The 120,126-nt window shown below is 41.8% G+C and overlaps 1 protein-coding gene across 1 annotated transcript; it reads right to left on the minus strand.

The window, feature by feature from the left end:
• Positions 1-2,294: 2,294 nt before the first annotated feature.
• On the minus strand, positions 2,295-75,364 carry LAPTM4B (lysosomal protein transmembrane 4 beta). Its single transcript, XM_019714996.2, has 7 exons — positions 74,814-75,364; positions 51,748-51,859; positions 31,947-32,020; positions 31,486-31,608; positions 28,304-28,402; positions 24,191-24,286; positions 2,295-3,539 (listed from the first exon to the last, which is right to left on the minus strand). Exons 1-7 carry the CDS (start codon positions 74,910-74,912, stop codon positions 3,462-3,464), a joined length of 681 nt encoding a protein of 226 aa, XP_019570555.1. The 5' UTR covers positions 74,913-75,364; the 3' UTR covers positions 2,295-3,461.
• Positions 75,365-120,126: the final 44,762 nt, after the last annotated feature.

A 120,126-nucleotide genomic window follows, 5' to 3' on the forward strand; every position in this document is an offset into this window, starting at 1 on the left:
GCTTGCCATTTTCGGACCATTCGGAGGTCCAACTTCTCTTTGCAGAAAGCCGTAAGATTCTACCCCAGGGAGTCCTCCACGATTCCTTTCTTGTACTTGTTGGAATAGCTCTTTCTTTTTGCACTCATCTTGTCTGGGGGTCAAAATATTATTCGCTTTAAATCTACCATTAAATCAAGTGTTAATTACGAGACAGGAGTGGCAACAAAAATGGTGACAGTTAAGAATGATGGTCCACACAAAAGCGATGAAAAATTGCAGTCGCCAAAATTCAGAAAACATGTCTTTATTTCACACGAGTGCATTAAGTATGTCTGTTACAACACACAACATATTGAATTATAAAGATTCACATTAGATACAACCACGTCCGTTCATTATCAAGTGTGCATGGTACTCGTGCGTTGTCTGTACACTGATTGGTCATTTGGCAACACATCTTGAGTTCAGTTGTTTACATATGCCTTTACCTCTCCTCCAAAGGTACCCGCTTGGGTATTTACAAATACTTAATTATAATTTATATTATCATTTTTGTATTAATATCAATATTTATTTATATTTATATATTATTTTATAATTCAATACATCCATTGTGTGTTGCAACGGACATACTAAATGCATTCCTCTGGTTGACGATCTTAAATGGGGCTGATTTTTGGGGTAGTGCTTATATTACAAGCATCCTGAAAAATCATGCTAAGGCTTGTTTTCCGGTTAGGTCTTATTTTCGGGGCAATATGGTAAGCAAATGTTTAGGGCCAGAGAGGACAGGAGGGGGAAAGTTTCTTGCATTCTCAGGGACAATAGGAGAGGGCGGAGGCAGGGACAAGGACATCAGAATTGGGCAGATGCAGCACATAATGTTTATGTAGGAGGAAGGGGAGGGCAACTAGTTTACTGAACTTCAAACTCTTCTACGACTCGGCATTCTGGAAATCTGACTTGTTCAATGGAAGCTTGGTTTCTAGGGTAGACAGACCACAATCCATGCCAAAAGGTGTACAGTTTCCCGCTTCCCTCTGCCACAGCAAACAAACTTAAAACTTTCTCTGACACGGGCTGCTTATTGGTGGGTCCATTTGCACAGCTTGTGGTGCTGGGCTGAATGTCCACGACCTTAAAATAAGGGCTTAGGGGGGTTAAGATGGAAAACACTGAGGAACTCTGATCAGTAAAGTGACCAAGAGGTACACAGGCATGAGAACAATCGAGGTAATAACTGTTCTTGTTTTTCTGTAGACAACAAAACAGGAGCAAGAAGCTAGATATTAAAGTGGGATTTTAAATACATTTAAAAGAGAGGTATTAAGAAAAATCTATGAATTTAAAAGAGAGAGAGAGAGGAATTTATCTCAATTAGCAATGAGACAAAGACCCAGTGAATTGCTGAGGCATGGAATGCGCTCTACAGGGCCATTTTAATTCAAACACCACAGCCTTTCATAGTGGAGACAAGAAGACAATCCTTACTTTGTAGAGGTAGATAAGGAGGCAGCTTTGGAGTTTAGCCTGGGTTATGCTGTAAGTCAAGAAAACCCAGCAGCACCAGCATCATATGGGATCTCTGAGGAGGAAGTGATATCCTGATGTCTGCAGTGCTATTCGAGTGTCACATGATCAAGATTCTATTTGATGACCCTACACAGACTCTCAAAATCAGCACTTCTCTCCATCTGGCCATGCGCCATTTTTCATATCGCAAAAACTATTAGGCAAAGAGCTAAAAAATTATGGGGAGCAACATGCAAATAACTGATGTCCTATGTGCTTTCCACAGGGATCAGTGAAACTGTCTGATAGGCTTTTTTCCATCCCTAATAACCCTTATGATTAACTTAGTATAAATCTTACGGGCATAAATCTTCAAAGAATAGTATTTCTTAGGGTGAGTTTATAAAGAATAGTAATAAGATATAGCCTAAGAAATAATTGAGGCTGATTCACAGGTATAAAAATACCCCCTCTCACCTCTCTCTGAATTTAATCGCCCTGCAAATGTAGTAAAATCCAAACGGCTTGTTAAAAGTGCACTGTAGACATAAAGCAATCATATGCAAAACAGCTGAGCACGGGGCTTCATAGAGGGGGGAATTAGGAATGCTGGAAGCTCAGGTCTGTTCATCTCCATTTCTTTTGGCCTAAGATGCTCTGGTTTCATCAGCACAGAAATATTAAAAAAGCATGTGTGAAACAAGCCATGAAGCCTCCTCCTTAGGCCAAACTGTGACTGTCTGGACATATGTGGGCGGGAAGAGTCCCTAGGTACAATCAATCACCACAGAGTCAAAAGATTATTTTCTTGGGTGTGGGCAAATCTCACTTTAATTGTAAAAGCCTTCATTTACAGCACATTCAGTAATGAACAAACAGCAGAGTTGTGACTCTTGAACATATGAATATATAAAAGTCCCTTGAAATTCAGGTAGTCAAGATAAGGGCATTCCACAAGGAAAGTAGACCTCTGCATTTTTCTGAAGACTTGTTTTACACTCATTTTAAAAGATGACTAACATACTTGCAAGTTCAAAGCAGTAGGATGTGCCTCGCAGGGACAGAAGATAAAAACCTTTTTTATATTATTAGGCAAACACATGTCAACAATGTCACCTGACAAAGTGAGCTGGATATCCTCCTTGAATCAGGCGAGGGCAGAACACTTAGTGAAAGGGGGCCCTGGGCGGAGATGGGAAACCAGGAAAAAGGGAGTACTGGACACCACGCAGTGCCAAACAAATCAGTTCTATCCCCCAAACATGGATGAGACACGCCAGTCCATGACCTCAGACACAGGTGTACAAGAACAGCCGTGCGTAGTGATTGCTCTCTCACTGCCGAGGATTGTCGAAGGGTCTCAGTTTAGCCTTGACCAGCAAACTCAAACTGTCACTGAATTTAAGTCATAAAGGATCTTAAGGAAATTCCTGTTTTATTGATGAATATATACGTACTCCTATTTACCTAATTAGAGCAACGATTCCACAATTAATATTCCTGTTCTCATAAAGGTTTTTTCCACACCCTGGAATGGCTTAAGAAGAGTATTGTCTAATTTTTTATTTTATTTTACACTTCCCAAAGAGACAGAGGGAACGGAGAGAAAAAAGATGTCAGTAATTGCCTAACTTTGGGGCCTAGTAGGTAGAAAACCAGTCTGACTCCAGGTTCATCCAGGTTTGGGGGAAATTTTGGCGCCCAGGGAAGTCTAGGGAGGACCAGGGAAGCCCGTCACACCCACCGCTACAGAAAGAACTCTACAGTGAATCAGGCTATCACAGTGCTCTAGCTAAAGCGTATGTTTAACACTACAGAAGATTTCAACTTAACATCTAAATTTTTAAACTGTAGCATTTCAGCAACAAGTAAATGCAGAGAGCTCATCTCAGAGGTAAAGTTAAAGAACTATTGCTCTGATGTCTGGAAAGTCAAGCTCGCGCTCTCAGCTCCGCCCCCTTCCTGGCTTAGGCAGACACATAAGGTGGTGGTGGCTCCTTGGCAGCGCCATTCACAGTGGCATCATCATACGGGGGTAACAGCACCTGACAAGAAACAGAGAAAAAACAGGCGTTAATGTTGAAAAGTATACGTATGTTCACCTGAACTTTAGTGAAACTTTTAAGCAATTAAACGGTTTCCATAACCTGTACCAATTTCAATTTTCCAGCAAGTGGCCAGAATTTGATGAGAGACTTTTTGATTGCATGAGGAAGCAAACAGGAAGAGACTTCCAGCCCTTACTGAGTTTCCGGAGCCCTGTTCACATGTGCCTGGATATCACGGTGCCTGGAGGACCACAGGGCTGTGCATCTAGGCTAGGAAGGAGGCACCTGTGGCTCTGCAAAGTCTCCTAGGTGTTATATACATGTGAGCACAGGAGGACAGGCCTAAGTGACTACAGGGCGATTCAAGTGCTAGACTGGTAGGTGCAAGGGCTTCGTATCAGCTGGGACCCAAAGCCTGGCTCAGCCACACTTCATCAGTGGAGTCTTGGGTTAAGTTACTTAATCTCAATTTCCACGTCTGTAAAATAGGGACACTTGAAAATTAGAGGTTTGTACAATACTTAACATGCTGCCTGATGTACAGCTGTAGATGGCCAGAGAGGAACAAACGAGAATAGGCACTTTATTAATTGATGACCTCTGTTGACATTTCAGTACAAAAACAATTGCTTGTTTATGAGCTGTCAACATAAGAAAACATTAGTTGATTTTGGCTTTCTTGGGGTAGAACACAAAACAGAGAATACCAACTCAATATAATTAGCCTTTAATCAGTCAACTAGCATTTATTATGCACCTAATATGTGACAGGCATTGTGGGTACAAGATAACTAAGATAAAAAGTTCCTAGCCTTAGGAATTCAGAGATGATATGAATTAAAACCTAATCCACTTCAAGTGCTTTGTGGAAAGAGAAAGAATGTTCACAAACAAACAAAACAAAATCACACTTTATTACTCTTTCTATTACGCACATCACTTAAAGTGGTAAATATTTACCACTTTCATGAATTTTCATTTATCTATCCTTTGACTCCTCGAGGGACAACACTTAACATTATTTTTTAAGTTTCTGTTTTAAGTTTCTGTCATACCCTACTGCCCCAACCGTCCAAACCCTCCCCGCCACCCACACACCTCTCTAACTCAACACACTTCACTGCTTATCTTTCTCTTCTGCTACTCTAGAGTTCCTCTGGGGCTGAAGCCCTGGTCTTATTTAACACCAGTGTTGGGTCCAGTGCCTATTCTAGAGCAGGAACTCAGGAAATGTTGGTGGACTCAATGACTGAAGTATCACTTAGGCTGGCCCTTGGAGAACCTGTGGTTCATTTGGTGGGGAAATGGAACCTGGCACTCTAGGCAGAGGGCATCTATACTGGTTAGGATCCGACCAGGAGACAGAAACCACCCAGTAATTTGAACAGAGAAAGTTTAGTAAATAATTATCAACAGGGAATTGGAAGGGAATTCGCCAAGAGGGGGAAAAAACAGAACTCTAATGGACATTAGTGCTGAGTGAGGGTACTGAAGGAAGGAACCAACACAGAAAGGGGCCCATCTCCAAGGCTGGGAATCAAACATTGTTGGAGGGGCTGTGGGTAGAAAAGTTTTCTGGGTTGAACCAGGCCAGAGCTGGTCCAGTCAGCAGGTTGAGGCTGGTGTGTAAAGAACCACCTGCTGGAAGCTGTTGATGGGGAGGTGCCCTAGAAACTGCCTAAGATGGATGTGTGTGCTAGGAAAGCTGTCAAGAGGAGGGGGACACTGCCACCAGGATCCAAATACTCTGCAGGTGCACACAGGAACCAGGGAAAGAAAACCACTTCCTCCTATAGTGCCCTCCACTGAAAGCCTTAACAGCGGGTTGGCTAGTAAAGGAGAAACATTTACAAGGCCAGCTCCAATCAGGCTAAAAGGGGAATTTTGGAGCTATAAAGCAGTAGGTGGATAACTGTCACAGCACCACACAAGCAATGTCAATAGGCCTGAGAACCGTTCCTGGATGTTTACTGTAAATTAGAGTTAAGCCATAACGGCTTCTTCGGAATTCTACAGTTGCTAGGATTATGTTCCCAAAAGTATTATTAAAAAGTTACATAATTATCTTCAGACATCCACAAAACTATATGCCAAATTTTAGGTTTGTGCATTAATTTTCCTGGGGAGATTGTTCAGAGCTTTCATCAGATTCTCAAAGAACCATCCCTGGAGATTTTGGGGTCCAGGACAGGGTGGGGTGGGGTGGCAGTACAAGGCACAAGGTAAATTGCATCAGAAATCTTGTTTGCTAGCCTCCACACCTAACAAGGGTGAGGTAAGTTAAAATGAAATCAAGGCCCAGGATGACAGCTGTGTGGCATTTCATCTACCCTGGAGCAAGAAGAGAAGCCCCAGGAAAGAGAAAACTGACATATTATCTTATAGACTCAAATATTTGGAAAATAATATTAATAGGTGATTGACATATCTGATAGCCACATAGAAAGGATTGGGGCTAGGTAAAAGGTAAAAAATATAAATGACAACTGAAAAAACAAGGCAAATGTTTGCTGAAGAAAAACAAAAATTATACAAGAAAGGGAATGTGCACCACAGAGCTCTGCACTGAACATCTGCATAGAGTAAACACTAATTGATAATGGGATCAAAAACTTTGATGGCTATATTAGGAGGATGAAAGCAGCAAAGAATACAGAGAGATTAAGAGTTAAATCCTATTCAACAACAAGAAATCAAAAGGTCTCAAATTGATAATAAAAAAATTAGCAATGTAGACATGTTATTTTAAAGTATGGAGATAAATACTAGAAGAGACGAGTAAAAGTTGACAGTGCTTACTACTGGGGTGAAAAGTGGAGGATGGGCAAAAAATGGCAGAGGACAATTAAGAAATAAATCTTTCAATATCATGATTTTTAGCTATCTTCATAGAATAATACTGTGTTAAAAATAAAAGTGACATTTTAAAAATAAAAAAATAATCACGCTGGTCTTGAAGGAAAGAGGAAGTCAGTCAACACACAGTAACTTTCAACCTGAGGATGGTGGGCAGCTACAAGCCACCTCATTCCTTTTGCTTTCTCAAGCGAGTTGTGGATTTGATATGAGCTTCTACAAGGGCCTGGAAAACGAGCCCAACTTGCCAAAGATGCAGCTCTCAAAGCAAGGAAGGGTGGCAGGCACTGGACATGTTCAGTACAGACACTAAACAAAGCAACCAGGGAACACGGTGCTGTTTGAAGCTATTACCTCGGAGGTGAAATATGTTTTCATGGAGAAGTTGGTCAGGACAAGCCTCCCCACCCCGCCCCTCGCCTGCTTGAGACTCTCCTCCAGTCTTGGAAGACCCAACTTCCACACTAAAACATAACCTGGAGTACCTCACACACCAACGGAAACTAGTGAACTATGATGCCATGAGGTGCCCCAAGGAAACAATGTGTGCGATGGGAAAATGAACAATTCCCTTACTTAACAGCACATTCTTCGTGCCACTCATGCACACGTCAACAGCAGCCCAATATCTGACTCTATCCTACCTAATTTATTTCTATGACTCCCTAGCATGACATGCTCATTACCAAGCTGACTCCTTTTTCTTGTGAGTTTCCTCTCCTGGAATATTTTTCTTTCTTATGTCACTGCATACAAAGGCCAAATAATCCAAGGCTCAAGTTAAATTCACTTCTGACATTGAAATCCGAAATATTCCAGCCTTGATTACTTTCTTCTCCTCTAATTATACTATGCAATTGCATTATAATAAGTTCTTGAAATACAAACATACAATGACATTTTCATAATTCTTTATACATAATATAAAGTCATAAGAATAACACTGGAGTAATTATAGTACAGCCCTCTGAACTCAGACACAGAATTACTCTCCTGAAGCACTTATGTAATTTATCAGTTATGTGCTATCTTGTACTCTTAACAGTCATATAATAAATACATTTACCTTTCTCCTCTCTAAAAAGTGTCTAAAAAGCAAGAGTCTCACACTTCTGTATTCCTTTCTCAGCATTGGTTCTTAGAGAGCGGGGTGTTCAAAATTTGAGTTCTATCACTTAGTAGCTGTATGGCCATAGTCAAATTCTGGAGGCAATATGGTGTCAGGCAGTCAAACGTGGGCTCTGAAATTAGACCTGGGTTCAGATTCTAGCTCTATGATTTATGATCCCTGGGGTCCTGAGTAAGTTATTAAATCTGCCCGAACTTCAGTTTCTATAACTACAAAATGGAGACCATGATAGATATCCCCCCAAAAAACTCTTCTCAGCTCTACTGAATAAGTGTTAAAGGCTATAATTGTGCTCTGAGCCATAGCCTTTGAAGCAAATAGAAGGCTGGATAAATGCCTATAAGGAAAGTTCACTGAACTAACAACCTATTTGACATAGGCCCTCTCTTAAGAATCTTGACAACATTTCTGTTCTCACTATGGAATAATACGCCCTAAAGTCCTGCTGAGAAATCTGAGAAAAATTCCTTTGGAAATAGCTAGCTCGGGATTCCTTTTACCTCAACAGCTGGGAGGGGAGCAGTACATTCCTCCCTACAACAAGATTTCCCATCCCTACCCCCTACCTCCTCCCTGATGAATTTCTAAACAAAAGTAACTGACTGATGAGAAAGGAGAAAATGGACACCATTTTTACTGCATGTCTGTGAGAGGTCTGGGCATGCAGTTATAATTGTAAAATCCAAAATAAGGTCCATTCATTCACTCCTTACCCAAGTATATGTGAGCACCGATCAGAGGCCAGCTGTGGTACCAGGAGCTGGATGGCAGAGATGAAGATAACTGGCCGAAATCTGGAGTAAAATGCCCTGTGTTAACCAAGCAGTACCCATCCCAGGAAGGGGGAAAAGGACATACAAACTGTGTGTCATGAAAGGTCAAAGCATCCATGTAAAGACGTGGGCAGTCTGCTATAGTTGGGCCGCTGTGCATGAGGTGGGGTTACAAGAGATGAGCCTGGAACAACAGGCAAGATCCCAACTGGCCTTGTAAGCAATGACAGGAAAGTGGAACTTTCTTCTACAGAAACCAGTGGTCCTCACCATTTGTGGGGGGATGGGAACTTTTGCTAATGTTCACATGTAAGAGACTCCCTTGGGGATACACAGATTTGTTTTACAAAATCAACTGCACCCTGCTTCCTGCAAAAATGTGGGAAAATAAAACACTATCATAAATGGAGATTTCCTTTTCTTTTTTTTCCTGATTCCTTTGGCCGGGGGTGGGCAGTAAGGATAGGAAGCAAGGGGCATGGCAGTATTTATGAAAGCACAATAGTTCATAAGAGCAGCAGCTGTTGACAACAACACATCAGTAACATCCCTCAAAACTGCTTCACAAAGTGACCGGATGGCTCAGTTGGTTAGAGTGAGTGCTCTCAACAACAAGGTTGTGGTTCGATTCCCACATGGGATGGTGGGCTGTGCCCCCTGCAACTAAGATGACTGGTTAAAAACGGTGACTGGACTTAGAGCTGAGCTGCGCCCTCCACAACTAAGACCAAAGGACAACAACTTGACATGGAGCTGATGGGTCCTGGGAAAAACACACTGTTCCCCAATAAAGTCCTGGAAATACACACTGCTCCCCTTCCCCAACAAACAAACAAACAAACAAACAAACAAACAAACAAAGCTGCTTCACAAATAAGATGGACTTGGCAGATGAAGTTATAACTCCACTCCCTCCTCTCACTTCAAGAAAATATTAGAATGCAAGCAACTGAGACAGATACTACTGTCGGGATAATCCTGAATCTGTTCCTATTGATTATAAGGAGAGAAAAAAAAATCAAACCATTGGCAAATTTAGATTTTAAACATTACTCCACAAGTCACAAATGGCTGTCACATAGCAAAGTGGAGTGACTTCACAGTGGAGACATGGCTGCAGTAATAAACAGCAGAACCCCTGAAAACTTTGAAATACAGGAATGACAAAATCAGACTTATGTTTTAGATCTGGCTGCAACAAAGAGGAAAAATTGAAGAGAAAGCAGAATTTAAGACAATTGTAAGTTTATAGATGACCCCTAAGTTACTGGCTGAGGTGACAAAGTGGACACTGCTACCATTCACTAGAATCTGAGGAAAGCAGCAGACACAGAAGACACGAATGAGCTCTGCAGTGTCACTGTCTCTGGAGATGACACTGGACGGCTGGGGATATGGATGTGGACCTGATCTGGTTCATGTACACTAAGCTACTTCCTTTAACCGAGATAAAAAGCAGAGTGAGACAAACCGATTTATTAAACGCCGTTCACCACCAAATGTTGGCTGTACTGTGTGCCAGGCACTGAGGATACCACACTAACTGAAACGTGTAAGGTCTGAGCCAGCACAGTTTATGTGCTAATACAGGGGTCTGATAAAGAGAATTTACAGTCTGCCAGAAGTGCAGAGCTTTTCAACCAATGTCTATTCACAACAGTGTGCCAAACAAATATTGTAATCTTCTGTATTTGCCACCATGTCAAGAAGACTGGGGTACACAGGGTAGTGGCTGAGAGCATGGGCTGTGGGATCAACCATCTGTCTGGGCCCACCACTTCCCAAATCTGAGGCCTGGGGCCACTCACCTCTTTAAGCCTCACTTTTCTCCATCTATAAATGTGAGAGATAATAATAGTATCTACCTCACAAGGTTGGTGAAGTAAATAAGCCCAGGTAATTGCTTATTAGCACAGTACATGGAATGTACTAATGCTCAAATTTTAATTTTATTCCTTACATTTATGAAAGGATGAGATGGCTTGCAGTCTTGGATATAATGCAAAATAAGACAACTGAGTGTTAAAATAAGACAACTGAGAAATGAGGCAAAATGGAAATTGACTGGGTTATGAAGTTTTTTATGTCTATATATGGATGAATAAATAGACAGAGAGAGAGAGGAAAAGAGAGGAGGGTGAGACAGGAAGGAGCGTATTTCTTTTTTATGATAGTAAACTAAAATAAGACTTTAAAGAACGAATATTTGTATAAAAGACAGTGGGTAACACTGCATATAATAACTTTAGCTACTGTTTTTCAAGACTTTAACAACTATTTCGCAAGCAAATTATGCCTTTATTAGATTTCCACTAAAGTTTGTTACATATAAATTTGATTAAGCTCTGTAAGCAAAATAACAAATATGGGAGAATTAAAACTTTCTCAGGAAAAAGATATCCTTAAAAAGAGCCAAAAGATTAAGTGCCGCTGTCTGCCAATCCATTTGCAGGAGGAAAAACTCCACTTTGAGGTCTACCTAGGGCAAAAGCTGGGGCTATTAAGTTCCCTGGGATAATTCAAATAGTTGTCCTACAAATACCTAGAAAACTGGGCTTAAATTTCCTCTCAGGTGGGGGTTCGTGAACTATGCGAGCCAAATCTGGCCTGCCACCTGCTTTTTGTGTGGCCTATGAGCCAAGAATGGTTTTCTACATTTTTAATGGTTTAAAAAGTATTTCATAATATGTGAAAATTATATAAAATTTAAATTTCAGCATCTATGAATAAAATTTTACTGGAATACAGCCACACTTAATTCTTTATGTATTACCTACATCTGGTTTCACACCACAAAAGCAGAGTCGAATAGTTACGACAGAGACCATATAGACCGCAAAGTCTAAAACATTTACTATCTAGATCTTTATAGAACAAGTTTGCCTTCGCCTGTGTTAAGGAAAAGCATTACTCTGAATTCTGACCTCGGAAGATAGGATAATGTCAGATGTGAAAGTAACAGCACCACGACACCTCATCATTCAGAAGCATTTAAGTTTAAAACAGGCAGCATTTATATTAAATGCTTGTCTGAAGTCGGTCATACCACACTTGCCTATTTAGATGTGAGCTTCCTTTACTCAGGCCAAACAGGAAAGGGGAGATAGCTGATTCATGAATCGCCAAGATTAACTGAAATAACCATTTGGACAGTTAAGATATGATCATCACAACTAAAAAGTCTGGGCTTATCTTTAAGGCATCGAGAATAACTGTTTCCAAACTTTCTGTATACCCTCACGTATATATAAGTAAACACATACATGCATATAACCATATATTTTTAATTCCAAGGTACACGTTTCTGTATATTTTAACATCTGAATTTAGGCTGTCCATTGTAAGTGACATTACCTTACAATACAAAGTACCTAAAATAGTGGCGCAATTACAGCTGATGGAACTTTTAGCCAAATAATCGAACATAGCAGGAGATGGGGAGAATATAAACAAATTTGGGGGGTTTCTAGTGAGAACCCCTCACCTATAATAATGAATCATTTCCAAAGGCAAATAAGATAGATAAGTTTATCCTCAATTCACTGCAAAACTACTATAAACTGTTCTCACTTGATATTATAGAAGTCATTATTTCTCTCAGTCCTCAGCAGAGAAGCTATGCAAATTGTTTTATAGAGTACACTTATACAGAGTCCATACTTCAAATCTTTCAAATGGGGTCAAAAAACTCTCACTAGTGAGATATTTGGGCAAGAAATACTAAAATAATATAGCAACCCAAATTGAAAGTTAAAATGGTTCTCAGTACTTAAATACTTACTATTGGAATAGTGTATCTAAAATAGCTATATCTAAATATATACATATATACCAAAATAAATATACCTTTAAAAACCTATCTTTTTTATCTAAAATAAAAATATCTAACTACTGAGGAAGCAGGAGGAATGAACATGATAACCCTACCAAAGGTATCCTAGCTGCTTCCCTCCAGGTCCCCCAAGACTGAATGGGCTACGCCATCTACTGTGCATGTCTCCTTAATGAGTCTACACTGGTGTGGGGAAAGAGCCCCAGAAAGTAGTTTATAGGCTCTCGGCCTCACGTGGAAGGGTGCTGGCTCGGGTGGTGAATGGCCGTCGGCAGTGGCCGGTTAGCCAATTGGCCACTGATATAACTGCTGCAACTACGGAGGGCCGAGGAGAGCGGAAGAGGAGAGCCGAGAGAGAGGAACAGAGTCGAGAGAGTGGAGGAGAGTCGTCGGTCGGTCGGTTGGCGGAAAAGCGGACGGCAGGTTGGCGTCCAGTGGGCCCAGCCTCCAGTGAGACTGTGGTGGTATGACTCCCCTACCTATGGCTCCGTGGGTGTTCCTTTTCGGCCTCACCATATCCTGCGTTCTTGTGTGGGGAGCGGGAGCAGAGACCCCGCAGGCCGCCCCGCCTGAAAGATGGCGCGGCGAGAAGGCCGCCGCACACGACAAATGGCGCAGCGAGCAGGGTCTCCTGCACGACAACTGGTCATTCCAGAGGCAGCACTAGGGCTGGAAGGACACTCCAGCACCTCAGATCTCAGATTCCCACTTACCTATTCCCGCTCGCCATACACTTCCCACCTTCCATTACATTAATGGAAAGCGTCAAATTATCTCCCGCTTTGATTTCTAGCATCCAACAAATCAATTGCTTAATATTCTACTACAATTTAATCTGGGTCCACAGGTTTCATTTTTTTCATAGCTGTAACCAGAACACAAACTTTCATATTCTGCTTTTTAAAACATAGTCTTTCTTCTGCTGTTATACTGCTCATAATAATTTTTATAGCAACAAAGACATTTTATCAAGTGGATATACCCTTATTTAACCAAACCAGTCCCCAATTATTATACAATGAGATTGGATACTTTTGCTATAAAAACAATGCTACGTGAATACCTTAGATTTTTTACTACTTCCTTAAGATATATTCCCAGAAACCTGTCTTAGAGTGTTAAAAAATAAAATAAAATTCAATGTCTCATTTGTCTCTAGAGTAAAAATCAATACTGACTCTATTTGGACATGTGCGATAAATAAGAAGTCAAGTTCTGTGTGTGTTTTAAAGCAAAATACAATGAAAATAGAGTGTGATTTCATCCTCAATTCACTGCAAAACTACTAAAAATTGTTCTCACTTCCTATTGTAGAGGGATTACAATTACGTAATTGATTAATATACTCTTGTCCAGGTTCACAATGAAAACTGGGTTTTTCTGAAATGTTCTTCCAGAACTTTAGGTTTCAAATATCTATGTGTTGGGCTGGCCCAGTGGCTCAGGTGGTTGGAGCTCCCTGCTCCTAATGATGAGGTCACTGGTTCGATTCCCACATGGGCCAGTGAGCTGCGCCCTCTACAGCTAAGATTATGAACAATGGCTCTCCCTGGAGCTGAGCTGCCGTGAGCTGCCGTGAGCTGCCGTGAGCTGCCGTGAGCTGCCGTGAGCAGCCGGAGGTTGCCGTGTGCTGCCATGAGTGGCTGATGGCCAGCGTGAGAGGCCGGCAGACATCATGAGCAGCCCGCAGCCGGTGAGAGCTGCTGTGAGGAGCTGACTGACGACTGGCGACCGGACTCCCTCAGCCAAGGGGCACGCAAGGCTCATAATATCAGCATGGGCCAGGGAGCTGTGTCCTACACAACTAGACTGAGAAACAACAGGCTTGAACCAGAGTGGGGTGGGGGGAGAGGGGAATCTATGTGTTTGTTGATTTGACTCCTCCAGATGCTCTCTGGATGAAATAACTGGAAAGTTCTATGGGTCAGAGATAATTTCCAGCACAATAGGATATTTTTTAAAATGCTACATTTTATTGATGGAAGGAAGAAAAGTTGAGTTAATGTCACACACCGTCAGTTTGAACTGTGGAACCTACATTAAAGCAGGGGAAAACTTTCAGGAGGAAATCTCAGGGGGCATCCAGCCCAATCTCACTCACAATGTAAGGGTGAAATTCAGGGAATCAATAACGCACTTAGACTTAGCTAGTTTGCAGTTTAACTCACCACACAGCTCTCACTATCGAGCCACCTGTAATTAGATTTGGTTTGCACTTAGATCCATCCTGATATTCATCTGTTTTCTCTTTGTTCTCCCCTCACTGATTAACTGAAGAACTCTGTTTGTTCCCTTTCTCAAGTAAACCCATACCTCATTAATTAACAACATCCTAAGCTGGGAAAGAGCAATTTCTTAATCCTCAGGCGCCCGGACACTGGAATCCAATTTACAATTCCCTTGCAGTTTTCACTGGAAATGCATTCAAGTCCCAGCCACTGTGGCCGATGGCTGAGTCTGAGTCCAGAGTCCCAAGATAACATCTTCTGCAAACAGACCCGACCCCAGGAAGGATGTCAGCCCTCAAACCTGCCTGCCTGACTCCCTCTTTCCTATATTAAGAAAAAGCTGGGTCGTCCCGGTGGCTCAGGTGGTTAGAGCTCCATGCTCCTAACTCCGAAGGCTGCCGGTTCGATTCCCACATGGGCCAGTGGGCTCTCAACCACAAGGTTGTGAGTTCAACTCCTGGAGTCCCACAAGAGATGGTGGGCTGTGCCCCCTGCAACTAAGATTGAACATGGCACCTTGAGCTGAGCTCCCAGATGGCTCAGTTGGTTGGAACGCGTCCTCTCAACCACAAGGTTGCCGGTTCGACTCCCGCAAGGGATGGTGGGCTGTGCCCCCTACAACTAACAACGGCAACGGGACCTGGAGCTGAGCTGTGCCTTCCACAACTAAGACTGAAAGGACAACAACTTGAACCTGAACGGCGCCCTCCACAACTAAGATTGAAAGGACAACAACTTGAGTTGGAAAAAAGGCCTGGAAGTACACACTGTTCCCCAATAAAGTCCTGTAACCTTTCCCCAATTAAAAACAAAAAAATCTAAAAAAAAAAAAAAAAAAAAAAAGAAAAAGCTAACCTGAAGTTAGGTGCAGCTGTCTACTCTCAAACTCTGGACTCTGTCCCGGCACAACCCGCACCCCACACCCCCTCTAACTCCCCTCTGCCCTAACTTTAATAAAACCTTTCTTCACTCTCCCACTTTATAGTCTTGTGTGAATGCGTTCACCTTTTGTGAATGACCAGGGGTTAATTCCACGCCACGACACACAATATTTTTCTAGAACCAACAGAGGAGTATACCTGAAGCTGTGTGCACATATGAAGGTATTAGGGTTTTGTTTGTGCAGTATGTTTAGTGTACATGAATCGGAAACATTCAGGACTGAAAGAGGTCTTAAGAAAAGAGCCAGTTTAGTAACTAGCCTTTCAGCAAAGCCCTCCTCACACCATGTCAGAAAGTCAGAACTTTTTGGAAGAATCTGCAGAGTGATGATTATACAAATACATTCATCTTGGTAACTGTCTAGTTTCTCAGGTATAAAGGAACTACTTAAGTCTAAAAATCTCTCCTGAACTAAACTGTCAGTTTTGTTAATTCCCTCCCTTCTGGTCTCTCTACAGTGAGGAGAAAAATAAAAAAAACTCATGTTACCTAGTCAAAAACTTGTTTCTAACCATATTCAGTCTATACCTAGGAAGTAATGGATAACCTGATTCTTTTAAAGCCACAGAAGGGGGGGAAAAGTGGAATTTTTATGCATAATGTATGAAAGTCATTGATAGTACTACTAAATCCGACCCCACCCGCAAGCCCTCTTAGTCAACAGAGAATTTGTTTTGTGGCTTTTGACAGCCCAAGGTCAGCCTTAATCAATCTCAGGTCACTCAGAGAGAAACTATTGGGAAATGGCTGCTGGGGAGATAATCTGGCCTTCACGAGGTCACTGACTTTTTAACTGTGCTTTTCAAGCGGTCAGACTCAAAAGAAGGCTTCACATAGCAAAATACTTTTTGAAGTCAAAACAATAAGCCTGTATAGAATATAATGTTCACCCGGATTAGCTCACACAATATGACATGCATAACAGACTCCATGAAGTTTAAAATTTTCCTATTACACCTAAACAGTTAGGAATTTTCCTACATGATGCTTTTATCTGGAATCATAATTTCAGACACGATTTTCAGTAAGTATTAATCACACTGCTTTTAAAGTGTCCCAATTCCAAAGGCATCGGGTTCCCTACTGTTGAATTTAACAAAACACTGGGTACTACCATGGCTCAAATCTTCATTGGCATTAGCAAAACACGACTGCATAGATTAAAATAGCTTTTTAAGTCTCAATTTGCATAATTTTTAATGTGAAAGAAATCTGTTTCTATAGTGTACATGTTTAGTATTTTAATACGTTTTTCTTAACACTGTAATGGTGACCCTATATCTTCTATTTTTGAAATTTAAACCTCTGATGTAATTTGATTTGACAGTAATTTGATTGGGACTTTTTGAAAGTTTTTTTTTCTTTCCTTTCTTTGCTGCCCTCTCCTCCCCCAAAATGTTGAAGACTCTGTCTGTTTACTGTGCATTTACTAAGCATAACAATTCCAAATGGTTCTGTTTACTTCAGACCAGTGTGCACACCTGGCTGGGTAACTTAGGAGAGTTGTTTTGCATCTGTATGGGATTCATTCCTGACCCTGCGGCAGAATAGCCTCTAGGAAGCACCTTTTCCTGAAACTCCCTGGCCAACTTCTCCTTTTTTTTTTGCCCCTCCTTGTGTATCTATAAAAATTTTTGGCAATATTGAGAGAGCAAGGCAGTCTTTGTGATGGGGAGTCCACTGTCTTCTCTTAATGCTGGCATTTTGGAATAAAACCTTACTTTTCTTTCCACCAACATAGCCTCTTGAGTTTTGGCTTTCATGTGGTGAGACCTTTTGTACAGTAACAAGACCAATTCTTTATGGATATAGAGGAGAGAATATAGTATTAGTAACATATATCCAGAATGTGAATTCTACAACAATGTTCTAAAGGAAGGGTGCATCTCCCTAGAGTACACAACCATGTACGGTGGTCACTCAAAGAAGCACCTTGGGATGTTTAAATTTTCAAGGACAACACAGCAACGTGTGTCAGATACTATACTACCATAGCTACTATTCTTATCTGGACCTGACTACTTAATGAAATGAACACAATTAGGTATTTCTTTTGGCCTAAGGGTGCCATGAAAAAAATACCAAGACCCTAAGGCATTAAGAACTAACAGAGTTCATGATCTTTCTGCCTTAGATATCTCTTTCTTTCGTTTTTTTTTTTTTTTTTTTAGTGTGTTCTTCCAGGATCCATCAGCTCCAAGTCAAGTAGTTGTTTCAATCTAGTTGTGGAGGGTGCAGCTCACAGCGGTGGCCACCTTGTTAAGAGCACCGTGCTCTAACCAACTGAGTTAACCAGCCGCCCCTTAGGTATTTCTTTCAAAGGTTTTTGCTTTGAGTTGGTTGGGGACCTGAAGGAGAGATTAACCCCCAGAATGATCTCCAGGATCTACTAACAACTCTTATCTGTCCTCATTGAGTAGTATTTGGGAAAGTATATTTCTGGCTAATAATATGTGTACTGTTTTAGAGAAGAAAGAAAAAAAAAGCACATTTATTTTCTATCAACAAGGGCCTCAGTATCTTTCCACAGAGGTCACCCAGAGACTATTCAGCCTGGGAGAAAAGCCATCTGGCCTAATATTTGATAGGAAGTGAAAGACAGGACATGTTATTATGTCCGTGTAGATTCCAAAAAAAGACACGAAAAAAAGATAAACATACATTATTACACACTGTGGGTCTAAATAGAGATATGGACACCAGGGGAAATGACAGCACTAGATCATTCCAACCCCCATTTAGAGCCTCAGAATGAGACTCCAGTATATTTGGATTTTTAAGTTAGAATGCTAACATTAACTGCTTTAGTTCTAGTTAAAACAATCCTTACACATGGAGAGCCCTGCTTTAAAAAAAAAATCTGCTTTTCCAAGCTAGAAATCCAGATTATGGTTTCTACCAAAAGAAAGCTGGGCTCCTTGGAGAAATAGCTGATTCCAGGTCTGGGACACACACGTACAAGATGAGCCTTGAATACCTTGTCATTCCAGACAGCAAAGCAGGTTATCAAAGACTGCTGGATTGTGTCAAATGATCCAGGCACCAACGTGAAGTGGCTCCAACTGACCAAAGCTGGTACAATTTGAGCATTATTAAGGGCACTATAATGTACTAGCTTTATAGAGAAAGCTTTTCTTTCTCTCCTTTGAAAGTTTCAAAATAGGTGTTGGAATACAGTAGTACCTCGGTTTTCGAGCGTCTCCCCTGACGAACATTTCGGTTAACGAATGCAGTAAATTTTATGGATCTATGGTATCATTAGACAGTAAAATTCATGCTAAATTTGCAGTTTTAAGGGTTGATTTTAAAAGTCTGTGTCGTGCGGGAGACCCTGCTCGCTGCGCCATTTGTCGTGCAGGGAGGCCTGCGGGGTCTCTGGTCCCGCTCCCCACATAAGAATGCAGGATATGGTGAGGCCAAAAAGGAACACCCACGGAGCCATAAGTAGGGGAGTCATATCACTATATTCTCGCTGGTGGCATCCGCCTCTCTGCAATCTGCTCTTGTTAGCTCAGCCACCATCTTCTTGCTAGCCCCCATTTCTTGCTAGCCTAGCCACAGCAGTTATATTAGTGGCCAATGGCTCACTGGTTACAGCTGACGGCCAACTAGCCACAGCTGATGGCCATCCAATCACAGTTGATGGCCATTTACTACCTGAGCCAGCACCTTCCCACATGAGGCCGAGAGCCTGGAAACTGCTTTCTGGGACTCTGTCCCCACAGTCTGGAACGGATTAATCCATTTTGCATTACTTTCTATGGGGAAATTGTACCTTGGTTTTCGAACATTTCAGAATTTGAACGGACTTCTGAAACGGATTACGTTAAAAAACCGAGGCACCACTGTAATAGGTAAGTTTTGTTTAGGCTTACTGATAAAATTTATCAACATAGTTATGATATGGGAGCCCCCCTCACTACAGAAATTTTAAATCTCCGTTTCCCTAGTTTCTTAGCTCCTTAACCCCTGGCTTTGATTACTCTTCTAATCAGTTTCTGAATCCTAAAGGTTGTTCCTAGCCTAAATCACAGAATGTCCCTCACCCCAATCTCCCCCAAGCCATTCTGGACCTAACTCTTGGACCAAATAAGTTTTAACATTCCCCAGGTCAGTATATTTGTTGATTGTCCAACCCATTCTGGGCCCAGCTCCTGGACAATTGACGCCACCTAAATGACTGGTTGAATAGCCGAAGGCTCTATAGAGCTAATGGATTTATTCATTAAAATCTATCTTTCCTCATTTAGGGGCTTTGGGGATACAGAGGATACCCCAGCAAGATTGCCAGTCGCAACCAAAGAAGCCAATGCAGTCTTCCAGGTGGATCTGGAGACCTCTTCCTCTCATCTGAGATCAAATAGGGCAAGAGTTTCATGAATTCCCCAATAGGTAGGGACAGCTCTACGGCCCTGCCCAGCAAGAAACAGATCCAGAAGAACAGACCTCCTGTCCCTCAACTTCCCATAGAGATTTTATGGGGATCACGTCTCAAGGGAAAAACAAGGCAGGCAGTTAGAGACAGGCATCGGGTCTCTGCATTCCTACATTGCCCCAAACTTCCCCTTTTCATTGTAATTATCTATCCCTATGAGGAACAAATGAGTACAAAATACCCAACTAGATTAAATTGGTCAGGTCATTCACACCTGAGCAGTAAAAGCCACAACAACCTTCACTTCACGTGGGCCTCATTATACCATCATGGTAATATACATATGCCTGGAAGTTCATTATAACAGACTGAATTCTGGGAAAGAACATGCACAGTCTAAAAAGATGACATAATAGCTTCTTATCAATCACAGGTGTCAATCAAGTGGTCCCACACCTGGAAAGGAACAGCCCATTCTGGAGAAAAAAGGATAAAAACTCCAAGTCCTCGCCACTTAGTTCCCTTTTTGGGGCTGGGGCCCTTGGCCCTTTGGGCCTTTGAGCCTTTTGAGCCTCTTCTTTTGCTCGGCCCGCTCCAAACTCTTTTGGAGTGTACTATCCCTTTGAATAATGGCCCCTGAGCCACTGCTTTCTGCCTGGGCCCGCTCCTATTTCTTTGAAGGGTACCTTTTCTTCTAATAAACTGCTTTTTCACCACTTTACTGTGGTGTCTTGTTCAATTCTTTGCTCGAGACGCCAAGAACCTGGACACCGTGCCAAGAGTTGGATCTCCCCAGCTCTTCTAATAGGCCTGTTTTCATGAATTCATTTATTACTAAAAAAACCCCAAAACCAAAAACTACCTTACTGTTCACCACTAGAGAATGATGGACTGACTTGTCATTTTGAAAACTAATAAAGATAACAAAATTAATTATATTTATCCATGTCATGAGTACTGCTAGGTAACCAAACAGTACAGGAAGGAAAGCTTCTCCTTATAGAAATATTCCAGCTAATAAATGAAAAGGGATAGAATGTCACTATATTGTAATTCCTAAAGAATCAATGAATCTACGAAGCAGTAGATAGCATTGGTCACTGACATCCCTGAAAGATAAAAATCAACCAGATATTATCTGCCTCCTGGTGGAAGAACAAATGATCAACTAAGATGTAACCTGGAAAAAAACAGGAATACAGAATATGAATACTAGAAGCCTCTAGATCTAATTTACTGGAAATACAGAGTACTACATTATATGTATACATTCAGACAAATCTAGTCTGTGGGACAAACTAGTTTCTTTAACAAAAAATTTTAGAGACTTAAAATACATATTGATATACAGATCCTGTTTCAAATAAACTATTAGAAAAATTATGATACAAATTTATGAGACAATTGGAAATCTGAGCATTTACTGGCTATCTTATGTTAAAGATTTTACATATAAGGGTACTTTTAAAAAATAACCACAATACCATCATATTTTTAAAAAAGTTTTCAAATACTATCAGAAAGCTGAGACTTCAGGTGGTCATCTATCTCTATATTTTGCAGTGAACTATCAATGCAACTGAGTTATGAGAAATGATAAATCTCCCTTTCCCAGGAATACCATTCTTAAAAAAAAAATAGACTCACTGGGGCACTTTGAAAAACATAGTAACATTATCAGCAGCAACTCAGTTTCCTTATCTTAAACATGGCAAGTTGATACAGAATGACTTAGGAGATAATGACCAACAACAACCATCAAGCAATTCTCCAGCATCTTATGTCAACACACCAGGAAACAACCACAGTTGGCACTATCCAGGGTCCTACATCCTAGTTACTACAAATTACTGCCAAGCTGGAAGCCTTTCTGAAGAAAAGAAGTCTATTATTAGAAGAGCTGGGAATGTCCCGTTAAAAAGTATAATTATTTTGAGTTTATGTTAGCCTAACTAAAACTTACCTGTTAAGCCATATCTAATTTTGAATCTTTAAAAAGGGAGAAAAATAAAAGCTTCCTCTAAAAAGCTAGTTGGATACATTTTAGGGACTTACTCATGGTTCTTAAATTCTCTAAGCACCTCAATTTCTAGAAATTTCAAAATATCCTTTGTGTTGAGGTATATCATATGATGGGTACCTTTTTAGCCCTTCTACTTTGCTTCTATTAAAAATACACACAACTCTTAAGAAAGCACTGAAAAAAACCACCACCAAAAGTGCATCAAAACAAACACACAATATGGACATTTTCTTTTCCGTGATAATAAAAAAATTGCAGCTTTCTAAGTCCTACAGCCCCTGGTATTTGGGATGAGGTTCTGCTATATCTTGCTCGTTTAGCAACTTCACTGGTTCCTCAAAGTCAAAAATCTCAAACTTTGTTTAGACTTCATTAGTTTAGCAGGACAATAAAGATACTCTGAGATTTCTTTTTTTAAAAAAAGCAGAAAAAGGGGCCGGCCCGGTGGCTCAGGCGGTTAGAGCTCCATGCTCTTAACTCCGAAGGCTGCCGGTTCAATTCCCACATGAGCCAGTGGGCTCTCAACAACAAGGTTGCCGGTTCAATTCCTCAAGTCCTGCAAGGGATGGTGGGTTCCGCCCCCTGCAACTAAGATTGAACATGGCACCTTGAGCTGAGCTGCCGCTGAGCTCCAGGATGGCTCAGTTGGTTGGAATGCATCCTCTCAACCAACAAGGTTGCCGGTTCGAGTCCCGCAAGGGATGGTGGGCTGTGCCCCCTGCAACTACAAACGGGAACTGGACCTGGAGCTGAGCTGCACCTGACACAACTAAGACTGAAAGGACAACAACTTGAAGCTGAATGGCACCCTCCACAACTAAGATTGAAAGGACAACAACTTGACTTGGAAAAAAGTCCTGGAAGTACACACTGTTCCCAATAAAGTCCTGTTCCCCTCCCCAAATAAAATCTTTAAAAGAAAAAAGAAAAAAAAAAAACAAACAGAAAAAAATAAACTGAAAGATAACTAAATACCCAGTAATACAGAAGGAAAAAATTCTTTAAGCCGGTAATTTTATCAAAATTACAATAATTTTGAACAGGTATTTCTTTAAAGAGACTGCCTGACCCAAGAGAAATTCTTAAAAAGAATGGAGTAGAACATGTGTTTATTGGAATCTGTGCACAGGACTCTGCAGACCTCCAAAGTCTCCTCGGCACCTGGATTTGCTGGGTTTTATGCATCTGATCAGGGCAGAACTTCTGGTTAAACTACAGTTCATGCATATCTGACTCAACTCCACAAATGTTTGGTGAGTACTTAGGACAGCTATTCAGGTATGAGTACGACGTGCTTTCTCTCAGAAATCCCAGTGTTCTCAGTAATACCAGCTTGCACCTATGTATTTAATATAAAGTATGAAATTGTTTTATTCTCATTTTATACACAGGGAAGTAAAAGCAAGGACATGTTAAACTACTTCAGTATGGTTACAGAACTTAAACGGTCACAAGTCACCAGAACTTAAAAAACAAAGCAAAACATAAAATAGTTTAGACTTCACATACCATATATATTTACCCTGCATTTATCCTGTCCATTCTATCCCCTTCAGTTTTATTCATTCACCCATGCTGTCATCCATCACCATCCTTTCCATTAGTCACTCCTTGAGCACTTACCTGTACAGAGCCCTGCGTCAGGGACGGTACTGAATACAAAGGTAATAGATTCATAGGAGGATAGTTTATAAAAAGTAAAAATGTGCAACTCTCAAGAGAGAGGAGGTCCCGATTGGGTTGCCCAACGTGGTGCAAAGGCTCTTATTTTTATTTCTTCCCTTGCCTGCTTGGAGAAGGGAGCTGACGCCTTCTAATGTAATTTGTCCAACTGGTCTGCTCTGTTTGTCCAGCCAAAAGAGATTTACAATGTAACTTATTAACCTCAAGGCGCCGTTACATTTTTGTCCTGGAGTGAAGGAGCTATTCCAGAACCTGGAGTTTCAGGATATGGCTGCATTTTGTTTATTCCACCAGGGACCTTCATGTCTACCTAACAACACGCTAACTAACCTGTCTCACTAATAGCAAAATGGAGATCATCTAAATTCTTTACTCAGGTTTTCATATGCAGGGCAAGTTTTAAAGACACAGTAACCTCTGCCATTTTTATTTCTTTAGCTATAATATCATATTTCTAAGTTTAATTTCACACATTAAGTGAGACGGCATAGTCATACTATACCTAATTGATATCTAGAATTATACACAATGGTTTAAGAATTTGGGTTTAACATACATAAATATGGAGATGTTACATGTATTAACTACCTATAATAGTTTTTAAAATAAACCAGAAGTTGAGCCATCTGGATTTTAATATACTTCAAGGAAAATGTAACATTTCATTCAACTATGAATCCTTTGTAGACTCAGCAGCTCATGAGTATATTTCAACAGTTAAAACGTCATAGCAAACACTAGAAACATTTATAAGCCATCACATAGCAGATGCAGAGAGATCTCTATGATAAGAAACATCACACCTACCGTAGTGTCATTGCTGGTAACATAAACCAGGACATCGGAGGAGTTCCTGCCATTGATGTATCGGTAGCAGTTCCAAACACAGCTAATCAAGTAACCCTGAAAGTGAGTAGTGATTATTAGAGCTTTAATTTTCAAACTTCGGACAATTTTAAATATCACCATAGATAAAGCTATTTACAAAACTTTTATTTACATAAATTATAAATGCACATATTGACTCTACTAAACCAAAAAGCCTTCAAAATTACAAATATTGGGTATAGTAACTTTCTGGCACAGGGTACTACTCTAGCCTTATTCCATCACACCACCTTCTGGGGAAGGGAGGGGCTGAGGGCGGGGCTGAGGACAGACGAGAAATTTCTAAGAAAAGCAAGTTAGAAGGAGCAATCACCAAAAACATTTATTGCCCCAAAATTCACAGAACAATTAACCCATTTCTCACCACGTTAACTGTGTCTTTGGGATTTTTATTCTACATGGTCATCTATGATTTTATCTATCAAGTCAATTTTTTAAAAAAGGTTTACAACATATAAATTTGCTAAACAATAAATAAAATTCACTGAAACATTCCCATTTTCAAAATGAAATACCCAAAGGAGATACTTAATGTCCAGAATAAAGACACGCTAAAAATAAAGCCTGAGTTCATGGGAAATGTTTGAACTACGAACTCTTTGAACTTTCATTTCAATCATCTGCAATTAAATTAGAACTAAATAATTTCAAAATCCCTGTAGCTTTAAAATCCTTTGATTAAAAATGTTTAAAGATGTGGAGAAATTGGAACCCTCATACATTGCTGATGGGAATGTAAAATGGTACATACGGCTGCTTCAGAAAATAGCCTGGCAGTTCCTCAAAAGGTTAAACAGAGTTCTAGATGATGCTGCAATTCCACTCTTAGGTATATGCCCAAGGGAAATGAAAACATACGTCCATACAAAAACTTGTAACTGTAGCATTTGTCATAATAGCCAAAAAGTAGAAGCAATCCAAATGGCTACCAACGGATGAATAGGTAGACGAAATGTAGTATATTCATACAATGGAATATTATTCAGAAATAAAAAGGAAATTCTGATATATGCTACATATAATATGGATGAACCTTGAAAATATTATTCTAAGAAGCCAGTCACAAAGCATCACATATTGTATACTTCTATTTATATGAAATATCCAGAACAGGTAAATCTATAGATAAAGAGTGGCTGCCAGGGGTACAGGATGGGATAAGGGTGAATAGCACGTGACAAAAATATTCTAAATTTACATTGCATAACCAAAAAGCTGTAATTACACAACTCTGTGAATATACTATAAACCACTGAATTGTAGTTTCAATGGGTGAATTTTATGATAGTGAATTACATCTCAGTAAAAAGTTGGTCTATAAAAAGAAGACATTATGGACAAAGGGGTGCTTGTCAACATTTTACAGGAGAGGGAGGTAAAATATTCTGTCGTATTGTACTCAGACTGCTATTTTAAGCTGCATTTCATAGTTGCTTGATTACTTCTTACATTTAAGTTTTTTGTGATGATATTAAGATGAAAATGTACAATGCCACTGTACAAAATGTTTCCTGAACCACAATAATCTGAAACCATTAACAATGAGACAGAGAGGGACAGAAAGGGCATATTTCTTGAACAATGTACAATAGATTCAATTTACTCAAATCTTCAGTTTACCCAACAATGTTATTGATTATTAGGGGGGGAAAAGCCCCTTTTTCAGAATTTCAATACAAATTAAAAAGGAATGTATGAACATATTACTTATGTTCAAAAAGACTAGTCAGCCACTATTTTAGCAGTGAACAGTAGATTATTTAAAACAAGAACTCCTTCCGATGTGAGGCCCCTAAAATGACAAGTCTAAAATTAAAGATGAAATAGCAGAGCTGGGAAGTGCCTGGTGTCTGGGACCGCACAAGCCCACAGTCAGCATTCACTTACTAAACACTCCAATAGGAGAAAAACCTCAGGACTGTTGTCTCTAAAAACCCAATAACTTATTTCAGTGACTTTATTTCTTATTTGACATTTCTGTAATCTGGAATAGAGAATTAAATATTTAGCATACTTTCCAAATAAACTTGCATCAACAAATTACGTCCATCATCTATTTGCAGAGCTCGGTGATAAACCTTATTGACGAGTAACAGTGAATTTAGGTTGTGAAAGCCAGTAACTGGGTAAACTGACATGTGAAACCACAACACATATACCCCTATTTATTTAAACAAATAATTACTGAGTCGTTATGTGTGGGGCATCAGCTCAGTGCTAAGAGGGATATAAAAATGAAGGCACAGTCTATGTTCTCAAAGAAATGCAATCTAGTTAGTAGAGGAGATAGATATGTAAACAAATATATATTAAAATGAGTACACGTTTCTCACAGGTTGGAGATAGTGCTGTGAATTTCTACGATGACTTTTCATTATCATAATTAACAACAGTGTTGGAACTTTATAAAAGTACCACAGGGCAGCGATTTTTCTGATTTACTGTACCTAGAACACAGCCTGGCACATAGGAAACCCGTGATAAATATTTACTGAATAAATGAACGAATGATGCATCTTCCCATACATTAGCTCACTTAAACCTCACAGTCACCCCACAGAATGTTTTCTTATTATTGCTACTTAGTAAACGAAGAAAGCGAGGCTCTGGTCAAAGCAAAGATAGCAGTGACAGACGCTCACTACATCCTCTGACTCAAAATCTCATGTAAGCATTTCCAATACAAATGAAAACGCCTACAAAAATTAAAATGCACTGGGAGCTTCCAGCTTCTGAGCTTGTGGTAAAGGCAGTGACTAGCTTTGTCAGATGAACCTTCCTGCAGGTACAAAGGATAAAATCTGGAACACACACACACCACACAATTTGAAGGCAAGGGAGAGGCACCCAAAACAGGCAGAAGCTAAAGGGGAGTCTCCCCTTGAAAGACAAAGTGCAGTAAGTGGGATTTGAGAGTCTGTGGCCTTTTGCCAGGAGCCTGCATGGTTTGGAGTGGCAAGGACACATTTGGGGTTGCCCGCGCAGCCAGAAAGTTTGGGTAAAGTGGGAGTGACAAAGGCAGTAAGTCTCTCCATCTGTGTATAAAATTCACCCAAATCCTTGACTACTAAGCTACACATGGAATATCAAAATACTCAGTGTGTTTTACAGGGAAAAATTTAGACCCAAATCATTTTCAATGATTCATTTTCATTCTATCCATCTTCTTCATATTACCTTTTAAAATGATTTTCTCCTTAAGCGTAGCTTCTCAAGTTTACTGAGACTTGATTTTTGAAGAAGTGGGTTAATCTTATGCCAAAATAAAGGCAATGGAAGATATTAAGAATTAAAAGTTGGCGGAAAAAAGGGGGCGGAATTAAAAGTTCAACATCCAATTTTTTTTTGAGAATTTTCTACTTACTAGTAGCACACAGGCACGAATAATAATGATGTTTTTATTATCAGGTTTACAAAGATGAAAAGGGATAGATAGCACTCGGTTGATGAGGGTGAGAGGAAACAGTGCTAACGGCAGTGTTAGGTCATTCAACTTCTAAGAGATCAGTCTGACAGCCCATCAAAAGCCTTTAAATTATGCATGTCCTCTAATTTTAAGTGTATCTTGAGGAAATAAATGTATAAGCATATGAAAGATATATTTAAATACATTCATTGCAGCAACATTAATAAGTGAAGAAGTAGAAACTGTCTCAATGTCCAACAATAAGTAATTTATTAAATGATAAATTAATATAATAGATTGTTATAGGATGTTCAGAATATATTGCATTTTAAAAATCAATAACAAACATTGTAATGAATGTTGCAGCATATAGTATATACTATGTAAGGCATAACATTATATTAATTTATTCTCATTCTAACAGATTTTGGAATAACCCTTGATTGGCCTGTGGAAGTTGGTTAGAGTTTCTCTCTCACACAGGTAAGAGAAGAAACAGAATTGTTAGGAAATCAAAAAGCAGTTCAAAAAGCAAGATAATGAGATGACTGAAGTTGGTTTATTTCTTTGGCATACATGAATATGTTTAATAATATTTAGGCAATGAGTAAAATCTTCACTCTTACCTTAAAGGTCAAGATAATGCTGATAAACAGAAGAATAATAAGGACCAAACAGGTAGGATTCATGGACATGATATCATCTTTGTAGGGAAAATTAGGAGGCTGAAAAAGACAAGTGCAAATCATTCAGGATTATATTCCTTAGGCATTATTCAGATATGTTTATCAAAAAACAATTAGTTAAAGCAGACAGTTATTAAAGACCACCACAAAATTTCTAGCCTGCCTCTACTGATGAAAAGCTATAAACGGTGTGATGAGCAGAGGCTAGTCTGTTCATATATCAGGCAATAACTCTTGAAAAGAAAAATCAGAGGAAGATTCATGAGTGAGACCTGAAAACATAACTCTGCCTTCCTACTATACAAAAAGTTAAAAGTCAGTAAGTAGTCTTTATATATCTCTGTTTGGATTTTCTGCAAGTTCTGAACCATTCTAAAGGGCTTGTGCAGGGCAGGGGGGAGAAAATATCAGTAGTGTGTTCTTTATACAGAGCATTTTTGGTGATGCTACTTCTCAAAGAGCAGAATCTTTTATACTAGTAGGTATTCACAGCATTAAAAAAAAACACAATTAAATCCTACCATCTGACCATACTAATTAACTACTAGGTCAAAGGAAACCTTTTTAGAAAGACCAAATCTGCTACTCAGGGTAGTGGGAGGCCCAGGGCCTCACCATGAAACACCCGCAAGCACTGACTGGAGTCCTGCGTTCAACTGGCAGAGGTAAGTGCGCAGGGAGGCAGCCCACTGTGCGCTGCCACCTTTTATCTCTTCTTCATCAGCCCATCCTAACTGTGGGTTTGCATTTCACATTAGCAGTCTTCTGAGACACAACAAAGAAGCTCCAAATGTTAAGCAAGAATACGGAGAACCCCGCGACTCATGTGCTTGGCTCCTCCTGCCCAGGTGAACAGCACCCGGTGATTTTCAGCACCTCCTTTCACTTTGGGCAAAATACCTAAGAAACAAAAGCTGAGTCACTCTTTGTGATCAGCTCACAAAACTAGTCCCTTGGAGCCTGGAAGGGTTTCTGAGCACTGAGCCTACCGTGCAAGAATAAAACCAGTGGATGTTCACAAGACCAACATGAAGTATATTGTTTCTGTGTCTAAAAAAAAAGGATTAAAGTAGAAACAAAGATCTTTACATATGCTTCCCCCCAGAAAAGTGAGGGTGGTTTCTATGTCTAGTTAATACTTATAAAACACATGCAGAACTTATTTTAACTGCATTTTACAAGACTCCACATAAACAGAAAAGGCATTCGAATCAAGTGGGTGTTCTCCCACAGCCATCTCAGATCATCGTCTCTCCAGACTCACTACATATCCACTTGTCAGCAAGGGCCTCAAAAATCAGTGGAACTTGAACGTTTCTTTCACTACTGTGTCTTAGGCATTGTGAGACTCTGTAGGCCTCATTTTTTCAGCCCAGACTGATCTTTACGTAGAACACATGGAAGATACACACTTGTATTTTTGGTTTATAATTACAAATAAAAGTAGATGGTGATTTTTTAAAAAACTGACGTTACGATTACTGTCAGCATCACTAATACTATCATTTTGCTACTAGCGGCTCTAAAGCAAATGAGTACAGAGTGACTGAACACGGTAGGATATAACAGAAAGTCTAGAGCAGGGGTGTCCAAACTGCGGCCCGCAGGCCAACTGCGGCCCACAATCCAGTTTTAATTGGCCCACAGCAAATTCCAAAAATATATTTAGTTTACTTAAATAAACCTGGTGAGGCAATACGTACTTCACCTTCAGTGAGTGGCCCGGCTGTTTGTGTATTTTACCGCATATGGCCCTTGGTGAAAAACGCTGAAAAAAGTTTGGACACCCCTGGTCTAGGTAGTACCCTCTGTTCTAAACGCTTGCCGGCCTAGCAGGCTCTATGCTCCTTCTCAGTCGCTGCATCTATGGCTGTAGCACATGGTATGCTATTCACATCGTCAGAGGCTGCCATGTGGCTTGCTTAGTATCTCCGTACTCAACACCACCCCTTCCCAGGCCAATCCCATGACAGGCTATGTTGAGATCATGCTTCCTCCACACTTGCAGAGTTGATTTTAGTATTCCAGCCTAGGCCATCATTACAGAGTAAAAACAGAAGTCCTTAAAGACAAAGGGTTTTGTACAACCTACTCATCATCTATAAACCCCCTCATGCACCAACACCTGGCTGTACCACAGGGGTAACATATAAAATCAGCACATGGGAAACAAATACACAAAAATTTTCTTGAAACAGTGTTCTACCAAAACATGGACCTGTTTTCTAAAACAAAGAGCAGCTATTACTAATGAGAATGACACCCACAATAACAACCCAGATACTTCTAAGGAGCTAAACACTACAGGCTTTTCGTTCTAGGTCTGCAGAGTACGAGTTACATGATCTGGGCATGATGCCACAAGATCACAAACTTCTGTTGCCACATTTCCTCCTCTCCCTCCACCCCTCTTTCCCACTGAATTTCTTGGCCTCCACTGTCACATCAAATCCCCAGTCTCTTCTCTCCCATCCCAGAAAAACACTGCTCTTTCCCCCACGTTCAGAAACTACTATTAAAATCTCCAAAGAGTGAACATTGTCTCCATTTAAAACATTCTAAGATTTTGAAGAAACTGAATTTTAAGACATATTCACAGTTTAAAAAACATAAAGACACAGATATATTCTGTGTCTAATCTCATAGCCTCCATAAGTTTCTTAATACCCAGTCATCCATATTCACATATATGGTCACAAAGGACATGTGACAGAAAACTAGTCCCAAAAAGATGCTTAGGGAAGAAAGGGTTCTATGGTCAAGAAGTTTGTGACACAGTATACCCTTGAGTTCCACTTTTCTGTAAAACACAGAGGCAAAAAGCTATCCTTTCCTGATAATTGAGTAAATTGCATTTTACAAAAATAAGACAATTAGTAACTCGCTTATGTTAGGTAGTTGTATGGTATCTAATTTTCCATCTTATCTCAGGAGGTTATGTTTTTCCAAAAGCACATTCTAATAAACCAAAAACCCTATCTTCAAGATAACACTCAAAAATCGCCAGTCACTAATTCAGACGCAAGTTAACAATCCACAAATTATATGTGCACGCGTCTATCTGAATACCTCCATACACCTTACTTAACCAGGTTTCCCTCAGTAATCAGGCGGCCACATACCAGCTGTCGTATGTATTCCTGAATGGAGTTTGGATAAACAAGCACAGTGACTGCAACCAAGGTGCTCAGGGCAAAATCAAAGATCTGGTAACAGAAGAATGGGATGATCCAGGCAGCGTGTTGCTAAACATAAAAGAAAATATGTTGTTAATATGTTCGGTATTATAAAACGTAATTTTTAATTCAGAGAAACCTTTTCTTAATCTGAAGTTAAATGGAGGAATACCAATTCATGAAACCAGGTCATTATGGCAACTGGTTAGCCAAATAGAAGGAGTCAACAAACAAGGCTCAGATATTGATTTTCCTAGCACCATGCAATATTAACAAGAGATTGAAACTTCCAAAGATTCTTATACAAAACTGAGAATGATAATACATCTTACTCCTGACAGATAACTACACAGATTACCCGTGTAAGGGACCGAGAAAAAGGCCCAGCTTATTTCAAAGCTGCTTACCTTGTATGCTCCATAAGTAGCCATTGCACAGATCAGGATCATGAGAAGAGAAATTGCAATAGCAATGCACATGTCTGCCAAAGGTTAAAAAGAAACAATCAGTAATAGAACCATTCTTGACACATTTTTTCAGTCTCTCTGAAAAGGTTCTTTGTTTATAAAGCAATTATAAGCAAAAAAACTTTATACGGAGTAAACCACCAGCGTTCCTTTGGAATTTGAGAAGATGATACTTTATGAAAGTGCTCAAAAGAGGTTCTCCCTAAATCATATAAATGCCTATCAATAAGAGATTGATTTACACAATAGTTTATTTCAAAAATGGGGAAAAGACTGGTTACAGACATATAAAGAAAAGTCTGGTCTTCTGGTCCATTGAATTATATATATAATAGGTTTTTGGTTTTTTTTAACATGCAAGTTGTCTAACTTGTATTTTATGAACTCATGTATGTGTCCCACTGCCCCTATTAAAACCCTCCACTGGCTTCCCATCTCATTTAATATAAAATCTCAGTTCCTTTTTTTTTTTTTTTTTTTTCCCTTCCTCAGCTCTTATCATGGACTTCACGTCTGTTTATCCTAGACCAGGCCTTCTCCAATCTCGTCTCACTTCATCGCACATTTTCTAGCTGACGCTAATCCAGCCATACCATTTGGGTCATTAAACACAGTAAGATTATCCCACCTTAGGGAAGTTCCCACTGACTAGAAGAAATGTCACTTGTATTTTCACATGACAAGCTCCACCTTTTTAACCACTCAGGTCTCAGCTCAATGTCAACACCTCCGAGTTACTGTCCTTCCCAGGGACTCCACCACATTACTATTGTATTTTCTTTATGGTACATATCACTATTACCTTATTCATATTTGTTTGTGTATTGTCTGTCTCCCTCTGCAAGAGGAAAACTTCCTGGGAGAAAGGACTTTTCTATATCTTGTTCACTGCTACAAAACCAATATCGAGAAGGGGACAGATGCCCAATACAGCAGCTCCCAGTCACATGTGGACATTGAACATTTGAAATGAGGTCAGTCTGAATTGAGATGTGCTGTAAGATTAAAATATACTCCAGCTTTCAAGTATCTAGTACAGAAAAGGAATGTAAAATATCTCATTAATTTTTACATTGATTACATACGGAAATTATATTTTGGATGTACTGAGTTAAATAAAATATTAAAGTTAATCTCACCTGTTTCTTTTAACCTCTTTTAATGTGGCTACTAGAAAATTTAAAGTTCCATATTATGCTTGTACTATTTTTCTATTGAACAGTGCTGATCTATTAGGTTGGTGCAAAAGTAATTGTGGTTTTACAGGTTAAAAATAATTGCAAAAACCGCAATTACTTTTGCACCAACCTAACAGAACAATATCTATGTCAAAGTAGTACAAACTGAACATTTATTCAAGAGGCCATGTTTCCATATCTTTAGGAGATTCTGATTAAAAGTATGGTATGGGGGGCCGGCCTGGTGGCTCAAGCGGTTAGAACTCCGTGCTCCTAACTCCGAAGGCTGCCGGTTCGATTCCCACATGGGCCAGTGGGCTCTCAACCACAAGGTTGCCAGTTCAATTCCTCGAATCCCGCAAGGGATGGTGGGCTCTGCCCCCTGCAACTAAGATTGAACACGGCACCTTGAGCTGAGCTGCCTCCTGGATGGCTCAGTTGTTGGTTGGAGCACGGGCTCTCAACCACAAGGTTGCCAGTTCAATTCCTCAACTCCCGCAAGGGATGGTGGGCAGTGCCCCCTGCAACTAAAATTGAACACGGCACCTTGAGCTGAGCTGCCGCTGAGCTCCGGATGGCTCAGTTGGTTGGAGTGCATCCTCTCAACCACAAGGTTGCCAGTTTGACTCCCACAAGGGATGGTGGGCTGTGCCCCCTGCAACTAGCAACGGCAACTGGACCTGGAGCTGAGCTGCGCCCCACAACTAAGACTGAAAGGACAACAACTTGAAGCTGAACAGCACCCTCCACAACTACGATTGAAGGGACAACAACTTGACTTGGAAAAAAGTCCTGGAAGTACACACTGTTCCCCAATAAAGTCCTGTTCCCCTTCCCCAATAAAATCTTAAAAAAAAAAAAAAAAAAAAGTATGGTATGACTGGGTTTCTAAAGGTAACGTGGGGGGGTTATCGCTAGCTAACAGAGCACAAAAACCCATGTGGTAAAGTATCTGTACAGTGCTGACAGTTTCCAAAACATTTCACACATATCTCATCTAGTCTTCTTAACTCTGAGGTAGATGTTATTGTTCCCACAGAACAGATTATGAAACTAGGGCTCAGATTATGTAACTTGTTGAGAGCCTTAGCATCAAAGGCTGAACTCTGACTAATCCTGCTTTTATGATTTCAGTCTCTGGCTCCTTCTACTATACTGTGCTCCTTTGACTTACACTTTGAATGACCATGAAACAACCTGGCTGCCACTTCCTATAGGTTATTTCTCCAAAGGAAAGTATTCTAGTTTTAGAACCATCCTCTCTGTATCCTCAGCTTCAGAGATGAGAGAACATTTTAAGCAGGATGTTTACAAACAGAAGCACAGTTTAAAGTACATTCCAGGACAGAATGCAGATGTCAACAAAGACAGGCTGCCATCTTAAAACAATGAAGTTTCCTCAAATTGGTGTATAGATTTAATGCAATAAATTTATAACGATGCTGATGATTTTTATTAAAGGAGTAAAACTTTGATTTTCTAAAAGAAAACAAAAAATTAAGGTGGTTAACAGCCTCCAAAGATGATTAGTACTAGTCAGTTCGTAAAAGATCATGATTTCTTTCAGGGTACATACATGTTTTATAGCTTATTTCATAATTTCAATGCTAAATTAACTTTCCTTTTCCCTCTGTGAGGGAAGCGGTACCTACAAGGAAATTTCATGTATATCTCTTAGTAATCTTACATGGCCAATAGAAGGAATAAACTTAAATGCATTTTAAGTTCCTTAAATGCAAAGGGAAAGACTGTTTATACAAATACAGAAGCACACACATATATGCATTCTTGTGCTGTCATTTGCATACAAAGCAAAGAGGGTATTAGGCTCATTTTCTTTCCCCTGCAGAAAGCTATGACTACAGTGGAATATACCATATTTCCCCAAAAATAAAACCTAAACAGGAAATAAGCCCTAGCATGATTTTTCAGGATGCTCATAATATAAACCCTACTCCAAAAATAAGCCCTAGTTAAGATCGTTAGCCAGACACCCGAATTTAGTACGTCCATTGCAAAACACGACAGACATATCGAATTATAAAATAATATTAATATATAATTAAATATGAATAAATATTATTGACATTAATAATTAAAATAAATGACAATATAAATTATAATTAAGGGCCGGCCGTTGGCTCAGATGGTTGGAGCGCTGTGCTCCTAACACCAAGGTCTCCGGTTCAATTCCCACATGGGCCAATGAGCTGCACCCTCTACAGCCAAGATTGTGAACAACAGCTCTCCCTGGAGCTGAGCAGCCAGAGGTTGGCGTCAACTGCCGTGGGCTGCTCTGTGCTGCCATGAGCTACCGTGTGCCGCCCTGAGTGACTGGCAACCAGTGTGACTGGCTGGCAATGAGCTGCTGTGTGCTTCTGCGGGCTGCCATGCGCTGCCATGAGCAGCCAGTGGCCAGCGTGAGCGGCCAGCAGCCAGTGTGAGCAGCCGGCAGCTGGTGAGAGCTGCCGTTACCTGCTGTGAGCGGCCGACCCATGACTGGCAACAGACTGCCTCAGCCGGGGAGGGGGGTGGGGGGGAGCGCAAGGCTCATAATACCAGCATGGGCCAGGGAGCTGTGTCCTACACAACTAGACTGAGAACCAGAGTTGGGGAGGGGGAGGGCAGAAGAAAGGGGAGAAGAAAAAATATATATAAATATTTGTAAATTCCCAAGCGGGTGCCTTTGGATGAGAGGTAAACGCCTATGTAAACAGATGAACTGAAGACTTATTGCCGAATGACCAATCAGAGTACAGACACAATGCATGAATAACGTGTGCACTTGATAACGAACAGACGTGGTTATGTCTAATGTGAATCTTCATAATTCAATACGTCATGTGTTGTAATGGACGTACCCAAAGCACTCGTGTGAAATAGACACGTTTTCTAAATTTTGGTGCCTGCAAATTTTTGTCGCTTTTGTGTGGACCATCATTCTTAACTATCACCATTTTTGTTGCCACTCCTGTCTCGTAAGTCTTCAATTAACACTTGATTTAATGGTAGATTTAAAGGGAATAATATTTTGACCCCCAGACAAGATGAGTGCAAAAAGAAATAGCTGTTCTGTGGAGTGCAAGAAAGGAATCATGGAGGGCTCCCGGGGGAAGAATCCTACGGCTTTCTGCAGAGAAGTTGGATTTCCGAATGGTCCGAAAATGGCGAGCAGAGTACGATAACCTCAGTCAACAGGTGGACGAGGGAAATGCTAAGAAGCACAAGTGTGGATCGCATCAGGGAACCATTATTTCCTGAGCTGGAAGACATCATCTGTGAATGGACTGCTGACAGGACAGCAAAGGTTTTGGTTGTGCGCAGGGCTGATATTCAAGCATTTGCCCTTGCAATGGCACCACAGTTAGAAATATCCCCAGAAGAATTCAAAGCATCACAACACTAGCTGGATGGCTTACTTCAGCGATATCAACTGTCTCTAAGATAAACAACACTATTCAAGCTGGAAGATACTGAAGTTATTAAACATTCACTTGCATTCAAGTCCTTTTTTGACGGCATTGACTTTTCTAAATACCAACATTCCAACATGATTGCTATGGATGAAACTGCAGTGTTTATGGGCCAAGGATCTCAAACAACAATTGATCAGAGGGGTGTCTCGCCAATCTACATTCCCCCACTAGTTATGAAAGTGCACGTTATTACCTGTATTTTGGCAATTCGTCTGGATGGAAAGACAGCCCCACCTCTAATCATCACTAAGGGCAAGAAAGATAAGGTTGAACGTGTTTCAGGCATTTATGTTCTTGAAACTGAAAAAGCCTCGTGCACACAAGCAGTTATATGGGCTTTGGTCAATTTAATGCTGCCACTTGTTTTGTGAGGTGGCCAAAGAGGTCTGCTAGTCTGATTCAGCCAGCACTCACCGTGCTAAAGACACGAAGACCTTCCTTGCAGAGAGAATAGATCAAATAATAATTCCCACAGGAATGACTGCCTATCTCCAGACTTTTGATGTTGCAATAAACAAGTCATTCAGGGACCATTTGTGCATGGAAATCACTGACTACATTGAAAATAGAATGGAGAGAAATCAACGTGGAAACTTTGTGAAGCTTAGCCTGCAAGAGGTCATGACTTGGGTGAAGAATTCATGGGATAAAATCACTGACAGCTGTGTTGCCGATGCACTACGAGCAGGCTACATGGACAAGAAATGCTCATTTAAGGAGAGCTCTATTGCTGGATATGAGAGATTGGGGCCAATGGTTCTACAGGAAATGGAGTTGCAAGAAATTCAAGCCATAATTTGGGGTTTGGAGACTTATGACGATGTTCCATAAGAAGAAGGCATGACTGTATTTGAATAAATGTAGATTTTTGTACATGAATAAATGTAGATTGTTGTACATGATTACTGTTTCCCCGAAAATAAGACCTAGCCAGACAATCAGATATAATGCGTCTTTTGGAGCAAAAGTGAATATAAGACCGGGTCTTATTTTACTATAACATAAGACCGGGTGTAAGGTAAAGGTAAAGATAAAGGTAAAGAAATGTAATGTAATGTAACATAATATAATATAATGTAATGTAATGTAATCTAATACTGGGTCTTATATTAATTTTTGCTCCCAAAGACGCATTAGAGCTGATTGTCCAGCTAGGTCTTATATTTGGGCAAATACGGTAAATGTAGATTGTCGTGCACGAAAAAAATAAGAAATCCCCTGAAAATAAGCCCTAATGCATCTTTTGGAGCAAAAATTAATATAAGACCCAGTCTTATTTTCGGGGAAATATGGTACATTGTCAACTTTCTCTTTTCCCCATTTATAAATGTGCTTTTTTTCCTCAGAGAACTAGACACTGTTATTTAATTTAATCCTTACAACAACGCTTAAGAGGTAGGTATTATTATTATATCCCCACTTTAGAGAAGAAAAAGATGACTAAGAGAAGGCAAGTAACTTGCCCAAGGTTACCCAGCTAGTAAATGGTCGATGAGATAGTCTACCCAAGAAGTCTAACCCGAGTCAGTATGATACCTAGCTGTGAAGGAAGTGGATTAAATGCAATATATTGAGGGTCAAAGTGCTGGGGAAATCCTGTGGTCTCCCAAAAAGGAATTGGACATCAATAAGCACTTATTATATGCAAAGCCTATTAGAATTTATAGCAATCTCTGAAACTTAAACTCAGGCAGAAGTTTATTATTTTCTTCTTTGTCTACTTTGATGGTTTCCAAATTGTATACAAGCATAGTTTATAATGAAAACAATTTTATGGAAGCCAACCCATTATAGGATATTCTTTGACTACCTCATAGATCTTAAAAGACATAGGTAAACAAGCAAGCAAACTCAAAGCTTTATTCCAAAAATAAAAATATTAATATAGCCTATATTAATATAAAGTATTAATATAACAAAATAATCTTAATGAGAATTACGTGTCCTGTTCTGAAAAAAAACCACCACTCCAGAACTAAATCTCACATAATCATGAAAACATTTTTTTTTTTAAGACTTTTTTTTTTTTTTATTGGGGAAAGGGAACAGGACTTTATTGGAGAACAGTGTGTACTTTCAGGCCTTTTTTCCAGTCAAGTTGTTGTCCTTTCAACCTTAGTTGTGGAAGGTGCCGTTCAGCTTCAAGTTGTCCTTTCAGTCTTAGTTGTGGAGGGTGCAGCTCAGCTCCAGGTCCAGTTGCCATTGCTAGTTGCAGGGGGTGCAGCCCACCATCCCTTGTGGGAGTCGAACCGGCAACCTTGTGGTTGAGAGGACACGCTCCAACCAACTGAGCCATCCAGGAGCTCAGTGGCAGCTCAGCTCAAGGTGCCGTGTTCAAAGGTGCAGGGGGCACTGCCCACCATCCCTTGTGGGACTCGAGGAATTGAACTGGCAACCTTGTGGTTGAGAGGACGCACTCCAACCAACTGAGCCATTCGGGAGCTAAGCGGCAGCTCAGCTCAAGGTGCCGTGTTCAATTTTAGTTGCACCATCCCTTGCAGGACTCGAGGAATTGAACTGGCAACCTTGTGGTTGAGAGCCCACTGGCCCATGTGGGAATTGAACCAGCAGCCTTTGGAGTTAGGAGCATGGAGATCTAACCGCCTGAGCCACCGGGCCGGCCCACCATGAAAAGATTTTAAACTTCCACGTTTTTCAAAAAATGTAAAACCCGGAGAAATTGAAAGGTACAAATAAAATGAAAGTCATAAAATAAAGTATCCTATCACCACTCAATGAGATGCTATTTACCATAAAAAATGTTAATTTGAGATGATGAAATATTCAAAATTCTATTCCGATAAGTAATTATATAACCACATTGAAGAGACTGAATATATGACAAGCATATGAGATAACTTAGGTAGAACCAAAGTGTAAATCAAATAAAAACACCAAATAGGTAACATAAAATGGGCTAATATAGTACATTCTATCTCCTGGCACATGTTTACTCCCCTGAAATAATGTGTAGCATATCATGGTAAACATGAGAACTACTCTGAGGAATTAAAATTCATTCCTTTCAATTATGTCACAGGCAAATGAAGAAATGGGATTTTTACAATCAGTAATAGACTGGTCAGTGACAGGAATATCCTTTAGTTATTCTTTGCACAGTAGCTCCACAAACCCAAAGTCAGAGAGCACACTGGCTTCACATGCTTTCCTAAATTAAATTCCTGCCTTAATAATGCAGTTCTAATTTGAAAATGATCCTATAAAAAGCTATACTATAGGCCACAAAAGGCATAATTAGAAAATGTTTCCAGATACTCAAGTCAATTATCACTGAAACAGAATAGGCACATAAAGGAGTTCCCTGAAATCTCTTTAAGTATTCTACTTCTAATTCTACTTTCTCTTCTATTTCTTGGATTTGTTTCCGTCCCATAAAACTTGTAGCTAGCTAGCTAACTACCTGACTTATGTTCCCACATTGTCCTTGCCTAGTCATTCTTATGTCTCAATTTTCTGTAATTTCTGGCACTGTGGTTCATGAAAACAAACAGTATTCGGGTATATTCTCACCATTATGTCTAAAGAAATATAATTTTCAGCTGAATTCATAGCAATGGTATGAACTACTCAGAGCAAACTACAGAGCCCTCAAACCCCATGGGGCAAACAGAAAACTCATGTTCAAGTACCTATTCCAGGGGTCTCACATTCTAAGACTAAAAGCTTAGGGAACAATAAGAAATAAGGCGGGCCCAGCCAGTGGCTCAGGTGGTTGGAGCGCCATGCTCCTAATGCCGAGGTTGCCGACTGGATTCCCACGTGGGCCAGTGAGCTGCACCCTCTACAGCTAAGATTGTGAACAACAGCTCTCCCTGGAGCTGGGCTGCCGTGGGCTGCCGTGGGCTGCCAGGAGTGGCCGGCAGCCAGCGTGAGTGGCCGTGGACTGCCGTGTGCTGCTGTGGGCTGCCATGAGCGGCCAGTGAATGTGAGTGGCCGGCAGCCATAGTGTGCGGCCAGCTGTGAGAGCTGCTGTAAGCAGCTGACCAGAGAAAATAATGGCTTAAACCAGAGGAGGGAGGGGGGGTAAGTGGTGGTGGGCTGGAAAAAGAGGGGGGGAAAAAAGAAATACGGCATAATTTTATTCCCCTAAAACAGGAGGAAGGTTCTAATATACTTTTTGAATGTGTGTGATCATTGTTCATAATTTTTTATTGAAGGTTCTAATATACTTTTTGAATGTGTGTGATGATTGTTCATAATTTTTTATTGAAGTATATTCATACAGAAGAGTTTTTTGTAACTTGCTAATTTATAACTTTATTCTTAAACCCAAAATTCATTTCATGAATACTCAATAGATTCATGTATCATGTTGTGGGGACAGAGTCCCAGAGAGCAGTTTCCAGGCTCTCGGCCTCGTTGGGGGGGGGGGTGCTGGCTCGGGTGGTGGTTGGCTGTTGGCTGTAGCCAGTTGGCCAATTGGCTGCTGATGTAACTGCCGTGGCTGTGCTGGCTGGTTGGTTTGTTAGCAGGCAGAAAAGTGGCTGGTGGGTTGCGGATCGTGTGGATCCTACTTCGGGGTCTCACCCGGCCACCAGCGAGAATATAGGCCACGAGCAAGAATATAGGCTGCCAGCGAGAATATAGTGGTATGACTCCCCTATCTATGACTCCCCCATCTATGACTCCGTGGGTGTTCCTTTTTGGCCTCACCATGTCCTGCGTTCTTATGTGGGGAGTGGGAGCTGAGACCCCGCATGACACCCTGTATGACACATGGGATAAACATTGTGGCACTGCAAAGATTAACAGGATATAATCTTTGTTCTCAGATGCTTAGCATCTACTAGGAAGAGAGGTAGATATTCAATAGGAGATAACAAATGAAGAGTTAGGGGACTTCAGAGCAGGCAATATTATTTTCATCCAAGAGGAACAATAAAGAATTTATCAAAGGACATGGTTATTTGGGCTGGGTCTTATTTTCCCTCATAAAATGTTTCTGTTGAGATATAATGCACATGCCATAAAATTCACCATTTAAAAAAGTGTAAAATTCACTGGTTTCATTTAGTATATTCAGAAAGTTGCACAGCCATCTCCACTAATTCCAGAATATTTTTGTTTTCCCCAAAAGAACTCCCGCACCCTTAGCAGGCACTCCCCATTCTCCCCTCCCTCCAGCCACTGGCAACAACTAACCTACTTTTGGTCTCTCTGAATTTGCCTATTCTGTACATTTCACATAAATGGAATCATACAGTATGTGACCTTTTGTGGTTTCTTTTACTTAGCATAATGTTTCCAAGTTTCATCCATGTTATATGGCCTAAAGATTTAAAATAAGCTATAAAAATTTAGGAAGCGTTAACTAGGTAATTACGTCAACTTCAGGGAATCTCTCTTAACTCCTCACTCTCAAAAATAAGGAAATTAGCTCCTGCCAACCACACTTTTATATTGAGAAATTTATAGTGACATAATTAAGTCTCATAAAGGTTGCTTACATAACAATAGAAAACCAAACCAATAAACAGCATTTAGATTTTTGTGATTATGTTCACTGGAGAACCGATGTGTGACTAAACCTGAAGAGAAGGAAATAAAATAAATTTAATAAAAGACATCCATGATTTACATGGGAAATTTTGGAAACACTACTATGGGCCACTAAAGAGGATGTGCATTAAGTAGAAAGGCATAAATTGTAATTAGACATTTTTTTTTAAAGTTGCACATCTCTGTAAATTTATGAAAAATCATTGACTTGTACTTTAAAGAGGGTAAATTTTATGGTATATAAACTATACCTCAATAAAGCCATTTAAAAAAAATGATGTAACCAGATTAATTTAACATAGTCACACAAAACACAACAGGATTTCCTGAGACCTAGACAAGTTGATGCTAAAGCATGGAAGAGTTCTCAAAAAGAAGGCTAGGATTCGCTTTACCACACACTTAAACATACTTGCTGGGGACATGGTGAACTGGCAGTAAGCATTCATTCCCTCTTTCTAACGTGTCTTCCTATTTGGCACATGCTAGAAAAAGCTAAAATCTAAATTTTCCAGATTCCCTTGCAGCTGGACACCAGAAGCAGATTAGGTGTTCTCAGTTAGATGTAGACAACAAAGACTCCCTCCTCTGCCCAAAGACTCCCTCCTCTGCCCAAACACCTTGGGCCCTGTCCTTGGCCCATTTAGTCCAGCTTTGGCACGAATCATGAGACAATTTATTGAAAATCCCTCACACTTGGTATCTGATCACCCTGCTATCTGATCAAATTCTTACCCCCCAACCCTCTTCAACTTATCATCCTGGCATACCTTAAGCAAGAACCCCATTTGAATTTGTCTAGCAATAATCTCCCTAGCCTTGGGGCGGCTGGAAGAACACTTAAAATAAATAAAAGTTAAAAAAAAAAAATCTCCGTAGCCTTGATGTTTCCTCTTAGTAATTTTCTATCCACTGACCCCTTACCCTGCTTCTTGGTGATAAATCTTGTGCTTGCTGGCATGGGAGTTGAGCCCGATCTCCCTCCCCTATTGCTGTAGTCCCTCTTGAATAAAATCTTCTTTACCATCTTTAATACATGTCTGAATAATTTTCTCATTAACACACAGTAAAACTGAATAACCCAGTCTCAGAAGAAAGCACACCATGTGAATCCACTATATAAAGTTCAAGCACATGAAAATTAAACAGATCAATTAGTGATATAAATGTACATGTTAAGTCTATAAAGAAAAGCAAAGGAATGATAAACAGTTCAGAAGAGTGGGATCTTTGAGGTCAGAGGAAAAGATATGCAATGAGGAAGGGACATGTAGGGCTCTTTGGAAAGTAAGGTGAAAATCAATTTCTTTCTTTAAAAAAAAAAAAAATTTATTGGGGAATATTGGAGAGCAGTGTGTTTTTCCAGGACCCATCAACTCTAAGTCAAGTCGTTTTCAATCTAGTTATGGAGGGCACAGGTCAGCAGCTCCAAGTCCAGTTGTTGTTTTCAATCTAGTTGTGGAGGGCGCAGCTCACTGGCCAATGTGGGAATTAAACTGGTGACCCTGGTGCCATGAGCTCTGTGCTTTAACCAACTGAGGCAATCGGCTGCCCCCAAAATCAATTTCTTAAATCAAGTAGTGGGTGCACAAGTACTTGTAGCACCATTATTTGATATGTTTTACAAAAACTGTTTTATACTTAGTCAATATTTAATAAGAGATAATTCTATAAAGAATAAGGTAGTCCATTGTTAGTGAAAAAGCAGATTGGTGTTCATCATACATGAACTTTTTCTGAAAGGTTTTCTTTTTTCCAAAATAAAAATTTGGAGAAAAAAAATGATCCTTATGGCAAATCTATGCTAAATTGTAAATCACACTCTGATTTCAAAAACATTAAAATGCAAATGCAAACAACAAAATGAATCATCAGAGAAGCAGCAGATGAGGAAAGAGCAAAGGAGGAGCAGCACTGGACACCTAAGCTAATTTAGTTCCTACACAACCTGGCAAACTTAGGGACTCAAACAAATCAAGGGACTCTGTAAGCTTAATGTAGCTAATTTTTAAAAGACATTAAGCAAACTTTTTCATGGTACTCTAGTAGGCAAAGTATGGAAATGTACACCAGGCAAAATAGTTTGGTTAAGTAGAACATTTGGATAAGTAGGTGAATGATTCTGAGGTCTTCCATTTGTCTTTCCAAATCCACTCTTCATTATCCAGTTCTCTGCTCCAGGAGGTTGACCTGTGTGGGCTATCAACAGGGTTCCCTTACCCTCTGGCTTTAATTGAGTTCAGGTAGTGAGGAGCCCAGAGATTAGAGAGAGGGATGAGAATAGAGAGCCAGGCTACCTCTGGCTATCAGGTTGCCCTGGGTTGGCTATGGCCCTAGACCAAAGGTCACCACTTCTTATGAAGAGGTTAACTGTATGACTCACACATTCCCAGCTCCAGTAACCCCAGCCTCCCTCCCATTTCTCCTTCAGGTCTAGGGACAGTAACACCTGGCCTTGATTATCCAAGTTACTTCACTATCCCTAGTGGTCTTCATACATCTACATCTTTGTAAAAAGATCTCCTAGAAAATAAGTATTCATTGAATTATCCTTTTAAGAAAATGAGCAAGGTGTAGAATATGCAAACTTTTGAGCCATGTGATTTACAAGATAAATAGATGGAAGCAGGGAAGGGTGCAGATGAGCATAGAGAGTCAGGTGGTTCCTATGGCTCAGTTTCCCTTGCTGTTGCCTATGTATGTCTATTTCCTCAAGACTGTTGGGATCTTTACGAGTATGCACAAGGGGACAAGTTGTGCAGACTGCCACGCTTGTTTGTGGGTTTGTGAATAGAGAGCAGGTAGGTAGCCTGGGGCCCTTTCAGGACAGTGCAAGGAGAGCTGCTCCGTGGTGCCAATAGCCATTATGGAAAGTCCCAGCTGATTATCCTGTGTTTTTTTTCTGTTGCTTAGTTTTTATTATCAAAACTTCCAAACATACACAGAAACACATAAGTATACACAGAGAAGTATAATGAATCCCCATCACCTATTTTGCCTATACTGTTTCATCTATGATCACTCCATACCTATCCATTCTACCACTGGTAGAAATCTGGATTGTTTCCAACTTTTGGCTATTATAAATAAAGCTACTGACCATTTTTATTCATGGCTTATTGATAGGGTAGGTAGAAAGGTAGAAATGAGCAGAGGAGGGAACCAACCTCAGTTAGGAGGCCCCTTGCAGCTGCTCTTACTTAGGTCACAGATATCCTGCTCTGCAGGATATTATAAACAAAGGCGGACACAAAACAACTAGCTCAGCAGGATAGCAGGCTCACACCTGCCCCTAAAGCAAGAAGGAAAAACGCTGGAGAGGGAGGGGAAAACATCCTGCTTATCAGAATGTACACCCAGCTTCTCAGAGCTATTTCCATGAGCTCAAACAACCTTGGGAGCAAGAAGCGAGTATGAGGCACGCAAGCTGGGAGAATGAGAGATACTGGAGAGGGAGCGGGAAAGACAATTCTCACACAATGTATGTGAGGAGAGGCTGCTTCCCTGTCTTCTCGGTCAGCCTGCTCCATGTTTTGGAGTGGACTTTTTTACTAATAAACCTTGCTTTTCTGCAACTCCCTTAATTCTTTCTCTTGACTGAATTTTTTCCTTCAAGAAGACAAGAATATTAGAAAAATGTCACTCCCAGTAACATTATGATGGGCACAAGCATTCATTTCTGTGGGGTACATTTCTAGGAGTGAAAATTCTGGGTCATAGGGTAGACATTTACTTAGCCTTAGTTTTTCCAAAGTGGGCATATGATTTACACTCCCAACAGCAGTTTAAGAATTCTGGTTGTACCACTGTTGGGACGTTTTTTCCTGCAGGCACCACCACTAGGAGCTTCCATCCCCCCCCCTCCTCCGATACCATATCAGAGCAATTTCCTGCAAACACAGCAGTTAGAGGTCTTCCCGTCAAAAAAATGTTGAGCAATCACAGCTGTTAGGGACGGACCTCCCTGGCACCCCAGCCAGATTTCCCCCCAACCCGAAGGCCTAACCCTATAAGACAAAGCGCCCGACCCCAGTAAGTGCTCAGTCTTTGGGAACAATCCCGCTGAGCCCACCGGCGTAATAAAGCTGTGTTCTCCTTGATCCCTGCATGCCGCTTGAGTCTCTTGGTGCTGGCCGCTTTTCCGCAACACCACTTGCAGTTTTTATTGTCAATTCTGTTAATGTTAGCCATTTTGGAGGGGGACAGGATTCACTACTGAGCTTGTAATTTGCATTTCCCTTATAACTAATAATGCGGAGAATATTTTTATCTGCTTATTGGTCATATGCATATCTCCTTTGAAGCATCTATTTTTTCTCATTGATTTCACTCAGAACCATTTATTGAAAAGACCATCTTTTCTCCACTATATGCAATGGTTTCTTTTCCTAAATCCGGTGATCATATATGGATAACCATTAATACTTAATGATTTTTATGGCCATTTCCTTCCTCAGGCCAGGTGTGTCTACCCAATGAATAAAATAAGTTTGACTAGACAGACAAATCTGCAAAATTAATCAGAAATTAATTTGGATAATCTGCTGTTTGGTATTATGCATAGTACCGACACTTCCTGTTAATAGCTCATTGCCAATCCCTTAGAATCTTACAAAAATGTCATTACTTCTACTCAAAGTAAAATATGAGTAATATGTCACATATACATGTTTTTCAAACATTATCCTTTGATCTTCTAAATCAATAAACAATTTTTTCTTTGACTTTTTATTTTGAAATCATTTAAGTTACACAGGAAAGTTGCAAAAAACAACAGAGTTCAAGTATACCCTTCATCCTGCTTCCCTTAATAGTAACAACTTATCAAAAAACGTAATAATTTATCTAACCATAGTGTAATTATCAAAACCAGAAAATTAACATTTGTATGATACTATTAATTAAACTATAGACCTTATTTGAATTTCACCTATTTTCTCCTTTTTCTGTTCCAGAACCTATTCCAAGACCTCATACTGCATGTGGTTGTGTCTCCTTCGTTTTCTCCCATCTATGACAGTTCCTCATTGTTTCCTAGTAGTGTCATGCTCTACAAACGACGTTTCAGTCAATGAGGGACCACATTAATGATGATGGTCCCATAAGATTTTAATGGAGCTGAAAAACAGCCATCACCTAGTGATATCGTAGCCATCATAATGTCACAGTGCAACACATTACTCACATGTCTGTGGTGATGCTGGTGTAAACAAACCTATTGTGCTGCCAGCCATATAGAAGTAGACATATAATTATGTACAGTACATAATACTTGATAACAATAAAAAATAAATGACTATGTTACTGGTTTATTTACTATACTATACTTTTTATTATACTCTTTCTACTTACAACAAAGTCTTTTGTAAAATAGTACACTGTGACGGCAGCAGCCTCATCTCATTAACTGCATCTCTTGATTGTATGATTATCTCTTGTGCTTGATTTAATCTCATGTTGCTTTATAAATTTAGTGTAGCCTAAGAGCACAGTGTTATAAAGTCTACAGCAGTAGGTAGCAATGTCCAAGGCCTTCACATTCAGTCACCACTCACTCACTCACTCACTCACTCACCCACCCAGAGCAACTTCCAGTCTTAATCCTACAAGCCCCCTTCATGGTCAGTGCCCAAATAGCTATAGCATTTTTTATCTTTTATACTGTATTTTTACTGTACCTTTTCTATGTTTATATATACAAATACTTACCACTGTGCTCCAGTCGCCTACAGTATTCAGTACAATAACATGCTGTACAGGTTTTAGCCTAGGGGCAATAGGTTATACCATACAGCCTAGGTATTTATCAGGCTATACCATGTAGGTTTGTGTTAAGTACAAGCTATGATGTTAACACAATGGCAATCACCTAGTAACACATTTCTCAGGACGTATCCCCATCACTGAATGGCACATGACTATATAAAAAATTGTTTTTATAACATAAAAATATACATTTATTTATAAATTATAAATATGTATTATTACTAATATTTTTGTATTACATAAAAATACAAATGTTAAAGGGCTGGAAATCTTTAAATTTTCTTTCTTTATCCCAGCAGAGTTTCCTATATGCCCCACTTAGATGTACGTAATAGGAATTTGGCTTTCTCTACCAGATCATTTTAAGAAAAGATCACATAGAAAAGTGAGACACATTCCTACTCTATTTCTCAATAACATCTTCAGAAAGGTACCACCATTCCAAAAAGATATCAATTTAAAATTGCTATATTCCATAATTTTCAAGCACAATTTAAAGCAATTGATTATACCCATTTCAAAGACTATTAAATTCTATCCACATGTAAGTTAAATATTAGAAAGGCGGACAGCCAGTTGGCTCAGTGGTTAGAGCGCAGTGTTCACTGATTTGATTCCCACATGGGCCAGTGAGAAACAATGGTTTGAACTTGGAGCTGAGCCGCCAGTGGGCAGCCGGTTGGCTCAGTGGTTAGAGCACAGTGCTCATAACACCAAGGTCGTTGGTTCGCTTCCCACATGGGCCAGTGAGCTGCTCCTCCACAACTAGATTGAAAAAAACCAATGACTTGATGGGGAGCTGAGCTGCGCTCCCCAAAAGTAGATTGAAATAAAATGACTTGACATAAAGCTGATGGGTCCTGGTCTCCAATATTCCCCAATAAAAATTTAAAAAGAAAAAAGTCTTGTCAGACATAACTTTTGACCTATAAACTAACTAAAAAAAGAGATCAAAACATGTGAAAAGGAAATGTAAGAGAAAGGAAGTGGAAAAAAAAAAGAATTTACTCAAGTGAATATCCACTCTTCTGTACCTTTTTAACATGTGATTTAAATGATCAATAAAAGTAATTACTAACTATCCTCTCATTCCTTTCAAATATGTGAAATATGAGAGAAACCTCAAATGCACTGCAATTACTAACCAGGACATTACAAAACATTTACTATTTTAAAGTCTTAAACACCAGCAAGCCTTTGAGGCTAAATTAAGCCTATAGAGTCAGATAGTCATTACCCAGCTTAATCTCTGGCAATTAGAACAAGGCATGCAGTATTACTATGTGATTCAGATAGAACATTGCTGCATCACTTAAAACTTCTTTTTCTAACCTCAATTACCTTAGAAAAGGAATCCTGCTGCTAGAAACAGTGAAAGATCATTTATTTTTGAGTGTCAGTCAAACATTGTATTTATAGCTTAGATAGTCTTTTAACTCTGGGGAAGAAGGCAGAGAGTAATTTAATATTAATGGAGCTCATTGTCCTGTTTAGAAGAATTCATAAGAGTAACAGCATTGTTCAGAATACAGAGAATGAACAATGTAACAGCAGAAGTCAGGTCTCGGTCTGACAAGGTCCCCAACCCCAAGACAATATATAATGCCCTAACTTCTCAGAACATACTAGGAAGCAATGGCGGTGAAAGAATGGATATGAACTGTCTCCTGGTTTTCCCTTTATTACCAGTTGTTTTCAGTTGTTTTCAGGTTCCTCCTCTTGAACTCTAATGTTGGGGCTCCTTTGGGGCTCAATCCTGGGCCCCCTTCTCTTTTCTCTTTACTGTTTCCCTAACATAAATACCAATTTGAGGTTGTTGTCCTCAAATTTACCTCAGGCTAGCTTTCTGGGTTACAAATTCACATATCCAACTACCTTTTTAAACTCTCCACTTTAAGATAACTCACATTCCAACTACAGTATACCTAAATAAGAATAGCTAGTAAAACAGCAAAATATACTGAACACTTATCATAGGCCAGACCCCATTCTCAGCATTTTTCACGTACTAACTTATTTAATCATCACAACCATCCCATGAGGCAGATACTATGATCATCCCTATCTTTTAGAGGCGGAAACTAAGGCACACAAGGTAACTAGCCTGATGTTAACACATTTAATACATAGCAGGGTTAGGATTAAAACTAAGGTAACTAAGGTCTTCTGGCTTCAGAGCTTATATTCTTAACGACTATGCTAAGCTAAGTCACTTAAATAAAAATTGAGTTATCTCTCTCAGGTTTATTCCCATCTCCTGACCCCAGATTCTCTCTTCCCAATAACGAGGTAGGTAGTTTACTCAGGTTGGAAAGTAGGAATCATCTTAGATTCCTCCCTTTCCCTTACTGCCCATCCCAACAAGTTCTGTCAATTCTACCTCCAAAACCCAGCCTCATCCCCATCCCCATCCCCATCCCCATCCCCATCCCCATCCCCATCCCCATCCCCAATGTGGCCTGTATTGCAGAGAAACGTCCCCAAAACCAGTTTACCTGCTTCTGTACCCGCACATTCAGTCCCCTAAATGCATCGTCCACTCAGCAACAAAAGAGATCTCCTTAAAACACATCAGTTCATAACCACTGAATTACTTAAAACCACTGAATAGCTTTTTCTCACTCTGAGGATAAAATCCACAAGCCTCACTGTGTCTTCTGGAAGCATGAAAATTAACAAACAGAAACCTCATTTAAAATGGAGTCAGGAGGCTAGAAGGGAGACCTCTCCCACTCCTGTCACTCAACACACACTACTGACCCCAAAAGGAAGAGACGTACCTTGCATTTTCAACAGAAAGTGATATTACTTTACGGCCATAACTGAGCCAATGAAAATTCACTTGAATTTGAATTTGTAGTTTCCTCCAGGGGACTCTTTGTTTACAACAACCCCTCCCAAGTCCATAAACAGGCCCTCCTCTCCTTTGTTTCTCTGGATTTGCAGATGGTTATCCATTAGACCCCATGTCCTGAATTTCAATTCTTTGTTGTTCTGGAATAAACTCATTTTGCTGGAGAGAGATCTGGCTGTCTATTTGTTTAAGGTCAACAAATACTCCCAGTTTATCTCTAAACCTGCATCTTGAGCCACTCTCCTCCTTTACTCACTTTGTCCCAGCCACATTTTTTTTTCAAATGTATTTAAAGTTCTTCAAAAGCCAATGACAAATAAATTTGCATGACCTTTTGTTTGGAATATGTACAGCACTGCCCCTTTCAGTTAGCAGGACACAGCGTGATTATACTTATAAAATGTTCAGGTTCCTGTGATCTTAGAGCTGGGTGCCTAGCCTTCTCCCTGTCTATCCACATTCACATCCCTGTGTATGTTTCTAGTTATCAGAAAAAGGCCCCAAATCCACCAAATAACCAGCAACATAATTTCTAAACTGTAGAATGATCACCCCCTGGAAGAACTGTAAATAATGAAACACAATAGAAGACAAAATAAGATATACAGTATCCTTTTAACTTCCTTCTATTTACTCCGTCTCCTCCCCAAAAGACCAGAAGGCAGGGGTAAAAAAGACTATGACAAAGCAATAACTTGGGCAAGTTAACATGACATGTTAAAAAGAAAAATAAAAGATACCTCATTTAGACTCTCGTACTTAGAACACAGGCAGAACATGGGCAGCACATAAATATTTGTTGATTTGCTTTGCACCAATGGAAAGTTAAATATGAGTTCAAATGGGCCTATCGATCAATATTTGTAATTTAATGGGAAGAACTGGCAGCCGGGTTCCCTGCCCTTGAAAATACCAAAATATCTACAATTGCTCTCTGATGTACTCACTGGCATCATCCATGAACTCAAAGTCAGCTCCTAGTTCAGAACTTGAAAAGTGATACTGATCTGGGTCAGCCAGAGCACTCAATAGAATCAGCAGTACCACAGCATTGATGATCTGCAGTAAGAAAGAAAAAACAATTAAGCAATATACCTAATATAAAGTCCTTATGAGAGAAAATTATACTGACCACATGGAATTTAACTTCCACAGAGACTTAACTTGCAAAACTGAGCTCCACCTACCGGAGGGCAGGGAAACATTCCCAAGGCTGAAACACTGCCAGCCCCCTCAGATGCAGCCAAGGGCCCGTTGATCGGTGCCCAGATGATGGCTGGATTTTACCTCACTGTCCCCTCAAGCCAGCACCCTAGAGCAGTGAACAACAGGCACAAACATATGCAGCAGCCCTAACATTAGTGGGTGGAAAAGCACAAAAACTCTCATTAGCCACATACTCTAATGAGCAACCACAAGTTTCTGTAGGTGAAAAAAACATCTTTCATAGGTTCAATCAGAGCTTTGAGACCATCTAGGAAACTGTGTCAGAAAATGAATGCAAAGCTGCTTAATGGCAAAGCCAGCATCCTTACTCCTGCGTAGCTCACATGAGCCCCTTTCTATCCTAGGCCCACATTTCTGTCTTCTAGAAATTGCTGAATACATTTCCTTTGGGTACTTCAAATTCAGATAGTCTGAGCGGAAATCATCTTCCTAAATACTTCCCACTTGTGTTCCTCTTTTTCTGTTCTCTGTCTTAAAAAATAGCATCACCACTAATAATCAAAAGTGGAAAACACTCATGCACTATGCTAAGTGCTTTATGCAGATACTCTCTCTTAAGCCCTTCAATAGCCTAATGAAGTAGGTGCTAACTTACCCCATTTTATAGAAGAGATAACTGAGGGCCAGGGGTTAAGATCATTGCCCAAGATCAGGCAGCTAATAAATTGTGGAAATAAGATTTGAATCTAGAAATTTCAATTTCAAAACCTAATCTCTAAAAGTCTCCTGTCATACTTGGAACCTGGTTATCTTTGGGCTTCCCACCTTCCTTATGCCCTACATCCAACCAACTGCAAAATTCTGACCATTCTATTTCCTGTATTTCTACTTCTTTTATTCTTCCCAACTGCCCTTGCTGTATACTATGCACATGTACCAACTGTGATGGGCTGAGACTGGGTTGTTATTCCTCCTTATTTCTGGGTTTAGAAATGTATGATAGAACTCTATGTTCTACTCTTGTCAAAGTGGAAAGAAATGAAGAATCTTCAAAAATTGAGAAAACTCTTTTACTAACTAAAGGCATAGCTTACTATAAAATCTTATTTGGAAATACCTATTTATAGAAGAGGTTCAAATAGTCAAGTTATTTGTTTTACAAAATATCCACTCGGGAATCCATTTTTAAATGGCAATGTTCAGTGGTTAGGATTGTTAAGATTTGGAGTAACTTTTTTTTCTTACTATGGTCTGACTACTTTTGGGGGGAAAACACAAACACACACACACACACACACACATATATACACACACACACATCTATATATATATATTTATATATATATATATATGAAAAGAGCAATTTCCCAGACCATGCACCTATAACTAATTTAAATATACTGTAAGCATGTGGTTAAAAAATTTTTTGAGGTACAAGAGGGTATAAAGTAAAAAGTAAACTCCCTCCTATTCCTATCGACCAATCACCTTTCCCATAGTGGTTTTTAGAACTACCCATTTCTTTTTTCTCTCCAAAGATCAAACAAACTTCATGGTACATTTTAAAGAACGTATGATTAGCAAAATTCAAGCTAAAGAAAACTTTTCAGAAGATACCTGAGGCTTAACAGAAGGTACAAACTAGTCCTACAACTGGCACATGACGTTTGGCAAAGATGTTCTTAGATAAACTGTAGAGTTTTCTTGGCATTTCCTTCCCTCTATCCTCTTACCTTTGGAAAAGGCAGTCCAAAGATTATGGACTAAAATAAGATTAGATGAAATAACCTCAGAAGATGTTTTGAAAATGTGAAGTACCATACAAAGCCAATGTACTTGTTAATGTAATGGAGTCGGTTTTAAGGTTGAAAAGAAAAAACGTAAATTTGGGATTCACGGGTGTGCTTTCATGAAGGGTCGAGTAGGGAGGGTAAGAGAAGGAAAGGTGAGGTGATGCAGTGTATCCCGTTACAGAAACATGGCCCAGATTTAGGGAATCCACAGGGCTAAGTTGTGGAGTTTGGACTGTATTCTAAGTGTAACCAGACGCCAGTGGAGAATAATAAGGAAGGGAAGAATGTGATCTGATTGGCGTTCAAATGAGTAAATTACGCAAAACACCTAGAAAGGTAAGTGGCATACAATAGCCATTCAAATTAGTTCCCTTATCTCTTCACACCTGAACAAGAACCATATGAAAGCGCTTGGCTGGCATCAGAAAATTACCTGGTTTCCAGATCTTCTAAGCCAATGTTATGCGGCTACTCTTCTGTCCTTTCAGTGTCAATGGACCTGTCACCTCTTAATCAGTTCATTATTATCCCCTTACCTGGCTTACTTATCATAATACAGGAACTAACTGCCTACAATAGATCAGGTATTTGCTAAGTGCTTAGGAAGAACTCCCCAGGACCCAGAATATAAGGTTAAATAAGTCATGAACCCAAATAACACAAAGCATAAAGCAGTATGCACAACAAGAGTTCAGAGAAAGAACAATGACGTTCAGAAAAAGACATTATCAGAAAAAGACAATACCAAAGCCACGGGGTCACTGGGAGGTACAATGAAGATGGTAGCGTTTGGACAGGGACTGGAAAGATGAGAAGGTTTTTTAGAACCTCAGAGGCATAAAAAAGAACAAGTCCAAGTATGACTAAGGCCACTGAGACGGGCCTGTACTGAAAATAGCAAGTATTTCAATTTGGTTGGAACATAATATACGGAGGAAAATGTTAGGAAATGAAATTAGAAATGCAGACTGGGGCCAGATATGGGAAGGTCCTCAAAACCACAACAGTAATTTGGGGCTTTATTCAAATAGTTAATAAAGATGCCTAAAAGGTTTCTGAGGTGGGATCAGAGCTATGTCATTAGGAAATTCAAGCTGGAAGAGGCCGGGAGGCTAAAACGGAGGCAAGAAACCAGTCTGGAGACTATTGCAATAGTCTGGCTGAGACCTAATTAGGGTTTTATTCACTCATCTCTAATTCTCCTGCCAACCCTGTAAGACTGAGATCTTACTTGTGAGTTTGAGAGGTTAAGTGACTTTATCTTAGGATCTATGGGTTGAAGAGCCCTGGTTTGAACCCCAAGGCCTTTTCACAAGGAGGAACAATTATTAGAGACTTAGAAAATGACTAGATGCAAGGATAGAGGGAAGCAAACAAGACTCTGATATTTGAAGCCTTGTCATTATCAGAAATAAGGAAGATCATTTGAAGGACTATGAAAAGCACTTGTAGAATTTCCAAATAATCATGTTTTTATCTTGTCCATCTGGCCTCTAATCCTTTCTTTGTATTCAATCTTTGATCTGCAAGCCTGACCTCTGTTTTTCTGTTTGCCTACTCAAGTTTGAGAGCCTTGTGTATCTAGTCTCCTGTGCATTCCTGCTCTCTCCTGCTCAGTCTCTGAACATGTCACATCATTCCTGACAACAGAGTTCTGACTACTGGTTTGGTGTATTCGTCTCACTCCAGAGTGGATCCTGGTTCCTATACTTAGCTCTGCCCTAGATGCTTAATAACTGTCATCTGCTCCTATACCTCTAGCCCTATGTACCTACTATCTGTGCTCACAAGCCACAGACCCCAGTCCTGGGGCCAAGTCCCATTCCAGGTGCCCTTGTTCTTTGTGAGATAGTCCAGAGAAAGGAGATATATGTAGAACTAAGATGTAATGATAAGGCCATTATACATCACAAATGTCTCGCCATTTTGCTTCTAATCACAGAGTGAATGTTTCGTAATAGAAGGCATGTGCCGACACATACTTACTGTATTATTACCTGAATTGTTGGATGGTATAGGATAGATGTTGAGGAAAATTTGCCTTCATTGGTTGATGTGCGCTTTTGCCTATTAGCTTTTGTCTGTTCCTGTATGTGAGGTGATTTCTGTGTTGTGATCAGGGGTTGAGTAAATTCCCTCTTTGTTCTCATTCTCCCAAGCAGGGGAGACATGAGATGAGGTCGCTTTTCTGTCTGTGCTGTGCGGTGATGGTTAGCTTAGCTTAGGGTTAAAGGAATTCTTGATCAGGGGTTGAGAGAATTCCCTCTTTGTTCTGTCTGTTTCGCCCACATCAACAGATAAGGTGAAGAAGTAGCTAAGATATATCAGGACGACGTGAGAGGCGTACTGCCAGACTTTGGAAGGCCTTGGGCTGATTGATGATTCCAAGCAAGAACAGGAGACATTGCTTATCCGGATGAATTGGCCCTTCAGCCGGATACGTAATATGTTTTCTTTTTTTATCATTAACTGCAGAACCCTCCCAGAACTGCCTATTCCTTGACAGGGGAGGCAGGAACACAAAACTTGGCTCTGGGGTACATCTAAAGAGATATGTAAGTGAGATCTCAGGTGGCTTGATATTGATTGACTGCTCTTTCAAGAGACTGCTATTCAGAAGATTTTCTGTTTCAGGACTGCTTTTCAGGACTGGATTGTTTCGGAGTAAGAGATCGGAACTTGCCTCAATGGACAGTAGAGACTTTTTGTTGGTGAACTGTCATCATTCTAGCATCTTTGAGAACTTGTATGCAGTTTGCAGATTACAGTGTCAGAAGACTTCCTAACTTACAACTACAACAACAGTAGCAAAATCCTTCAGATTGTTAACACCTTAAAAATTTACAGCATCAAGTTGCAAAACTGCAGCTTATAGCATCAGAAGATGCCTTGACTTCTAACAACAACAAAGACCACAACCGCAGCATTCTTTGGAACTAGCAAGCAGCAGTGTGGGAGATGCCTGAGTTTCTCTCAGCTACAGACCTGGCAAGGTTTTGATTTATGACTTTTCCAGTACTGTTCTCCCCCAGTTTGGTGAGCTTTTGACATCTACTGTAATAGTTACATACTATAGAGCTTATTACTGCTTTTGGATACTCCTTACTGATGTTATTTGTATATTTAGCCAAGTGATTTTTGAGCAATAGTAAACATATGTTGGGATCTCTTAAACTTATACGTATGTGTACTCCTTTGACGAGACATTGTTATCATATATAGTTTAGTCTTAACCACCTTTACTTTCTGACATTAACATATTCTATCAATTGCCTTTGTTTTTTGCTATTGCATATTACTAAATTAATTAGATATTAAATAAATAAATTCATTAACCCCATTCTAGCATGTGTCCCTCCTCCTTTTCCCAGCTCGTCATTACAGATGGGAATTTGGCACACCATAGATGATGTAAATTCAGTGGGGTGACAGGGTGATCCATGAGGACCTAGGTCTGTGCAAAGTGGTGGGGTGGGGTGGAACTAGCCATGGCAACAACTAAACACGGTCAAATGGAAAAGGTCAAATATGGGGCCGGCCCGGTGGCTCAGGCAGTTAGAGCTCCATGCTCCTAACTCCAAAGGCTGCCGGTTCAATTCCCACATGGGCCAGTGGGCTCTCAACCACAAGGTTGTCAGTTCAATTCCTCGAGTCCCGCATGGGATGGTGGGCAGCACCCCCTGCAACTAAGATTGAATACGGCACCTTGAGCTGAGCTGCTGCTGAACTCCCGGATGGCTCAGTTGGGTGGAGCGCGTCCTCTCAACCACAAGGTTGCTGGTTCGACTCCCGCAAGGGATGGTGGGCTGCGTGCCCCCTGCAACTAGTAACGGCAACTGGACCTGGAGCTGAGCTGCGCCCTCCACAACTAAGACTGAAAAGGACAACAACTTGAAGCTGAATGGCACCCTCCACAACTAAGATTGAAAGGACAACAACTTGACTTGGAACAAAGTCCTGGAAGTCCTTATTGTTCCCCAATAAAGTCCTGTTCCTTCCCCAATAAAATATTAAAAAAAAAAAAAAAGAAAGAAAAGGTCAAATACAAGTCAAAGCCCTCAAAATATTGGATAAGAAGTACTTCCCGAAAGAGAGAAAATGGAAATCAACCAATCATCTATTCCGACCAAGAATTAAATGTCACCACAAATGAGAACCAAGAAGATGGTGAGACTTGCCAGGAGAAGATTATGTAATGACCACAGCTAATCTAAATGAAAAGAAAGAGAGGGCATGTTTATTTTCTCATTCAGTTAATGCTCACTTGCATTTGGACTTTCTTTGTCCGTTTTGGTGCGTTGTGTACAAACTGTTCCTATTCTATTTACAAAGTGTTCCTTTGCTGTCACATATTTTTTCCTTGTTCTTGACAATGATTACTTCCTCATGTAAATAAATTCAATTTCCATCCAATTATTTAGGTGATGTTGAGGCCCTTGTATTTTCTTCTGAGATCCAAGTGCTCTTCACCCTTAAGTCAGATATCAGATCCTAAATGAACAGTGAGACTTGCAGCTTAAATCTAAACAACTAAAAATATAAAATGTAATTATCAGCTCACTTTTTAAAAGCCTCAATAAAAGAAACTTAAGAACACTCAAATCCACTGAGACAGTAATGACACAATAAACAGAAATTGGCACAGAAAGATGTGTCCAAAAATGATCATTGCAGACTTACCTATAATGAAAATTTGAAACAAAAGTAGAATGGCTAAATAACATTACAACCAAATAACAGAATCCTAAGTAAGCATTAAAAATCACATTCAGAAAATATTAATGGCAAGAAAACATTCACAGTATAATGTTAAGTGAAAACTGCCGTCTAAAAATGTTACATGATTCTGGGTCGGCCTGGTGGCTCAGGTGGTTAGAGCTCCATGCTCCTAACTCCGAAGGCTGCCGGTTCGATTCCCACATAGGCCAGTGGGCTTTCAAACCACAAGGTTGCCAGTTCAATTCCTCGAGTCCCACAAGGGATGGTGGGCTCCGCCCCCTGCAACTAAGATTGAACACGGCACCTTGAGCTGAGCTGCCGCTGAGCTCCTGGATGGCTCAGTTGGTTGGAGCGTGTCCTCTCAACCACAAGGTTGCCGGTTTGACTCCTGCAAGGGATGGTGGGCTGCGCCCCCTGCAACTAGCAACAGCAACTGGACCTGGAGCTGAGCTGCGCCCTCCACAACTAAGACTGAAAGGACAACAACTTAAGCTGAATGGCACCCTCCACAACTAAGATGGAAAGGACAACTTGACTTGGAAAAAAGTCCTGGAAGTACACACTGTTCCCCAATAAAGTCCTGTTCCCCTTCCCCAATAAAATCTTAAAAAAAAAAAAAAAAAAAAAGACAGTTCTATAAAAAAAGTTACATGATTCTAATTTTATTATGTATATTTGTAATATGCTCACATGATAAATAACAGACTAAAAACACTAAAACATACAATGTTATAAACCAGGTGGTAGGTGTGCAGATGACTTATACTTTTAATTATCTTTATATCTTTTTGTATTTTCCAGAGTGTCTATCATGAGTATAATTGCATTTAAAGTCAGGAAAAATTATTTAAAGCTTCAAAAATATTTGTAATATAAAATGTTACAGATTATTATTAAGCCTGATTTAAAAGAAACAATTAGTAGTAAGATGACCGATAACAAACAAATATGGCTGGGCCTTTAAGTCAAAACTTGGAAATAAGTTTACCAGGAGAAATATCAGAGTAAATGGAGTAATAATAATTAAGAGATCTGCCACTTCCAGTAATGGTGAACTAGGTAATACAAACCAATCTTTTCGCTGAGGACAACGAGAAAATCTGGACAAAATCTAAACAAATGTCTGTGAGAAGGCATTAGAGAGCTAACAAGGAAGTGAAGAAATACTGGGCCACCATCCAGTACAAGGCAGAAATAGCCCTGGGGACATTTGTTGATTTCAGAAAAGATGGATGAGAGCTAAGAGCTTGAGCAGCACCACTGATAGTCTTGCTGGGACAGGGTGTGAAAGCCTGGAGTACAGGGCTTGCTTGGCAGTAGTAGAGGGCAGAATTCCTCAGGACTTTGCCAAAGGGATAAGGTGAACCATAGGAGTAAGGTGAACCAGAAGTAAACAAGCCTTTATAGGGACACAGGCCAGCTCTGCCTCATCTGAATCCTGAGACTGGATTAAGGGGATCCCCAGATGCTAGACCCCTGTAAGAAGCTGTTATAATCCTTAATGGAGAAAGATACCATCCTATTGAGGTAAAGATACCTCAAATTATTTCTTCAGGTTTTCAAATACAATGTCCATAACACAAGAAACAGAAGACGGGCACTAAGAACAAGAACCAACAGAAACAATAGACAATAGAAACAAACCACAGGTGCTCTAGATATTGAAGTTAATGGGCACACCCTTGAAATTGACTGTGCTTCTGATATTCCAGGAGATAAGGAAAAAACAGAATAAAAATTCAGGGGGGCAGGCCCGGTGGTTCAGGCGGTTAGAGCTCCGTGCTCCTAACTCTGAAGGATGCCGGTTCGATTCCCACATGGGCCAGTGAGCTCTCAACCCCAAGGTTGCCAGTTCAATTCCTCGAGTCCCGCAAGGGATGGTGGGCTCTGCCCCCTGCAACTAAGATTGAACACGGCACCTTGAGTTGAGCTGCCTCCTGGATGGCTCAGTTGTTGGTTGGAGCGAGGGCTCTCCACCACAAGGTTGCCAGTTCAATTCCTCGAGTCCCGCAAGGGATGGTGTGCTCTGCCCCCTGCAACTAAGATTGAACACGGCACCTTGAGCTGAGCTGCCTCCCGAATGGCTCAGTTGGTTGGAGCGTGTCCTCTCAACCACAAGGTTGCCGGTTCGACTTCCACAAGGGATGGTGGGCTGTGCCCCCTGCAACTAGCAACGGCAACTGGACCTGGAGCTGAGCTGCGCCCTCCACAACTAAGACTGAGAGGACAACAACTTGACTTGGAAAAGTCCTGGAAGTACACACTGTTCCCCAATAAAGTCCTGTTCCCCTTCCCCAATAAAATCTTTAAAATAAAAAAATTCAGGGAACTAGAATCTCTCTCTATCCTTCTCTCTCTCTCTCTCTTACACACACACACACACAGGACATGACAGATTTTAAAAGAATAAACAGAAACTCTAGAATGAAAAAATAGGCAAATCAAGAATTTGATGGGCTTAACCTATGAGACATAATTGCAAGAAAATTAATGAGTTGGATAAGAAAGAAGAAAATATTCAGACATCTGGCTCTAATGATAACAAAGGAAGCAAGAAGATAATGGAGTTACATCTCCAAAATGCTGGGGAGGAAATACATGCCTACAATTCTATATCAAGTAAAAAAAAAAAAAATCCTTTAAGGATGAAAATGAAACAAAACTACTTTCAGACAAAACTGAGGGAATCTATCACTAGCAGTTCAGCAGTAAAGAAAGCATTAAAGGGTGTTCCTTGAGCAAAAGAAAATGATATCAGATGGAAAGCTGAAGAACAAGAAAAATAATAATTATGTTGGCAACTGAATATTGATAACATATAATAGTAACAATAATGACTTATGAGTGCATTTATAAATAGAACCAAAACACACAACAATAGCATGAAATCAAGAATGGATAACTGGACTTGAACTGATCTTAGGTCCTTGCATTGCCCAGGAAGAGAATGAAAGTACCAATTAATGTAAGATGTTAAAAAGTCAAGGATGTATGTTGTAATCTGTAGGGTAACCTTTAACAGAATAGTCAGACTTGGGTGGTAGATACATGGATGTTTGCTTAGTAATAACTGAGCTGTTCATATAGTTTGTGCACTTTCTGTCTGTGTGCAATATTCACAGTAAAACTGGTTAAAAATAAAAATATACATTATAATCTCATATGCTGGTCTCAGCTACTTGGTTAATTTTTTATTTAGAAATTGTTTTCTAAAACTTATTAATGGCAGATGTGCCTTTCACTTAGGTCCAACTTCAATGGGCAAATCAAAATGAAACGAAAGTTTGAACTTTTTACATGAAATTTCTTTAAATAAAATTTTAGAATTCTGATCCACATGTGCGTTCTTATTCAAATAAGCCCCTGTCTACATCGTCCTGCTGTGATACTGAAATAAATCTGATACTTGCTATTTCAAGTCAAAAAATTATGGTAAATGTTTAAAAATTAGATTTATCATAAAATTCTATTTGCCTAAGAAATTGACTAAATTAGTTCACCTACTGTGTGCTCAACTCTCTGCTTGAAACTGGTTATACAAAGATGAATAAGACACGTTCCCTGCCCCGAAGGATTAGTGGGGTAAACACACATCAACGCTCAGGTAAGATACAAAAAAATTTTATAATATTCATTAATTCAATTATTCAAAAAGTATATATTAGGCAACAAATATATGCCCATCACTATGCTAGCATCACATATATATTATGGCAAACCCCTCAAGGTAGCCTATTGTCTAGTGTGGAAGACAGTCAATTAAATGTGATGTTCTTTCAAAGTGAAAAGGAGTCTGCTGTACTAGAGACTTGGAGAAAAGGGGGTGGCAGTTGATAGGTGCTGCAGCAAAATGACTGTATTAACACCAGAAAGGAACAGACTTTTGGAAATCTTGAGAAACAAAAGATTACAGCACAAATAATTTTAGGGTATCAGACTAAGTGACTAAGTGACTAAGAATTAAGTATTAAGACAAAGTCTAAGGAAACAAAAGCATAAAAATGAGCCACTCTTGCTAATCTTTTGAGTTAGATTATAATTACACCCAACATTTTAAGTTGTGGAAGCTAGAAATCAAAGGGCAGTCTCCAAGTTACATACTGTGAGATAAAAAGTTTAAACAGTAAAATGAAAGGTATACCTCATTTCTCTCCCCTCCCCCTTTCTTCTGCCTCCCCCCCCAACTCTGGTTGAAGCCGTTGTTTCTCAGTCTAGTTTAGTTGTGTAGGACAAGCTCCCTGGCCCATCTGGCCCATGCTGGTGTTATGAGCCTTGTGATCCCCCCCCCCAGGCAGCCGGTCTCCGGTCTCCTGTCGTAGGTCGTAGGTCGGCTGCTCACAGCACTCAGGGCAACTTTCATCAGCTGCCAGCCACTCACGCTGGCTGCCGGCCATTCTCGCTGGCCACCACTCAAGGCAGCACACAGCAGCCTGCCTGGCAGCTCACTGCAGCCCAGCTCCAGGGAGAGCTGTTGTTCACAATCTTAGCTGTAGAGGGCGCAGCTCACTGGCCCATGTGGGAATCGAACCAGCAACCTGCGTGTTAGGAGCACAGCGCTCCAACCACCTGAGCCACTGGGCTGGTCCTAGAGGCCCCATTTCAATAGGCAAATTTTTTTAATGTATAGCAGAGATTATTTTTTTTACCCCAAATTCAATGAAGTCTTTCTGACTGACCTTGCAGCCCACAGCGCCATCCCTTTTAGCATGTCTTCCTCATGGGTGATAATGTAAACTAAGAAACCACTACACATATTATTTTATATTACTGAAGCAGTTTTGACTCCTCTATTATACCATTTTACAGGTGACTTTCAGCCTTCAGAGAAAACCTGATCAAGAGCATATGGTTTTCAGCTGAGATACAATCACTGTTCCTTCGATTCTAAATACCGTGCATGCTCCTTCCAGTAACCCAGGTCCCTCCCAGGAAGTCACCACTTTACATTCACAAGCCCTGGCCAACTCTGCCAACCAGTCCCCTGGCAGCAGTCTCAGAATTCTTTTCAAGGGCGTGTTCCAGACAGCCACTCTCAATGCAACAGGAGGTTGGCAAGCAAAATGAAACAGATTTGCCGCCTCAGCAGCAGCAATCCTAGTATCTCTGAACGGGCTTGGCTGGATCCTGAACTTCATTCTCAGGCTGAGACATCATTATACTCTTAGAATTCAGGGTCCTGATAATAAATGAGAAAGATGTCTGGACAGTGGACAGGAGGCAAAGGATGGTCCCCTAACAGAGACCAGAAAGAGGAATGTTGTCCAAATGGCCTTTGGGAGTGGGGGTGGACATGAATAAGAAGAATAAGTATGTCTTAAAAAAAAAATTACTGGATCTCTGAATGTGAAGAGATAGGCCTAGCCCGGAGCCTAGTTTAGGATGGACTACTGAGACCTAAACTCTGTTCATAAAAAAAGTATCAAGTACTAGAGGATTAGAAGCCTGGCATCTGGAAAAGAGAAAATATAAAGTGCAAAATAGCTAAATTAATTTTTTAGTGCAGCAAACATGGTGCTCTTTGTGTTCTAATATGCTCTATTAGGTTTATTAGTCCCTATTTGTAACCATCCTATTCCAACAACTTGGGACTATCGTCAATATAGTTTGAAAAACTGAAGTGATTGTATTACTACTTCCTGTTTAGTTGTAATACATAAAATACTTTATTCCTGTAGCTGTTCACCAGAAGTGAAACTCATAAAACAGAATGTCTCTACTAATGAAAGTGAAGAGATAGTACAGATACGCATATAACCATTAGAATATAAACTTTGCATTCCATTCAAGTTTTGTTATATTGTACTTTAGAGTTAAAATTTTCTAACAGAATAGCAGTACATTCAATACACCCCAAAACAAAACAAATTTAGAAATTAAAGACAAAAACATTTACACTTCTAAAATTGAAAGTTTGCAATTCTAAAATAAAATCTGTTAAAGTATAACTTGATAGTTAATTCCTTAAATAGTCAACTGTCAAATTAAAGTCCCTTGCGGGAGTCGAACCGGCAACCTTGGTGGTTGAGAGGACGCATTACAACCAACTGAGCCATCCGGGAGCTCAGCAGCAGCTCAGCTCAAGGTGCTGTGTTCAATCTTAGTTGCAGGGGGCGCTGCCCACCATCCCTTGCGGGACTCAAGGAATTGAACTGGCAACCTTGTGGTTGAGAGCCCACTGGCCCATGTGGGAATCGAATTGGCAGCCTTCGGAATTAGGAGCATGGAGCTCTAACCGCCTGAGCCACCGGGCCGCCCCAGTAATGGAACATTCTTGAAGGTGATGTCAACATCTAATATTGTTACTATCATTTAAAAGAAAAAAGTATCAGATTACTTCAAAAGTAGAGGGCCTCTGCAGATCATTTGTAGTAGCTATTGTCAAAGTAAATTAATGAAAAGATTATCTAGTAAATTACTGTTACTAATGTAAATACACAAATATCTTTAATATTCTATTCTTGTTTATATACTTTAGAATAAATATTAAGAAGATTAGTATTTGAGAAACTCCCATTTAATTTCTAAACTGCTGATAGGGGAAAAAAACGGCAAAAAAAATTTTCAGGTAAAAATATTAAAAGATCCCTCCACAACTAGACCCACAACTAGATTTAAGAAGAAATCAAAAGAAGTCCCCTATTGTAATTTACTGACTTAATTTTTAAAACATTTGCACAAAAGCTCTATGGCATTTCTCTGTTTTTAATTTAAAGTTTGTTCCTTATAACTATACTTTGGCTCTGATCACCAAGCCCTCAGTTAATTATTCCATTCAGTATCTTTTGAATAAAAACTAACAGTCAAAGTTTTAACTATATAGGCAAGAGCCTAAGGAGTTCAGCCTCAGAAATGTATGAGTTCACTAAACCACTGCTACTGAAAATGTGGTCTGCAGACCAGCAGTGTCAGTCATCACCCAGACCTTACTACTGATGTACAACCACAAGAGCCACCCCAGATCTAATGAATCAGAAAAAAGTATCAGTAAGAATGACAACTAACCTCTCAGTAGCAAAGCATAAAAGACAGCAGAATGAGAGCTTCAATATGAGAGACAATAACTATCAACCTAGGACTATATATCCAGCAAAAATATCTTTCAAGAATGAGGGCCAAGTAAAGATATTTGCAAAGAATAGCTATCAGAATTTGCCACCAACACATACTCACTAAAGGATATTTAAAAATACATACTATAGACAGAAGGGTGGTGATCCTAGACAGCAGGTCAGAGGTAGAAAAGAAAATGATGGGTTGTGCACTTTCCACGTTTTCAGTATTAAAATATCTGTTTTTTTAAATAAAAATTATATTGATTGCAAAAAAAGAACAATGGACAAAGAGATGTAAATATGTGGGTAACTCTAAATAAACATTGATTATATAGATTAATGTCTTGGGGAACTTTTAAAAAAGACACTAAAACACATGAAATGACTGGAGTTAAAGAACCTTTATTGTTCAAAAGGAAGACAAGATACTATTAACTCTAAACTTTTTGATAAGTATACGTATCAAAGTTTCTTGTATGGACCACTAAAATAATAGAAATAAAGACTTCCAAAATAGCAGATAGGGGAAAATGGTAAGAAAAAATTCAGTCAATATGAAAGAGCAACAAAGGAGAGAAAAACAGAAACGATGACTGAAATAAGTTCTAATATATTAGTAATTACTGTTAATGTAAGTGGATTAATTTCTCCAGATAAGAACAAAGATTGTCAGGCTCACCAACACTGCCACCTCCATCCCCAAACTCTCCTATATGTCGTCACAGTGCCACACATTCTCTTTGTAGTATTTATCAATTATGTTCTAATATTTATTTACAAGATTACATTAATATATATTAATCACTGATTAATATTTATTTCCTCTACTAGACTAGAGATTCCATGTTGGCAAGGACTGAGTCTATTTTGAATTACCATTGCATCACCAGTACCTAGCACTGTTCTTAAAAACCAGGAAGTTCTCAAAATCTTGTTAAAGGAGACATTAAGGAAGGAGGGAGGGCAGAAAGGAAGAAAGAAAATGGATAAGCATCAATGTACCTTCTAGGCTTAAATTTTCTATGATTATTTTCTTTTGAGATGGGAAGTCCTCATCTAGAAGCAGTTACAGTTTTCTGATCCATAAGCTAGCTGCATTTCACATACTATACAGGTAACTGTATGTGTTTTCATACTAAAATGGCCATTCATGTAAACTTCATTTCATCTTTTAAAAAATTCTAAACAGTTAAAAACTCCATTCATGGAGCATACCTTGGGAAAAATGCATTCACATTTGAAAACTACTTAGTTTCACCCATAGTCATAACTATTTCTATAACTTGTTTAAACTGTTTTGTGATACCTTTTAATAATTATTTATTTTTAGAATTATTAACTCCAATTTAGAGAGAACAACTGAAATACTGAGAACTAACACGTATTGTTTTGCAGACTGAAATGAAAGCCACCTATAGTTAGTAGGGGTTGCTCACTGGGCACAGGATCTTAGGAAGAAGGCTGCCCTTAGGTGGCTTGCCAGACTAGTATAGGCCCTCCCAATCTATTCTCCCCTTTCACAGTAATAGGCTTATCTGGTTACATAAAGGGCCAGCTACAGATAATATATCCCAGTGCCCCTTGCAGCTAAGTTATATGTCTCATTTTGGCTACTGGGATATAAGTAAAAGCCATGTGTACAATTTCCATTTCACATCCTTAAAAAAATAAAGTTGCTTGTCCTCTAGGTGCCCCTTCTCCCTTTTAGTAGGCCAGAACACAAACATGGTGCTGGTGGATTCTCTCCAACCATGCAGGTGAGGATAAAGGAAGCAGCCCCTTTAGTAGCACTGAAGGAATCCTACTACTAATGCTTCAGTGGTAGTTTATTTTTCTCATGTTAGCCATCCAGCAGGGTTGGCAGGCTTGCTATGCGAGGCCACTCAGAGGCCACCCAAAGCTGGTGGGGCTGCTCTGCCACTGCCCATTTAGGATGGCATAACAAGCCTGCCAACCCTGCTGGACTGCTAACATGAGAAAAATAAACTATCTTAAGTATGCATTTGTTACAGTAGCTTTATCTATACCATAACAAACACAGAGGATAAAGTAAATATTAACACAAAAGAAAATATATCAAAGACTCCTACTTTAATCCTACTTTAAAAAAGAAGAGAAAAAAGACTCCTAGACCAGCAATTCTAGGTAAAGGGTGGGATAATCAAAACTGAGACTTCAGCAAAGGACTATTCAAGAACCAAACCCTTCTCTTTAAGTATATTGGAAGAAGACACACAGTCACCACCTGGAGACTTGAGCTTTTCAGTCCTGAATGTTACTTCTTCTGTGAAGTTGGACTTATCAGGCTGTCTTCATGAATAGGTATTAAGTACTCAAATCATTCTACAATCATAATTTAGTGTCCTCTAAAGGAAAGATATACGATCGGCCTAAGTATTCAACTCAATGACGATTGTATTTCCCCATTGAATATTAATAAATTGGTATTCTGGTTTTATGTGTCAGTCTACTATGAGTTGAGTTGGTATGAATCAGCCATTCAACTTTAAGGCATTGATAAGATCTTATCTCTGGTCCAGGAAGATTGAGGGCTCACTAAAAAAGGGCCTAATTCTGATGCACCCCATCTGGCCTTCCATAGGTGACCACGTAAGTGCTTCTTTTTTTCCAACCTATGCCTCCATTTTTGCAACCCTTAAGCCTTCTGTTAGTCAACACAAATGTTTACCTACTATGTACTACATATTACCATATTACCACATATTCACCATCTCTGCACATGGAACCACAAGCCATTTAATTTTAGCAGCTCAAGGTTAATAAAAGAAAGAAGTAAGTTCAAGCTTATTTTTACTAATAATTTGATATTGTATTTCCTCAAACATTTTTTGGCCCCCACATATTTCACTGAGAAATTTTTCCTTGGAAGCTGCAACTGCAAAGAGGCAATTCTAAACCTTTTAAAGTTTTTTAAGAGCAATTGAAGTGTTATCTTTGCTTAATTTTTATTTTGCTTCAAGTAAAATGGGTTAACCAGTTTATCGCTCTTTAAGAATTCTTATCAAAGCTCCAGAAGTCCTACTAAAAGCCAATGGGACTGAGAAGAGGAGAAATTATGCTGCTAGGGCTCACACATTATTTCTACCAGTATCTCTTTATGAACACTAATACATATGGGGTGGGAAGAGAAAACTGTGGCCTCTTCCTTCCTTGGGAAGATTCAAAGTAATCTGACAAAACAAATACATTACCCATGTAGTTAAACATAACACAAATCATAGTGCAAAACTCATGGTAACAACTTTAATACTTGATGCTTTGTTAGTTAAGTTAGCTACACAGTATATTAAAAGTGGGTCTCGGAAATGCTGATATTAACAAAACAGCTTTTTTAAAAAAAACAAAACTTTTTTTTATTTAAGCGTGTTTTTCCAGGACCCATCAGCTCCAAGTGAAGTAGTTGTTTCAAACTAGTTGTGTAGGGCGCAGCTCACAGAGGCCCATGTGGGGATCGAACCGGCAACCCTGTTAAGTGCACCGTACTCTAACCAACTGAGCTAACCAGCCACCCCTCCAAAACAGTTTTAATGGCAATCTTTAATTTATTTCTTGGCCAGCTCATCTTTAAAATGTTCTGATGGGGGCCGGCCTGGTGGCTCAGGCGATTGGAGCTCCGTGCTCCTAACTCCGAAGGCTGCCGGTTCGATTCCCACATGGGGCTGTGGGCTCTCAACCACAAGGGTGCTGCTGGTTCAACTCCTCAAGTCCCGCAAGGGATGGTGGGCTCCGCCCCCTGTAACTAAGATTGAACACGGAACCTTGAGCTGAGCTGCCTCCCAGATGGCTCAGTTGGTTGGAACATGGGCTCTCAACCAGAAGGTTGCCAGTTGGATTCCTTGTGTCCCGCAACGGATGGTGGGCAGCGCCCCCTGCAACTAAATTTGAACACGGCTCCTTGAGCTGAGCTGCCACTGAGCTCCCAGATGGCTCAGTTGGTTGGTGAGCTGCCACTGAGCTCCCAGATGGCTCAGTTGGTTGGAGAGCGTCCTCTCAACCACAAGGTTGCCGGGTTTGACTCCCGCAAGGGATGGTGGGCTGCGCCCCCTGCAAGTAGTAACAACAACTGGACCTGGAACTGAGCTGCGCCCTCCACAACTAAGACTGAAAGGACAACAACTTGAAGCTGAACAGCACCCTCCACAACTAAGACTGAAAGGACAACAACTTGACTTGGAAAAAAGTCCTGGAAGTACACACAGTTCCCCAATAAAGTCCTGTATCCTTTCCCCAATTAAAAAAAAAAAAAAAGTGTTACACTTAAAAAAAAAAAAAAAAAGCATATCACCACCTACTGTGCCTGACCCTAGGGTTGCTTTGAGGTCTAAATAAGAACAAATGTGAAAGCTCACTAAAAATTATCAATCATTCTACAAATACAAGATGTCGGTTTTACTACCTAGTATTACTTCCCAGACAAAAATCAACAGTTATTGCACCAGAACTTCCCAGGACACAAAAAGACCTTGCCAGGCTTGGGTACACAAGCAAGCTGTGACTTTCAAAGTGAACTAGTGGATTATTTGGAAGGCCAGGTCATAAAGCCAATGAAACCAGCTACTCTGAGCTCTTTCATCCTTTATAATCTGATATATGGCCAACTATCCTATGAATAGTATTTGGCACAAAAGAGGCATTCAGTATATATTTGCTGAATGACTAAGTTCCCAAAATACACTTGGATGATGATAAAAAGGATAATATGCACAAAAGATGATCCATCTCTGGTGTCAATTACAGATGCTTTCAACTACCAGTATCATTTTTTAAAACACACTAAGAACACCCCCCACTCCCTGTAGAACAATGAAAGAAATTACAAGGAAAAAGCATGCTTGAGTGTGCCAAGAAAAACTCAGGTCCTGATGGTAAAATATACTCCAGAAGAAATGAGGGCTTTAGCCTAAGCATTTTTCATTTTCCTCCAAACATTCTTTCCTCCTCCTCCCAATAAGACTGTGATTCCCTGGGGAAATTACTCAGCCTTCCGCTCTCAAGCTGGCATTTTAAGTAAAGTTAATCCCTCTCCGTATATATTCCTCCTAATCTACAGTTCAAGGGCAGGAGAATATTCCAGACCTAAATTTATCAGTATATTCCAATCACATAACCCTGGACTCTGGTTCAGGGATGCAGAGACAACTTAAGTTTGTCAAATCAGAATGAATCTCCAGACTTAGGGTTTAAGCACTGACTGGCAAATATGGCAGCCATTTGTATCCAAAAGAAGGATGACCTGAAACGGAAGGAGATGGGAGACAGGAAAGACTTGTGGCCCAGCTCCCTGTGTTAATTGTTTAAGCCAATTTAAGTGGCTTGAAACACACCAGTCATGAAATACACAGATCTTCCTGGGATAGAGAGCCAAAGTTTTTAGGAGTAAGATAACAGGTTCATATTTGTGTTTGAGAAAAATACCTCTGAGAACTGGATGGATAATAGACTATGGAAAAAAGGGATTATTGATGGCAAGGCCAGAAGCAAAAAGACCAGTTATGAGACTATTATAACAGCCAAGTGAGTACTAATGAGAGCCTAAATGAGGAAAATGGTAGCAAGAATAAGAATGGGACAGAATAAGGAAGTAATCAGGAGGTAGAGCAAAAATCAATAGGACATGGAGATTAAATAAACCAACAAATTAAGGTGGCAAGAGGAACAGAAGCATCTACAAGGAGCTGGAGAGTCTAAATAGGTGGTAAAAGAGAGACTAGAGTATGAGCAAATTTGGAGAGGGAGTTAATGGATTCAGGTTTAGAATAGTAAGTTTTATTGAAGAAAGAGAAGAAACCTCAGACAACTACATAGCAGTCAGTCTGCTTCAAGTATATCTTTCATATCATGATTCCTCTAGAAACCAGGACAAGTCAGTCTTCATTCTCTGCGAAGATGAATAAGCATCTTTCTTGTCTTTCTAAAAATGTTTGTGGATATTATGGGTTATGTAATCATTCAACTTTTTTTTAGGTTAAGTGATTAAACTGCCTTTTAATACAAACCTAATAAAAAAATTAATGCGAGATGGATCTCAGATGTAAGTATTATACAAAAGCTAAAGCGATAAAGTTTCTGAAGAAATGGTAAGAGAATGTCTTTACAACTGTAGGCAGAGATGTCTTAAAACACAGTATGAACCATAGGAGAAAAAAATGACAAATTAAACTTCATCAAAATTTAAAACTCCCGTTCATCAAAATATACCCCTGGAGTAGACTGTTCCAGGGCATGACTACTGCTGAAGCCTCAAGTTAGGTCCAGCTAGATCTGGGCCAGACAGCGATTGCTTCCCATAAATCCCCTCAGAAACTGACTGACAGACCCCTCCCTAATGCCCCAGCAGTGCTGGTTCCTACTAGAACAGGTCCTTGCTCTGCCGGCGCAAGCATGTAAGGCATTTTCCCCCTATCTGGGGTGAGTCATGCCCCAGTACCCCCATCCATCCAGCCTTGTCCTATATACTCCTTTAGTGCCTGCCACGCCTCTCGTATGTTGTTTCCTTAGTAAACTCTTGGTATAATTGATGGAAGTTGTCAGCCTTTCTTTGGTCTCTTGGCCCCAGGAAATTTTCCCAACACATCTCTAAGACAATGTTGGCTAGCAGGTAACCCTGCCTTGCTCTGATTTTAATCGGGATAACTTTAGTACTTCACCTATTTTTTAATCTGAATTTGGAAGATTATTGGATTTGATCCAATACGTCTTCAGCAATGTCATGATCACATACCTTTTCTGTTGTGTCTGCTCACTCACGGGCCGTGAAAGAATTCAGGAGTGAGACAGAAATATAGATTTATTAAAGAAAATGAGGGTTGGCTGGGCAGAGTCTGCTGAAAATTACTGCAAACTACTGGGTCTCAAGTCTTTGGTCTCAAGTTTTACGTTTTCCTGTAGTTGGGGTGGGGGAAGGTATGGTAAAGCTGGTTATCATGAACTTTGCATATGTTACGTAGATTTAAATTGGAGCCAGGAGAGTAGATCCCAAACAGATGCAAAACCTCTCCCAAGTCACAGGGCTAGCACTGGGCCTAAGTAAATAGAAACACTGAAACTGCATAGTAAATGTATAGGAAGCAGAATCATTAAGAGGCAAAGAAAACTTTCACAAAAAGTCCCAAGCTAGGGTGGCCTGTTAACTCAGATGGTTAGAGCACAGATGGTTAGAGCACAGCGCTCATTAACACCAAGGTCCAAGGTTTGATTCCCACATGGGCCAGTGAGCTGTGCCTCCATGACTAGACTGAAAACAACAACTACACTTGGAGCTGATGGATCCTGGAAAAACACACTGCTCCCCAATATAAAAAAAAAAAGAAAGAAAATCAAAGTTTTGGATAACTAAATTATATTTAAAGGAATGAGGGAAACTCACTGTTTAAAAAAAAGTCTAAACTGTTTTATGAAATGAAAAAGACTTTTTAATAAAGATTATCAGTACTAAAGCCAGGTTTCCCATTAATTAGATTTACCTAAAGTGGCATTCTTACATCTGCTAGAAACTTTTCCAATATCTTTCAAAAGCCCATATATTTCCAAATGCTACAACATGCACCCAGCAACTACTTTCCACAAAGAGCAGTCTCCAACAGTAAACAAAGCATGCAGAGCACTCTCCTTTTATCCCACCAATACTGTCTGGTTGGCTTACAGCCAACAGTGGGGCTCAAGTAGATTTATTTTTCCTGTAGATCATGCAGTGCATTTGCCTAATGCAGTGCCCTAGATTTTACAAATTACATTCACTGATGTACTTGCAAGTCTGCAGATTTGAACATTTTCAAGACATAAGATATTTGTATAAAATTGTCTTGATAATTAATAAAAGCACTAATATTTTGAAGCCATCTACTATCCTTTTGCTATACAGTAATTTTAAATTTCTATAAAGAGATTTCCTGGTTTTTAAGCAAAGTTAGGGTTGAGCCAAGACGCTGATGAACATCTGCATGTCTGCATTCACACTGCACAAGAACCCACACATACCAAAGATCTTGAAAGCTTTCAAGGCCAAAAATTTATCTTTTGTGTCCTGTGATAGGCACTGAAAAGGAAACTTGAAACTATAAATAGCACAGCAAACAGCAAATACCTGGGGGGGGGGAATGTTTTGCTTAAAATGGCACATGACACAATTAGATATAATGTCCATATTATATAAAAAATTTGAATATGAACTAACAAAAAAACTGATGATTAAGAATTTATTCTCACTAAAAAGTTCTATAGGCCATCTTATTACTATTTTTAAGGTATTTCCTCATGATACAGTAATGTTCACTGAAAAGTGGCTTGGGTGTAACCCTCCATCATGATGTCACAAAACCTGAAATGCAAGGGAGGGAATCCGATTCAACGCTGGTGCAGTTTAGGGGTACCACAATCAATCTGGAGCAGGCACAAGACAACACCAGGTTTCTTCACTGCCCTGATAATCATTGCTCTCCATACCAATACGATTTTAAAAGTTCTAACCTAAAAGAAAAATCAGATTTGCCTGCGGTGTCTGCTTGAAAGGTACTGGGACCACCTGTCAATGGGCAGGAAAGTAAGTGGGTGTAAAATGGCTTCCCCTAGCCGACTAAAAGGCAGTAAATCACAAGCAAATCCCTTCTTGGAGCAACGGCTTTACAACAAACGTGTGGGGGTAACCATTCACAGAGTGTGACAACCCCCAACCATTTCAACTCGGGATCCGAACATGCGCACGAGTGCACAGCAAACCCGAGGCTAGATGCGAGCAGAGAGAATGGGCACACCGGGTCTGCAACCCTGACCGCAGGGTTAACTAAACATGCCCAGTCACCCCACCACGCTGGCGGGACCCGTCAAAACATAAAGCCCACCGGATATTAAGAAGGGAAACACGTGCTCCGCAGATAAGATCAGAGTTCTCTGGCCACCAAGAGCACTTTCACCGGAAACCGCGGGGTTCCGAGGCGGTCGCAGCGGGCTCTGTGCTCACGGCTTTCCGGAGCGCCCCGGCCCACCCGCACCCCTGAAATGCCCCCAACTCCGGGCCCTGACCCGACCCTCGCCACAGGTTGGCAGAGCCGGGGCGATCGCGGGCACGCCTGCCCAGAGAATTAAGTTTCTAATAATATAACTTTAGGAGGATTAGCGCCGGGGTCACCCAACCCAAGGCCGAACCAGGAGCCAACTTGGAGTAGTGAAAAGATAAGCGGGGGCGCAGGCCGGGGTCCCGGGATCCTGTCGCCCCCTCGCTGTCAGATGGGCCCCTGGCGCGTCGCCGCAGCCCAACGCGCTCACCAGGTTCCAGACGCCGAGCAGGATGGTGCCGGTTCGGACATGGCAGCACAGGCAGCAGCTGTTGGAGTAGAACCGCGTCCAGGGCGCGACCATCTTCATCGCTCCGGCCGCAGGCGCTGTGGCGCGAGCGCGCGCCCAAGTTTGCAGAAACCTCGGCCGCGTCACTCCCGGCCCCTTGGCTCAGGCCCGGCTGTGCCCGCTTGCCTGCTAGCCCTACAGCCCAAGCTCCGCTTCTCTTCGGAGAGCTCCGAGAAGCTGCGGCCGGACCTTTAGCTCCGAAGGCTGCGCGAGAAGCAGGAGCTGGAGGGGGCGGGGCACGTGACCCGCGCCCCGGCCGGTGATGTCACCGCGGACTCCAGGCAGCTGCGGGCGCCGCCAGCCCAGTGTTAAATTAATAAATCATCTTGCGCCACCGGCGGGACCCAGAGTCGGCCACCGTGGAGTTCCGGGCCTTCCCTGTCTCATTTAGTCATTCGTGTAACGCTATCACGGGGCTATGGGTCTTTTACAGTCTAGTTGGTAGTGATTTTCTCCCCTTCCACTTTTATCTTGCAAATAATTGTTGGTGCAGTGCTATCACTGTTGGCATCTTACACACTGGAGGAGGGAAAACTGCAGGGTGTGATTCCGGTCAACTGCAGTACTTTGAAGCGCTGTTGAGTCCGCCAAGAGCAATTTGTCTCTTCTTCCCAGCTCAATTACTGTGGTAGTAATCTCTTCCCAGAAATTAGGATGTGTGTCAAGGACATCCTCGCTGTAGCGTTTTTAATCAGGACTGCAGCTCTAAAGAAACAGTCATCAAGCCAATTACTCCCACGGGTCTCTGCAAGACACAACATAGAAGGCTGCCGGTGGGCTCAGTTGGTTAGAGCGCCAGCTCTCAATAAGGTTGCAGGTTCTATTCCGCATGGGATGGTGGGCTGCGCCCCCTGCAACTAAAGATTGAAAACGGGTGACTGTACTTCGAGCTGAGCTGTGCCCTCCACAACTAGACTGAAAGAACAACAACTTGGAGTGGATGGGCCCTGGAAAAACACACAGTTCCCCAATATTCCCCAATAAAAAAATAAAAAAATAAATAAATAAACTGTCGTTTAAAAAAAAAAAAGACACAACATAGAGTTTTAAGAGATACTGAAAGATAATTTGGGGTTATTCTCTCCCAAGTTGTGTTTTGGTTAGAAGCACCCTTGTCTTAGGTTAACTTCTGAGGAATAGAGTGAAAAAATGAAAAATGGAGTCACTGTAGTCAAGCTGCTAAATTACTCCAATCAAGTAGGTTGAGGTATGAGGAAATAATTCTATTCTTGTTTTAACTAGCCTGGGAACTTAAACCTTTGAATTTCCCAGTCCTGTCTCAATGCCTGATATATATATATATATATATATATATATATATATATATATATATATATATATATGACCTCCAGATAACCCTCTGATTATCGCCCTGAAAGACTAAGGAATGTTCAGGTATCCAGACCACCTGATATGTATCCAGACCACCTGACATCCATTCTCCAGACCACCAGTCACCTAGAGGATTACCATCTCCCACGATCCAGAGGCTAAGAATGCAGAACTGATTCTTCTCAAGAATGTACTTTTTATTATAAGGATGTGTGGGGAGCCATGGTTACAGATAACTCTGAGCCCTATAGAATGGCTCGGTTTATGCTTAACCTGTTTCCTCCCCTAAGGCATTGTCTCTGCATACACCTGGAGGGTGCTTACAAGCTGCTAAGGAATGTGGTGGGAGCGGCCAGTTTCCGGACACAGAAGACTGATGGCTATCAGGGTAATTGATAGGATAATTACTTTTGGGAGTTTCAGTGATTTCGTATCCTCTATGTAAAAGCTAAAAATTTACATTTGCTAAGGTAATGCATATTTTCTTTGTTAAGTTGCACGTACTCAAACTGCATATATTGGTGAAGAAGAATAAACTCGAGGCTTCAGCATCACTGAAGACCTGCAGCATTAGCATTTGTGTGAGTGTCTTTTATTTCATTCCCACTCCCCCATTTAGGTTCTGATCGACTTGTGGCGGCTGGCTCGCCACAAGGACGCTCAGCTTTTCTTTCTTCTTTGGAACACTCTGGGTATTGAATAGTTGTGTTTCTGGTTTGCAAACGCTAAGACCCTTGAATAAATCTTTATTATTTATTTCTAGCAAAGCCTCCAGACTCTTAAGTTCATTGGACACCTTGAATCAATTGTTTAAGCCAAGCATCTCAGACAAGTTAGATTACTAGCACGTGTCAAAGTTTCACTTCAGGCTTCGAGCAAGAGAAAAACTGGTTGGATTTAAATTTCTTAAGGACAGTGTAGGGGCAGAGCCCCAGAAAGCAGTTTCCAGGCTCTCGGCCTCACATAGACAGGTGCTGGCTCAGGTAGTAAATGGCCAAATGTGATTGGATGGCCATCAGCTGTGGCTAGTTGGCCGTCAGCTGTAACCAGTGAGCCATTGGCCACTAATATAACTGCTGTGGCTATGCTAGGAAAAAAAGAGAGGAGAGTGGAGGAGAGTGAAAGAGAGTCGTCGGTGGGTTGCAGACAAAACGGACAGCAGGTCGCACGTCCAGTGAACCCAGCCTCCAGTGAGACCGTAGTGGTATGACTCCCCTACCTATGGCTCCGTGGGTGTTCCTTTTTGGCCTCACCATATCCTGCGTTCTTGTGTGGGGAGTGGGAGCAGAGACCCTGCAGGCCTCCCTGCACGACAGACAGGCTACATAGGAAGGAAGAGGAATGTTAGATAAGGCTGTTTAAGTGCGGAGCTGGTTAGTTTTACAAGGTTGTAAAGCTGTCACATTCTTACTGTGTAACTTAAACCTGGATCCACAGGGACCCAAGAATCATCCTCAGAGAGATCATGTGTGGGCCCTTAATCAGAAATAATAAAATCATTGTGGGAGTTACTCAGAAAGACCAAACAAGAAAGCTCAGTGTTGGTTTTGTTTTCTCACTACAAAGTTCCTTCACATTAGAGATAGTTTTCTCTCTGGAATCTTCCATTTAACATTTAATTATGCCCACAGCCACTTTTAACCAGTTATACGACACACAGTGCTCTGAGAAGGAATGGAAATTGATAATTGGAATGGGGAGTGCTAAAGTTCCAGCAAGTTCCCATAGTTACCTCCCTCTTCACCTCATAAGATTTTCAGATTCATTAGGCAAATGACTCATTGATTCAGAAAATTTGTATTTCAGAGAGCTTACTATTCAAGATCCAAATTTGCAGAAAGATGCTAAATTTCTTTTGATAAGAGGAGAGACATAGGGTAATCTGGCTGGAAAAAAGAGATAGGAAGAGAGTGTTGTGCGGGAGACCCTGCTCTCTGCGCCATTTGTTGTGCGGGGCGGCCTGCGGGGCCTCTAGTCCTGCTCCCCACATAAGAACGCAGGATATGGCTAGGCCAAAAAGGAACACCCACGGAGCCGTAGGTAGGGGAGTCACACCACTATAGTCTCACTGGAGGCTGGAGTCACACGACATGCAACCTGCTGTCCGCTTTTCTGCCTGCAAACCAACTGACTGACCAACCAGCGCAGCGACGGCAGTTATATCAGTGGCTAATTGGCTAACTGGTTACAGCTGATGGTCATTTAGCCACAGCTGACAGCCATCTACTACCTGAGCCAGCACCTTTCACGTGAGGCCGAGAGCCTGGAAACTGCTGTCTGGGACTCTATCCCCACACTCCACCCCTACAGGGTCTCGCCTCATAATTTACGTGACAAGCGTTTTCCATGAGGGTTCCTGTGGAGTTTCAATATGTAACAGAATAGGAGACCCCATAATAGGCCATACTGAGAGCACATAGGTTCCCCACAAAATCATCCCGGTATCAGGACCTCCGTATATTACAGTCACTTGCGGTGGCCACTCAGCCACCACCCCTGGCATCACTTGCAAATCATGAGTCAAACAGGCCCCCCATGGGGCTATCAGCCCAACCACGGACAGTGGGGGCTTTTGACCTGCCAGGGCCAAGTCCATTGCTGCCATTCCCCTGCTTTCAAGCATGTGGATGCTGGCAGCAAAATGTTTCCATTCCTGCCGTAGCCTGGCTTTAACAGAGTCTCACTGGTGGTAACTTGTAATTGAATGGGAGCGGCCGTTTGATGTAGTAGAGCTTCTACTGGTGCGGGCTCTCCCTTCCGTGGTCTCTCATTCAGGATTCTCAGGACATCCCATAAACGTGAGGCCCAGTCATGCATCGTGGGAGGGTGTTTTGACACCCAGAGACCTTGCTTCGAAAGGCCATTGTAGCGTTCAATCATGCCAGCTGCTTGTGGGTTATGCGGAGCATGAAACAACCATTGCACGTCCATCCTGGCAGACCAGCGCTGCTCTTCTTGCCTGGTAAAATGGGTACCCCTGTCACTTTCAATGACTTGGGGGCACCCATAGAGGGTGCACAGCCATGTAAGAGTGACCACTGTATGCCGCTGATCCGCAGCCAGACACGGCCAAGCAAACATCAACCTGTAGCAGTGTCCACTGCTGTGAACACATACATAACATTGCGGGCCTTATGCAGAGGTCCAATGTAATCCACTTGCCAGTGAGTGAAGGGCACCCTCCCTCGCGTAATCTGCTATGTCTCCCAGGGGAGACTCCGCCTTTGGGGGCTGTCCTGGGCACAGACGGCACAGTCATAGCAGGCATCTGCTATCTCCTGCCATTTCAAAGGCATGCCCCAGCGTCTGCTCACCTGCCACATGGTTCGGCTTCCAGCGTGCTGCAATTTCCTATGTAGCCAATGGGCCACATCAGTGGCAAGAGCCCGTTCTAACCATCGGACGCGTGCTAGGGCATCTGCTTCATCATTACCTGGGGACACTAAGGGGGAGTGACCTGTGACATGCATTAGGGTCACCTCCATTCTTTGCCCTAGGTCCCAGAGGTCCTACCACATAGCTTGACCCCACAGTGGGCGGTGTCCTAACAACTAGTTTTGGTGTTTCCACGTAGGGAGCCACAACGTTAGGCCCCGGAACACCGCCCAGCTGTCAGTGCAAATAACTAGGGGCCCAGGCTCGTGGCTGATTACCATCCACACAGCCCGTAGCTCAGCCCACTGGCTACTCTGGCCCGTCCCGGTATCAAACCAAATGGTATCTGTTTTGGGCTGCACACCAATAGCCATCCAAACAGCTGCAGCTCCTCGACTAGAACTATCGGTAAACCAGGCATCCTCAGGTACTGGGGGCTGTCCTTCTTTGTAGGGCGAGGGCTCCAAGTCCTCCCCTCTAGGCAGAGCGCTTGGCTCAGCCTGGGCTACAAGATCCACAGGTCCCAGGACCTGTTGTAGCTCTGTGCTTAAAGGGCTTGAACTAAGGGTGCTACATTGCTCCACGTAAGCACCCCACTTGGCAAGGGTGGTAGTCTGTGCCACCCCCGTTTTGGGTCCCTAGGTCCACGTACAGACCCACCCCTGGACGGGATAAGTTGTTCGAACCAACACCCTTGCCGTTCCTGTGATGGCGTCTGTGGCCACTAGGGCTGCATACACAGCAGCCAGCTGTTTCTCTATTAAGGAGTAGCGGACTTCCACTCCTTTCCACAATTGGGACCAAAATCCCACTGGCAACCAGAGACAATCCTACCGTTGCCAGAGGCCCCAACCATACCCCTCTTGGGTTACGTGAACAACAAGTTCAAATGGGAGGCCAGGGTCCACTACTTGCAGAGCCTGTGCCTGCTGCACTGCCCGTTTTGTAGCAACAAAGTCTTGTTCTATAGTCTCTGTCCAATCCCACGAGGCTCCCTTTTTATCATATTATACAAAAGCCTTGCCATTTTTGCTAAATGGGGTACAAACGCCCGTCAATATCCTAGCAGTCCCAAATACGTCTGCAGTTGGGAGACCTTGGTCGGCCGGAGAAAGGCTTGTATTTTGTCAATAATCACCTCAAGTATGACCTTTGTCTTACCTGACCACACAACACCCAAAAACTTGATGCATAAGCCAGGGCCTTGGACCTTTTCCTCATTCACCGCCCAGTCATGTGATTTCAGGTGGCGGAGAAGAGAGGGAGCTGCTTTCTCTAAATCAGAAAAAGAATCTGATGTTAATAAAATATCATCGACATAATGAAACCAGGCCACAGTGGACGGGCGATCCCACTGTGCCAAATCCTGGGCTACGAGCCCATGGCAGATAGTGGGGCTGTGCAAGTATCCTTGCAGAAGGACTTGAAAAGTCCACTGCCGCCCTTCCCAAGTAAAAGCAAATTGCTCTTGACACTTGGGTGCAATGTCAATGGAGAAAAAAGCATTGGCCAAGTCCACTACATAGTGATACCTTCCCAGGTGGACAGTCAGACGATCCATCAAATTGTGAATTGAAGGTACTGCCTTGTGCAAAGGTGGCATCACCTTATTTAACTCCCTACAGTCCACAGTCATTTGCCAGGTCCCATCTGGCTTCTTGACAGGCCTTACTGGGGAGTTAAAGGGACTGTGCGTTAGCCTCACAATATGTGCCTTCTCCAATTCCAATATTGTACGACCAATCTCCTCCTGCCCTTCTGGCAGGCGGTACTGTCGCACTGCAACCACGTGCCAGGGTTTGGCAACACTTGAGGAGGGTGGTGACCATGCCCACATGTCACCGCTTTCACCACCCGGATCCGGAGACGGAACTCTCCTACCGACGTCTGTAAGCTGAGGCCATGTAGCACGTCCACCCCTAGAATATACTCCGGAATGGGGGAGACATAAACCTTGTAGGTACGAGGGGGAAGACTTCCTATACCCAGTGGTAAGGAAACAGCTTTTATAGTCACAGTCTTTCCCCCGTAGCCATCAATACAGATTGCTGGTCTGGGGAACAGTTCTGGGTTCCCATAAATAAGACTATAGTCTGCGCCAGTGTCAACTAGGGCCAAAACCCTCTGTACATTCGAAGGGGACCAATGTATGGACAGTTCCACGTGGGGCCTCCCGTCCCTGCTCGTCCCCTCTGACCGGGTACCTTGGCCCCACCCCTAATCAAGCTGAAAGGAGTTGGCCTCAAGCAGCTGCATGAAGTCCTGGAGGGACACAGGTCGAGCTTTCCCAGACTTCTCCTTTAGGCTTCTCCGGAATTGCTGTTCCAGACGCAACTGTTTCCAAGTTGCAATGAGAGTGCATTGGGTTGTCGGTCTATTTTTTCCCGATGGACCCCTGCTACAATGAGATCACGCCACATCTGTGCGCGTATTACTCTCTGAGGCCTGCGACCTCACCTCTTTACCTTTGGTTTGGGCTTCCAGGTCTCAACTGCGTGGACCTCCTGTCTTAACTTCCTTTGCTTCCAGCTTTCAACATCCCCTAGGGTGGCCATGGCAGTTGTAACTTCATGGATCCGCCGCCCCACATAGGGCATAAGAATGGCAACCAAGGATCCAAAAGCACTCGCAGGTGCAGTATCCAAAACCAGATCTCTCATGCTGGCTGTAAAAAGCTCGCCATCTGACCCCCGCATATTAAGGTTGAAAATAGCATGTCCCATACCCATTTCATGGATGATTTGAGTTAAGTTCCTTATATGACTGCCATTTACTCACAATGTCTGGCAGCTCGCCAGCCTGTCCCCATACTGTGCGTACCACAGCAGTGAGCCACTCCATTAGAGAGTGGTTGCCCTGGTTTTGGGCCAACCTATGGCAATTCTGTAACCTTTGTTGCAGGGACAGATGCACTGTCACGAAGGCTAGCTTTTCCATCTCTCCTGGGGAGCAGAGAATGCTGTCTGCCCCCTCATCCCATAAACGTAATAGCCAAGCCGAGACTGGCTCTCCAGGGCGCTGTCTGTACCGCCTCCCCAGCTCCTGCAACTCAGCGGGAGTGTATGGGGTGTAGGTTGTGAACTCAATCATAACTGGGTTGCTGGCAGCAACGCCGCCAGGGCCCAAAGGTTGCTCACGTTTTACCCTTTGCTTCAAGATTGGCCGGGCTTGGGGGTTGGGAGCTACATTGTCTCCACTCGCTTCCTCCACCTCTGCCTCAGAGTCTCCACTGTGGGGCCCATCTTCTAACAGGCAGACCCGAGCTTCCAGCGCTTCCAACCGGGACACCTGTTCGGCACCTGGGCCATTTCATTAAGCGCACTTTCCGTGTTGAGACTCAAGGCCGTGAGGAACATCCAGCCCACGTGGCCGGCTGTAGCCTTCTCCTCCTCCGGCAACCGCTCAGCCAGAGCCTGCAGGGCCCTCTCCATGCTGGCCGGAGAGCCGTCCATGTCCTCCCACCCCTTCTTGGGGGTCCAACTCCTGAGAACAGTGGCCACCGGGCACCACACACTGTGTGGGGGCCACCTGTCCTCCTGCCCAGAGTCAGACGCCATTCCTACCTGGTCGAAATCTTGCTCGTCATGCCAGGTGTGAGTGGGTGGTGGCCTCGGTGTAAGATGTCCATAATCTTCGGAGCCTACAGCAGCAGCAGATCAACAAATGAAGGCAACACCTTCCATGGCCAAGAGGGTGGTGTGCCAGCTGGAGGCTTGAGTCTCCCAGGCAGACCGCGCCTCTCGCTCCCAGCGTTGCTCCTCACAGGACTCCTGAAGCTGAACTTTCACATGCACAGACTGCTCCACCATCCTTCTATAAGTTTTGGCTGGCACCATACCCTGCTCACTGCGCCATTTGTTGTGCCGGGAACCCTGTTCGCTGCACCATTTGTTTTGTGGAGTGGCCTGCGGGGTCTCTAGTTCTGCTCCCCACATAAGAACACAGGATATGGTGAGGCCAAAAAGGAACATCCATGGAGTCATAGGTAGGGGAGTCATACCACTATAGTCTCACTGGAGGCTGGAGTCACATGACCTGCAACCTGCTGCCCGCTTTTCTGACTGCCAACTGACTGACCAACCAGCGCAACTGTGGCAGTTATATCAGTGGCTAATTGGCTAACTGGTTACAGCTGATGGCCAACTAGTCACAGCTGACAGCCATCTACTACCCGAGCCAGCACCTTTCACGTGAGGCCGAGAGCCTGGAAACTGCTCTCTGGGACTCTGTTCCCACAAGAGAAACAATACATCTGTGAGCGAAGTTTACTAAATAAAACTTAATGTCAGTGTCTTTTGAGTTGCATTTATTTGGATGCAAGAGAATATGGGGATTGGCCTCAAAACAAGAACAGAATCTTCCCAAGGAACTTAGTCACAGCTGGGTCACTTATTTTCAAACAGCAGCATGTTTAACTGGAATACTGACTGCAGTAGTAGTTATTTAGACAAGTTACCTTGTTTTCATCCCTAGTTATGTAGGATCTACCAGCAATTTCTGGGTGTAGGCCAGGATTGTGTCTCATGAAGCTAAAGAATGGACACATGGACCAGGGGGAGGTAAGGAGTTCTCAAGGAGGATAGTTTATTAAAAGCAGAAGGGGCCAGCCCGGTGGCTCAGGTGGTTGGAGCACCATGCTCCTAGGGTCCAAGGCCGAGGGTCCAATTCCCACATTGGCCAGTGAGCTGTGCCCTCTACAGCTAAGATTGTGAACAATGCCTCTCCCTGGAGCTGGGCTGCGGTGAGTAGCCGGAGGTTGGCGTGAGCTTCCCCAGGCTGCTGTGTGCTGCTGCAGGCTACCGTGTGCCTCCATGAGAGGCCCGTGGCCAGCGTGAGTGTCCGGCAGCCACAGTGAGCTGCTGTGTGCTGCCGTGGGCTACTGTGTGCTGCCATGAGTGGCCCGTGGCCAGCGTGAGTGGCCGGCAGCCATTGTGAGTGGCCGGCGGCAGCGAGAGCTGCTGTGAGTGGTCTACCTACAACTGGTGACCGACTGCCTGGGGTGGGGAGGGGGAGCGCAAGGCTCATAACACCAGTATGGGCCAGGGAGCTGTGTCCTACACAACTAGACGGAGAAACAATGGCTTGAACCAGAGTGGGGTTGAGGCAGAAGAAAGGGGGAAAATAAATAAATAAATAAATAAATAAATAAATAAATAAATAAAAGCAGAAGAGGTTGCAGCTCTGTCATGCGGGAGACCCTGCTCGCTGCGCCATTTGTCATGTGGGAAACCCTGCTCGCTGCGCCATTTGTCGTGCAGGGCAGCCTGCGGGGTCTCTGCTCCCGCTCCCCACACAAGAACGCAGGATATGGTGAGGCCAAAAAGGAGCACCCACGGAGCCATAGGTAGGGGAGTCATACCACTATGGTCTCACTGGAGGCTGGGCCCACTGGGTGCGCAACCTGCCGTCAGCCTTTCCGCCAACCGACCGACGACTCTCCTCCACTCTCCTCGACTGTTCGGCTCTCCTCGGCTCCTCGGCAATCCTCGGCTCTCCTCCGTAGCCGCAGCAGTTATACTAGCGGCCAATCGGCTAACCGGCCACAGCCGACGGCCAATCAGCACAGCTGACGGCCATCCACTACCCAAGCCAGCACCTTTCCGTGTGAGGCCAAGAGCCTGTAAACTACTCTCTGGGGCTCTGTCCCCACAAGCTCCCAAGTGGGAGGGTGTACCCAAAACTGGGAAGACCATTAGCTAAGGTCTTCTAAGGCTTTTACTTTTACTTACTAAGGCTTTTACTTTTATACCTTCCTTTGCCTGCTTAGGGAAGGGGGCTGGAGCCTTCTAATGGAATTCATCTACAATGTTTCCCCCAAAATAAGACGTAGCCAGACAATCAGCTCTAATACATCTTTTAGAGCAAAAATTAATAGAAGGCCTGGTCTTGTATTGTATGATATGATATGATATGATATGATATGATATGATATGATATTAAGACCCAGTCTTATATTATAGTAAAATAAGACTGGGTCTTATATTAATTTTTGCTATGAAAGACGCATTAGAGCTGATTGTCCAGCTAGGTCTCATTTTCAGGGAAACGTGACTATTACATTAGTCCCGTTTGCCCATGCTGACCGGATTAATGAAATAACTTATTCCTATCTACTAGATCTTCTCCTTTGTTCGGCCAAAAGGGATTTGAGATAATTTATTAACCTCAAGGCTTATTCTCATATCTCTGTCCTGGAGTGAAGGAGACATTCCAGAACTTGGAATTTCAGGGTATGGCTGCTTTTTTTGTTTATTCCACCAGGGACCTCCCTGTTTACCTAGTAACATGCTGACTAACCTGTCTCAATCCCCCCTCTGAAGACATAACCCTAACTGCCGTTAGGGGATAGGGGTGATGACCGTTCTGACTACTTCAGGCTGAGGAGGGGCGTAGAAAGAGACTGGCAGCTAGGACTTGCCCAGAGGTCTAAGGGTCCCCGGTAGATGAGCAGATCCAGATGAGGGTTTTGTTGCTTTGGAGGCTGTTATAGCCAGCTAGCGAGTGGTCCACAAGCAGAGATGCATCGTAGGCAACAGCAAGAGGTAATTCCTATAACAATGAATAAGAGAAATATGAGAAATCCTTCTTTAAGTCCTGCTAAGCTAGAAAGCTGGGAAGTAAGGAAGGATAAATCTAAGCCAAAGACTCCTGTCTATTGTTTAATATTGGAAACTATGTTATGGATTTGTTTTACCTTATCTTCTATTAAATGAGAATTATCAGAAAGATTGAAGCAGTATAGTCCGTTAAAATTTTCACATCCTTGATTATGTTTGTGGAGTAGATAGTCTATGGCAGCTCGGTTCTCAAGAACTGCTTCTCTGACTTGTCCTAACTCTTAGCCCATGGCGTGTATAGCCTGCAAAGTGGCATTCAGGGCCTTTGCCATTGAACAAGCAATGTGGCTAATCTCCACATTTAAGGCTATGGTCATAGCAGGTACTAAAAAGAGAGATAAATAAATATATTCAGCTGGACTAAATAAATGTATATCGCTATCGCAGCTGGGATCTAGAGCAAGTTCTCTGTGATGTCTAACCTGACGAGGCTTTTGGGGTAAGAAGACAGTTAACCTTCTGAGAGAGCAGGGTCCCCCGGTGCTATAATCTGGAACATAGGAGTAAGCCATCTTCTCACAGAGAAGAAACCGTCAAGCAGGTAGTTTAACATGTGCAGTGGCATAAATCATAGAAATGATGGAGCTGCAGTTAAGGCCATCATCGGTCAAAAGATCAACACAATGATTGGGGCAGCTGGTGAAAATGACTCATTGATTAGCCGGAGTGACAGTTCTAACCTGTACAGAGAACATGCTCATGTCTTTTTGGGTGGTAGTGGGACTCCAATTGTAGATATCGGAGTAAGATATGGGCTTATCAGTGTACTGAAGGGTGGTATCATTCTTTATATAACTCAAGGGGGTGCAGTCTCCAACTAGACAGGATGTAAAGGTTTGTTCAACATAATTTGTTCCTTTAAGGCAAAAGTCTGACACACTCATTACTTGTTTGGCTAAGTAAATCCATACGTTTTCATTTCTTTGGAATGGTATGAGGTCTTTTGGAGCCCCATGTTGAAGCATTATTATAAAGAGCAAAACTTGATAAAACATTATGTAGCTAATGTTGTCTTAGATTTCAGAAAGTTTCAAAAGAGTAATTAAAATACAGCATGCAAAAATAATACAAAATAGTCCTAGGCTCAGCCCTGCCCAAGGCAAGTAATGACGGGAAGAAGGGGCTGAATCTAGGACAATACATGTGAGAGATGTAGCAAAGAGGAGAATGAAAGCAGTAGTAAGGAGAATGAAGCCCCCTAATATGGTCTTTTTGAAACTAGACTGTATCATCTGAGTACTTACCTGTACGGCGTAAAAGAAGTTTTAGGTCCTCTAGAGGTTGACTGGAATACTGAGGACCTTTGTCTTTTTCTTGTGCTTGTGTGGGTATAGTTGTACAAGGTTTGATTCGAGAGTGGTGAATTTAGGAGTCAAATTCAGGGAACTTTACTGCTGTGGAAGTAGAAAGAATCACGGGGTAGGGTCCTTTCCACACTGGATCTAGCGTTGGAGACAGAGAAGGAAGAGATTTGATAAGAACTTCATCTCCTGGGTTAAATAGGGGGTTTTGATCCACTTGAGGTTGAGCTTCTGATAATTGTTGGATGGCTTGCTGGAACTGTGCTAAAGAAATTATATGTTGGGTTAATTCTATAGTCTCATGATCAATTAGGAGATCATTGGTTAAGAAAGGCCGACCATACAACACTTCAAAATGGCTTAGGCCACACTTAGCGTATCCCCTTGGGTAGTGTATCCCCTTGTCTTAGCCCATTCTTGTTCCTTTTGAGTATATTGGGGTTTAATGTGGGTTATGGACCCATCCCACATTAGAGGAGTTAGTTTAGGGTGAAGACTCAGTTTGGCAGCTTTTTCAGCTGTTTGGTCTGCTACTCTGTTGCCTTCAGAAATCTCATCGCTTCCCTTTTGGTGTCTCTTGCAGTGTATAACTGCTATTTCTTTATAAAAAAGTACTGCCTGTAGCAGTCAGTTGATCTCCTGGTGATATTTGATAGGAGACCTGCTGGCAGTTAGGAAGCTTCTTTCTCTCCAAATGCTTCCATGGGCATGTAATACTAAAAAGGCATATTATGAATCAGTATATATTGGTTCTTTTTTCTTTGCTCGGTTCTAGTGCTCGAGTAAGAGCTATTAGCTCAGCCAGTTGTGTACTGGGTCCAGAAGGAAGGCTTGCGTGTTCTAAGATATTATGTAAAGTAACAACAGCATATCCAGCTTTTCTTATGCCATTTTTTACAAAAGAGCTCCATCAGTAAAAAGTGTCCAATCTGGGTTGTCTAGAGGTGTGTCTTGTAAGTCTGGTCTAGCAGCACAGGTTTGTAGTAAAACTTGCTGGCAGCTATGTATCAGCTCTTCTCCCACCTCAAGGAGGAATGTGGCTGGATTGAGAGAAGGACAGGTCCGTATTTGAGTTACAGGACCTTCTAGTAAAAGAGCTTGATAGCGTAAGAGGCGGCTCTCTGTGAGCCAGTGACTATTGTCAGTATTTAAAAGTCCTTGAATGTGATGGGGGGCAAAGATGGTTAAGTCTTATCCCATCGTGAGCTTGGTAGCTTCAGGAACCAAAAGGGCAGCCATAGCTATGGCCCAGAGGTTAGCCGGCCAGCTGCGTGCTACGAGGTCTAGTTCTTTACTTAAATAGCCTACTGGTTGCTGTGAGGGTCCTCTGGGTTGCGTTAGAAACTCCTAAAGCCATTCCCTTTCTTTCTGTTATATATAAATGAAAGGATTTTCCTGCAGGAAGACTTAAGGCTGGGGCACTTAGCAGTGCATGTTTTAAAAGGCTAAAAGCTTGTTCTGCCTCTGAGTTCCAAAGTAGCAGATGAGTATTTGCAGTTTGAGTATCTTTAATTAGTTGATAAAGAGGGTGAGCCATTTCTCTGTATCATGGGATCCATAGGCGGCAGTAGCCGGTAATGCCTAGAAAGCCCCTTAATTGTTTTAGGGTCCTAGGTAGGGGATTCATGAAGATGGGACAAATTCTGTCCTGCCTAGGGCCCTAGTTCCTTCAGAGATAATTAACCCAAGGTATTTGACAGAAGTCTGACACATCTGGGCCTTGGCCTTGGAAACCTTGTAACCCTAAGAGGCTAGAAAATTTAAAAGGACAGTAGTGCCTTAGCTGATGAGCTCTTCAGATGGAGCACACAATAAAAGATCATCAACATATTGTAAAAGAGTACAGCTGTTATAGGAAAACTGTGACAGGCCCTTAGGGAGGGCCTGTCCAAAGAGGGGTGAACTATCTCTAAACCCCTGAGGGAGGACGGTCCAAGTGAGCTGTGAAATCTGGCTTTCAGGGTCCTCAAAGGCAAAGAGATATTGTGAGTCAGGGTGCACAGGTATACAGAAAAAGGCATGTTTTAAATCTAATACCGTGAACCATCTGGCACTTTCAGGTATTTGGGCTAGGAGAGTGTAAGGATTTGGAACTATGGAGTGTGTAGGAATGACTGCCTCGTTGATGGCCCAGAGGTCTTGAACTAATCTCCATTCTCCATTTGGTTTGGGAACCCCTAAGGTGGGGGTGTTGCAAGGGCTGTTGCATTCTCTAAGGTGCCTTCGGGACCAATAGCCAATTTTTGTACTTTCCTGAGATTATCTGGGGCAGCCTGAGTTATAAATTTGCCTTTTAAAAGAATTTCCCCTGTGGGAGTGTCTGGCCCTATAGGAGGGAGTTTAATTAAGGCCTCCCTGAGGCTTTCTAAAATGCTAAGGGATTTTCTTCCGAATTCTGGCCAATAGTACATAGTTTTGAATAATTGATGGGTTTGGCCTTTGTTCTCCTCAGTCGCTCTAAAATGCATGCCAGAAAGTGTCTTCTCTCACTGTGGATTATCAGTGGGTACTGCTTGTTTCTCAGTAGGGAAAGGCTTTGAGTGGGGTCCTGTCTGGTCTGTTCCTCATGATATGCTAGGAACTGATCATCTCCAAACTTTTCAGCAGCTTGCAAGGCTGCTTGTCTTTCAGAACAGGTGAGGGTCTGATTTAGGACTAACATAATATCTCTCCAGGAGAGGTCAAAGACATGGGTTAAATTTTGGGAAGCTTCTATGTATTTGTCAGGGTCATCTGAAAACTTCCCTAGCTCTCCCTTTATTTGTCTGAGATCTCATAAGGAAAAAGGGACTTGAACCCTGGCAGGCCCAAATTCTCCTCCTGGTATCTCTTGTAAGGGAAGGAGATTTACTCCATGTTGGGGGCACTTCAGTACAGGAGGTCCTGGATATGGAGGACAATTAGAAGGACCTGGGGCAGGAACCGGCTCCGGAGGAAGAGTAGGATATAAAGTTTTGGGACAATCCATTGACTGGGTGTTTGTTGGAGGGACCTCCTCAGGAGAGGAGGATCCCATTGGAGGAGTCCCTTTAGGAGGGCTCTCCTTAGAGAGTCTCCTTAGAAGGAGTATCCTGAGGAGGAGGGAGGTAAGAGATTATGGCCAAAAGAGCCGGGTCAACTCTACATTTCTTACAGAGATCTGGGTTGTCCCTCAGGTCGAAAAAAGACTGAACACATGGAACTTCTGACCATTTGCCCTCATGTCTGCAAAACAGGTCTAGCTGTATAAGTGTGTTGTAATTAATAGTTCCCTCAGAAGGCCAACTCTCCCCATCTTCTAACGTGTATCGAGGTCAAACCTCGGAACAAAAGAAAACCAGGCGCCTCTTCTTCAAAGTCAGAGTCAAATTTGTCCCAATGTTTCAAGATGCAATTCAGGGGGGTGTAGGCATGTGAGGGCTGATTGCCCATCTGAAAGAGAGGAAGAACAGAAAGGCGTCCCTTTGCAAATCATCTCCCACAAGTTGTTCTAGGGCATCTCCTAGAAAACAAGGGCTAGGGGCACCACACGACCAGTTCCGAGTGGGTGGGGAGACACAGCACACCAGGATTATTCAAACTTACCTGGGTGGCCCAGCCCATACCCCCGGTGGGTGCCTACCCAAATCCGTGTGTGTGTGTGTGTGTGTGTGTGTGTGTGTGTGTGTGTGTGTGTCACTGCCTGAATGTCTGGTGCTGGCCCACAGGCCAATAAAGGCTATGGCCGATAATGAGGTGTTTTAAGGCAGAGAGGTGTATGCCCCAACTCTGGGCATCACAAAAATTGATGGCACGATTAATATAATAGTGGCCTTCTAAATAAAGATGTTTAAGGAGGGAGTATATACTCAGGGCTTGTAAAGAAGGCATGCAGTCTGGGCAGAAAGTCGAGGGGGGATGTTTTGATTCCCGATAAGTAAAAGGGGGCAAAAAGAGGAAACGGGAGCCCCAAAGGGCTTCAGATGAAGCTTCCTCGTTAAGGTAAAGTGAGTCTGGAAAACATCGCCCTTCCCTGGGAATTTTGTCAGATGGCTGACAAAAGCAGAGTGTAAGAGGAAAAGTGGCGAGGTGTTTGGGACTCCAAGGATGGAGCCCCTGATGAGTCTGGCTGCCAGACGATTATTGAATAATCAACAACAGGTGGAGAGATCACAAAAACAGCAGAGAGATTTGGGGTGGAGATCAGGACACTTCCATCTGCGATTTAAAGCTTCGAAGAGATCCCAAAATGATGATATGAGAGACAACACTAAATGCCAGTATAGCTTATCCTGAGTTACAAGAGACATCCTATAGAGGCAGAGGCCCATGTTCTTACCTTAAGATATCTTGAGGTCGGCAGGGAGTGTTGGGGAAGTCTTGCAGGGGAGAGACCCTAGACGAGCGACTCAAAAGCTCTCCTTCAATTCCAGACACAAGCCTCCAAATGATGTAGGATCTGCCAGCAATTTCTGGGTGTGGGTCAGGACTGTGTCTTGTGAAGCCGAAGAATGGACACACAGACCAGGGAGAGGCAAGGAGTTGTAAAGGAAGATAGTGTATTAGAGGCAGGAGAAGAGGTTGCAGCTCCCAAGCGGGAGGGAGTACCTGAAACTGGGCAGCTCATTAGCCAAGGCAAAAGGCTTTTACTTTTATACTTTCCCCTGCCTGCTTAGGGAAGGGGGCTGGAGCCTTCTAACGGAATTCATCTATTAGATTTGTCCTGTTTGCCCATGCTGAACGGATTAATGAAATAACCTATTCCTATCTACTAGATCTGCTCCTTTGTCTGGACAAAAGGGATTTGAGATAATTTATTAACCTCAAGGCTTATTCTCATATCTCTGTCCTGGAGTGAAGGAGACATTCCAGAACCTGGAGTTTCAGGATATGGCTGCTTTTTTTGTTTATTCCACCAGGGACCTCCCTGTTTACCTAGTAACATGCTGACTGTCTCACTAGGAGCCTCAGCTTTCTGGGACCAACTTTCTCCTTTTTTGCTAGAGCAGAGGACAATAGCCTCCATTCCCTTGGTCAGGTTGCCCTGCAATTCAGTAACTCTCCTCATCCAATTTGTCATTGTTTCAGTGGTGGCTTAATTACTAAATTTTAAACCCTCCTTACCTGTAGGATGTTAGGACTTGCAACCTTTTTGTCTCCCAGGTCCTTTCCCTTGTCTTCTTGTACTCCAATTTTTTCTCTTCCTGTATCCTCCCCTGACCTCTTTCTTCCAAGTTCAGTTATTTTCTAATGAGTTGGGGGAAATTTTTCTTTCCATCAGATAAAGCCATTGTCCTTCCTTTTTCAAAATTCTGCTTTTCTAGGACGAATTGTATATCAATCTCTCAGTTAGAGATCCAAATTACCCAATGATAATTTGAGTGGCAATTGTGTGTAAGACATAGACTTAAAAAGCTACAAAGATTAGAACATTCTGCTCCTGCTCTCAAAATTTATCACCTACTCTAGTTCACAAGTCACTATGACATTAATCAGAATATGTGCCGAGTATCCTTACAGATAAAAACAAAATGCCATTGCAAGACAGAGAGGGATTAATTACATCAAAACTTTAGGTACTTAACATTTCGGTTGGGCCCTGAAAAGGGTCAATAGGACGTAGCCCAGGAAAGGTGAAGGCAGAGACACTTGCTCCAAGAGTTGCATAAGGCCACACAGTCTTTGAGGTAAAGAAGGTCTGTTTCACTTAAGCCTCCTCCATGATTTGGGCAAGGGTCTGTCCCAGGAAAGACCTCAGGATCCCTCTCAAAGGCTGAAAAACTTAAAAAGCTACTGTCTAGCTCTTGTGGAAAGGAAAAATGTGTTGTGTGGATGGAAAAGAGGCCACATATTAAACCTGCCAAACTCAGGAGTCTGAAAATAACCACATAAGATGGCATGAGCATAAAAAAATCTCATAACTAAGTGGGCCATGGCCGGAAGTCACATCTTTAGCTTTCTTCATAAAATTAATCTGTGCCTTTAAGTGGGCCTGTCTATTGTCTTTTTGCACCTAAGATGACATCCTTGGAATGTCAGTTATCCCTTTTTCTGGACCAGAACAGGAAAGTAAAAAAATCCCTCATTATTATTCTTGTCCCTTGATTAACATCTCTATGAGAACTATTAACCATCCTGTACCACCTATGTGAAAGAAGTACCTGTCTCTCCAATTTGCTTTTATCCAATCCCAGAGATTTCCCCACTTTGCTTTCTCCCACCCCTTTAATCTATCACCAGTGGATTTCATGTAACCTTCCTCCTTTGATTCTATGTATGAAATAAGCTACAAACTGCCATTTCGCGGAGCATTTTCTCAATCTGTTGAGATTTTGCTTCCCGGCAATTGTCGTCAGTTTGGCTCAAATAAACTCTTATAAGCTTTCTCTTAGGCTGGATGTTTTCGTTGACAATTGGAAAAGCAATCCACATTCCTATACCAAAGGGTGCTGTTGAATGTCTTTCAATAATGAAAATGCTGCTCTTCTAGATGAGACAAAAGAAAACCGTATAGGTCTCCTCATGCATTCTCTAAATAAACCAGGGACTTGTGCGTTCATTTTCATGTATTTGGTGAATGGGAACTTATCGAGTGCCTCCTTGGAGCTGAGCATGGCTGCCACCTCAGAGAACATGAGGAAGTCTCTATCTATAAGGAGTTCACAATTTAATGAGGGAGACAGAGAAGTAAACAGAAAATAACATAATAGCAATATAAGTGCTATGGTATATTTAGCACAGGGTGTTGTGAGAGCCTCATATCTCAGCTTTGGAAAGATCAGGGAGGGCTTCCAGAGTTTGTGACATCTAAGTTCAGATCTGTAGGATAAGTTGGAGTTGGCAGGGATAGAGACAGAAGACCACCCCGTGCAGGATGGGAGCAAGATATGCAGCTGGTGAAGTTTAGAGACAGCATGTAGAACAATAGCTGGGAGTTAACATATAAAGGGAAGGCGGGCAAAGTAGAGAGAGAGAGGGGGGACTGAGAAAGTTTTAGGGGTGTCAGTGTAGGTGCAGAAGGTAATAAAAATTAAAAAGCTTTTCATGCAATGCTGCACTGAGGTATTTGGAGTATATTTCCTGAGGAAACTGGGGAACTTCTGAACTACTGAAGCGTTTATAAATATTAAACCCACATGTGTCCATGAAAATTAATATCACAAACTTAAGGGATATATAAATGAGATAGGCAGGACTGGCTATATAATATATGGGTTCCAGTACAAATGGAAATGTGGGGCCGCTTGTTTAAAAAGCATTAAGAATTTCAAGATGGCAGCAATGCAACATTAAACCAGGTGTGGGCCTATCTGAGTGAGGGATCCTGTGCTACTGCTCAGGTCACATGTCCATGAAGCTGGTCCTGGAGATAGGTCCCATACCTTTCTTAGAAATTAAATACAAAACTAAACTAACAAGCAGGAAAAGTGAGAGTTGTCTCTTATTTCTGTCAGATAACAAAGAACTGCTTCATGGAGGCTGTGATAAATGCCAATTTTATAGGAGTGTGTGGAAGAAAATAAGTAGTATGCCAGATGATTCACTAAAGAATCTGGATCTTGTCCCAGGTTGGGGGTCAGGACTAAGAAGGTCAGAATGTGGAGCTGTCTCCAGTCCTGAATTGCAGCCAAGGTAGAAGTCAGAAATCATGATTGATGTGCTCTCAGAGACCCATGTAATTAATCATAGATTTATTAAAGCACACATTTGGGGTTTGGTCAGGTTCTAGGCTAAGGGTTGTGAGAAAGAATGCACAAGACAATCCCTGCCTCCAAACTTGGGCAGAGGAAGTCGTTAGTGGTAGGTGGTGTGGCTAACGATAAAGCAACAGTATTCTTATTAATAGTGAGATTAATATGGCACTCTACATAGTTTATCAATGTTTAAAGATTTGGAATGCAATCAAATACGTCTGTATTAGTCAGAGTCCAGTCAGGAAAATAGAAATCATTCTGGATATTTCATACAGAGAAAATGTAATACGGAGAATTTGTTGCTGTAATAAAACATTTCACAAGTGCCATCTAGACCCAGTTTTGAAGTCATAGCTAAAAACTCTCAATTCCCCCTTGCAAGCATTTGCTAAACCCACACTCCAACTATTTCCCTTATCACACTCTATATGCCTAGGTTACAATACATACTTATCCAAGGACAGACACCCCCGACAACTAGGGCCCTTTCTTCTTGGGTCCATGGAAACATTCAAAATACTCAGTCCACAGGAAGACCTTTAAACCTAGCTAACCTCATCCCACATGCCATATATAAGCCACCTCCCACAGTTCCTACTAGCTGTTACCTTATCCCCAGGTATCCTGCCTGGCAGTCTTCTCTTGGTTGGAGCTATAAGTAACAATGAGTTCTGCCTTTCATCCACCTGAGTGTCACTGTGTTTTGTCCTACCATTGAAAGAAACCTTAAATCTTACACCACAATTTCAGACAGATGAGAAGACAGATAAGTGACAAAGAGGAAACCCAGGTATTGGCCAAAGTAGAAAGGAAGCTGCCACCACCTGCCTAGCTAAAACTGAGACCATGGTGGGAAGGGCTGACCAACAGAGGTGGTACAGCTACTGTTAGACATGCTGCTGCTGTTGGAAATGCCTCCCAAGCAGCGAGAGAAGAGAAATGCCTTGGCCTCTCCCCATCCTCCGGTCTTCTGCCAGTGCTTCCCATTGGCTGAACTCCCAGACACCAGCTGACAAAGGGCCTGCGAGACATACTTTCCTGCCATATAAAAACAGCAGGGGGTACACCCATGTTCGTAGCAGCATTATTCACAGTATCCAAAAGGTGGAAGCAATCCAAGTGTCCATCGACAGATGAATGGATAAACAAATGTGGTCTAGCCATACTATAGAATATTATTCAGCCTTAAAAAGGAAGGAAATTGTGTCATATGCTACAACATGGATAAACTTTGAAGACATTATGCTAAGAAAAACAAGCAAGTATAAAAAAGCAAATACTGTCTGATCCCTTTTATATGAGGCATCTAAGTAGTCAAATTCTTAGAAACAAAAAGTAGAATGGTAGTTGCCAGGAGCTCAGGGGAGGAGAGAAACGGAGATGTTTTTCATGGTTATAGAGTTTCAGATTTGCAAGTTGAAAAAGTTCTGGAGATCTGTTTCACAATGATGTGAATATACTTAACACTACTGCACTATATTCTTTAAAATGGTTAAGATGATAGATTTTATGGTACGTTATTTACCATAATAAAATATTTCTTTTCCAAAGGAATAAAATTTTGGTACATGCTACAACATAGATGAACCTGGAAAACATTATGCTAAGTGAAATAAACGAGTCATAAAAGAACATATATTGTATGGTTCCACTTATATAAGGTACCTAGAATAGGCAAATTGCATTCATTGAGACAGAAAGTAGAATAGAGGTTACCAGAGGTTGCAGGAAGATGGGGATGACGAGTTAATGTTTAACGGGTACAGAATTTCTGTTTTAGATGATGAAAAAGTTCTGCAAATGGATGGTGGTGATGGTTGCACAACATTGTGAATGTACTTAATGCCACCAAACAGTACACTCAGAAATGGTTAAAAGGCTAAATTTTATGTTATGTATATTTTACCACACACACACATTACCAGAGAATGGAGCCCTTCTAGGTGAGAAGTCCTGGCTTAGCTCTCACACTGGGGGTTGAACCCAGAGGAGTCCAGCTGGAGTCTGGGCTAGCTTCCCACAACCGGGGTCAAACCCGGGCCTCAGGGAGGAAAGCTGGGAAGCTTAGCCGCTACGTCACCGGAGGATGGGCCCTCCTTGGCGCGGGGTCCAGGTTCTTGGCGTCTTGGGCAAAGAATTGAATTAGACACAGAGGTAAAGTGGTGAAAAAGTTTATTAGAAAAGATAGTACCCTCCAAAGAATTAGGAGCGGGATGGGCACTAAGAAAAGCCACTCAAGGACCTTTGTTAGTGGGGGTCTGGTGGTTTTATTTCTTTTCTCTATTCCCCTCGAGATGCTGGACCACTTGATTGACACCTGTGATTAATGAGTGGCTATTACTTCATCCTCTTAGCCTGTGCATGTCTCTTCCCAGAGTTCAATTCAGTCTGTTATAATGATATTAATGAACTACCAGGCATATGTATGATATTATTATGATGGTATTATGAAGCTAGGGTGAGATGGAGGTCATTGTAGCCCTTTACTGCATATGACCTCACAATGGCTAATGGTTAGGACAGATAAGGGAAGAATTTGAGAGGTCTCCCGTTGATGCTCCCCACAGATTGTGTTGGATGTGCAGGAATGCAGAGACCACATTATCTGTCTCTAACTGCCTGCCTTATTTCTCCTGAGAGATGTGATACCCATAAATCTCTGTGGGGAGTTGAGGGACAGGAGGTCTCTTCTTCTGTATCTGCTTCAAGCTGAGAAAGAGGTAGAGCTGTTCCTACCTAATGAGGTTTCACGAAACTCTCACCCTATCTGATCTTAAATAATAAAAAGGGGTCCTTCTTTCTTGGTCGGGGTGCACTGGAAGCTTCGCTGGGACAACATTTGTATTTTGACGGCCACTAGATGAGGAGAGACAGATAGTAGTAAATAAATTAAAAGCGCTGGCTCCCGGAGTAGGACTTGAGGCCCAATTATCTTGATTTTACCCAGGGGTTAGGTATGGACTGGCCTGGAGGAGTGTTAAAACCCATTTGGTCTCTGGGATGGTGTTTGTTTATCCAAAGAATTAGGTCTGGAATGGCTTGGGGGAATGTTTACCTGAAGCAGGGGTGAGAGACATTCTGTGATTTAGGCTAGGAGCACTCTTTAATTTAGGATTTAGAAATTGATTAGAAGAGTGATTAAAACCAGGGGCCAAAGAGCTAAGAAACTAGGGTAAAGGAGACTTAAAATTTCTATAGTGAGGGGACTTAAAACTTCTATAATGAGGGAGGCTTAAAACTTTTATAGCGAGGGAGCTCCTCTCTCTCTCTCTCTCTCTCTCTCTCTCTCTCTCTCTCTCTCTGTCTCTCTGTCTCTCTCTGTCTCTCTCTCTCTCTCTCTGTCTCTCTCTCTCTCTCTCGCTCATGGGGAAGGATGGGGAATGGACTGAGAGCAAGCAGGCAAATTATCTAAGCAATGCAACATGTAACCCTGAAATTTTATCAAGTATAATTTATCTTCTTTGATGATCTAGCAAAGCAGAATCTTGCAATGCCTTAGGTCATGTAGAAGTAAGACCAGTTAATCTCCCCTTTCTCAGTTTGTAGAATTTTGTAATAAAAGGGCATGAGTTCAAGACATAATTTGCCAGACTGTGGGAATAATAATACTACTTTTATGGTTGTTGGGAGGTTATAACAAAGTAAAACTTGTTACATACCTGGCACATAGTAAGTATAGTAAATAGATTTAGACAAAGGTAGCATTATGTAGCACCTGCTAGTGTTGTACCTATATTATTAGGTAAGGCTCAAAACAAACCTGTGAATTAGGTATCAAAATCCCAATTTTTCAGGTGAGAAAACTGAGGCTCAGAGACTTGAAGTCACTTGCCCAATGTCTTGCTGCTACTCAGTGTCAAGGCTGGACTTGGATCCAGGATGGTCTCACTGCAGGGCTTGAGTGCATTCTGTTCTTCACCCTGCCACTTAGATCCTATCCTCAGGGATTTACAATCTGGGGAAACAAAGCATGTATATAAAGCACTACATTAAAATGTCAGCTAATACAGGTAGCCCCCACATACAGTGCTCCTGAAAATACACATATTTGAACCAGAGTGTCCAAAAGTTGATGCAATAGTTTCTGTTCTCGGAGAGTTAAAAATCTTTCTAATTACATCCAAATTTTAAACACAAGTTTTGATGATACTACTCTAGTTTTTACAAGTTTCTTGATTTATTTCCTTCACAAATGAGCAGAGTCAATCAGCTTAGATTATTCGGGGAAACACTGATTGAGATATTCACAACTTCTGGCATGCCCAAGTCTTCCTCTCAAGTTTTTTAAGTTTATGAGATCTATGTTTCTTATGACTCATATCAGCATTTTAATTTTCCATCTTCCATCCATGGTTAGAAATTAGTAAAGGCTAAAATGCCATAAAATATTTAAGTGCTTGTACAAACTGTTCCTTAAGAGGGCAACACTGATGAAATTGGCAGCATCAGCAAGTGAGATCACAGAATGGTTGTTTGTCAGTTGAGAAATGAAAGTTCAAATTCAGCAGAAGAAACGTTTCCTAATAGAATGTGGCCAATTGTATTACTGACCTGTTCACCAAATAATCTGGTTCCCTCTCTGTGGTGCCCCTCCCTCCAGGAAGATTAGACATCCCTGTCCTGTGTAACCCAGAAGTCCCCAAGTGACTTGCTCTGGCCAATAAAATATGATCAGAATCCCTGTGGGTAAAAGTCTTAAGAGTTAAATGATCATTACCTGGTTTTTTCCTCCTCTACCTGGAAACAGGCAATATGACAGGTGAGACTGCTCTATGAGCAGTCCCAGAGTGAAGATGACAAGGGCCAGAGCCACAGGCAATCCATGTTGTTCATGGAGTGTGGGCAAGAAATAACAGGTAACACAGTGACTTCGCCCATCCTGACGATGCGGGATGTCAGTGTGCCAAGTGTGAAAATGTGGTTGTCATACAAGCAGATCATTATAAACTAGCGGGTTAAGTGCCCAATAGTGGCACCAGAAAAGTTTTCATAGGCGATTTGGGCAAACAGAAAGTCTTCATAGAGGAGTGGGACCCTAATACTCATGAGCTTCCAAGGAAAGGAAGACTTCGAAAAGGAAAAGAGTGGTTGCTTCACCTCTTCTCTGTCCTATTTTAATTATCTGACTATGCTTTTTAAATACCAGATAATTAAAAGGTCAACAAAAGGAAAAATAAGGATATGAGGTGTTTTTCTTCTTCTTCTTTTTTTTTTTTTAACTGGGGAATATTGGGGAACAGTGTGTTTTTCCAGGACCCATCAGCTCCATGTCAAGTCATTGTTTTCAATCTAGCTATGGAGGGAGCAGCTCACTGACCCATGTGGGAATCAAACCGGTGACCTCAGCATTAGGAGCTCTGTGCTCCAATCTCCTGAGCCACCAGGCCAGCCCATCCCTTTACTTTCAGTCTGTGTGTGTCTTTTGATCTGAAGTGAATCTCCTGTAGGTAGCATATGTAAGGGTCTTGTTTTCTTATTCATTCAGCCACTCTGTGTCTTTTGATGGGATCTTTAATCTATTTACATTTGAAGTAATTATTGATAGATATGTAGTTATTGCCATTTTATTATTCATAGTTTTGAGCTTTTATTTTTTTCTCTTCTTCTTCTTAAAAATGTCCCTTTGGGGCCGGCCCAGTGGCTCAGGCGGTTAGAGCTCCATGCTCCTAACTCCGAAGGCTGCAGGTTCGATTCCCACGTGGGCCAATGGGCTCTCAACCACAAGGTTGCCGGTTCAACTCTGCGAGTCCCGCAAGAGATGGTGGGCTCTGCCTCCTGCAACTAAGATTGAACATGGCACCTTGAGCTGAGCTGCTGCTGAGCTCCCAGATGGCTCAGTTGGTTGGAGTGTGTCCTCTCGACCACAAGATTGCCGGTTCGACTCCCACAAGGAATGGTGGGCTGTGGCCCCTGCAACTAGCAACGGCAACTGGATCTGGAGCTGACCTGCACCCTCCACAACTAAGATTGAAAGGACAACAACTTGACTTGGAAAAAAGTCCTGGAAGTACACATTGTTCCCAATAAAGTCCTGTTCCCCTTCCCCAATAATATCTTTAAAAAAAAAAAAAAAAAAAAAGTCCCTTTAACATTTTTTGTAACACTGGTTTGGTGACAATGAATTTCTTTAGCTTTTTCTTGTCTGGGAAGCTCTTTATCTGTCCTTCAATTCTAAATGACAACTCTGCTGAGTAGAGTCATCTTGGTTGTAGGTCCTTGCTTTTCATCACTTTGAATATTTTGTGCCATTCCCTTCTGGCCTGCAAAGTTTCTCGTGAGAAATCAGCTGACAGTCTTATGGGGGCTCCCTTAGAGGTAACTAACTGCTTTTCTCTTGCTGCTTTTAAGATTCTCTTTGTTTTGGGCCGGCCCGGTGGCTCAGGCGGTTGGAGCTCCGTGCTCCTAACTCCAAAGGCTGCCGGTTTGATTCCCACATGGGCCAGTGGGCTCTCAACCACAAGGTTGCTTGTTCAATTCCTTGAGTCCCACAAGGGATGGTGAGCTCTGCCCCCTGCAACTAAGATTGAACACGGCACCTTGAACTGAGCTGCTGCTGAACTCTGAGATGGCTCAGTTGGTTGGAGCACGTCCTCTCAACCATAAGGTTGCCGGTTCGACTCCGGCAAGGGATGGTGGGCTGCGCCCCCTGCAAGTAGCAACAGCAACTGGACCTGGAGCTGAGCTGCGCCCTCCACAACTAAGACTGAAAAGACAACAACTTGAAGCTGAACGGCACCCTCCACAACTAAGATTGACAGGACAACAACTTGACTTGGAGGAAAAAAAAAAAAGTCCTGGAAGTACACACTGTTCCCCAATAAAGTCTTATTCCCTTTAAAAAAAAAAAAAAAATTCTTTTTGTCTTTAACCTTGGAAATTTTAATTATGATGTGTCTTGGTGTCAGCCTCTTTGGGTTCATCTTGTTTGGGACTCCCTGTGCTTCCTGGGCTTGTATGTCTATTTCTTTAGCCAGGTTAGGGAAGTTTTCTGTCATTGTTTCTTCAAATAGGTTTTCAAGTCCATGCTCTCTCTCTTCTCCTTCTGGTACCCCTATAATGCAAATGTTGGTATTCTTGATGTCCCAGAGGACCCTGAAACTATTCTCATTTTTTTATGGATTCTTTATTGTTTTTGATGTTCCAATTGGGTGATTTCTGCTACCTTAACTTCTAAATCATTGATTCGATTGTCTGGTTCATCTATTCTACTGTTGACTCCTCTAATATATTATTCATTTCAGTTATTGTATTCATTATTTCTGACTGGTTCTTTATTATCTTTTCTATCTCCATCATATGTTTCCTATCTCTATTGAAGTTCTCACTGAGATCACTGAGCATCCTTAAAACTAGTGTTTTAAACTCTGTATCTGGTAGATTGCTTCTCTCCATTTTGTTTAGTTCTTTTTCTGGAGCTTTGTTCTATTCTTTTATTTGGGACATGTTTCTTTGTCTCCTCATTTTGGCTGCCTCCTTGTACTTTTTTCTATGTATCAGGCAGGGCTGCTATGTCTCCTGGTCTTAGTATAGTGGCCTATGTACTAGGCATCTTGTGGGGCCAAGTGGTGCAGTCTCCCTGGTCAGCTGGGCCAGTTTCCAGGTATGTTCCTTATGGGGGTTTTGTGTGCCCTCCTGCTGTAGTTGAGCCTCTATTGCTGTTGGCATGTCAGTGGATGAGATTGACCCTCAAGGCTGATTGGTTTTGAGGACTGGCTGTGACGACAATGGAGGAGGTATTGTGTAGGGGTTGACCCTATGGAGCAGGATTCACTTAAGCAGGACTCTAATGCCTGCCCAGTCTGCACTTTGGGTGTGTCTTTCGTGGAGGTGGTTGGGCAGTGCTCTGGTGTGGTCTGAAGCTAACCACTAGGTGTGTTGTAACTGGGGCCTCTTGGGAGGGGCTCTATTGCAGGCCAAGATCAACCACTTCCTGTGCCCTGCTCAGGACCACTTGGTATGAGCTACAAAGTGATCTGCAAATGGTTGCCTCTTGTGCTGAGCTTAGAGGTGCCTGGGAGAGGCTAAGTTGTGAACTGAGGCTGGCTGCTGCCAGTGCTGGGCTTGGGCCTGCTCAGCAAGAGGTATGAGGCACACTGAGGCCAGATGCTGCTTGTTTGGGGGTTGTGAACCTTTGAGGGATTTTAGGAAAGTCTTCAGCAGGAGCCAAGACAGGCGATTTGTATGGAAAAGCCACTGGAAACAGCTTGGGTAGGTCTGAAAGTTGGGTGGGGCGAGGCCTCAGGGAATCACCAGGGTGGGGCAAATGGTGTTAGCTAGATTGATGGATATTCAGATATGGCGCCCATCTGTGCATGCAGGCTGGGTGGGGGAAGGGCACAGAAAAGGAACAGAGGCTTTTGCCTGCACTTCTGTTTGGAAGAAAGCTGCCCCTCCAGTCTTCACCCTGAGGCCAGACAGTTTCTCCCCATATGTTCAAGCTGCTACCCCAGCTCTGGAGCTCAGTGTGTCTGTCAGAGAGTAAGTCCAGGCGTGCGCCCTTTAAGAGGAATGCCTGGAACTCCAGCAGCCCTCTGTCTCACTCAGCCACAATCTCTGCTGGTTTGCACAGCCAAAATTTATGGGGACTTCTCTTCCTGGCACTGGAAACCTGGGCTGGGAGCCTGGTGTGGGGTTGCAACTCTTCACTCCTCAGTGGGATCTCTACAGCTGAATATCCCTCGCAATTTTGAACAAGCCCATTCTGCCTCACTGCCCCTCCTATCAGGCTTGATGTGGCTTCTTCTGTATTTCTTTAGTTATAAATTTTCTGTTCAGCTAGACATCATGATTCTCAATGAGGGTTTTTCTGTCGTTTAGTTGTAATTTTGATGTGGTCATGGGAGGAAGTGACCACTGCATTAACCTACTCTGCCAATATGAGTGGAAGCTGAGGCAGTTACAATTATTAGTCCAAGTTTACATTGAGGAAACTGAGGCATAGAAAGACTAGATTACTTGCTCCAGCTCACATAGGTGGAGATGCTTGGATTTTACCCTCCACAATCTGACTACAGAGTTTGTGCTTTCCTTAAAAAATCTCTCACAAAACTAGTATTAGAGCACCTAAGTATAGCCTGTAGTAATCTCTAATTTGTTTTGTATGATGTAGAAGTTTGTTACTGGTGTCCTTCTTCCTCTAATTTTTATTTTTTAATTTTTTTTATTGGGGAATAGTGGGGAACAGTGTGTTTCTCCAGGGCTGATCAGCTCCAAGTCATTGTCCTTCAATCTAGTTGTGAAGAGCGCAGCTCAACTCCAAGTCCAGTTGCCGTTTTCACAGCAGGGGGCACAGTCCACCATCCCATGCAGGAATTGAATCGGCAATCTTATTGTTGAGAGCTCGCACTCTAACCAACTGAGCCATCTGGCTGCCCCTCTGGCAGCTCAGCAGCAGCTCATTGTCTTCAATCTAGTTGTGGAGGGTGCAGCTCACTGGCCCACGTGGGAATTGAACTAGCAACCCTGTTGTTCAGAGCTCATGTTCTAACCAACTGAGCCATCCGGCCACCCCCTTCCTCTAATTGCTTTAAAACATGAGTAGCATATGTGCAGGTTGGAGGAGCAGACAGCATAACTTAGTAGAAAGAAGCTGGAATTCTAGCTATAGCACTTGGCTCTTGAACCTCAGACCAAGGAAGCATTCAACAAAGAGTTATTGAGTATTTAGCATGTTCCAAGTGCTCTACTATATGTAGATTGAATAAGAATTCACTGAATCCTCTTCTTTTACCTCTACACACATGTGTAGACCATATTTCCCTGGTTTTCTTGAAGTCTTATTCCAATCTTATTCCAAACATTCTTCTATGATATGGGTAATATGCTAGTTACTTGACAGTAAACCATTGTTAGCCTAAGAAAATATTTTGCTGCATAGCAAAACTTCCCAGATTTTGTGACCTTGTGCCATCTTTTCCCTGTGCTATAATTCTCAGATAATTATTGCATTTACCTTTCTTTTGGATTCCAGGGAATGTATAAAACTTGTAATAAAAACAATAATTAAAAACTGCTCATCTTGACACAGCTTTTCCCAAGGAGTCCAGACAACTCCAGGGAAGGATTGTAAAATATGAGATGAGAATTGGAAAAATGGCAGCTGACGTGAGATAGAACTCTTAAGTATTCAGAAGCTTATGTCTCCATATCTATCTTATTTAAAAGATGGACCATCATTGTGGTATTAGAACAAGAGGTCAGAATCCTCCTGTGCTTCATTCAGCTATCAATGTCCTGGCCGTGAACAGGTCAAATGATGTCAGCCATCAAACTAGGATAATTATGTCAAGAAGAATAATAGAGATTTATAATAAGATTGCATCCAAAGCACAATTTATTTTTTTGAGAAAAAGGAATGTCTTAGACCTTGACCATCATGATTTGTCTCTCTCCTGGAATTAGCCCTGTAGTTCTGGCCTACCCTGTCTTCCATTCACTAAGGGCTCCCTAGTGTGGTTTCTGAGTGAAGGAGCTCTGTCTGATCGATAGGCGGCAAGTGGTGTTTGTCTCACCATGAAGTTATCTGAAACCTTCTCTGCATCTTTGTCGCTAAAACCATAGCTGTCACCTGGACCTGCAGCAGCCTTAGGGTGACCAACTCTCCCTGTTTGCCTGGGATTCAGGGTGGGGGCAGTGGTGGAAGGAGAGGTTTCTGGAATGCAGAACTTCTGCTGCTAAAATTGGGAAAGTCCTGGGCAAACCAGGATGAGTTGCTCACCCTGAGCAGCCTCCTACCTGGTCTCCCTGCATTCCTCTAGTTTTGCCTCTCTGATCCATTCTCCACAGAACAGGCAGAAAGGTCAGGCAAATCTGGTCAGATCACTCCTTCACTGGAAACACTCTGATGGGCCTCCTAATGTTATTAAAGCCAAATCACTTAGTAGGGCACACAAGGTCATTATGGTTCAGCCCCTGTTGTCCCCCTGGCTTCATGGCTTATCAACACCCTTCTTCCTCCCACCCTACCCAACTTCCCCCAGGAAGCTGCACTGTAGGTCCAGCCACATATGCTTCCGTCAACGGTGCACGAAGCACACTTCATTCATGTTGGGCCCTCCAGCCTGAACACTCTTCTCCACATCTTTGATTTGTCTTCCAAGATCTCACTTCTAATGTTACCTCCTCAGGCAAATCTTTTCTGATTTACCCTATTTGAGTTAGATGCTTGTATCTGTTAGGGTAATTTTTGGCTGTTCGTAACAGAGACATGACTACTATGGTTAATAGGATAGAAATTGAATTTCTTGCTCATATAAAATGAATGTGGAGATAGATGGCCCGAGGCAGTTTTGCAGCTTTGCATCCACTGGAGACCCAGGCTCCTTTCTTTCTCCACCCCAGCCCTGGCGTGGATCACCTCATGGTCCAGGCTGACTGTTTCAGCCGTCATGTCCACATCATAGGCAAAGTGGTTTAGATTCTGTATTTGTCCATCAATGAATCACAGGACCAAACTAACAGCCAAAGTTGTTTTTATCTCCCTTGCGACCCAGAGCCACATTCTGAACCACTTTCTTTTCTGACTCTCACACGCCAAGTTAATGTTTCGCCTAAGCACCCCAAGTGCCAGGTCCCAGTCAACTAAGGACAGTCCTGATGCCTCAAAGCCTGCTGGAATTGTTCAGACTTGCCAATCATAAGCTTGTCCTTCCAGCAGAAAACACAAAAAGGCTGTGATTTATGCATTCTCCTTGCTGCTGCTTCTGCATCCTGACCAAATTTGGTGCTCTCCCATGTGGCCCTGCGTGGCCTGGCATGTCTCTTCCTCTTGGGAACTGCAAATAATACATTTTCTTCCAGGCATTTGCCTCTCCATGTCATCATTCAGTCTCCTTTATAAATTAAGACCTGGACACACACCACAAATGGAGTCACATTGTTTCAGGCAGCCTTCCCTGGCCCACGTAGTGCTGCAGAGTTCGGCCATAACTAGTCTCCTCCCTACAGCTGGCTCCAGAGGAGGCTAGGCAGGTGCAGTGTTGTTGCAAATAAATCAGGGTTCTGGCATGGCAACCTTACTCTTTGCTCTCCTGGATCTCTGTGCTTCTCCTGTGCTAACATTTATCCTCTTGTCCGACAATTACCTGCTCACTTGTTTGTCATCTAAGGGCAAGTTGGTAAGATGAGAGATGGGTTTCTCCTGTTTCCTCAGTGACTATTGCACTCCTGCACCCAAAAGAGTGTCTTGAACATTGTAGGTGCTCAATACTGCAAAGGGAAAGCATGGCTTGTTGACTGTTAACTTAGGAACAGAGGCAACACATGTCTGAATTGTTATGTTAAGCATACCTTCTTTATAAAATGGGCAACACGTTTGACATGGATTTGTTTATTTATATAGTCATTGAACAAATATTTTTTGAGCACCTAAATCAGGCTAGTTACTAGCTCTAGGTGCCAAGACACAGTGGTGAGCTGAACAGACACAGTCTTTTACTCAATACTATGTTTAGAATAAATTCCTGGCAAAAGATCTAGCCTTGCTGGACTCACCTTGCTTTTTCTTTCATACAAGTTTAATTCTATGCTTTTTACAGTAAGTATTCAATAAATCTCAACTGAGCCACTGGTTGAAACAAGGACAGAGTAGATTTTAAATATTTTCATTTTCATCCCAATTTCCTCTTTAAAAATGTTAGTTGGTCATTCTTCCTTTTCAAGTTGTATAGCCCCAAAGAAATGAACAATTGAACAATAAGGGCTGAATATAATTGCCTTTCCTGGAATGTATCTTTGTAACACTCTGTACTGTTTTACTTTGAACTTTGGATATTGTAGAAATTTATGCAGAATAGGTTTTTAGATTGAGCTCAAATACACAGCATCACACATTGTTATCTTTCCTGGTCCCAGGTTCTTAGATTTAATGTCTGGTATGGCATGAAAGCTCCCAGCTACCATCATCTCTCTGTACAGATTTTTCAGAGACATTTTACCCTAAACCTGATATCTGAGAAAATAAGTCCACTCCCAATTAATGACTCTTTTTGTGATTTATGCCTTGGTCTTAATTTGTAAAGGAAATTGAGTGATGACACAGCGAGGCAAATGCTGTTGGAACAAGAATTTATTACTTGTATTTAGTTCCATTTTTTAAAACCTTTTTGTCTGCTCACCTGCCTTTTTGTTGATGGTAATGGTGACAGAAATGAATTAAAGCTAGTGTACTCTAACTTTGGGGTCTCTCAAACAATATATTACCAGTTTATTGGTGTCAACGCAATGAGGTTATACTCGTATATCATGAAACAGGGTCTCCCAAACAAGATACCACGATTTTTATTAATTAATGTCAGTGCAGTGGCATCAAAACACAAAAATGTTCTCCTTCATCCATTTACTGTTAGATTCTTCTTTAGAGACGTCCTTGGAAAATTCTATCCTTTCCTAGTCACTTTCAGTAATTCAATTCCAGTCCCATCTATAGCTCCAGTCTAAGCTTCATCCCTTGTCCCTCACCAAACCCCCCCCCCCCCCGCACCCCGCCCAGCCCAGGCCAGGCTTATGGCTTAGGGATTTGGAGGTAGATAGAACTTCCTTTGTGGTTTCATTTCTTTCCCTTTCCCACCTGGAGTGGAGGAGGGGGCTTGTGATCTACGTGGGAACCCCTCCCTCTTCCATACTCCAGTTTCTTCTATGTGTCAGGGAAGCCAGTGGGGAGAGAGACAGATTCTGAGTCTTTTTCTGACTGCTGATCCTCTCTTGGGGGTTGTGATATCTAATTTTATATGTCACCTTGGCTAGGCCGTGGTGCTCAGTTATTTGGTGAAACACAAGTCTAGATGTTGTTGTGAAGGTTTCCTTCCTTCCTTCCTTCCTTCCTTCCTTCCTTCCTTCCTTCCTTCCTTCCTTCTTACTTTTTTTCTTTTTCAATTTTTTAATTACAGTTGACATTCAATATTATTTTATACTAGTTTCAGGTGGTAAACGTATATTTTAGATGTGATTACCATTTTAATCAGTAAACTTTTGAGTAAAGCAGATTATCTTCCAAATGTGGGTGGGTCTTATCCAATCAGTTGAATTCCTTAAGAGAAAAGACAGCCCCCCCCCCCCCCAAAGAGAAAGGAGTTCTGCTTTCAGACTGCCTTCTCAAGACTGCAACATCAACTCCTGCCAGAATTTCCAGACTGCCAGCCAGCTCTGCAGATTTCAGATTTGCTACCTCCCGCAATCATGTGAGCCAATTCCCTAATATGAAATCTCCTTCTCTCAGGAATGAGTTATCAGGCCGGCAGGTGGCTCAGGTGGTTGGAGCCCCGTGCTCCTAATGCTGAGGTCGTGGGTTCAATTCCCACATGGGCCAGTGAGCTGCGCCCTCTAAAGCTAAGATTGTAAATAAGGGCGGGATCTGGAGACTGACTGCCTCAGCAGGGGGAGCACAAGGCTCATAATAACATGGGGCGGGGGAGGGGAGGGAGGGGGGGGGAGGAGGCCGAAGAAAGGGGGGAGGCCGAAGAAAGGGGGGAAGAAAAAAAGAAATGAGCTATATCAAGCCATTAAAAGACATGGAGGAACTTAAATGCATAAAACTAAGTGAAAGAAGCCAATCAGAAAAGGCTACATACTGTATGATCCCAACTAAATGGTGTCTGTAAAAGGCAAAATTATGAAGACAGTAAAAAGATCAGTGGTTGCCACAGTTCGTGTGTGTGGGGAGCGGGGGAAGGGGGTGGGGATGAATAGCAGAGCACAGAGGATTTTCAGGGCAGTGAAAAGACTCTGTATGACACGATAATGGTGGACACATATCATTATACATTTGTCCAAACCCATATAATGTACAACACCAGATGAATAGATATAGATGTTCCACACCTGATAGCTTTACTATGAATATGATCTGAGGTTCATGAATGTGGAATCAACTCATAACCCATCCTATCGTCAGTAAGCACATTTCACTGATGGCTCTTTTGTTATAAGAACAGTTGAATGTGTGATGTGCTATTAAGAAGTCTAAAAACCTGAATTGTGTTTTAAAAACTGTTGTGCTATAATCACTCTATTTTTCCATGTTTCAAAATTGGTACATGAATGAAATATGCTGTATTTTTCTTAACTCCAAGAAGATCTGAACACTTTTTATACTGGTCAAGTTAACTTTGAAGAGATTGGTGAAGTCACAGAGAGAGGGTTAAATATTAGAAAATTCAATTTCCTATAACAAACAGGCAATGAGTAAACACAATTTCCTGCAACAAACAAACAAGTAAAGCCCAGAGGTGACTCGACCTGAGATAAGGACCAGGTATAATTAGGTTGCTTCCATCCTCTGCCCAGCCCCCATTCTCAGATGGCAGGACCCTGACAGGGGCATTTCTTTTCTTCTTGTGGGGGAGGATGAAGAAGAACTGCCTTATGACCATCATTCAATACTCACTGACCACGTTTTGGTCAGATGCAATGAAGTCCTGTTATCTTTACCTTTGTGCCTTATGGGACAGTATAGACTGGCTGACAAATAGTGATTTTTGTTATTTTGCAACACTATCACCACCTTATATTTTCTCTGATTTATGTGATTAAATATCTTGGACTCCATACATACATTATGGCTGGATGTTTATTATATTACACAGTGTCGAAGTTCAAGCTATAAAATATTTACTCATTAAAGTTCTCAGAAAGAGAGCTTCTTTTTTTCTTTTTCTTTTTTTCAAGGAGGGCGCAGCTCACAGTGCCCCATATGGGGATCGAACTGACAACCTTGGTGTTATTAGCACCATGCTCTAACCCACTGAGCTCACCAGCCACCCTGAAAGAGAGCTTCTTACAAATAAAATATTTAAATTTATGGTAATATACAGAGTACATATTTTTCAAGAAGGACTTTTACTCCCAACTGACTACTGTTTATATTGTTGATGTCTCTGTGGTATTTGACTGGCAATATTCTCCAGCCCTTTATCCTTAGCTGTACAAGAGAAGGCAGTGGCTGGGTCAGAGCTTTCCCCTCCCACGGTCTAATATCAGAGCTCAAAGGAAGTTGCTTGTTAGAGTCTTCTGTTCGTGATTTTAATCAAGGCTGTTTTAAAGAATTTGGGATTATTTATTTATAACTGCAGTAAGAATGCAAGGTGAGATATACCCTGTTAACAAAATCTTCAGTGCACAATACAATATTACTGACTAAAGGCAGTGCTGTACAGCAGATCTCTAGAACTTGTTTTGCCTAACTGAAACATACCCATTGAACAGCATATCCCCATTTTCCCCTTCCCGCAGCCCCCAGCAACAACCATTCTGCTGTTTCTAAGAGTTTGATTATTTTAGATATCTCAGTGGAGCACACAGTATTTGTCCTTCTGTGACGGGTTTATAATTTTTTAAATTCAACAGTGCTTAATATTTCACCATGAAAAATATCTTTGCTACTTTTTCTAATATATCTCTAATGACCACAATCAGCCTAGAACTCTCCGGCCTCACCATATTTTTTAACAGCTACCCATAGGATGTGTGAGAAGATGACTGTTCAGAAGTTTATGTTCACTTCAGTTATTTTTGACGTGATCAAGCTTTAGGTGACAACAAGCTAAATCAACCATTCTGAAGTGGATTTTATGGTCTGTTGGGCAGCAGCATAACGTAACGTATTAGGGAGGCCAGAGCTGACCTTGGTCTAAAGCAAATTCATTTTCATAAAACACCTGATTTTCAACAGGATTTGAATTTATTTTCAAATTAGTCCTCATCTTAAAAGCTTTGCTTTTGGGGATTGTAAAATGGTACATTTTACTCTCGAAAAGAGTTTAGCAGTTTCTTATAAAATGAAATAAACAATTATCATACAACATAGCAATTGTGATGTAGAATATTTTCTTTGTGCCGGGATCGTGTCTCCTGAAATCGAAGAATGGAAGCCTGGACCAAGGAGAGGCAAGGAGTTGTAAAAGGGGATAGTTTATTAAAAGTAAAGAGTAAAGAGTCGCAGCTCTCGGAATAAGAGGGGGTACCGAATGGGATGCCCAATGACTGAGGCAAAAGCTCTTACTTTTATACCTTCCCTTGTCTGCTTGGAGAAGGGGGGCGGCGCCTTCTTATGGAATTCCATCTATCAGGTTTGTCCTGTTTGTCTACCGAAGGGGATTAAGGAACCCATCCCTATCTCCTTTGTCTGCCCAAAGGGATTGATGAGATAATTTATTAACCTCAAGGCACATTCTCGTGTCTTTGTCCTGGAGTGAAGGAGACACTCCAGAACCTGGAGTTTCAGGATGTGGCTACTTTTTTGTTTATTCCGCCAGGGACCTCCCTGCTTACCTAACAACATGCTAACTAACTGTCTCAATTACACTCCTGAGCATTTATTACAGATTAATGAAAACTTATGTTCACACAAAAATATGTGTATGAATGTTCATTGCAGCTTTATTCATAACAGCCCAAATCTGAAAACAATCCAGATGTCCTTCAATGGATGAATGGTTAAACAAACTGGTGCACATATGCCTTGGAAAGCTACAGAACAACAACAGGAATGAACTATTGATATTATACTTTGGATTGAGCTCAAGGGAATTATGCTGAGTGAAAAAAAGCCAATCCACAAAGGTACACATTGTATGATTTTACTTAGATAGCATTTTCAATGACAAAATTATAGCAATAAAGAACAATGTTGCCATGGTTTAGGGAAAGGGATGGGGTTGGCGAATGTGTGTGGTTGTACAGGGCAGCCCAGGGGAAGCTCGTGGTGATTGGGCTGTTCTGAATCTTGACTGGTGCTGATTACATGACTCTGCATGTGATGAAATTGCACAATGTTAAATACACACACTGAAGAGCACCTAAAACTGAGGAAATCTGAATGAGATGGTGGATCATATCACTGTCCATTTCCTGCATGCAATATTGTACTGTAGCTTTGCAAGGTATTACCTTTGAGGGAAGCTAGGTGAAGTGTTCTGTATTAATTTTTACTATTGCATATGAATTTCAAAGTAAAAAGGTTTAATTTTAAAAAGGCTTTTCTTCTAGTTGAAGACATTGCTGGGCAAGCAGTTCTTTAAATTTGATAGACTATTATAGAGCAAAGAAAACTTTTCATTGGTTTTTACTGAGGAACAGAATATATTGCAAAATAGAACTGTAGGCCTCAGGAAAGTTATAAATCACTTCTGTTTTGTAGAAAGCAATTTGGTCTCAGTATCCTCTAGAAGTTAGTGCAAGGATAAGAACAGCATAAGATGAAAGTAACCTAGATAAGTTGTCAATAAATTCTAAAGATGAACTTTTAATTACCTTTCTTATTCTTTAAGCTCAGAATTGGACTGTATACTTATGCAGGTCCAGAGTGCAAATTTGCTCACAGGCCATGTTAGGCCATATTTAGGCCAGGAACAGGAACCTTCTTATCTTAAAAAACATCTTGTCTTGCTTTGTACCTTGTACCTGCCCCTTTGTGTTTACCTTAGGCTGGTAGAAGCTGCCTGGAATGTAGAAATCATCTTATCCTGTCTTGCTTTGTACTTTGTCTCCTAGGCCTGGGCCAGAGTGTGGAGTCGGAGGGCTTGGTCATGCCCTGAAATCCTTGGTTGCTAGAGACAATGCAGTGAAAACCCCCTGAAGCATTGAAGGGGGAACAACCTCGTTTACCCCCTCCTATAACCCTCCACACCCGTTTTTGCTCAGAGAGGTTATGTATGGTCTTTTCTAGCTTCGCCTCCCACAGCTCAAACACGCCAAATAAATTCTAATAGACCAATTTTGGTCTCCCGTGACTCATTCCTCCGGCTGTGCCTAACAGGCCAATTTCTATGTTTCAACATTAACAATTATTCTTGTCATACTTAAAAACTATCTACCCAACAAATGGCTCTTACATTTCTACTGTGTGGAAGGCACTGATGGGGTGCAGAAAGACAATAAATGTAGAAGTTCTCAAAGAATTTACAAGAGGCGCCTGATGAAGACAGGGCAGCAGTAATATGGAGTATAATGAATACAGTTGAACAGGTATGAATACCGTTGAGCAGGCCAGGGCTGTGCAGAGGGGGAAGAGCCTACCTGTGTGTGTGTGTGTGTGTGTGTGTAGAGAAAGTTAGGGAAGAGGACTGAGGTGATCAGGGAAAGATTCCGGAAGACAGTACTTAAACTGATCTTGTTTTTTCTTTTAATCTTTATTAAATTTATTGAGGTAACATTGGTTAATAAAATTATATAGGTTTCAAATGTACTGTTCTTTAATAAATCATCTGTATATGACATTGTGTGCTCACTACCCAAAGTTAGTTCTCCTTCCATCACCATATATTTGACCCCTTTTACCCTCATCTACCACCTCCTCCCCATTACCCTCTGGTAACCACTAAACTGTTGTGCGTGTTTATAAGTGTTTGTTTGTTTCTCTAGTTCATTTCTTTTGTATGCCACATTGATGTAGGTGATGTTGGATCTGCCGGCAGTTTCTGAGTGAGTGCCGTGATCGTATCTCATGAAGCTGAAGAATGGAAACACGGACCAGGGAGAGGCAAAAAGTTGTAAAGGAAGATAGTGTATTAGAAGCAGGAGAAGAGGTTGCAGCTCCCAACCAGGAGGGGGTCCCGAATGGGGGTGCCCCATGACTGAGGCAAAAGCTCTTACTTTTATACCTTCCCTTGCCTGCTTGGGGAAGGGGAGCTGTTTGAAGAAGGGAACTGGTGCCTTCTAATGAAATTCGTCTACCAGGTTTGTTCTGCTTGTCCATCCTAAAGGAATTAGCAAAGTAACCTACTCTATCTACCAGATCGGCTCCATTTGTCAAGCCAAAATGAATTTTATGATTAACCTCAAGGCCTTGTTACATTATGTCCTAGAGCGAAGGGGTGATTTCAAAACCTGAAGTTTTAGGATATGACTGTCTTTGTTTATTCCACCAGGGACCTCCCTGTCTACCTAGGGACATGCTAACTCTCCTGTATCAACATGAGTGAAGTCATATGGCTCTTGATTATTCTGTCTGATTTATTTTGCTTAGTATGATAATCTTGGGATCCATCCATCCACCCACGTTGTCACAAATGACAGTATTTCATCTTTTTTTTTTTTTAATTTATTGGGGTGACAATTGTTAGTAAAATTACATAGATTTCAGGTGTACAATTCTGTATTACATCGTCTATAAATCCCATTGTGTGTTCACCACCCAGAGTCAGTTCTCCTTCCATCACCATATATTTGATCCCCCTTACCTTCATCTCCCACCCCCCATCCCCTTTACCCTCATCTCCCACTCCCACCCCCTCATCTTTTCTTACAGCTGAGTAATATTCCATTGTTTATATATACCACATCTTCTTTATCCAATTATTTATTGAAGGACACTTCAGTTCTTTCCATGTCTTTGCCACTGAATAATCCTTCAGTGAACATAGGTGTACTTATATGTATCTTTACGGATAAATGTTTTCAGATTTTTTGGGTAGATAACCAGAAGAAGGTGTCACGCGGGGTGTCATGCGGGGTCTCAGCTCCCGCTCCCCACACAAGAACGCAGGACATGGTGAGGCCAAAAAGGAACACCCACGGAGCCATAGGTAGGGGAGTCATACCACTATGGTCTCCCTGGAGGCTGGATTCACACGACGTGCAACCTGCTGTCCGCTTTACTGCCAACCGACCGACCCCCTTGTTAACTGCAATCCGCGCCTGCCAGCCACCACCTTCTTGGTAGCCCCCATTTTCTGCTGGCGTAGCCACAGCAGTTATATTAGTGGCCAATGGCTCACCGGTTACAGCTGACGGCCAACTAGCCACAGCTGATGGCCATCCAATCACAGTTGATGGCCATTTACTACCTGAGCCAGCACCTTTCCACGTGAGGCCGAGAGCCTGGAAACTTCACTTCTGGCTCTGTCCCCACAAAGGATTACTGGGTCATATGGTAATTCTATTCTTAATTATTTGAGGAACCTCCATACTGTTTTCAATAGTGGCTCTATCAATTTAGAATCCCACCAGCAGTGTATGAGGGTTCCTTTTTCTCCATAAGGTCTCCAACACTTGTTACTCGTTGTCTTGTTGATAACAGACATTCTAACAGGTGTGAGGTGGTATCTCATTGTGGTTTTAATTTGCATTTACCTAACAGCTAGTGAAGTTGAGCATTTTTTTCATATATCTGTTGGCCGTTTTTATGTCTTCTTGGGAGAAGTGTCTGTTCAGGTCCTCCACCCATTTTTCAATTGGATTGTTTGTTTTTTTGTTGTTGAGTTATATGAGTTCTTTACATACCCGTATTTTGGATGTTAACCCCTTATCGAGGTGTTGTTTGCAAATATCTTTTCCCATTTGGTTGGTTCCTCGTTGTTTTGTTGATGGTTTCTTTTGCTGTGCAGAAGCATTTTAGTTTGATATAATCCCATTCGTTTATTTTAGCTTTTACTTCTCTTGCCCTTGAGGTCAAATTCATAAAATCCTCTCTGAACCCAAGTGTCATGCAGGGTGTCAGGCGGGGTCTTTAGTTCCACTCCCCACATAAGAACGCAGGACATGGTGAGGCCAAAAAGGAGTCATAGATAGGGGAGTCCTACCATCATATTCTCGCTGGCGGCATCCGCCTCTTGGCAATCCGCAATCCACAATCCGCCCTTGCTAGCCCCCATTTTCTTGCTAGGCCCCATTTTGCTGCTAGCGTAGCCATGGCAGTAATATTAGTGGCCAATGGCTCACTGGTTATAGCTGACAGCCAACTAGCCACAGCTGATGGCCATCCAATCACAGTTGATGGCCATTTACTACCTGAGCCAGCACCTTTCCATGCGAGGCTGAGAGCCTGGAAACTGCACTCCTGGCTCTGTCCCCACAGCAAGATTCTTTAAAATTAAATACAATGCAATACAAGTGAATTATATGCATACGTTTAGTTCCTTGGTTTCACTAGTCACATTTTCAGTGCTCAGTAGCCCCAAGTGACTAGTGGCTTCCATACTTGACAGCACGGATATAGGAAGTTGAGAAAGTTCTATAGGGTTGTGCTTACCTAGAATTTGACTATGCAGAGACAGGGAGGGGTTGTCTAAGTGGAGGAGGCAGCAAGAACCATCTGGAAGTGGTGTGTACAGGGGAGCGTAGGACATGAAGGTGAAAGGTAAATTGGAATCAAATTGTGAAGGACCTGCATGGAATGCTCAGGGGTACCAAGAGCAGCACGCTTTTTTGCATTTGATAATATATCCTGGCGATCATGAGATATCAATAGATAGGGTTTCCTTATTCCTTTCAATAGCTATGTAGAACTCCATCATTGCATATAACCTATTTATTCAACCAGCACCTCTTGGTGGATATCTGGGCTATTTGCAGTCTTCCATTATTATAAGCAATGCCTAACATATAAGAAGTTTCACATTTTAGGCAATGTCCTCTTCAACTCAGTGTCTCCAGTGGTCACCTCTTGGGGACCCAGCCTAGAACACACTTATTTATCTCTTCCTTGTTTAAAAAATGGCAGGCTGAGGTACGGGGCAATTGATCTGGCTTCAGGTCCTGGTGTCAGTCATAGCAGTGTTCGGTCTGGTTTCCAGGGGACGCCATCTGTGAGGCTGTTCTGTTTTCATGAGTCCGGAGCTGAAACATAACTGAGGCCAAGGTGTTACCTTTGATTAAAACCTTATTCTAGGGGCGAGCAGGTGGCTCAGTTGGCTAGAGCACGAGCTCTGGGCCACGGGGCTGCCAGTTCGATTCCTACATGGGCCAGCGAGCTGCGCCCTCCACAACTAGAATGAAGTCAATGAGCTGCCGCTCAGCTCCCAGGTGGCTCAGTTGGTTGGAGCGCGGGCTCTCAACCACAAGGTTGCCAGTTCGACTCCCGCAAGGGATGGTGGGCTGTGCCCCCTGCAACTAGCAACAGCAACCTGGAGCTGAGCTGCGCCCTCCAAAAGTAAGATTGAAATGACAACTTGACTTGGAAAAAGTCCTGGAAGTACACACTGTTCCCCAATAAAGTCCTGTTCCCCTTCCCCAATAAAAATCTTAAAAAAAAAATGAATTTCATGTGAGGTTACAACATTGGTGTAGTGGACGTTAATCAGCTTTCAGCTGCTCAACAAATGGATTTGGAATATCCTTTATGTTTGAAGTTCCCCACATAACCAAAATTCAATGTCCGGTATCCCTGCTGACAGACATGGATATGACGCCTCTGCCAACATTAAGGAAGGAGCGAGGTAAGAGGAGGCCTGAGCAGAACCAGCTGTGGCTTCACTGTGGGGTGGCTCCCAGCGGTGGAGTGCAGGAATCTGGTCCTTCTCACAGGAACTGGTGTGTTGATGGTTTTTGCTAGAGCAGCCTCTGAATGTGGCTATCTATGGGCTATTCCTGGGAGGGTAAGGGCCTGGATGTCTGGTGCCTCCAGATTCCATTTTAGCTTGTCAGCGAATAAATATCCAGCCTGAGAGCAAGCTTGTAAGAGTTTATTTGAGCCAAACTGATGACAATTGCTGGGAAGTAAAGTCTCAATGGATTGAGAAAATGCTCCCGAAAATGGTCATTTTGCAACTTATTTTATACATTAGAATCAAAGGAGGAAGGTTACATGAAATCCATTGGTTGTAGATTAAGGGGGTAGGAGAAAGCAAAGCAGGGAAATCTCTGGAACTGGATAAAAAGCAAAATGGAGAGACACACACTTCTTTTACATTGGTGGGTACAGGATAGTTAATAGCCTTTTACAGCACTTTAGAGATGACATTTGGGGAACAAGATAACAATGGGGATTTTGTAGTTTCCTGCTCAGGTGGTGGGTTGTACCCCCTGGGGGGTCTGGAAAAAGGGATTACTCTGATATTCCAAAGGTATGTTATCTTAGATGCTGTGGGGACAGAGCCCCAGAAAGCAGTTTCCAGGCTCTCGGCCTCACATAGAAAGGTGCTGGCTCAGGTAGTAAATGGCCATCAATGTGATTGGATGGCCATCAGCTGTGGCTAGTTGGCCATCAGCTGTAACCAGTGAGCCATTGGCCACTAATATAACTGCTGTGGCTATTCTAGCAAAAAAACGGGACTAGCAAGAAGATGGTGGCTGAGCTAGCAAGAGCAGATTGCAGAGAGGCAGATGCCGCCAGAGAGAATATAGTGATATGACTCCCCTACTTATGGCTCCGTGGGTGTTCCTTTTTGGCCTCACCATATCCTGCGTTCTTATGTGGGGAGTGGGAGCAGAGACCCCGCAGGCTGCCCTGCATGACAGATGCAAAAAGATGACAGATAGACTGGCTCACTTAAGGTCAAGATTGACGGTTGTCAAGGAAGCTACAGGCCAAAGATGTGCCTTCCTTGCCATGGCCCGCCTTAGTTAGGAGTTTTTATGCTCACGCCATCCTACGTAGTTATTTACAGTATCCTGAGATTGTCAGGTTTAAGATGTGGCCCTTTTTCCATCCACGAGCTTCAACTAACCAAAAGAGATTCTGGGTTTGACAACTAAGAACCCTGATAGGTACAAAGCCATTTTATGTTTTATTCTGATACCTGGTATTCATAAGGCTGGTCCTCTGCCCCTCTCCTGCTTCTGCCCACTACTTTTTCTTACTTGATCTTTTTCAAATAATTTATTTCTATAATCTTTGAGGTACTTAAAAAAATCTATTGCATTCTAATTGAAACTGAATTCAATTTATATATTAATTTTGGAAAGCCTGGCATTTTTGTTTTCCCAATAAAGAATGATACAGCTTTTCATTTGTCAGATTGTTTTGTCTTTCAGTAAGACCTTGCAGTTTTCATTTGGTCTTGTGTCTTTCTTGAAAAATTTATTTGGTGTGATAGTTTTAGCTGTGATGTAATTGGAATTTTTTTTTCCCCATTTCTTTTTCTAGGTGATTATTCTAGTACAGAAAATTCTATTGTTTTTTGTATATCTGCCACTGTAGTATATTCTCTTCCTAATGCTGGTAGCTTTTCACCTTGGTTTTTCTAGGTATATAATCACGGAAAAAAAGAATTCCTCTTTTCCTTTCTGATGTTATACCTAACTT

The sequence above is a fragment of the Rhinolophus sinicus genome, linkage group LG12, assembly GCF_036562045.2.
Source record: "Rhinolophus sinicus isolate RSC01 linkage group LG12, ASM3656204v1, whole genome shotgun sequence".
Lineage (NCBI taxonomy): Eukaryota > Metazoa > Chordata > Mammalia > Chiroptera > Rhinolophidae > Rhinolophus > Rhinolophus sinicus.

Excerpts from the sequence above, each read along its gene's own strand:
- LAPTM4B (XM_019714996.2), bottom strand. The coding sequence starts at position 74,912 with ATGAAGATGGTCGCGCCCTGGACGCGGTTCTACTCCAACAGCTGCTGC. Across the intron at positions 32,021-51,747 it reads TGAGTTCATGGATGATGCCA|ACATGTGCATTGCTATTGCA; the intron begins GTGAGTACATCA and ends AACCTTTGGCAG. Across the intron at positions 24,287-28,303 it reads GCATTATCTTGACCTTTAAG|GGTTACTTGATTAGCTGTGT; the intron begins GTAAGAGTGAAG and ends ACTCACTTTCAG.